The sequence below is a fragment of the Haemorhous mexicanus genome, chromosome 2 (assembly GCF_027477595.1).
Source record: "Haemorhous mexicanus isolate bHaeMex1 chromosome 2, bHaeMex1.pri, whole genome shotgun sequence".
In the NCBI taxonomy this organism is placed as follows: domain Eukaryota; kingdom Metazoa; phylum Chordata; class Aves; order Passeriformes; family Fringillidae; genus Haemorhous; species Haemorhous mexicanus.
Genome location: NC_082342.1, coordinates 32,097,519 through 32,233,166, shown reverse-complemented (window position 1 = coordinate 32,233,166; position 135,648 = coordinate 32,097,519). Strand labels below are relative to the sequence as shown.

At 49.2% G+C, this 135,648-nt stretch overlaps 12 protein-coding genes and 1 non-coding gene across 25 annotated transcripts in view; 5 read left to right on the top strand and 8 right to left on the bottom strand.

Annotated features, from left to right (window-relative positions):
• The window catches only part of PEX5 (peroxisomal biogenesis factor 5), an 11,668-nt gene extending 5,715 nt beyond the window's left edge, over positions 1-5,953 (bottom strand). The window contains exons 1-10 of one of the 4 annotated variants that reach the window (XM_059838248.1): positions 5,909-5,953; positions 5,428-5,630; positions 5,009-5,044; positions 4,688-4,820; positions 3,856-3,990; positions 2,733-2,838; positions 1,465-1,555; positions 982-1,098; positions 527-619; positions 231-350 (exon numbers count right to left, since the gene is read on the bottom strand). In XM_059838248.1, coding sequence (XP_059694231.1) covers positions 231-350; positions 527-619; positions 982-1,098; positions 1,465-1,555; positions 2,733-2,838; positions 3,856-3,990; positions 4,688-4,820; positions 5,009-5,044; positions 5,428-5,577 — 981 coding nt within the window. In that variant the 5' untranslated portion in view covers positions 5,578-5,630; positions 5,909-5,953. Of the gene's footprint in view, positions 1-230; positions 351-526; positions 620-981; positions 1,099-1,464; positions 1,556-2,732; positions 2,839-3,855; positions 3,991-4,687; positions 4,821-5,008; positions 5,045-5,427; positions 5,745-5,908 lie in introns of those variants that run through there. The other 3 variants (XM_059838249.1, XM_059838250.1, XM_059838251.1) reach the window with 3 other exon arrangements.
• Positions 5,954-11,353: 5,400 nt separating this feature from the next.
• Positions 11,354-19,742, top strand: LOC132323248 (solute carrier family 25 member 33-like). The gene is made up of 7 exons (XM_059838244.1): positions 11,354-11,445; positions 15,772-15,948; positions 16,486-16,563; positions 16,875-16,975; positions 17,570-17,636; positions 17,834-18,117; positions 18,219-19,742. Exons 1-7 carry the CDS (start codon positions 11,405-11,407, stop codon positions 18,416-18,418), a joined length of 948 nt encoding a protein of 315 aa, XP_059694227.1. The 5' UTR covers positions 11,354-11,404; the 3' UTR covers positions 18,419-19,742.
• CLSTN3 (calsyntenin 3) lies at positions 19,711-35,035 on the bottom strand. Its single transcript, XM_059838238.1, is given in 19 exon segments — positions 19,711-20,444; positions 20,529-20,746; positions 22,106-22,241; positions 22,365-22,510; positions 23,100-23,270; positions 24,354-24,580; positions 25,049-25,197; positions 25,380-25,537; positions 26,306-26,362; positions 27,409-27,571; positions 27,651-27,763; positions 28,050-28,319; positions 28,907-29,092; positions 29,724-29,873; positions 30,180-30,388; positions 30,869-31,064; positions 32,024-32,146; positions 34,829-34,997; positions 35,000-35,035. Coding segments are annotated over 19 exon segments (3,048 nt in total). The 3' UTR covers positions 19,711-20,273.
• A 601-nt stretch (positions 35,036-35,636) lies between these two features.
• Positions 35,637-37,395, top strand: RBP5 (retinol binding protein 5). Of its 2 annotated transcripts, XM_059838246.1 has the most exons (4): positions 35,637-35,858; positions 36,120-36,298; positions 36,772-36,873; positions 37,261-37,395. In XM_059838246.1, exons 1-4 carry the CDS (start codon positions 35,786-35,788, stop codon positions 37,312-37,314), a joined length of 408 nt encoding a protein of 135 aa, XP_059694229.1. In that variant the 5' UTR covers positions 35,637-35,785; the 3' UTR covers positions 37,315-37,395. The 2 variants fall into 2 exon arrangements, with proteins under 2 accessions (XP_059694229.1, XP_059694230.1); XM_059838247.1 differs by lacking the exon at positions 36,772-36,873.
• Positions 37,396-40,777: 3,382 nt separating this feature from the next.
• Positions 40,778-49,534, top strand: C1R (complement C1r). 2 transcript variants are annotated; one of them, XM_059838239.1, is made up of 12 exons: positions 41,690-41,753; positions 41,862-42,267; positions 42,971-43,205; positions 43,441-43,633; positions 43,809-43,952; positions 44,099-44,295; positions 44,777-44,924; positions 45,009-45,130; positions 45,691-45,769; positions 46,158-46,298; positions 47,981-48,055; positions 48,285-49,534. In XM_059838239.1, the coding sequence occupies exons 1-12, from the start codon at positions 41,705-41,707 to the stop codon at positions 49,085-49,087; spliced, it is 2,592 nt and encodes an 863-aa protein (XP_059694222.1). In that variant the 5' UTR covers positions 41,690-41,704; the 3' UTR covers positions 49,088-49,534. The 2 variants fall into 2 exon arrangements, with proteins under 2 accessions (XP_059694223.1, XP_059694222.1); XM_059838240.1 differs by lacking the exons at positions 41,690-41,753; positions 41,862-42,267 and adding an exon at positions 40,778-40,866.
• A 2,031-nt stretch (positions 49,535-51,565) lies between these two features.
• Positions 51,566-60,302, bottom strand: C1S (complement C1s). 3 transcript variants are annotated; one of them, XM_059838243.1, is made up of 12 exons: positions 60,037-60,301; positions 59,528-59,605; positions 58,911-59,115; positions 57,577-57,754; positions 57,203-57,328; positions 56,347-56,546; positions 55,970-56,123; positions 55,629-55,744; positions 55,320-55,398; positions 54,929-55,066; positions 54,384-54,458; positions 51,566-52,823 (listed from the first exon to the last, which is right to left on the bottom strand). In XM_059838243.1, the coding sequence occupies exons 2-12, from the start codon at positions 59,530-59,532 to the stop codon at positions 52,030-52,032; spliced, it is 2,070 nt and encodes a 689-aa protein (XP_059694226.1). In that variant the 5' UTR covers positions 59,533-59,605; positions 60,037-60,301; the 3' UTR covers positions 51,566-52,029. The 3 variants fall into 3 exon arrangements, with proteins under 3 accessions (XP_059694226.1, XP_059694225.1, XP_059694224.1); XM_059838242.1 differs by having other exon boundaries at positions 59,528-59,592; positions 60,037-60,300; XM_059838241.1 differs by lacking the exon at positions 59,528-59,605 and having other exon boundaries at positions 60,037-60,302.
• Positions 60,303-67,366: 7,064 nt separating this feature from the next.
• LPCAT3 (lysophosphatidylcholine acyltransferase 3) lies at positions 67,367-81,380 on the top strand. Its single transcript, XM_059838235.1, is given in 14 exon segments — positions 67,367-67,423; positions 67,425-67,578; positions 75,577-75,684; positions 75,799-75,905; positions 76,055-76,148; positions 76,232-76,269; positions 77,340-77,518; positions 77,928-78,036; positions 78,703-78,789; positions 79,077-79,243; positions 79,834-79,981; positions 80,516-80,674; positions 80,794-80,920; positions 81,037-81,380. Coding segments are annotated over 13 exon segments (1,509 nt in total). The 5' UTR covers positions 67,367-67,381; the 3' UTR covers positions 80,911-80,920; positions 81,037-81,380.
• A 217-nt stretch (positions 81,381-81,597) lies between these two features.
• Positions 81,598-85,518, bottom strand: EMG1 (EMG1 N1-specific pseudouridine methyltransferase). Its single transcript, XM_059838237.1, has 6 exons — positions 85,357-85,518; positions 85,170-85,271; positions 84,694-84,835; positions 84,275-84,333; positions 82,705-82,854; positions 81,598-81,923 (listed from the first exon to the last, which is right to left on the bottom strand). Exons 1-6 carry the CDS (start codon positions 85,489-85,491, stop codon positions 81,810-81,812), a joined length of 702 nt encoding a protein of 233 aa, XP_059694220.1. The 5' UTR covers positions 85,492-85,518; the 3' UTR covers positions 81,598-81,809.
• Positions 85,519-85,701: 183 nt separating this feature from the next.
• Positions 85,702-95,764, top strand: PHB2 (prohibitin 2). Its single transcript, XM_059838232.1, has 9 exons — positions 85,702-85,875; positions 85,958-86,042; positions 86,115-86,194; positions 86,587-86,771; positions 88,907-89,036; positions 89,509-89,612; positions 90,039-90,116; positions 90,660-90,736; positions 90,965-95,764. The coding sequence occupies exons 1-9, from the start codon at positions 85,749-85,751 to the stop codon at positions 90,972-90,974; spliced, it is 876 nt and encodes a 291-aa protein (XP_059694215.1). The 5' UTR covers positions 85,702-85,748; the 3' UTR covers positions 90,975-95,764.
• A 235-nt stretch (positions 95,765-95,999) lies between these two features.
• PTPN6 (protein tyrosine phosphatase non-receptor type 6) lies at positions 96,000-110,907 on the bottom strand. 5 transcript variants are annotated; one of them, XM_059838226.1, is made up of 17 exons: positions 110,770-110,907; positions 110,221-110,289; positions 109,468-109,569; positions 104,365-104,487; positions 103,852-104,046; positions 101,556-101,775; positions 100,682-100,798; positions 100,400-100,516; positions 99,902-99,998; positions 99,422-99,501; positions 99,167-99,316; positions 98,925-99,056; positions 98,516-98,670; positions 98,151-98,218; positions 97,635-97,786; positions 96,841-96,938; positions 96,000-96,733 (listed from the first exon to the last, which is right to left on the bottom strand). In XM_059838226.1, exons 1-17 carry the CDS (start codon positions 110,814-110,816, stop codon positions 96,625-96,627), a joined length of 2,031 nt encoding a protein of 676 aa, XP_059694209.1. In that variant the 5' UTR covers positions 110,817-110,907; the 3' UTR covers positions 96,000-96,624. The 5 variants fall into 5 exon arrangements, with proteins under 5 accessions (XP_059694209.1, XP_059694211.1, XP_059694212.1 ...); XM_059838228.1 differs by lacking the exons at positions 110,221-110,289; positions 110,770-110,907 and adding an exon at positions 109,765-109,907; XM_059838229.1 differs by lacking the exons at positions 110,221-110,289; positions 110,770-110,907 and adding an exon at positions 109,765-109,899 and having other exon boundaries at positions 109,468-109,566.
• On the bottom strand, positions 110,829-111,901 carry C2H12orf57 (chromosome 2 C12orf57 homolog). Of its 2 annotated transcripts, none has more exons than XM_059838234.1 (3): positions 111,789-111,901; positions 111,223-111,399; positions 110,829-111,142 (listed from the first exon to the last, which is right to left on the bottom strand). In XM_059838234.1, the coding sequence occupies exons 2-3, from the start codon at positions 111,344-111,346 to the stop codon at positions 110,994-110,996; spliced, it is 273 nt and encodes a 90-aa protein (XP_059694217.1). In that variant the 5' UTR covers positions 111,347-111,399; positions 111,789-111,901; the 3' UTR covers positions 110,829-110,993. The 2 variants fall into 2 exon arrangements, with proteins under 2 accessions (XP_059694217.1, XP_059694216.1); XM_059838233.1 differs by lacking the exon at positions 111,789-111,901 and adding an exon at positions 111,506-111,641.
• Positions 111,684-111,744, bottom strand: LOC132324345 (U7 small nuclear RNA). Its single transcript, XR_009485595.1, has one exon. It is a non-coding gene; the product is annotated as a U7 small nuclear RNA (small nuclear RNA).
• Positions 111,902-113,213: 1,312 nt separating the features above from the next.
• Positions 113,214-135,298, bottom strand: ATN1 (atrophin 1). Its single transcript, XM_059838225.1, has 10 exons — positions 135,162-135,298; positions 121,066-121,259; positions 120,730-120,867; positions 120,240-120,353; positions 116,949-118,969; positions 116,514-116,736; positions 115,688-116,405; positions 114,380-114,523; positions 113,944-114,124; positions 113,214-113,391 (listed from the first exon to the last, which is right to left on the bottom strand). The coding sequence occupies exons 2-10, from the start codon at positions 121,141-121,143 to the stop codon at positions 113,358-113,360; spliced, it is 3,651 nt and encodes a 1,216-aa protein (XP_059694208.1). The 5' UTR covers positions 121,144-121,259; positions 135,162-135,298; the 3' UTR covers positions 113,214-113,357.
• Between the last annotated feature and the right edge of the window lie 350 nt (positions 135,299-135,648).

Below are 135,648 nucleotides of genomic sequence, written 5' to 3'. Positions count from 1 at the left end.
TTGGTGCTGGACTAGAACCAAACAACATTTGCAGACAAGCCCAAGTGAAAACAGTATTTAACCCCTAGATGATCTGGGACAAGGGTGTAAGCGACAGCAAAGCATCAGCGTGAGAATGAATCCCAGCAGCATCTGGAGTCTGTGGAGCTCAGAGCGAGGCAGATACACTGCCAGTCTCCCCAGGGCAGCCCACCACAGTGCTAGGGCTGAGAGACCCTGTTCTCCCCTACCTTGTCGTATGATGAGGAATTGAGGTCTTCATATTCAGAGAGCCAAGGGTGAGCCTCTGCATCTCTCTTGGCCATCTCTTCACATTCTGCCTGGAGTTTGTCCCAGAACTCCACATCTGACTGAAGGGAGAACAAAGTGTGACTGGAGTACCTCAGCCATAAACTCACGTCTATAGACATGCCAGAGAACTCCCTCCTGAATGTTTCCAGCCCTCCTCAGAGCATGCAAAGGAGAGAGGTAACCCTACCATGGGCTCTCAGTTGGCACCCCAGCCCTCCTTCTCAGCCAGCTTTACCTCCACAGCAGCCTTTGCCTGCTCAAATTCCGTATCAAGAGTTGACATGTTCCCAGATCGCGCAAATTGATCCACCCAGGCATCGGATGCCCCCTGGGAGTTTGGAAACAGAAACACACCTTTCTTTTTAGAATTTGGCAACCTCAGGGCACATCCCAAAACAGCAGGAGGGTCTGTAATGACCCTTCTTCCCCATCAGTAAGAACTGATGCCTATGAAGTGGAAACGAATTCATCTGAATCTCCTCTTCCTCACAGATGCTGTGGGAGATGAGAAAACTCAAACTGTCCAGATACATTCCCATCTTCTGGCTAGACTGCTAAGAGCCCAACAGCCCCTCCCTTGTCTCCCTCAGCATTGCTGAGAGCTGGACTTGCCATTTTCCTTTGCTCCCAGACTGTGCACTGTGGCAAAATGCTTTCTTCCTTCAGAGCATACAGGCCTGGGGCTCCTACCTGCTGCTGTATAAACTCAGCTGCCCATTGCTCTGCCTGATCTTGGTCTCTGTGGGTCACCTGATTAGCTTCGATCGATACCCTCCCATCTCCGATCTGGCGGACAAACTTTAGGAACTGCGGCAGAGAAATGAAACAAGGGTGGAGCTGGGCAGATGCTGCGCCCACAAGCCCTCAGCACATGCCCCCCTCCTTCACTAAGAGGGCTTCTCTCTGCAGAGCGAGCACAAAAGGCAAAGAAAGGCGGGAAGGACCAGACTGCACAAGAGTGGAGATGGATAACATCTAAAGTGGATTGCAGGGTTCAACTCCCAGGAATCAGGGAAGAAATGGAAACATGGGACAACAGGAGGCTTTATTCCTTTACTATCTTCAGCCGTCTCAATTCCCCACACCCTTTATTCACAGTAATATAATTACTACTAATTATGTAATTACTAATTCACAGTAATAATTAATCTCAGCCCCAGTAAGATTTCTCACCTCAGTATTCTTGAGTTTCGGATCATCCACTTTGGAGAGAAAATCAGTAACAGTTTTCTTAAGATCATCCTCAGGTTGGTATTCCTCATACCTGCGTTCCAAGGCAGTAAAAGGGAAAGAGATAGTCTGATACCAGGCAACACTGAACTCTTTCTCTATCAAGAGTCTACACAATGGGGCAGACAACAGAACTGAGGGATACAACCCCTCCTCCAAGATTCTGGGCTTCTCCTAAGTGATTCGCTACCACTATCCATCTGTAAAAATTCAAAATTACTACTATGTTAGCTGTGCAGTGACTAACAGAAACAGCAGCAGAATTAAACAATTACAGTGTCAGCACAGTTCTGCAGAGCAGTCTGGATTCCTTGCCAAGCTCACATGCCATCAGACATTGCAAGTTTTAGCACCACCAGAAACAAGGTCATATATCCAGGAACAAAGAAAGTAGGTCATGCCCACTGAAGAGAAAAACAGTGCCTTGGAAAAGCATCAGCTCTGCAGAGGGTTGAGGGCTTACAGCAATGACACAACTCAATATGCCTTGTCTGGCTTACAGCCGGATAGGACCACTTTGAGGTGTTACCACGACCTTCAGTCTTGGGGAAGTTTTGGAACTGGTGGCAATAACTCAGGAATGTCAATTATTTGCAGAACATTATCAGAGAAGCCAAGAGCCAGGTGCAACAAGAGTCCAAATATACAAAATTTTTGTAAGGAAAGATCTTAGAAGCCCAAATTGCTTGTGTGTGTTTTGCTTCTTTAACTGAAAAACTTGATTGTACCCAACAGGTACCTACAGAGAGATGATCCATCTTTAACCTACCACAAAAAAACAGATTAAAATAATATGCAGAAGGCTGAACCTATAAATATGTCAAGGAAAGGCTGGAAGTGGTTTGTCAGATAGGAAGAATTGCACGATGAAAGTTTACAACTAGTACAGTCTAGCAAAAAGCATCTGTTGCAGGAAAAAAGTTCCTGAACTCCTGAAGTTACTTTAAGGAGCTTTGCATCAGGCATGAGATTAATGTAGCCTACATGATCAATGTATCTTCCTGGAACTAGAGAACAGAAAAGCTACGCTCCTAAAAACTTCAGTTTGCAAGCATTGTTTCTGCCTTCCTCTGACACCAAAGGCCTGAGAATACCAGTCTAAGTTAAACGATTGAAAAGCATTCAGGCCACAGCAGATATCTACCACCTTTCCAAGCTTCACCCACCCAAGCGCCTAGCAGCAACAGCTAGCCTTGAGAAGTCAGACTCACCATTTATCTGCCAAAGACTGATCTTCTGATTCCCCAAGCCACAGTTTCTCCTCTGACTGCTCCAGGTATTCTTCTGCCCACTTGGCAGGAGACACAGACAGCGGATCTGCAAAGGAAGAACGGGGAGAAAAGTAAGACAAGCAGACCACCACACCTTTGTGTATGCTCGCTTCTTCTACCTTTGTTAATGCTGGTCTAAAAATCAAACCTTTGGTTCAGACAGTGAATTAATACAGATGCCACTGCGGTGACGATAAATGTGCGATTTTCTACTTTAATATCACAACTTCTTCATCTGCTCCCTGTGGGATACTATGTAGGTCAAGAAAATTAGCAATGCATTACAAGTCTCTGTCAAAAGCACAGACTACAAGCACTAGGTTTTCATCAGAACTTTCTCAAAGACCTTTGTAACTCTAATTTATATTTTCAGAAATGTAAAGAGTGAAGGTCAAAGAGTGGAACTGCCCAGCTTTCTACAGTGACCACTCCTGGAGAATAGCATATACTTGTTTCTTTTCCATAATTTCCAGATTAGGGCATGTGTGGTAACAGGACCCTCTTCCAGAGCCAGTTCTGTACACAACACAAGAATGGCTTTTCAAATAAAGCTTAACCTTTGGGCCAGAAACACTCACTTTGCACATTTCCAGGCTGTAACATCCCTCTGCCTTCATACAACTGACACAAAATATTTGACCAAAGCACACTGAAGACAATTTACCTTGGCCAAAGGCAAATTTAGCCTTAGGAGAGGGAATTAGAAGACATGTAATTAAGAAGCAGTACAAGGCCATCTCCAATTTGCATCTGTTGAATCATAACTTTTATAAAAGCAGTTTAAACAGTATGCTTCTCTGAAATTCCCTAAGTAACTTAAGTTACAACAAAAGACCCTCACACCTAAATAAAAGCTTCCACACCACATTGTTCATAATTTGACCTAACCATAACACCATCACAAAGCAGCTTTCCCACCCTCCACCCCATTAAGGCTGCTACAGGAAACACTGACTGCTGGGCCTAAAGCAATACTCCAATTTCACATTCAGGAGCTCTTCGCTACACACAGGCATGTGACTGGACATCACCTTGCCAGTAATTCCAAAAAAGGACACTTCACCTGTCACTTCAGCAATGAACTCCTGTGACCAGTCAGCCTCATTGTAATCTGAAGAGACATCACCAGCATGATCTGCTGCAGCCAAGAATTCCTGGGTCCAGTTTTCAGACAGTGCCAAGGCTGCCACACCTGGAGCTACATGAGGGAAAAAAAACCAGAAGTGAGGACTGGAGCACTCAAAGGCATCATTTATGTGTTCTAAGCTAGCCCTAATCACCTCTGATCTTTCTCTTTGTTAGAATAAAATCACACAAATATTTCACTTGGAAGGAGTCTCTGGAGCTTGCTAGAGTTCTCACAGCAGATTAAGATGAAAGTTAGAGATGAGGTTTTTCAGAGCATTTATGAGGTAACTTCTGAATTTGTCCATGGCTGGCAATTCCCCAGCCTCCCCAGATACCTGTTCCAGTACTGAACTGCCTCCTCCAAGGGAAGAAATGTTTCCACATACCTAGCCAGTTCCCCTTTCCACAAATCGTGTCCATTAGCCCTTGTTCTTCTCCTGACTATTGCTGTGAAGATCCTGACCATGGCTGCTGAAGATAGCAACAAAAACACTGCACCCCCTGCTCCTGAGACTCCTCTTCCCCAGGTTAAAATGCCCAGTTCCCTCAGCCTTTCCTCTTACAACATGGATCCCTGTCCCTTGAGTATTTTATCGATCTCTGATGAACTTGTTCCAGTAGATCAGTGTACTGGGAAGCCCAAATCCAGAAAGAATAGTCCAGATCCAATCTCAGAAGAGCTCAATAGATAGGAACCACCCTGCTAGGAGCTTAACCATAAAGATCAAGATCTTTTCCAGCTCTCCACCTACTTCAGCTTCCCTCACCTCGCTGAGGGGCCTGTCTGAAGCTTGACTGTTCAATCTCTTGCATCTCAGCCAACAGGTCATCCATCTTAAAGGTCTGGGGTGCACGGGACAGCAAAGGGGCATTCTGAGCTTGCAGAAACTCTCCAACGAGCTGCCAAAGACAGAGATGGATTGCAAACATTGCACAGAAGATGAACAGGCAAAGCCATGGAGTGTGAGAGAATGGCTTGTCAGAAAAAAATATTTGCATCAGGTAAGGGGTAAAATAACAGTGTGGATGAGAAAAGCTTTAAGAAGATTAATCAAAAGCTGGAAGGAGACCAATAAATCTGTTCTTACCTCATCTTCAGTGGCCACTCCCAGTGGTTTGGATACCTGCAGGGAACAGTGGGCAATTGTGTCAACATTGATCCCATGCCCCTCTCTACACACAGACAGTGTGACCCAATTAGAGTGTATCTTCCTCTTCCTTGAGCTTAGCCTGTCAATATTTTTCTTGCACTAACTGCCAGCTAAGGGAGCAGGAACACTTTGAGGGATCCTGTCCAAACCCCTCCCACTACTGTCTGGCTTAGGGCCTGTGACAGCAAGGCACACAGCTCCCCACAGCCGCCAACATCCCTTGAGTGCCCACAAACGCGCCCTCACCCCACAACCCTGCTTTTGCCTTTTTCCGCAAAAAGCCACAACACGACACCAGCTGCAGCGAGCCCCCCGGCAGGACCCAGAGCCAGCCCAGCGAGCAGAGCGATACTCACGGCTGCGGCTTCGGGCGTCCCGGGGGGCCAGGCCAGGGGGCCCTGCAGTCCTTCCTGCCGCAGGGCCTTGTCCTGGGTGAAGTGCCCCGCCAGCTTCATCAGGGGGTTGGAGCCCCCGCACTCCGGCTCCACCAGCTCCCTCATGGCCATGGCGCCGGGCACGGAGGGAGAGAGGCTCGGCGCCGAACCCGCCGCGCCTGCACCTGGCACCGGGGCGGCACAGACAGCGGGTGAGCGCCGGGCGGAGCGACCGCCTGACCCCGACCCGGCTGCCACCCGCCAGCACCGCCTCCCCCGCGGGCCCGGCCCGGCAGAGGACGGACACCCGCCCGCTCGCCCGCCTGCCCGCCTGCCGGGACAGCAAGGCCGCGGCCTCCGGCTCCGGCCCCAGCCCCGCGCCCCCGGCCGTCCCTCGTCCCCCGGCGCGCTCCGCCCGGGCCGCGCCCGGAGGGGCCGCGGGGCTCCCCCGCCCGCTCCCTACCTGGGGCCGCCGGGGCGCGCTGGGTTGGCGCGCTGGGCGGGGCGGGGCGGGGCCAGCCTTAAAGGGACAGGCGCCGGAGCGCCTTAAAGGGACTGAGCGCCAGGGGAGCGCCGGTAGCCGCCCGCTCCGGAACCCTTCCGCCCGGTGGCTCTCCCCACCGTGCACTGCTCCCGCAGCTCCGGAACCGGCTCCCGAGGGATGTGCCCCTCTGCCGGCCGTGGAACGGTGTGTTTATGTATATGGTGTGTACTATAGACATCCCATTGTATTTGCAAATATACAAAAATATATATATACCCATAAATATATATATTCAGTGTGTATGGTATGTGTGAAAAATACGTGTTTTATGATTGGCTTTTCGCAAATATTAAAATGAATATTATATGTGTTATGTTAGAAAGTTATGCTGTATTAATTCTCTTAACTACTGTGTTAAATATAGTTTTAGGTCATAACAAAATGTTAAAATAGAAACTATGCTATGTAAGATACTTTTTTTTTAAAGAAAGGAGTCACACCAAGATAGCAGCCACAGGACACCTAAATCTTTCAGAGAAAGAGAATTTATTGCTCTCTTATCAGAAGAAACGAACTTCTTCCCGCCTCGCTCAGCCATGAAGATGCCGTCAGGATTAAGAGGAAGAAGTTGACACTGACCACAGAATCCTTTGTTTGAATGGAATTTATGCTTCATGTATCAGGTGTATGAATATGCAACAGGCTATTGTTTTTAAGGGTTAATCCTCTGTTCACGTGTGTCCTTTTTCAGGTTTATGTTGCCCAGAAGAAGGTAACCGTACTTCCGTAACTCTTTGTTTCTGTTGTCTCATATTGTCCTAATCCAAATTGTCCAAAATTTTTATTACTCTAATTATATTGCTATTTTTATAACCATTTTATTACTATTAAGCTTTTAAAATTTTAAAAACAAGTGATTGGTGTTTTTCACAGTATGTATGTATATATGTTTATGTACATACAAGAGATATATACATGTATGCCCCATGCACATCTTGTTTTATTTGTGAATATGCATAAGTGTATATATTCATATATATATTCAATGAGATGTATATGGTGCATATGCATAGATGAGCGTATACTGTATCAGTACACATTGTCCGTCTCATGGGTTGATATTTTTCTGTTTGCTCTGGGATGGCTAAAATGTTGCCGCTGGCAGCCACAGGTTGAGAGTGCACACATTTAGCTGAAAAGTATGTGATACCATCAGATAAGCCATAGAAATGCCAACTCCTTCCCAGCCTTGATCCTCCTACATTCACGGTTCCAAAGGACAAGCCACCTGGAAAATCAGAGGTCATTTGTGTGTAGCCTCTAAAAGAATGGGAAAAGCACCAAGAGGGGGTTGCACGATGTGTGCTGACTCCTGTGACATTAGTTTGCTAAAAACAAATTGTTTTCAGAATCAAATCCCATCTTCTTCTTTTCAAAGCAATATGCTCCTGTGCAGGGTCCTCTCCAGATTTGTCAGGTTCACTTCATCTGGCCAAAATGTGACATCTGGTGTGGTTTTAGACACAATTCTTTGACAGCCAGTCTTCCTGCCTGCTCTCCTTACAGCTTTGAAATTCATGTGGCATCTACAGCCAGTTCTGTGCTAGCAAGTAGCATGTATGGCTCAGCAGGAGCATACTTCTTAAAGTTATAAGAATTGGGGCTGGAAATACAACATCCACACCAAACATGCTTGGGGAGCTTTACTCTGGACCATGTCTTCCTTGGTCCCGTGGGGGCACACCAATTAGTTGACATGCCCTATGTGCAGCTTAGCAGCACCAAAAAGAAATTTCATTTGTACACTGTGAAAAACGCCAATCACTTGTTTTTAAAATTTTAAAAGCTTAATAGTAATAAAATGGTTATAAAAATAGCAATATAATTAGAGTAATAAAAATTTTGGACAATTTGGATTAGGACAATATGAGACAACAGAAACAAAGAGTTACGGACGTACGGTTACCTTCTTCTGGGCAACATAAGCCTGAAAAAGGACACTCGTGAACAGAGGATTAACCCTTAAAAACAATGACCTGTTGCATGTTCATACACCTGATACATGAAGCATAAATTCCATTCAAACAAAGGAGTCTGTCTGGTCAGTGTCAACTTCTTCCTTTTAATCCTGACGGCATCTTCATGGCTGAGCGAGTCGGGAAGAAGTTCGTTTCTTCTGATAAGAGAGCAATAAATTCTCTTTCTCTGAAAGATTTAGGTGTCCTGTGGCTGCTATCTTGGTGTAAGTCCTTTCTTTAAAAAAAGTATCTTACATAGCATAGTTTCTATTTTAACATTTTGTTATGACCTAAAACTATATTTAACACAGTAGTTAAGAGAATTAATACAGCATAACTTTCTAACATAACACATAAAATATTCATTTTAATATTTGTGAAAAGCCAATCATAAAATATGCATTCTTCACGCACACCAAGGCTGTCCTGCAGGACAAACCCCAGCCCAGCAAACAGGGATTACTGGAAGACTCATTTTGAAAGCACACTTCTGGCATCCTGGAAGGTTAAAATAAGACTCACCTGCTAGTACCAAATACCAAATCCTATGTATGCTGACTGTGATCAAGGATTAACAAGAGCACTTGAAGAGAGAGGCATGAAGAATGCTGTGGGGCAGAATCCCAAATGACTTTCAAGAAGAAGAGAAGGGCAATGCTGCTCCTAAGTAAAACCAGTAGACAGCACAAAGACATGGAGAAGGGGACTGTAGGCACAAAGATAAGGCATGGACAGAAATCCAAAAACCATCACAGACTTGGCAGGGAGGAAGACATGAAGTAGTTTTGATTTGTAAATATTTGCAACAAGGTTTTGGGGTATGCCCTTGACACCAGCCCATGATACCAGATAGGCCTTCTGGTTCAGGACAGGGACAGGGAAACACTGCTCTATAAAAATTAGCCCCCATAGCCTTCCTTCTGAAAAGCTGGATTGCTCTTTATCCCTTAGAGTCCCAAAGGACTTTGATGCAACTGGAAGGACAGGAAGTGGCGGTGGTGGCAGAGCATCCAGGACAACCACAGCTATTGGTTGTTGGTGGATAAGTATCCTGCTGAAGCCACAACTATTTCTGCTTGCAGGCAGAAAGCAAAGGGTCTGATCTAAAGTCAACAGGAAAAGAAGCAGAGCCAATGCACCCCTGCAAGTGAAGTGAAAATAATTTGGCAGCAAGAACTAAAATATCAGGGGGCCCCAAAAACTCTTGGAGAGTTGAGAAAGGCAAATAATACAGTTCCTGAAAAGGCTCTTCCAGTCTCTGCATCCTTCAGCAGTTCTCAATACCAATACCCCGATGAAGGTCCTGGGCCTGTTGGAAACCAGTGACAAAATGGAGGTCTCTGTCTAACTATTCCCCATCCTAACGTCATGAAATACATTATTTCTTACCACATGCTTTTATTAAACAGTGTTCTACACTTTCAGGATATTTCTCCCATTGATCAAGATCATTTGTATATGATTTTTTTTCTACCAAATCCTTTGCAACCCCTCTCAGGTTAAAGTTGTCTGCAGATTTTAATAGATACCATTTTCTGGTCCACTGTATAAATTACTGGGAAAAAAACCACACTGATAGCACACTGAAAACAGATCTTTGCAGGACTCCTTGATACTTCTTTCCAGATAGACAGCATAGCATCAAAAACTAACCTTAGAATTTTCCAATCAGCATCAGATGCTCCCTACAGTGATTTCAGTAGATCCAGTTTCCCATGTTTCCTAATGTGCTTCTTAGACTAGCAGATGAAACAGAGTAAAAATCCTACTGAAATCAAAAATTTAATATCTATTGTTACTTCCTTGACCACAAGGACAAGTCTGCCATGAAAGATTGGTTTAACTTGATCTCTTCTATTTGCAAATGGAAAATGTGAGTTGCCTACATGATATTTATTTGTTCCACTGTCATGGGGGAAGGCAGTAAAATGATGCTGGCTGACCAGTAATTAATCAGATTTTCTTTTTTTCAATGGCCAATATATTTGGCCTTTTCCAGTCTTCTGAACCTCTCCACTGCCTAGATAGCTCAAAGATAATGGCCAGTGGGCCATTCTCCAGTTCTCCAGTTCTCATCATAGCATGAAGTTCATCAGCCCTATTTGGTCTGAAAATCTTGACTTTGCCTGAGTGCTTAGAAATCTAGAATGACTTTTTCCCCACTTGCAACTGGCGCTATTTAAGATAGTCACCTGGCCACCACCACAGTGAAGATGAGTGAAAAATGCTTGGAGCTTCTAGGTATCTTTGGCCAGTTTCCAATTTCACTGACCAGAAAGCCAGTATTTTTACTGGTCATACTCTCATTGCCAGGTAGTGACAGGCACTATTGATGAGCTGATAGTTCTGTTCTTTTCACCCACACATAAGACACTCATTTCCTTTTCAAAGTATCTTTGGACTCAGTTGGACTCAGTTGCCATGTCTCCCTTAATTCCCTCTCTTCCAAACTAAAAGCTGCAATTTTTTTTCAATCCTTCTGCTTGAGTGACCAAGGTAGTTAAGACCCTCTGTGGATTCACTTCCTACATTTGTCTCTGTTGTAGCAGCACTGTACCCAGACTGGACACTCAGTCAGTCCTGTGTCACTCAGTGCTGTGAGTGAAGTCTCAGCAGTACAGAGCTGTTCTGACAGCTCGTTTCATCTGACCCATGGGCTATCCTCCTAAACACAAAAACTGATCTGATGTGTGCCTCTTTGGCAACAGCATCATGTTGATGTACATTCTGCTTTTTTTAAGGAAGATGATATTCAATGAACTCTGATGCGCTCTGAAACTGTGCGTTTGAAAAAGCAACAAAGGATCTTTTCCCCTGAATATTCCCTGTCTTTCTCACACTGATCCTCCGAACTTCAAAGTCATGGATGGGTCTAATTTATTCAGAGGACTGGGGGGTTTTGTGGAGAGCATTGGCCCATTTTTATATAAACCCAAACATCCGAAGAAAGATCTTTCTGTATTTATATCACATTCCGTACTGCTGAGAGTTCACTCACAGCACTGAGTGACACAGGACTGAGTGAGTGTCCAGTCTGGGTACAATGCTGCTACAACACAGACAAATGTAGGAAGTGAATCCACAGAGGGGAATAACTCATGGGTCCCATGAGTGAGGACGAGCGTCAGGAACCACTTGGCTCTTCTCTTGGACCCATCGCTTTCCCGTGGTCAAAAAAATCAGTTTGTCTTGGCTTCCTTACGTGCAAAACAAAGAAGAGTTTGTTGAAGTTTGAGGTTCGGTTTGGAGGTTTTTGGGTGGTTGTTCGTTTGTTTTTATGGGAGAGCCTTGAGGGTCCGGGCCAAAGGAGCTGTGTGAATTATCACCCGTACATCTGCACGGAGGAGCCCTGGCTCCCCTCACAGCGCCCCGCCCGCCCCTCCCGCTGCCACCGCCCGGGCGCCTCCTCCTGCGGCGGGGCCGGCCCGGGCCGGGGCCGGGCGGCAGCGGCGGGGCCATGTCGCAGCACAGCACGCTGCTCCACCTGCTCGCCGGAGGGTGAGTGGCCTGGGAGGCGATCGGGGGCAGGAGGGCGACCGGGGGCGGGATTCGGGCCGCGGATCCCGCAGCAGCCGCCGCCGGGGAGCAGGGCAGGGCAGCCCCCGCCGGGGCAGGGCAGCCCCCGCCGGGGCAGAGCAACCCCCGCCGGGACAGGGCAGCCCCCGCCGGGACAGAGCAACCCCCGCCGGGGCAGGGCAGCCCCCGCCGGGGCAGGGCAGCCCCCGCCGGCTCCGCCGTGCTGGCCCGCGCGGTCGCGGCTGTGCCGGTCCCGATCGCGGCTCGGCGGCGCGGATCAGCCCCGCAGCGCCGCGGGAATGCCTGGCTCCGCGGCTTGGGAAGGCGGAGAGCCTCCCTGTGGGACACGGAGTTTGGTCCAGCCGGAGCTTTCCGGGGATGCGGAGCAAGGGAAGCGGGGTGCTGAACGAGAGCGCCACGAGGCCTCTTCAGCGGGGCATCCATGTGTTCGGGAGGGCGCCCAGCTCTCTCCAGCAGCGCATGGCTGAGATTCCTGTGTCACTTTTCTGGCTTTAAATAGTGCGGCTGATTCTGGTGAGTCAGGTGTTTGGATCCCAACCGTGCCTCTCTGCATTAGAAGCGTGCCCCGAGCAAGTAATTCGTCCCGTGGCGTTTCCCCCTTCCTCGCTTTAAAGTCTCAAAACAAGGAGCTTCAAGTTTATGGTGCCCTAAAGCAGAAAATAATGTGGTCCTCCACACTTTGCTGATCAATTGCAGAAGTCCTGCTTAGGCATCCACCTAGTCCTTTTCCAAATCCCACCAACCTGGTGGAGTCTGTGTGACAGTGAGGCCTATGATCCAGCATGTACAATAAGGCACGTAGTTTAATTGCATTTAAGTAGTAGATTTTCAGTTTTCTGCAGCTAATCCAGTTCTTGTGCTATATCAATCTTTGCATATGTGCACCTGTCCTCTCTGTTCCCATTGTTATTTTGTATATGTTATTCTCTTTTATTAATTTATCCTTTGAACTATATATTCATTGCATCTTAGACTTTTCTTAATACATTTATCTTTCTTAGCTTTCTTCTTAAGCTTTTCTTCATCTTTTTCCACCCTGGTTCCTGAAAAACTGAGAGTTTGGCTTGTGACAAGAATGTTACTAGTGGGAACTTTGTCAGTCTGTATCTCGTCCTCATCCATTAAACAATACTCCTGAATTACAGCTAATTAAAACCCCGGGGCTAATAACATGAGTAAGAGATGAATGAGAAGGTCAGTTTATTGCTGCACTATACTTAATATTACTGGTTTGTGTAATGAAACAAAACAAGGTCTCGTTCATAAAGAAGCAGTTCTCCACTTTATCTTCCAGTGTAAGAGCCAGGGACCAGCCAAAGAAACTTGTGAGAGGTTTGTTCAGAGCTAATGCAAGAACATAGTTCTTCCCACAGTGTGCAGTTAAACTGTGGGACTCCTGGCAACAGGATGGTAGAAGGTAAAGGCTTCTTATGTGCCCAGGAAGCGTTTTAAAAAGATGAATGTAAAAGAGTGTGTTGAAGGCTACTAAAAGCAAGGCAACATTTTTGGCTGAGGAAATCCCTGAACTGAAAATTGTGGGAAGCTGGGAGAGTATTCTGGAGGTATTTCTCCTACTCTTCTGTAGGTGACCTTAATTTTTCTGTGTCCTAGGCAGAAACCCGGTTTAACTGCAGATTTGTCTGATCCAGCACTGCTGTTCTTAAATTAAGATCTTCAAGCCATCTTAATTTTGGCTAGCCTAAGAGCTAACGTGAAGTACCAGTAAACCTTGTCGCTTCTGTGCATGTGCTTATACACTTTTTAGATCAGTTAAAAAATGTTAGCAGTGTCTTTTGTATTTCTCAACTAATCCTCTTTTTCTGTCACCTCAAACTTGTTGGTTTTCCCTTTAAAATGTGAAAGCAAGATCTAGAGGCAAGTACCATTTTCTGAGGTAAAATTACCCGCCTTCTTCAATTAGCACTTTTTGCTGCAGCTTTCCTCTGAGAGTACGTGTTGTACTCATTTTCACTGCTGCTCTTCATCCTGTTTTGCAGAAATTGCTTTAGTTCCTGCTTCTAGAGTAATGACACATAATTTTCCATTTCTCCTGAAACAGAAGAATTTTGCAGACCTATGTCTTCCATAGAGTGTAAGCAGCTGTATCATCTTGTAATTCATGGTAATACATCACAGTTGAGATTTCTTCTAGTTTTAAACAACTGGTACACCTCATTTCCTTTGCTTTAATTAATGGATGTTCTTTTTTCCTCTTTAGTCTTGCCATTGAGGCACAGTGGCTCATAGTGGCCCTTCACCTCACACTCTCTTTCTGCTGATTATATGGCCACTATGCTAAGGAGTAACAATTTCTTTAATTGTTACTGTTTCTTTTATAATACTTTTTTATTACCTGTATGCATCAGTAGCTTCAGGAACATGACCTCAGGAAACTTTTATGTATACTGGAAGTATGTGTTCAAACTCAGGTCCTGACCATTGCAGGTGGAGAGTTCTTGAAGAAATTAGATATTAAGAGAACATTACATAAACTTTTGCTTCCTTATGTACTATTAGAGAGAAGAATTATTAGTATACCAAGCAATTGCTTCTCTCAGTGTGTTCCTGATTTATTGTTTGCTCAGCTTTTAGATAAGGAGTTGAAAGTGCCCTATTCAGACCTTTTAGACCTTGATCTGTCACCACTGTACTCAATCTTTTCCTGAACTGGAAACTGTACTTCTGGTTGAAGAAACAACAGGCATGTAAGTCTGGAGCCTGTATAAGACAAATTAATAGAATCTAAAGTAAAGAACAGGACTGTTGGACCCCTAAGTGAATATGGTCTGTATGGGAAGAATGAACATGGCCTTTGTGAAAGCAGACTCTGCCTCATACAGCTCTGGATTGCTACGTAGGTTGTGTCTTGGAGTCTGTGCTTGGTCAGCTTGTTGACCCAGAGAACCTGAGCCGGGGTGTTCACTGCTTTGCCATGTGCTGTCTTCTGAGCTGGAGCTAAATTCAGGAGGCAGAACGTTGCCAGACTCCCACCACTCATCATACACCTCCTGAAAGAAATTGCTGCTGATGGACTGCTCTACAAGTCGTCACCACCACTGTGTACATCTGCCAAGGGCTTGACAAAGCCACATGAGTGTTATGGAATAGCATAGCTAGTTGTGGGCATCATTAGCTGCATCATCCCCTGGCTGCCATATCTTCAACTCTTGGATGTGCAGTAGGCATCCAGGTCTCTCTCTCTTTTTTTTTTAACCCCCCCCCCCCATCCTCTTGGCAATGATAATGAAGCCCTAGGAGCAAAGGCTGTGAGAATACTGGATATGTTCACTGAGCTGCATAGACTTTTTCAAAATAATTCTTCAGAACTCTAAGTGTTTGCTATCCTGCACTGTCACATGTAATTCTGATGATATACCTGATTCTTCCCTGATATCTTGTAGTTCTTTGGTTGGCTTTTCTTTCTCTGGAGCAGAGTGAGCTTTTTATTAAGCCTCCATCTCTTGTGAAACAAAGCAACTTTGGCTGTTGCAGATGTGAACAACTGTCCATTTGTCAAAGCTTCTTGCGTGGCTTGCATGCAAATTCATCTCAAAATGGTCTTTCAGGTACTGAGCATTCTCTAGAAGAGCAGAGTTATCAGTCAAAGGATTTAGAGGGGCAGAAGCTGAGAACCAAATGTGTCAGTTCTGACTTGTCCCTGGGTGGTGGAAAGGGAAAAAGGGGATATGTGTCCTTTCAGCATTCCTGCAGTGTGACGAGAGCCATTGATGGAGATGGTTCATGAGTTCCAAAAATAGGTTTTGCCTGCTGAAGGTCAGAGTCCTCTTTCATTAAGCAAGCCAGGCTTGGACAGAGCCTGTCTGTTGGCAGAAACTACAGATCTTGCTTACAGGGCCTTGCAAATGTGGGTCTGATGTAATTGTGGATTAAAGACACAGGCAGGCTGAGAGGTGGGAGAGTTCTGTGCTGCCCCTCTGTGAGCCGGTGTGGCTGGGTGAAGTGTGGGCCACAGTGCTGGGTGACCTCAGCAGAAGGCTTTGCAGTGGGGGTGGGCAGCAGAAATGTTTGCTCTGGGGGACTGCTGAGTCCCCATGGACTTGGGACTCTTTGTCTCAAATAGTGAGTAAGGCTTCAGAGTGAGGCTGCCAGATGATGTCCCAAGCTGAGCTGTTACGTTAATCAGTGTCAGAGCAGGAGGTCGTGTGTGACACAGGCTGGGGTACCTAACCTCCTCTCCCAGAGGGGAGAGGTTGTGGACAAGCAGGGTCAGAATTATTGTCCTGTTATGGCCCAGAGGTCTTTCTTACGTGTGCTGCTGTGCCCTAGATGTGGTGGAACAGCTGGAGCCATCCTGACCTGTCCCCTGGAAGTGGTGAAGACACGTCTGCAGTCATCCCAGCTGGCACTGCGGCCTGTGTGCCTCCCAGAGATACAGCTGCCAGGGATGAGTGTGAGGCTGATGAATCCCACCCCACCATCTCCTGGAGTGCTCAAGTTGCTGAGGTGAGTAGGACAGGGCAGTGTGCCTGTTAGCGCCAGGGAGGTGATGGTTTGGCCATCAGGGAGGGTGTGAGGTGAGAGAGAAGAGTTGAGCTGAGGCTCTGGAAGCCACAAGTGCTATAGAAAGTTTGATCAGAGCACAGCTACATCTGCTTCTCACTAGTGATCTGTGCCCTGCAAGGCAGCTTAGGGGGCTGGGAGAAATTTCTCAGCTAGTGGTTGGATCTGACCCAGAGGGATGGCATTATCAAGAATAGGATGCAGTGACTAGTGAAAAGTGTCACTGCCCATGGCAGGGTAGCTGGAACTAGATGATCTTTAAAGTAATTTCCAACCCAAGGGGTTCCATGATTCTGTGACTGAAGAAGAGAGGAGAAGTGATTGGAGAGAAAATGAGAGCAGGGCAGAAAAAGGATAACATGGGAGGTGAGGAGAGGGTGCTACAAGGAATACTGAAGAACAAAGAAGGAGGAAGAGGAGGAGCAGGAGAGTCCCCAGCTTAGTTACTCTGCTGATTTCTCTGTCCATTTCCTTCTGTAGGGCCATCCTTGAGAAGGAAGGCAAACGGTCCCTGTTCCGAGGTCTGGGTCCAAACCTCGCTGGGGTTGCTCCTTCCCGGTGAGTACTGCTCCATGACAGGGCCTCATGCTGGACACTTCCTAAGGGACCTGTGTCATAACTGTCACTCCACTTTCTGAAAGCAGTCTGGGCCTTGTGCTCACGTGCCACAGGACCCCTTCACACAGACATCTTCTGGAACTTCTGATCATGGTGTTAAGATGATTGCTGGGGGCCAGGTATAAATGGTATCTGATGTCACGTTAGACAGAACTGTGATGGGAGTAAGGAAAGTTGGAGTGAGACTGCACAGTAGTGTCTCTGCTGCTCATAGGAAAGCTGTAACCTCTTCTGTATTTTTTTCCAATCAGGGCTATATATTTTGCTGCCTATTCTGCTACTAAGGAGAGGCTTAATACTGTGCTGGTGCCAGAGTCCAAGGAGGTACACATATTAGCAGCAGCCTGTGCAGGTGAGCCTTTTCTGTCTCAAATCAAAGCCAAGAGATCCTTCTGTCTGGAAATGCCTATGTGTTTCATTCCCTCTCCGTTGCTGCTCTGAAGCTTTCTCCCTCCACATGAGGAGAAGTGAGTTCTTTGGGTAACCCAAATGTTTTCTCACTCTTCATTCTTCTTAGTCTCATCTCTTGAAGTCCTGTCTTTACCCCTTCAGCTGCTATCATGAGCTCCATTCTGCTGTGAGAGGGAGAAGGCAGTGTGTAATTTAGACCACTCACAGAACCATTTCTCTTGATGGATTCCAGTTCTCTAACAAAATCCTCCACTCTTGAAAAATTAGCATTCTGTTTCCTGCCTCTTTGTAACACCCGGGCCTGTAGCAGGGTTTTGTTGGAGGCAGAGGAGCTAATTACCACTAGACAAAGGCTGGAATAGGGGAGGAGGAGAATCAAATAGTCTGCCCTAAATATCTCTTCTCAAGGTCATTCTCAAATTGCAAATGCCTGCAGCTTGCCAAGCAGAGCTCTGAGAGCTGATAGATCAGCACCTCTTCACAAACTGTCAGCATGATCCTGGCACTCATGGCTGTCTTCCTCTTCTGTTCCCAGGAATTAGCTCAGCCACACTCACCAACCCCATCTGGCTAGTGAAAACCAGGATGCAGCTGGAAGCCAGGTAAGGCAGGCCTGCAGTGCAGAGCCACTCCATGTCACATCAGGATTGGTTTGGGGGTTGGTGGGCAGAGAGAGATCTGTGATTTCTCATCAGAACTTGGCAAGTCATAGGCTGGCCAAGAGGCTTATGGCTGTGTTCACAACAGCACTGTAGGCTGGGGTGCAGTGTGCTGTCCTCACCCTCTCCCTCCTTTCCAGGGTGAAGGGGGAGACGGCCAGCAACGCTCTCCAGTGTGCCATGCACGTGTACCGCACAGAAGGCCTGCGTGGATTTTACCGTGGGATCACTGCCTCCTATGCTGGAGTGTCAGAGACCATCATACACTTTGTCATCTATGAAGCACTGAAAAAAGAGCTGAGAAACAGCCAGCATTCCCATTCCCCATCACTCACACTTCCACCGAACAACAACGATTTCTTCGGACTAATGAGCGCCGCCGCTGTCTCCAAAACATGCGCTACGTGCATTGCCTATCCACACGGTCAGTGGGTGCACTCTCCTTGCTGCTGCTCCCCTTGGTGGGAGATGCCATGCCTCTAGGATCCATCTGCTAATATGTGGCTTCCCTTCTTGTCTCCCCAGAGGTCATTCGGACGCGGTTGCGAGAGGAGGGCTCCCGGTACCGCTCCTTAGCGCAGACTCTGCAGCTGGTGGTCCGTGAAGAGGGACCCTTGGCTTTGTACCGGGGGCTCCTGGCGCACCTGATCCGCCAGATCCCAAACGCAGCCATCATGATGGCCACCTACGAACTCATCGTGCATTTGGCCTCTCCCACCTTGTAAGCTGTAGCACTTGGCTGAGGCTGCTCTGGAGGTACAGGGACATCGTGGTCCTGAGACCTGGTCTTTTGCAGGGCTCTGAGAGGAGGTGCTTTTTGTCACAGATCAGATCTGGGTCAGGCATTCTCAGGACACAACAACTATTTTGTGCCAAGTTTTTTGCTCCAATGTGCACAGTGTAGCCCTTTTTTTCCTTCTGGACACTTGAATTATTCCAGTGCTTCAAGATGTCAGGGTACTGGTTTGACAGTTCCTTTTGTCAACTCCCTTGATGAAACAAAGGCTTAGAATTTACTGGGAATGAGACAAAGCAGAAAAGTTTAAGAGTGTCTTACCCCAGCACGTTCACTTCTTTTGGACCCAGTAAGAACCATACATGGGCACAGTTGGGCATGAAGACAGGCTAGAGCTGAAACATCTGAGAGAACTGCAGCAAGCAGAGATCTTGTGCTGCAACCTTTGCCCTCTGAGGGGCTCTTCCACTCTCACCTACCGTACTGCCTTCTTGCCCCTAAGGAGGATTTCTCAACCTTGGCTGCCAACAAATTGCAGAATTTTCCTCTGGGTCCCTCACATGTTGCAGCCATTGCCCCAGGATGTGTCAATCAGCTGACAGCCCCTTTTTGTCTTGCAGGGTCTGAAAAACCAGACCAAGTAGATCCAGGGAAGAAGCACAACCTGCTCTGAAGCACTATCCTAACAACTCATGCTACTGCTGGGCTCAGAGCCATGCTGTGCTAGTATGTGTTGTATTTCCATCTCCTCCATGCTCAGTAGAAAGAGGAAGATGCCTCCTTCCCCCAGAAGTGCTGGGGCTGTTCTACAAGCTAGAACCCCTGGTATAAAAAAATACTCTTATCATACTGATAAAAAAAGCAGATCATGTGAGAAGATGGATGAAGCTAAGGAGATTTGGCCTGTTTCTGTTGATACACTAAGTGTATGAAAAGAGCCTTATTTATTTTCCTGTGTTCAAGAATTCAGTTTGCTGCATGTGCTACATTTGCCTTCGACAGGCTTGAGTGCCTTCTCTTCTTTTGTGGGTCCCTAGCACTGAGTCCTGGGGAAGGCTACATTGTGTTTACAGAGCATTTTGATTCTCAGAAAGTCTCGGGGGAAGGGTCGTGAGTGATGTGTTTTTCTTGCTTCATCACATATGCTAAAAAATATAACCCTTCCCCGAGATAAAGTAGTAATTTCAGCAAATTCATGCTCTGGACAAGCTCCAGTTTCACATTAGAGGCTACACTATTCCTCTCCCTGGTTGTAGTGAAAAACTGCAGAAGTCCTGAATGTTTTATTTGAAATCCATTTATTTTAAAATCCACTTTGTTTCCTCATCTTTCTTACCTTCGTTCATTTAGTATTAGGAGTATTGACAATTTTACAAAGCGACACAAAGCTGCAGTGGTTTGTTGGTTGTTTTTTTTTGTTTGGTTTTTTTTTTTTTTTTTGCATGAAACGAGAATAAACCTCAAATGACAACATTGAAAAAATATACAATATATATATATAATATCTGGGGAGGGGTTGTGAGAAACCCCACTCTGAGCCCTATGGCTGGCTCTGCCTTTCAGATTTCCATTCTTTCCAACACCTGCATCACAGTTTGAACCGTGCCACCATCATGTGTAAGTGCCCTAACACATGTTTCTGGAGAGCCAGATGGGGGGTCAATAATGTGGGGAATGTCCACAATGAGAGTGGCAGAAGATGGAGGAACATGGGAGGCAGAAATGATCAATGAGGGAGGAGCACATGTGTACACGGTGGGGGAGGAAAGAAGTTGAAAGTAAGACACTTCCTCCTTCCTGCCATATGTTTTGGGGGGATCCACTGGGCGGGTGTTTTAAAGCTCCTAGTAGCGGTGAGAGACGTCACTTTTGCCGATGATGTGCCGGTCATTCATGTCACTGCTGTCCGGGGAGTCGGGTGTCTCCGAGTCGGTGCTGTCGTCATCATCCTCCGCGCCCTCGCCAGCTCTGCCCTCCACACTCCCTGCTGCCCTCTCCTGACAGCTCTGGTAGGACTGGGGAGGTGAGATACGGGGTGAGGGGAAAGGTCTGACAAGCCAGCTGCCCGCCCAGCCCCGGCTGCAGTGGCCGCTCCTCACCTCCATGGGGTTGACGATGATGGTGAGGGCCGAGTCGTCCCAGAACATGTCGCTCTCTTTGCCTCCAGTGCTGCTGTGCCCCGACTCAGCAGCCCCAGAGACCTCTTGCCCTATTCCCCGGCGGTGCAGGGAGTGGATGCGCAGGATGCCGAGGATCACCATAAGTGCCAGGAAGCCCACACACACCACGATGATGACGGTGGCAGCACTGGGGACCACTTTGGAGAAAGAAAGTGAGAAGTTGTGTCTAGAGTCTCTCACAGAAACATGTTTCCAACCTGACATGCAGGAACTGAGATCCCTGGGAAGAGCCTGGGTTTTTGGTCTATGCAGGAAAACAGCCTGACTTGTCTGTGCCCCTGGGCACAGGCAGTTCCTGTGATGCAGATTCTGTGGAGACTCTGCACATCTTTATCTGCAGAATTTGCCAAAATGTGTTGCACCGCATATATCTGTATCCTGCTCTTGGGAGGACAGCCTCTAAGGGCTTGAGGATGATTTTCAGAAAGAGTGACATCGGTGCAAGCAGTAGAGAAAGCAAGAAGCTAAAAGATGCCTTTGTAGCACATGGAGCAGATGTGAATTCCATGATGGACTTCTAGTAAGTGCTGTGGCAAAAGCCTGGCTTCTCCACAGGAGAATACCTGAAATTCATCTAAGACCCAACTCCTACGTGTTTGTTTTAGGCCTGTAGACTGACCCTCAACTCCCCAGATAACCACCTTCCCTACAAAATCTATCTAGGCCCTCCACGAATTTGTTTGTGGTTCTGTTCAGCAGGGACAAGTTTGCTGCTGCCATCAGGCAGAGCTGGGGAAGGGAGAGGCAAAGGCTGGCACATGCACAGGCTGCCCCTGCAGTGCCAGCTGCAGGACTGGAACAGCCTGGGATCAACTACTTTGTAAGCTGCAGCAAAAGCTAGCTCAAAGGTGCCTTGCTTGTTCCCTACGACAGGGGACCAAAATGTCTGTAACAAGTCCTGGAGCTTTCACAGCCCAGGAAGAATCGATTGGAGTGTGGTCATGCCTGAGGCACAGGGCTAACAGCACAAACAAACATCTAGTCTAGCTTTCAGGCTTCTCTCTCCTCTGTTTTGGGGGCAAGGATTCTCCTCTTGTCTGTGTGGTGCCATCTCCTGTATTTTCCTGCCTTGCTGACCACCACCTACTCCCATTTCTTTCTTTAGAGCAGTGGCCGCCTTGGCTCACTTTTCTCTCCTGCTGTTGAAGCTTCTTTCTGAAATTACTTTACACAAGCCCACACAGCACCTTTGCCAGGTGCATGAATGAAGTCAGCTTACAGTTACTCTTTTTAGACCCTCTGAGGTGTAGAATTCAGTCTGCTTCTACATCAAGAAGATAACATCCCACAAGAGGATTGTTGCAGCATGCTCTAAAATACAATCTGACAAAGACTGCAGTCCACTGGCTAATGACGAGTGGAACAGGACAATATAATGAGAATAATGATAATGGGTTCAGGGAGCCAGAGAGGAATCCTCCACTATAGGTTCTGCCAGGATATCAGAAAATCAGCATCCTGATCTAAAGGAATAAACCCAAAAGATAGTTACATACTTGGGTTGTTGTGTGTGCTTGCCAAACTGTGCCCAGACAGCTCTGCGGGTAAATGATGGCCTCGGTGCACAAACTGCTGGGAGCTCAGAATATGGTTAGGATGAGCAGCGCGGTTCATGTTGTGGAGAACATTCACCTGCAGAAAGACCAGAGTGAGGGGACTCAACCCCACGTCCATGGCACATTCTATGCATTGCCATGCACCGTGTCCTCCCCACGCTGGCGGAAGAATCTCTGTGTGCATGTATCAGTCTTGTACCTCGACAGTGAACTCATTGCTGGAGTAGCGTCCGTTCATCTCAGTGCAGGACAGGTGAAACTTCCTTTCATAGAGGGCAGCACCGTGGTTGATGTGGTAGGAGACCTGGCGTAGGATCTCCTCGTAAACCGCAATGCTCTCAACGCCTGGGACAAGAAGAGAGGGGTGGGGTGAGGAAGCTCCTGCTCCGAAGTCATCTGGCATCCTAATCCTGCAGCAGCTAGAGGCTGCAGAGGGATCCAAGGCAATGCTGGGTTTGTTAATTTTAGGAAGGGCTCAGAGATGGAGCTCGCTGAGAAGGACCTCATGGAATCCCTGCTTGCATGGCTAAAACAAGTGGAAGGGAAGGAAGGACTGAGAGTAACAGCCCTGTTATGTTCTGAAGAGTACAAAAGCGTTGTACCAGTCCACAAACTGTGGGATATGTTGTCCCTGTCATGTCATGCAAAATGCTACTGACACCTGAGAACACCAAACCCCAAGGAGTAAATCAGGAGGAATGATACAAGCCTGGGTGAGAACTGTCACTATGTCCCAGCACTTTATGCTAGAGGAAAAGCCACCTCCCCAAGGAAATGGTCTGCGACTTCCAAAAGCCAGGAGTTCAAGAAACGGTGACATCTCAGTGTCACAAAGTACTCCAACACATCCTAAGGGCAAGTGCTTCTCCCAGTGATGCCTGACAGTCAGTGACAGAGGCAAAACTAGACAGTTGTGTCCATGGAGAGGACGTACCTGTGATGGTCAGGTAGGCAGAGGTGTTAACGAGCTCCAGGCCCCGCTGCTGCAGCAGTGCCCCATCCAGGAGCAGGTACTCCCTCTCTGGGTCCAAGTCATCTCCTACCAATGAGATCTCGCAGCCATCCAGGTTGTGCACAATCTCATCTGACATTCGTGTGTCCGTCACTGAGATGCAAACAGAAAGGAGTTATGGCCAGAAAGCCAGTCAGCCATCAGAGAAGGAAGGAGTTACTCAGAGGGGAACATGCTTACCTAAGAGGGCTCACATCATATGTAATTACTTCTCCTTCTCCACCTAGCACTGACCTTAAGTAAAATCACTGTCAGTCTAATTACTTGTTTCAGGATGGTTCTAATGACATTATCTATGCACATAATAATAAAGTCACTTTATTTTGGAACAACATACTATTATCAGTCTCGTTCATGATAACACATCTTGGCTGTAAGGACTTTGTTGACAATGACAGTGTGCAAATTAGAAACAACACTTACACATTCCCAGGCCCTGCATGCTTTTGAAAGCTTTTCCCTGTCTCACACTGTTGGTTACCATGGTTGAGATCTTATCTTCTTTAAAATGGCAACCACATTCAATAACTAACTGCTTTCAGCAGGATTGAGAACAATCTGCTCTCAAGCCAAGGAATTCATCATTGTATGAGGAAAGGCAAAGCTTCTAAACAGAAAAGTAGGATCAAAAAATCCTATTACCAGAAGAGATATGAAAGAAGCGAATGGACACCGAGCACAGACTGCAGAGAAATTTTCTGAGCATGATGGAAAGAAATTGAAGGACAGGATACCGTAGGGTGTGAGGAAACTGACTGGGAATTCACAGGAATAAGTGAGGCAGGAAGAGAAGGAAGGGAGCAAGAAGTAAGAAAGAAAGCAGGAGAGAAGGAAGTAGGATGAGACTAAGTGCATGCAGGAGTAGAGAGAGTAACAGGCAGGACATCCATCCAGCACTGGATTCAATAAAGGGAAATGTAGGTAAAATGTAAAAGGGATTAGGAATGAGCAGCCTGGGAAAGAATTAGGAGAGAGTGAGGCAAAGGAATTGAGTGGATAGAAAAAGTACAGGGAGGAGCAGAAAAGGCTAAGAGCCGATTAGCCTACATATTGACAGACAATGTGCCTTGCTTCTAAATTTGTAAACTCTCGCTTTCGGGTGTAATTACAGGGGCTCTACTTCCTCTGCAGGACTGAAACTCTTGTCTCTTACACCTTGCCCTGTACTCCACTCACCAGTACCGTGCCAGTTCTCATCCTTCTTGGCCTCCACCTGGTGAGAAATAGAGCAGGTGATCTGGAGGTTGGGGAACAGGGGAATTCCTTCTGGAGCCTCAAAGTCTGACGCAGGATGAGCAAAGTGGGCATTGCCACTCAGCAGGATCTGGGGGGCATCAGGCTGTAGCACCACAACATAGCCTTCCACATCAGGAATGGAGACACAGGACTCCTCACTGAAACACCTGAAGGAGAGCAGTAGAAAACATCAGTTGCCCCAAGCTTCCAACAACAACATTATAAAAGATCACCTCCTGCCTATCACTTCCAGGGAAGGGAATATCCTTTTTCCAGCAGTCCTCCTAAAGCTTCCCTACTGCTGAGCAAGGCAGGGACGTGTGATAGGAGCGACACCACTGGGATCTGGTGACTTGGTCACATCGACAAACACAGAGAAAATTAAAACCAGTCCACATGCCTGGAACACTACGAGTAGAGGCAGAAGTTCTGCACAGGGACTAGGAGCCAGTACTACAGTATCCATTTGGATACTGGATAATTGGTAATTTATTTTCAGGAAGACTTTTACCCATTTTGAGACCATCTTAAAATAAAATTATTTAAAAATACAAAGTGGGTCAGTGTGACTTTAGAAAAAAAGAGAGGCAACCCTCTTGCTGAACTGAGCCAGAGGTGCTGGTTTGCCCACTCACTTGACAGCAGTGGTGAGCCTGAGCGGCCGGACCCCAGGGGTAGCAAAGCGCAGTGAATTCATGTAAGCCACGTGCTGGATCGCGTGGTTGAAGGTTTCCACATCATCACCCTCCAAGGTGAGCAGGGACTGAGAGGGGTTCACATGAACCTAGAGGTGGAAGGAAAGAAAATACTCATGGCTCCTTGGAAAATGACAGGAATCCAGACTGAGAGAGACACATAGGAGAAAGGTGGGGAGCTGTCTGAAGTGGGGGAGCAGGCAAAGTCCTGGGAAGCAAGGCTGGGGAGGAGAGTGGAGGAAACCCATGCAAGCTGGGCAGATGGGCATACCTTCATCCCTTTGCCCAGACTGTCGAAGTCACTGTAATCAAGCCCCTCACGGCAGGCATACAGGCATTCAATAACCTCCCGGCTCTCCAAGCTACCAGGGCGCACAGTGAAGCCAGCCAAGTAACCATGGAAGTAGTGGTGTATCGACAGAGGATCTCCTGAGGGAAACATGGCAGGTGGAGGGTGTGAGAGACATGGCCAGGAAGAGAGCAAACCACAGAAGCAACAGCGTGAGGGCCATGCAGAGGTAAAGGACATAGAGGGATACAGAGAGGGGCATGGAAAAGCCCAGACAACAAAAACAACAATGTGAGGGACATAAGATGTTAAGGGAGGTAGAGAGGGACAGAGGATTGAACAGGATATGGAAAAGCAAAGACAACAAGAAGACAGGGGATGCTGAAGAAAGAAGATGAAAATTTTTGAAATTCCAGATGGGGGGAGCGAGAAACCAACAAAAAGACAAGGACAGTGAACGGTGGGTAGCATAGAGAAGCTTCCATCAAACTGCTGAATGCCAGATGGAAACAATTTCTTGTCCCCTTCTCACTCTGCTTCCTGTGAGGGCTTGTAAAAGAAACTACACATTCCGCAGATAATTAGGGATGAGGTGACATCTCCTGATGTCTCTAATGGCTATTGTGTTCTTCAGAGACCAGCTTTAATGATCAGGCATGAGTACTCTTTACCCACAAAAAAAGCATACTCCAACTCTCAAAGCAGGCTGCAGTCCTTCCATCAGCCTTTTCATGCTCCACAGGTACCAAGGTATCAAGGACCAATCTGCCAAATAAGGGGTTTCCTCCCACGGTGGAGGGAGGTGGCGGGACAGGACTGGGGAAGCTGTATGAGGAAGGCACCATGCAAGAAGTGATAGTCATGCACAGTCAAGAGGGGAAGAGACCCATCCTCTTTCTTTTCCCTACCTTGCACAGAATCAGTGGCGTTCTCGCTTCCTTTGGTTTTCTCTTTGGTTTTCTCCTCTGCAAAAGGAGAACATCTGGATGAGAAATAAGGCATTGGAAGACGGTAGTTACAGGGTCAGGCAAGTGTGTCTACAAGGGCCTGTATTGGCCAGTTCCCAGGAAAGCCCTGTGCCAAGCAGTGCGCCCTTCAGCCCTAGAGGCAGCACATCACAGATGACAGAGGGCAGAGTTCCTCTCATGAAGCTGATAGTGACACCGCAGGATGAGTAACTGACTTAAGGGATAAACTATAGTGTTTGCAGTTTTTCAATCCTTTCCCAGTGTTATCTGTTTTGGGAATTTGCCATGTTCACAACCAGCTATGTTCTCAACATCCCTCAGAGACACAAATAGCTCCAGGAGAGGGTCCCAAGCTGATCAATATTGGCTGTCTGCAAAACACCAATCAAGAGAGCACAGAGCTGTGGGAAGATCTCTGACCTCAGAGAAGCAGCAGTGCAGCAAAGATTTGACCTTGCTAGAAACTTCCACTGGAGTGAAGGCAAGCAGTAGGAAAATTCTTTTAATTCTGTCCTGCTTCAGTCTAGCAGGAGAACTGAAGGATCTGAGAAATGCAGCCTTGCATCTCCATAGAACAGGTTTCAACCTAGTAGTGGCCTAACTTTGTTCCTAACTTGATTTTTGTCTTTCAACCCAATTCCTGTACAGAAGGATTTATGGCTTTTTCTTATAGACCCTCAAGACAGAGAAATCCCCATCAACACAATCAGCAGCATAAATAGTACTCCCTGGTGAAAGTACTGATAGAAATGCCCGTGCTTGAACGAGGTACAGAGTTTCAACTCTCCTCTGCCTGAAAGCTGGTTATCCATTGCACATTCTATGGCTGTTGTCCAGGAAGTGACACTTTCCCCTGAGCTGTTACCACCTTGGTCCCGAGGAAGGAAGGAGCCACACTAGCTTTGGTGCCAAGGAGGCCAAGATGGCTTCAGCGTGGTTTGCATCATTTAGCCCTGGCTGGTGTTTCTGTCACCTCTCCTGGGTCTCCCTCCACCCCTTTTTTCCCGCATGGGAAGGGCACGGCATGGGGAGCGGGCACTCACCGGCCCAGCAGGCCCCGATCATGAGGGAAGGCTCGGGCCGCGGCGGGTGGATGAGGCCGTTGTCGTGGATCAGCGCAGGGTCGTAGGAGACGCCGTCCACGTACAGCGTCACCGTGGGGAACTCCAGGTTGAGGGCGTAGTGGTGCCACTCGTCGTCGCAGACCTGCGGCAGACAGCAGAGCACGGCATGGGCAAAGGGCAGAAGGAGAAGGGAGCTGGGGAGGATGGAAACGCTTCCTCACCTGCTCAAGCTTCCAGAGGAATTTCACAGGCCTTGCGCTTTCCAGCAACGGCCAGTAGAGGAAAGAAATCCGGCAGCCATGCACAGCCAGAGAGTAGTGAGAGTAGCCGTCCTCTGCCAGGGACAAGCACAGAGATTACGTGTCACACTCCAAGCAGTCCCACTAGCCAGAAGCCAGAAGCCCACGCTGCCATGCATGACTGGCACTCAGCACCGTGGGCTCACAGGAGGCTTGAGCGTTCCGAGGAAAAGGGACACCTAAAGAAGCCGTGTTCCTAAGGAGGAACCCCTGCCCCAGTCCTGCTTTGGGACATCAGAGAATCACCCCTGCAGGGACAACCCCTTCCAAGGAGTTAAGAGGCAGTGGGCAGAAGTGTCACCACCCCGGGAGAAGTCTCACCACTCCGCACTGTACTGCAGATCACAGTCTCCTCTTCCCGCCTGCCTTTGCTGGGCACCACGGCATGCTTCATCCACAGGGACAGGGTGAAGTGGTCACTCAGCCCCTCGTGGCCATTCGGTCCGTTCACCACAGGCACCTGGGCAGCCTGGCTGCCATTGAACCAGTAGATGAGGCTGCTGTCCTGGCTGTAGTGCACCGAGAGCCGTGCCGTCCAGTTGGCTGTGGGGCTAGGCACTGGCAGCAGGTCAATCTCCCCTGAGGCAGCACCTACCGAGAAGGGAGGGAGTCAGGAACCTTGGCATGGAAGAATAAGGAGCCTGAGAACTGGGGATCAGATGAAGTGGGCACTGGAAGCCTCACTTTAATGTCTCAGTGCACAGGGAGATGAGGAGCTGCCTAAAGGCCTTCTCCTGTCTGGAGAAGAATGGTGACTTTTTGTTCAGTGCTGAGGGAAGTCCCACCGTCTCTGCATAGTGGGACAATGCACAGAAATCTCTGGATTCCCAGCAAGGAAAGCACAGGTAGTCCCCTAAAAAACTAGAAAGTTGTGGAAGTGTTCAGTGCCAGGCTGGATGAGATTCTGAGCAACCTGGCCTAGTGGAAGGTGTCCCTGTCTATGGCAGAGGTGTTGGAACTAGAGGATCTTTAAGGCTCCTTCCAGTCCAAACCACTCCACAATTTCATGAGATATGGGCAGGAACATCCACTGCCCCTCAGTGCAACACACAAGCTCGGTGTCCTCCCACCCCAGTGACCACAGCAGATGTGAGGAATGTGTTCCCCAGCACCTCTGCTGTGTGAGGGGCAGGGTGCTGTGCCACAGCCTCCCTCAGCCCAGGAAAGAACCAATTCACCACAGAGCTTGCGCAGGGACTTCTCGGAGTAGTTATCCCGGTCACAGCCCTTGGCCACGTGGTTTGTCTGCAGCTCCACCGTGGCCTGGATGTTCCACAGCGGCTCATCACAGGTCTCCAGGTGAATGGTGGGGAAGAGCGCCAGGCTGCCTGCACCAGGGGTGTACTCAATCCTCTTGTTCCAGCCTAATGGAAAAGAATGAAAGTGAGGAATTAGGATCTGCCAAGGACACAGGGCCAGAACACCTGGCATACACACAAGTGGCATCTATGGATTAGTCCAAATTTTTGGCCCTTTCCACATTGGAAACACAGCTTTAAGCAGCTGGCATCAATGCATGGAAAGATTTCCTAGAATTACAGAGTCCAAGCTCCCAGCTTCCACAGCTAATACTGGTGTGTCATCCCTCTGTGGTTGGTCAGCCTCTCTTATCAGGCAGAGCAGGTATTTAGCTGCGTTGATTTCCCATTAATTCTAATAGACTAAGGTGAACCTGCAGGAACACACCACCACTGGAAAAGACAAATATCTTCCAAAAGAACAGCCACAAAAACAATCTTTGCTGAATGCAGTGTATGAGCCTTATCAAACACATGGAAGCTCACAGTAATCCAAGGAATGATTTTCCAGTGGCTTTGCAACAGACTTAGACATCTACTGTGTCCCCTGATGGAGATGGGCTAGTGCCAGAACTGAACCATATACACATGGGCACACAAATTATATGTGCATTCACAAACATTCGTGATGAGCAGGACTGAGTAGCAGCTGAGCAAAAGCGAAGAGAAGAGATAAATGTGTTTGGAGGTTTCATACCCTGCCAGCTGGGCTTGCAGGTGGGTTTCACCTGGATTTCCACTTCAGCATCATCAGAAGCCCTCTTCTTTCCACAGTCATAGGCTGTCACTGTGAATTTGTAGACACGATCCGCACTGTACTGCAGCTTCTCCGTGTTCTCGATGTTCCCTGGTTTGCAAAACAAAGAGATCAAGGTAGAGGACAGGCAGTCTCCTCAAAGACGTTCCTTCTAAAAATCACTCATATCTTTGATCAATGACAAAAACAACCAAAAAAGAGTTGAGTCACTCTGCCCAGTGTCACTTTGTAAAAAGTTATAGCATCCCACAAAATGGATGCTGCCGCTCTCACCAGGACAGATCAACAGTGCTGGAAATTTATATAGCACAGCTCTGCCTTCAGATGGGGCTGGCAGAGAAGGAGCAGAGCAGGAGAACGGGAGTGATGTGCACAATGGTGGGTGAGTATTCTTACCATCGTTGTCAATGAGGAAGGGAATATTGGGGGTGAGGATCTCATAGTAGCAGATCTGGCTGTACTGCGGTGAGCAGTCCCCGTCGATGGCCTCCACGCGCAAGATGCGGTCATACAGCTTTCCCTCCGTCACTGCCACGCGGTACAGCTTCTCCACAAAGACCGGGGCAAACTCATTCACATCGTTCACTCGGACGTGCACTGTGGCCCTGATGCAGAGAGACATCAGTAAGAACTGACGGGCTGATTACGAGCCACGCACCACCTAAATTTCAGAGTAAGTCATTCTTTTAAAGTGCACCACTCTGATTTCCAGCTGTCAAAAGCAAGGACAAGGGAAGACACCTTGATTTCAGAGCAGCAATGCTGTCACACAGGTGCTTGGACAATGGTTTCCAACCACTCAGAAAAAGCAAAAGTGATAATAATGCAGTCTGGACCTCCTACCTATATGCAGCAATGTAAAACACCACTTTTAGAAACTGCTGTCAAACAGCCCTCCTTTCTGTGCTCACTCATGTGACAGTCAGTGAACATTTCTCTTTGGGTCTTCTCAGCATGTTGAATTACAATGTCATGGCTAGAGAAAAACACTTCTGGCTAAAGGAAGTGTTTCCTCAGCAACTTTCCTTTGCATTTTTGTCACAGATCACATTTTGTAGCATGCAGGAAGGTCTGCATGAACTTACTTGTGTGATTTTTTGGTATTTGCTCCATCAGGTCCCTCTCCACAGTCATAGGCCTGGATGGTAAATGTGTGCTCCTTATGAGCTTCACAATCCACTGGTTCCTTGGCCCGGATCAGCCCCTCTCCTGTAGCTTTGTCCAGGATCACAGCTTCAAAAGGTACTCCTGACCCATGGATCCTGAAGCCACAGATTTCACCTGGTGCACACAAAAACAGAGAGGAAGGGGAGAAAGAAAAGGACCGAGGAGACCACATTACTTCCCTTTATTTCCTTTCCCATATTTTCTTCTTTTCTAACTCACACTTTCCATTCTCCCCCATTATCATCCTTCATTTTGAGCAGTTTTTGGCTCCTTAGGATTTCCTCCTGCTATCCCTTACAGCCATTAATGGTGCAGATTGCCATCTACTGGAGAATACTCCCGCGGCAAGGAGTCCTGGCCAGCATCAGGAAAGACTGAAGGTTACAAGGCTCAAGCTACATTTATTAGTGCTACATTTATTAGTCCTGGGGGAGCACCTTATTTCTCCCCTGAATTCCTCAGGGAGGCAAAACGGGCCATGCACTGCAGATAGCCAGAGCATGAAGATCCACGATGTCTCATCCACCCACACGCGCAGGATGCGCAGAGTTCCGCAGGGAACTGCAGACAGGGTCACCTAAACCCTAAAATTCAGCTCCCAGAGACCACATTTACTCTCCCAAAGCTGGGGAAGAACGCGTGAGGAAACTCCAGGCGTGGCCTAAGCAAGCACCAGGAATACAACCACTGAGAGCCTGGACTGTTGTTCCGGGGATTTGTGCTCACTGTGAGGGGATGTAGCACTGCCAAGGAAGTGTGCCCTACCAGCTTTCTCCAGGGCTCACAGACTCAGCACTGTTCATGTGATCTTTGGAAATAGCAGAACTGCGTCAAAAAGTAGCTGGCTCCACCCTCAGTTTCTCTCCCTAAGGAAACAGCTCACAGCATCCTAAATCAAGCTGTGCCCAAATTGCCTCCAGACTTCACTAGGGACCTCCTCCAGAACAAGGTTTGGAGGTGATTGTTTCCTGAAGAGAGGTAGGATCCAGTATAGGGATGAATGTCACTGTGTCCCCGCCTCTCCGTAAGTCTGTCCCTGCCTTGCACCCTTGCCAGAGCTGTTCCCCACCTACCTGCATAGCGCAGTGGGGCATCTTTGTCCAGAGCAAACAGCGGTGGGTTGAGCAGGACGGTGTTGTCATTCTCCATGACGATGCCCTGATACTCGGCTTCGATCCATGGTTTGTGCTTGTTTGCTGAGGCAGATTTGGGGTAAGGGATTGGAGGACAGGAATGTATTAGCCACAAACTGCAGATTCAGTAGGAAAAGAGAAGAATTTCATCCCCTGGCAAGTAACAACCACCTCCTTCTCTAGAAATAAAGACATTTAAAATAGGCTGGGAGAAAAAAGTTATCTTTATTTAGTTCTACTCATGGGAGACCTCTTCAGAACAATGTGTTCCTTCTTGTGTCCTCATTACTATCTCATTAGAAATAGGCGGAGATACACCTGGGTGCCCAGAAAAGCTGGAGCAGCTAAAAAAACGTGAACTCAAGAGGCAGAAGCAACCTCAGCCTGGAGACAGATTCCAAATACTAAATCCTTTAGCTCAATGAAGCCATAATGGAAGGATCCAGCCTACATCTTCCCTTGGGGTACCCCCAGGGGACGATGCAACCATTATCACTTCTGCCTTGCACCCTCTGGACTAAGGCCCAGGACCTACGCAGACATGCTCAGGTACACCTTCAGTCAGCCATCCTATGCACATAACAACCTATTCTGAGAGCCCCTTGCTCTTTCCTTCCCCACTCCATGGTGAGCACCATATTCCTTTGGGCCCTCCTTGCTAATCCCGTTGGCTGGAGCCCAGCCAGGCTTGGCATGGAGGCAGCAGCCAGCAGGAGGCTCTGAAAAATGTCACAGGCCCAGAAATAGCAAATTAATCTTTACCACACAGGCTCCGGGGCAGAGAAAAGGGAGAAATAAAGGGGTGGGGGGGAGGGAAGGGGAGGGGATCGGAGGGGAGATAGAAAAAAAAAATCATTACAAATTACAAACCCCTCCCCCATGCCCACTCCCTGCCAAATGGGCCTCAGAGATTATATTACATGGCCTAGTTACAACCCCCATTCCCAGATAATCCCCCACTCTCCCACCCCCTGGAGACCAAGATTTATTACAACCCAGCAACACTTTGAGGACAGCATGGCTCAGAGCTGGTGGGGAGTAGGATACAGAGCCATTCCCCCCAAGGGCACTACTTCCAATATGTTGAATCCATCCTCTGCAGCACAGTGTCCTCTGAAAGGCCATACTGGCATGGCCTCGTGTTGGCTCAAAAGGGGCAGCATCCTGTGCAACCAAGCACTTGTGCATTTCGGGGCCGGGGGGGCTGCCAGGGGTAGCTGGGGAGCCAGCAGGCAGGGTGACAGGTCAGCGAGGAGATGTCCCAGCAGGGCAGAACAGGCAGATCCAGCCTGGAGTGGCAGCGAAGAGCGTGGGTTGGCACTTCTCCACCACCATATCGATTGAGATTATAAAGCATTGCGTAGGAAATCCAGAGCAACATCCATCCTGCTCAGTATGCAGGTGGAATCCTCCCTGTGTGCAAGTGCCCGCGTCTCCCCCTGCCCGCCCATTGTCCCCACCGGATTCCATTCTGCTCTGGCTCTATCCATGCGCCACACCACCGAGGTGGGGATCCAGAGCTATAAATGCCGAATGTGCCCTGTTGCTGGGGTAACAAGCTCATGGTACAGAGATAAATCCTTTGCTGCATCCACCTGCAACTTGGGGATCACCAATCTGATTTCTTGGGAAATGAGTTGTTGGAGAATAGAAAAACATTTTAGGAATATTTTTAGGATACAGACTCCTACCAGGATACAGACTCCTACCAGCTTCAAGAAAGCTCCCGTCAATCTAATATAATTTGCCAAAGGTGGGTAGGTGTTTCCGAGTGCAAATCCACAAAGGAGAGGGAGAATCCAGAGCATGATGAGGGGCCTTTCCCTGCCAACGAGCCCCATGGAAGCAGAGCAGAACAAATAAATGCCCCTGCCAATGTCAGGGTGCACACAGCTCTGCGGCGCACCCGCCCCGTAGCCCTGACTCTTCCAAGGCACAGAAAGCACCCTAAGGTGTCACATTCCCCGATGAGCCTGGAGTCCCTCAAATGTTTACAGATTTTCCCACCCTGTCAGATTACCAACACACTGACTGCCCTCAGATGAATCTCTCAGGCTTGTATCTACCAGAAACCTACACCTTTCTCCATCACTCTGTGTGCTCAAAGAACATCTGCATTCAGAAGGTTACAGCTGTAGCGCTGAGCTGGTTTGGGGGTCTTTCATCTTTATCACATCAAATACATAAAATCAACCGGCATCGTTAACGCATAACTATGCATACACAGCTCCTATTGACAGATTGTAGATGGATGAACTAGGACTAGAAGATGGAGCTGGGGAATGTGTTTTATGAACTGCAGGGGTCTGTGGAGAAACAACATATTCTCTCTCAGCATGCTAGGGAAGGGATGGGAATCTAAATCCACCCAGTGATAACTAAACAAAAGCAAGACAAGTGGGTGGAAAAGGAGAAAACGCGAGGGGAGAGCTAAGAGACGAAAGAATGGAGAAAAAAGCGGTGGTAGGATGACAGATGGACAAAGTAGAGAATGGAGATGGGATGGCATGAGAGCGCCCGAAGGGGCGAAGAAAGCCGGGGCCGCCGGGGACCGCGGAGATGCCCCGACAAAAACGTGCCGGGCGAAGGCGGCGGGCAGCGCGGAGCCGCACCGTCACCGCGGGGGCGGATGGACGAGCCGCGGCCAGCGTGTCCCTCCAGAGCCCCTCCGCGGGGGCTGCCTGTGGGTCCCAGCGGAGCGCCCGCCGCCGCCCGGGACCGTGCCCGCGGCGCTCCGCCGCTCACCTTTGTTGGAGGAGCTGCCGGGCAGCGCGGCGCAGAGGCAGAGCAGAGGGAGGAGGACGGCGGCGCGGGGCCGAGGGTAGCCCATCGCGGCGGCGGCGGGTCCCGGCAGGACCCACGCCCTCGCTCCCGCGGCGGCGGCGCGCAGGGACGGCGGCACCTCCGGCAGCGGCTCCGCGCCCCGCCCGGCCCCGCCCCGCACTGCAGCATGACGTCACGGGCGGCGGGGGGCGCAGCCAATGCGCGCGGCCGCCGCGCCAGGTGCCGCGGGACGGGGATGCGGGATGGGGATGCGGGATCGGGATGCAGGCGGGGCGCGCCCGCCGCTCCTCGCCTCCCCACTGCGGGCCAGGCTGTCCGCGGAGCGCGGGAGCCCTCCCGGGGAGGGGGAAGCTTCGACACCGCGGCGGCTGCTCAGGGACGAGGAGGGCGTGGAGATGGGGGGATGTGGGAGCGAGGGGCTGCAAAACGCACCCGGAGCCCGGGATCGGGCTCGGCAGGGCGGAGCTGCCAGCCTGCCGCCGCCTCTCCTCGACGAGGTGTCCGCACCGTGGGGAGCGCAGGCCGGGGCACCGCTCCGGCGAAGCTCGCAGCCACCGGCGCCACGGTGTGTGGAAGGGCCGGAGAGGGAGGGTTCCTTGCCGCTGGTTGGAAGTCCACAGTTTAATAGGGGCAGCCCCCGAGGAGGGCGGAGGGTGAGGAGATAACCCGCCGTCCCTACGTCCTGCCCAGGCGAGGCGGAGATGCTGGAGCAGGGGCCGTCCCGGCCCTTTCCGCGCCCCCCGGCGCGGGGACTCTTACTGCGGCGGGGGGCGCGGGGATCGGGCCGTTCCGCAGCGCTCCCCGCACCGCGGGACAGCGACCGGCCCGCCCGGCGAGCCAGCTTGGTCCCGGCTCCGCTGCTGCCCGGCTGCTTGCGCTCTTTCCTCCGCACCGTCCGCCGCGTCCCTCTGCCCCGGCATGCCTCCCAACCTCACCGGCTATTACCGCTTCGTCTCCCAAGAGAACATGGACAATTACCTGCGGGCTTTAGGTAACGCTCCCGTCCCCATCACGCTCCCTCCTTCCCTTTAGTTCCGTTCTGTATCTCCCAAAAGTTAAGAGTCGGAAAGGGAAAAGAGAAAGGGAATTGAGAACCTTCTGGTCCTTCTGTCTCCTACCATCACTTTTGCGCTGTGGTAGGAGAGGAAAAGAGGTACTCTGGCTGATGCTTCTTGGCTGAAAAGAGTGGAGGAGTTCTACCAGAGGAGGGGCCCAGGTCGTCCACACATCTCCCCTCTTTCTCATCCTCTAGATATCAACGTGGTCCTGAGAAAGCTGGTCTGCCTACTGAAGCCGGACAAAGAGATTATCCACACGGGAGATCACATGGTCATCCGCACCATCACCTCCCTGCGGGACTACGTTATGGATTTCGACCTGGGAGTCCAGTTTGAGGAAGACCTGGGACCTGTGGATGGACGCAAGTGCCAGGTGAGAAGTCCAAGCAGTGCAGTTTCACAAGGGACTGGGGTGTGCTAAAGAGTTCAGGGACTTGTTCAACTTTTTGACTCAATACCCAGGTGAGAAGCAAGCCCAGAGCTGGCATGCCCCTGCAGGTCCAGGAGTAAGTGGTTCTATGAGTAAATCACTCACTGCCAAGAGAATGAGCAGCGAAGAGCCAGAAACCGGTTCTCTGGGATTCAGAGGATATTATCCTCTGGAGCAAAGCCCTGAAAAGATAGAATGTCGGGCCACTTGGCAGAACTCTGTTGTTGCACTTGGAAGCCAGAGGGTCATTCACCTCCCACAAAGACCATCTGTCCCAAGGAACCACTAAAGAGACACCAGATCAGGGACTGCATTTGACATTGTGTCGGAGAGGAACAGCCAGTGTCAGCGCTGGAAACATGTATCACCCCGATCAACTTGTCTCAGGACCATGTTCCCCCTCTCCTTCCCTTTAGACAACCGTCTCCTGGGAGGGGGATCAGCTGGTGTGTGAGCAGCTCGGAGAGAAGAGGAACCGAGGCTGGAGGCACTGGTTGGAGGGGGACAAGCTGCATCTGGTGAGGAGGGATCCAGTGCAGTTTGCAAAATCCCAGTCACAGCGAGTGGGGGGGACACCACTGTGGGTGCTGTTGGCTCTGAGTTTCCTTCCCTGCAGTTTCCTTCCAGCTTCTCTCAGACTTCATCCCCGGCTCTGCGGGGGGCAGCCACCGCTTCACACAAACATCCGCCTCCAGGGTTTAAAAGTTAAACTCAAAAGTTAAGCAGCTCAACAAAGGCGACGTCCCTTCCCTGCCCTGCAGCCAGACCCGCAGGGGCTTGGGAGGGTCGGCAGTGCATCAGCGTGTGGCCTGCGAGGCTCCAGCCAGCAGCGGGAGGGCTGGCAGAACTGGGGAGAGACGGGAGGGGATCCAACCTAAACTCCTCTTTTGCCTCCCCTTTCCCAGCGCATGACTGCTGAAGACGAGGTCTGCGTCCAGGTTTTCCAGAAGGTGAAGTGAGCGCTCCCCGCAGAGATGCCCGGACGGGACCCGCGCTCCCCAGTGCGAGAAAGAATAAGAAACAAGAGCCGAGCGAGCCGAGCCGCCCCGTAGCAGCGTGTTTTCTTGAGCCTCGCCCACTGGCCAGCAGCGGCCGGGCCGGCCGGGGGTCACGGCTGCGCCGGGCCGGCGGGGAGCGGGAGGCGGGGAGCGGGATGGGCCGGGGCGGGGAGGGCACTGGGCCGCCGGCTGCGCGGAGGCTCCTTTCAGAATAAGAGCGGTCGGGGAGGAGCGGGGCGGGGGCTGCCCCGCGGCCGGCCCGGCCTCGCAGCTCCCACGCTCCTCCTGCCGCCCCCAGCGCGGCCGAACCCCGCCATGCCCTCCGGGGTTGGGGGGAGGGTCGGTGCCCGAGTGGGCAAGGATAGCTTGGGGTGCTTCTGCAACCATCACCTGCCGTCTTCTCTGGTCTTCTGGGGATGCTACATTCTTGCCGGGATTGTGGGATCATCGAATCATGGAATAGTCTGGGTTGTAAGGATGTTAAAGATCGCTTAGTTCCAGGCTTCCCCTTTCCTTCCCCCCCCCCACCCCCCCAATGGAATTCAGGAAGAATTTCTTCAGGGAAAGCATTGTCAATCATTGAAATGGACTGCCCAGGGTGGTGGTGGAATCACCATCCCCAGAGGTGTTCACAAAATGATCGGATGTGGCTCTTACTGCCATGGTGTCTTTGAAGAGGTTGATGATCAGTCAAAGGCTGGATTTTATGATCTTGGAGGTCTTTTCCAACTTAAGTGATTCTGTGATTCTGTGACATTTCACTTAGATCACGTGGCTTAAAGCCTCATCCAGCCTGACCTTGAGCACTTCCAGGGATGGGGCAGCCACTGCTTCTTGGGATCCTCAAGCAGGATGGGTAAGAAATAGAGCTTGTCCTTCAGAGTCTAGGATTCTCATGTGGGTGGTGTGAAGTGGGAGGGCTGGAGTAATCAGCCCCATGTTCCCTGCCTTCCTGAGAAGGTCCCATGGGTGAGGAAGGGTCAGGATCTCTTCATGGGGTAAGAAACCACAGCCACCTCTCTAGCCCCAGCATTCCTTCTGGCATTCTTGGTGGGGTCTCCTCACAACCATCGTAGCTCCACTGGTTCACAGCTATCTGCAGTTGGAGACCAGGGGGCAGAACCAGAGGAGGTGAGGTCCCCTGAAAAGCCAGACCCATGCCACAAAGAGAGCTGTTCTTTAATTATGATACCTGATGGGATGGGCACAAGTCCACGGGCAGCTATTCCTGAAAAATGCTTGTGGTTGCCCCTCAACAGAAGGTTGAAAGGCAGGGTACACAAAAATGTGCAACTACTGACACCACAAAGAGCCAAGATATTGGCAGATTTTTAAAATATAAGCCCTTTATTTTTTCTGCCAGCAGTCATTTAAAAATAGTGTTTGCTGGAGAGCTTCTTTTCAGGAAACTGCGAAGTTGAGTGCCATGAGAAAAGCATTACTTCAGAACATGTGTTAGGCAAAGGCTTGGGGAGCTGCAGCTGTGCCTACAGTGTCAACCTCTGACTCTTTACAGTTGTATCTGAGGACATATGAGTCACGAGCACCCTGTCAGTACCCACAATCCACAATTTGAGTGCCATAATCAAAGCCAGTGAGCAGTCAGAGCCAGGCTATCCAGCATGTCTGCTGTGTGCAGACCTCCTCAGCCCATCGCTCCTTCTACCACAGGGAACCTCTACATGACCTTTTTTGCATCGTGAAGCTGCAGAAGGCAGACAGCAGCTGGAGCTGGTTCCACTGTTGCCCTCTTTGCACTCTTCCTCAGAGCTGCTCCTGATGCCCAGCACCAAGCCCACCTCACCACGTCCAGGCTGGTGTCTTCCAGACTGTGTGATCAACAACTAATCAGCTCATTCTAGGCTCTGCACCACAAGCTGGTACAAACTCTCCTGAGCCTTCATTCTGGTTGTATGGCAGACACTATTGCCTTCAGGTGATTAGCCAGACTCTTCTGCCATCCCCATAATTTTCCTGTAAGCCGGTGAGGTGATAGGCCACAAGTAGATTGCTTCTGACTCATTGCCACCCATCATATATCCATGACAGCCTCTCTTCTTCAGGAAGCATCTGATTGGGCCAGAACCACAGATAAGAGTCATACTCACTTGATGTGTTATCCACACTAAGGATCATCATAGGGGATGATACTGCAACATATTCTAGGCCTTCGGGTAGTAACTACCAGCATTAATAATCTAGTTTTTCCTTTCATAATCATGAAAGGTGTGATGCCTAAGTCACATGGCGACTTTACCCAACAGCACTACATTGCTGAGACATGAGGCTATAGGAAGTGAGGATGCCACTGTAAAGCAGGGGAAAGTTGTGATATTGGGAGGACACAGGTGGGAGGAGGTGTGATATCGGTGAGTGGCTGGTGCTTCAGAACTGTGTACCCCTCAGGGTATTACACTTGGTTTTGCTCCTTGATTTAGAAGACACAGAAACAGGCTGCCAAGGTGCTGTTGCTGCTGCTCACCATCTCATATCAGAGGAAAGACCCACTGTTTGAGTTCTGAACCTTCTTTTGGTTTTGACCATCCTCTCCCTACCAGCCATGATTTGTCTGAAAGAGTGCTGAGCCACTGGACAGCACAGGCCTGACTGTGTGAAGGCCAAGCCCAATGACAGTGTCCCCAGGAGGCTCCAGCCAAGCCTTTGGGTAATTTGGGTAGTCAAACCAATGGGGTTGAAGGTAGAGTGCCCTGGGGAAGCAGTTCAGTGTTTATAGGTGAGCCTGGGTCTGCAGCCCTGCTGTGCTGTAGGGTAGATGGTGTAGCTCTAAGAGACCAAACAGAGGTAATTCTCTGTCCTCTTTGATTCAGGCTTGAGGATAAAGTACCCAGCTCCTTCTCTGTGGATGAGAGGATCTAGCCTGCATGCCAGAGGATATTTTCATGGTTTCTGAGACTGTAGAGCAGATTTCTTTCCAATGACTTCCTGCAAAACTCTGTATTCAAAGCAGGGTTCTTGCTCCATAACAGGATGTTGGCATCTTTGACCATGCTGAAGATCTACATGTTTTTTACTTTGCACTGATATTGTCTGTATTTATTGTCCAGACCACTTGTTAATATAGCTGAGGCCTGCAGGCAGCAAACAGGGGCTAGTTTTGGCATTCTGTGGCCCTACATATCTTCCGTGGTCATACAGGAATTCTGCCCCTGAGCAAAGATGGGCACATATGTCCTTCCAAGGAAAAACGGGGTGCCGTGTAATTTCCTGGCCCCAGCCTAACAGGAGGAAGAGGATTGCACAGAGCACCTGAAGGGCAAAGCCAGCAGTGGGAGAACTGGAGCTGGTCTGAGGGTGCAGCTGTGCTGTCCCATCCAGGAGTGTCTCTGGGATGTGTGCTAGAGGTGGGCTGCTCGGGCTGGCTGTGTCCCCTGCCAAGCACCCCTGCTTCACCAGCTGAAGAAGTCTCCTGTTATCCCAGATGATGCTTTCGGGACAGGAGATGGAAATGAAGACACGGGAGATGTGCTTTGAAAGTGTCACAGGACACTCCCAGTAAGTGCCCTCTGGATAGAAGATTGCTTGTCAAGGACACTGCAAAATAATCCACTTCCTTACAAAGGATGCCCAGGGGCGTCTGTCTGTCCGTGTTTTCCCAGGGAACACTCTTCCCACTACTTTCCAGGTGTGGTTTCTGAGTAAGAAACCACTCACAGCACAGCAGCGAGCCTGCCCAAGGGTGTTCATCATGCAGAGGACATCAGGAAGTACAGGGATAATGTTCCCTGTTTAATCTTAAATCTGATATGTGGGGCCATATGGTATTATTACAGTGGCATTAATTATGTGTTTATGTCATCTTTTTGGGGATAATAATTCAAAAATGTTTGATGAACAGGTTCTCTCGTACACTTCCATAAATATCCCAAAGATGCTTTCTTCATTCTTTTTAACACTATTTTCATCTTCATTCAACATGTTGTTGTGGCTGTGAATTACTTCCTCTGATTTCAATGCAAGACACATCCTAACCTCTCTGAAGCCACTCATAATTCCCAGGAAAAAACACTAAAATGGTGTTTTATCTCTTCACCAAAGCCTGAAAGCCAAGAAATTTTAAATTTCATAAAATTGGGGACATAAATCTATATCTTGGGGACTATGTTGTTAAAAGCCTGAAAGGGGTTTTCAAGTTGCTGTATTTTCTCATTTCCCCATTAAATAGAGGCCCTTATCTATCTATCTTGGTTCTCCTAAAAATGCTTGCAGAGGAAACATCAAGAGGGGTCCTTGAAAAGATATTTGTTCTCAGAATGCCTTTAATTCTGTAGACTTTCATTTTTCTTAATATCTTTTTAACTCAAGTGCCTGAGGCTTCTTGCTTTTCTTGCAGATGATCCCAGTTCCCACCCCCCAGAAATCTCAGAAGTGCTCTTCAGCAGGTCAGAATTGAGAAAACTTATCTTTTTTGACAGCTTCATTTCAGCTTGATTTTTCAAAGTTTGAATTAGCCTGTGAAGACTATAAATTTTCTCATCTTTCTATACCAGAAAACAGCCCGGGGGGACTTTCTAGGAGGACATTTTCGGTGGGAACAAACTCGGAACAGCTTCTGGATTGCAGACCAAGCCCTCGGAGGGATCTCAGGCAATCGTTTTCCTGCCTCCTGGGCCAGAAGAGGTCGCTCGGCTCTGATGGCCAGGCCGAGGCACCCCTGGGGCACCCCCGGCTCCGTGTTCGCGGACCGGGGCCGGGGCGCTCGGCAGCAGAGGGCAGCAGAGGCGGCGCTGGGACCGACCTGGTCCGGCGCCAGGCTGTTCGCAGTCCTGCTTTCTATTCCCCGCTCCTGCCTCCCTCGCTCCCTCCTCCTCCCCCCGTCCCGCCCGCCCCGGCTCCCCGCCGGCCGCCGCTCCGAGCTCCGCCGGGCTGCACGGGCAGGGGCGAGCGCACGGAGATGTGAGTCGGGGCTCTGGGGAGGGGGACGCGCCGGCAGAGCCTTGCGGGAGGGTGGGGGTCGTGGGGCTTAGACCTTTCCAGGGAGGAGAATAGGACAACGGGGCTAAGCTGCTGCGCTGGGCAGTGACCTTGTTCCGGAGGAACACCGAGGGCAAGGGGGGAGATGCGCAGAATGACAGAAAAAAACATGTGAGTGCCAACTTTTGGATGACAGAGAGGGAGGCATGAGTAGCTAGAGGGCTGCCCAGGAGACACTGGCAGGATTGCTCCACAGCAAATGGGAGCTTGAGATCTTCAGATCCTCGCCAAGGATCCTAAACTAGCGATAACCTGAAACAACCCGCTGGCCCTGGGTCAAGGGGGACCAAACTTCTCCTGGTTCTATAAGAATCAACCCTACAGCTTCTGGGAACATGCAGACCTTACTCAGGGAATTCACCCATGCTCCTCCACGCTGCTTCCTGGGTTAATGAATTTCTCTATAGAGGCCAGTACAGTGGCTTGCTGAAACCTTGTTAGTGCTGGTGTCTTCATTTCAGCTGCCCTTCTTGTTCCTGAGTGATCCAAGCTAGGAGCTGGTCCTGAAACTAGGCCACCTGTGTTTGCATTCCTCTGGACAGTGCACAAATCAGTTGTGAAGTCTCCCCTGATTTTGAATGGCCTAATTTTGTGCAATGTCATCATTTATTTGTCGTGTTCACAGGCATGTTCCTTGTCTCCCATGGGCCTTCCTCTTTTTCGGAGTGATTGGTTCCAGTCCAGTCCCAAGAGGTTCTCCTCTTTTTGGGGAGATCAGATCCCCCAATTATCCCAAGCCATATCCCAACGATAACATCAGCAGCTGGGATATAGAGGTTCCAAAGGGCTATGTGGTGAAACTGACCTTCAAATACTTTGACCTGGAGCCATCTGAGTCCTGCTTCTATGACTATGTTAAGGTACGTGCACAGACACCTGGGCCAAGGGGTGCCTGGCGATGGCAGCCCAGTGGCCACCACGTGCAATGGCTCTTCATCCACCAGGCCTCCTCTGATGCTTCCCACAAAGGAAAGGGAAGGAGTTAAAGATAGAAATGGGAGGAGCAAGCGCTGACAACTCATGGTTGGGTAATATCAGTGCTTGGAGCAGGCTCAGTCTTATGAGGCTACACTGATTTCACCTTAACTTTGACAGATCAAAGCAGACAAGAAGGACTTGGGCAGATATTGTGGCCGGCTTGGGTCAACCACAGGCAACCACCCGGGAAGAAAGGAGTTTGTATCTAAGGGGAGAAGGATGCACCTGGAATTTCACTCTGATTTCTCCAATGAAGACAATGGCACAGTGATTCCCTACAGGGGCTTCCTGGCGTCCTACAGAGCTGTAGGTGAGTAGGAAATACCCTCAGTGTGCAGAAGGAAAAGCCTGTGTGGCTCCAACCAATTTCCCTCCTTGCCAGGCAAGTAGAGAAGCTTCAGGCAAGGGTATGGATCTCTAAGTACTATAGAGCAAGGAGGTTTAACACTTTCTTCCCCATGCCTCTTGACCTCCTGTGTCTTCAGATCTGGATGAATGTGATCCTAACAATGCTGCTGAGAACAGTGAGAGGCCTCAGTGCCAGCACTTCTGTCACAACTATGTGGGTGGCTACTTCTGTTCTTGCCGGATTGGCTACCAGCTTCAGAGTGACCACCACTCCTGCAAAGGTAAAGAGAAATTTTAAAAGATCAGAGGGCTCCGGAGAAGGAACCCTTCATTCAGGAGGGTTGGGAGAAGTGACTTAGGAAGCAGATGTCGGGGCTGCAGAAGGCACAGCCCCACGATGTGACTGTCCTTTCTTTCTCTTCACCAGTGGAGTGCAGCAGTGAATTGTTCACAGAGGCCTCTGGGTACCTGAGCAGCCCCGAGTACCCGCAGCCCTACCCCGAATACCTCCAGTGTAACTACAGCATCCGTCTGCAGAAGGGCCTGTCCATCTCCCTCAAGTTCTTGGAACCCTTTGAGATTGATGATCACCAGCAAGTCCACTGTCCTTACGACCAGCTCAAGGTACTGAGATTAGCAAATTCTGTTCCCAATCCTGCAGCCAGACCTGGACAGGAGTCGTAGGGACACCACTATTCAGATGAGAAATATGGGATCAGCACAAGCAGAATGCCCCAGCATGAAAGACTGAGCCCCTGTCTCTCAGTGCATTTAATTACCACTGTCCTGAGGTCAGAGGCTCTGGGTCATAGGCCTCTGTGAGTGAAGGAAAAAAACATCCTTCTTCTTGTTTAATTTCCCTTTGATTTAATCTCAGGAACTGATAGCTCTGATTCCCAGATAAGGGAGAAGCAGAGCTTGTGCTAGGTCAGTCTGTTGCTCTGATCTGTCAGTGAAGGCATCAGCAAAGATGGGTCTGACAACCAGCCCTATTCACCATCACAGGCACTCTGGTAAACTTGGTCTGGGTTGAATCAGGCATACTGAGGCAGAGAGGCATGTGTGTTTCTGTTTCTATCCCTGTGATACATGTTTTCCTCATCAGATCCAAGCCCGAGGGAGAGAGATTGGTGAATTCTGTGGCAGGGAACCACCTGGCGTCATTGAAACCAACAGCAATGAGGTGGACATACTCTTCCTCACCGATGACTCAGGGTTCAGCCGTGGCTGGAAGATCCACTACACCTCAGAGAGTAAGAGATTTCTCCCCCAGAGGCTACTACAGCCTACTGACACTGTTTGCTAATCCCAGCCTAATCTGTCCCACTGTCTCACAGAAATGCGGTGCCCACAGCCTGTCCCACGGGATCAGTTTACCATCATCAGAGACCTGCAGCCCGTGTACCAATTTCAGGACTATGTTGTTGTCAGCTGCAAGACTGGGTATGAGCTGATGGAGGTGAGATCCCTTCTCCACTCCCTTCAGCCGTATTTTGTTTTGTCTTCAGTTTGTGTCTTTCACCTTCCAGTTAAACTTCCTTTGGAGATTTCACTCATGGCAGCCTCTTGTAATTTCTGTTTCTTCTTTGCTTCTCTCAGCTTTCTTCCAGTGCTTTCTCTTTTCCTAGCTCTCTTCCTTATGCAGTTCATGAAGCCCTGGTAGAAGACTAAAGACAAAATCCCAGGAAAAGTTGGTAGACAGGAACACCTCTTTGGAAGGATATGAAACCAGAAGATGAAAGCAGAAGATGCTACCTGCCTCCCTTGCCAACTTATTGCCAGGGCTGTGTAGCACCTCTGACTCATTGTGGGTTTGTAGGTGCTGGCTGCTGTGAAGAATGTGTAGCCCGTGGCAAATACAGGATAGAGGGAAGGCAGGAGGAGACAGCAACTGGAATACACTGCAGAGGGGCAAATATTGGACAGCAGTGAAAAGATGGGCACACAGAATAATATTTAAATGTGGGGATGGAATTAGAGGCTCTGTACAACCAACAGATGTTTTTCTGTCCCATGCAGGGTGACAAAAAGCTGGTGTCCTTCACGGCTGTCTGCCAGGCTGATGGCACATGGCATCAACCCATGCCCCGCTGTGAAGGTGAGTGATCTGAGAATGGGAATAACATCCCCTGCTGTGGCTTTCCTCCTCCAGGAACATGGGAAATTCAGCCTCTCTGACTCACTTAGTCCATAACCTCATGGATGTGCTGTCTGGAAGGACCTATTAAGGTCCACCATTGAGTCACATTTTTCTGCTTGCAAAAATTCAAATGTTTTACCTCCCTTACAAAAATGCCTAAAATATCACTCAAAAATTACAATGCTATTGCAACATCTAAAAGCAAAAAAACCTAATCTGGGGTCTCTTTTGGGACAACTTCTCTTTGCCCGCTGTCCTAACTGGTCCTTCACATCCTGGCCCCAGGGCCCAGACTTGCAGTCAGTCTGCCGTTGATTCATGTCTTCTTTTTTCCCCTTTGCTGTAGTTGTGAACTGTGGCAGCCCCAAAAACCTGACCAATGGTGCATTCAGCTACCTTAAGGAGCCTGCAAACAATGAGTACCAGTCGGTGATCTCATACCGGTGCAATGAGCCCTATTATCACATCGTCACCGGCACTGGCGGCGGTGAGTCCTAATCCCGCCCAGACACCACGGAAACCTGCGCCTGGAAAGCCCTCTCAAATTCACAATTAGGACTGGCTCTTCTCCCCAGGCTTGGGGCTCGTGCTTTCTTCCTGTGAAGACTCTCCAGTCTTTTCTTGATCCTGCAGCATATCTCTGGAGTCTTCTTGTCTCAGCCTATTCCCACCCTGCTTCATTCCCAGAGCCCATCACATCCCTCTTCCATGTTCTCCTTAACTTTTGTGGAAGGTCTTATTCTCTCAGCTGTAGTTGTGGTTATATTTTTTTTTTTCCTAGTGGATTTAATTATTTTCTGGTGGATTTCAATCTTTCACTGAAATTTGAGACATGGTGTCTGGGAATCACCAAAATTCACAAAACTAACTGCATCCATCCAAGTTGCTACAGAGGCAAATAAATAAACACGCACTCCACTTTAGTGCAGTGCTGTTTAGCTCTTTGGAATATTGTTCAGCTGCAGAGATATCTAAGAACTAAATAACATATTTGCAGAAAAACCTATTTTAATGCAGCACCTCAGAAAAATTAAGTCATCATTCCAAACCATTCACATGTCTTCTTTTTACACCTGAGACACTACTTGATGATGCAGGACCTTTGATTCCAGAACAGCATAAGGAGTTCGTGATTTCTTTGCCTTGGCTGCTCATTTAGCCTCCACAAGGAAAAAAAATTAATCTGAATCAGTTCCTGGATACAGTTACCAGCATAGACACACAGTTGTGCTGCGTGCTGGAGAGAGGTGACATGCTACTCAAGAGTTCTTTAAGTTGGTACTAATGCTCTATTTGATTATTCTTGCATCTGAGTTTAACTCCTTCATATAGATTCAGAGATCAGTCTCATCAGAAGAAAAATCAGGAGCAAGCAAATATTAGCTGCAGCCAAATTCTGATGGGGTGTCATCCTAATTTAATCAATTTTGAAAGAGAACACAAACACTTTCTTAGAAGCATTTACTTCAGTGTTAAGACAAATTGTACAAAAATTATTTTTAGTAACCAGCACAAACTTTCTAAGAAAAGCAAGAGTGTTGGAGGTAATGGAGTTTGTGTTGAGAGGTGACATGTGAAGTTTAGCTGACCTGCAACTTAGGCTCAGAAATAGATACTTATCATGTACAGTAACTGACTCATCTGGTTCCCCTTTCTGGGACAAACCACCTTGTCCTACTCTCTGCAAACTACTGACACCAGAAGTTTGAATCTAAAATCCATGCTTTTACTACTTCTCTCTCTTCTTTGGGCTAAATAAGGTCAAACAGTACTCTGTTCACCTGTGGACTCTATGAAGATAAGACTTCACACAAATGGCCCTTCAACATTTTCTTCTACAATGCCTGAGCTTTACTGCTCCCCTGGAACTGAGGTGCTTCAAGATGTACAGACAGAAACATTGCACACCCTACCACAGGCAGTTTTTCCCAGGAAAGAGTGCTTTGGGTTGGAAGGGCTGAGGAACCTCTTGAAAATTATTCTATTCTATTCTATTCTATTCTATTCTATTCTATTCTATTCTATTCTATTCTATTCTATTCTATCCTATCCTATCCTATCCTATCCTATCCTATCCTATTCTATTCTATTCTATTCTATTCTATTCTATTCTATTCTCACCCCATGCCTGCAGGCCTGGATCTCATTCCCTTCCCTCTCATCCTACAGAAAGATTCACCTGTTCTTCTGAGGGAACCTGGCTGGATCAAGATGGCCAGAAGAGAATTCCATCCTGCTTGCCAGGTCAGTAAAAACTCTGACTTTGTCTGGTATTTTCTAACTCATGCTTACAATCAGTACAAAACTGGGACAACATGCCGGGAGGGGGGTGAGGATAGTGGTGTCTGTGAGGGAAAAGGTAAAACTGTCCAGAAAGCCAAAATAAAGTGAAATCAAACAGTGATGGTGAGGAAAGAGAGAGAAAAGCCAGGACAACAGAGGGTAGGTGTCATGTTCTTGTGTTTCTCCACAGTGTGTGGGAAGCCAGTCCATCCCGTTGTTGAAGTCCAGCGGATCTTGGGTGGCAAATCAGCAGGGAGAGGCAATTTTCCTTGGCAGGCTCTGACCGGCATCAATGGACGAGGGGGTGGTGCCCTCCTGGGCGATCGCTGGATCCTGACTGCTGCCCACACCATCTTCCCCAAAGGAGGAGTACAGAATAATGTGAGCCTGGAGCAGCTGGCAGATGAGGCTGACATTTTCCTCGGCCACACCAATGTAGACGAGCTCCACAAGATGGGTAACCACCCTGTCCGTAGGATCTTTGTCCACCCGGATTTCAACCCTAAAGATGAGCACAACTTCAACGGGGACATAGCCCTGCTGGAGCTGAAAAACCCAGTAACTCTGGGCCCTACACGGCTGCCCATCTGTCTCCCAGATGCCACCAACACCTCGTTCTACACACACGGGCACATGGGCTACGTGAGCGGCTTTGGTGTGGATAAAAACCGCATCTCGAGCAATTTGAAGTACGTGAGCCTACCAGCAGTGGCCCAAGAGAAGTGTCAGAGTTGGCTAGACAGTAATAACAACGGTATCCCTATGGTTTTCTCTGAGAACATGTTCTGTGCTGGCTTCCTCGAAGGGAAGAAGGATACCTGCCAGGGGGATAGTGGGAGCGTCTTCACGGTGCTAGACAGGGAAAGTGGTCGCTGGGTGGCTACCGGCATAGTTTCATGGGGAATCGGCTGTGGCACGGGCTACGGCTTCTACACCAAGATCCTCAACTATCTGGACTGGATCAATGGGATAGTAAAGGAGGACAGGCCCTAGGTATTGCTGTCCTACTACCTGAAGCACCACTAGCATATCGATTTCCAGACACAGCAAATCATAGCCAAAGCTTTTCATGATGTCCCAAAGCCTTTTCAAACACACAAAGCATGTAACCTTCATCATGAGCGCTTCTGGAAGCTGCCATGCTGTCTCATTGTACCATTGGCAGCTTGGGAGACGCCTTTGTGGATGTCCTGGTTCATACAAATCTTATAACCAGATGAAGCCTTAATTGTCTCAGGAAATCTCATGACAGCAAACATGTTAAGTTTGAAATGCTGATATCATGAGACTACTGCAGTCTACTTTTGTACTCTCTTTTGTGGGAAGCTGGCAGGGGAGAAGACTTCCCAGAAGGATGGGGTGGTTTCTGCTGAGTACAGTGTGCATAAGCCCATTGGCATCAGTGAGAGTCTATTAATATTAAAATACTTGCTGGATAAACCAGGTGTTTTACTTTTTTTTTTTGTCTATGTTTTTAACAGCAACTGAATACTTCTCAGCACTGAAAGCAACTTTTGTGTAAGATTGACCCGGACTTTTGGACTTTGTATAGGGATTGCTTTACCTACCACTAAAGTGTTTCTGGTTCTGCAATGTCATTTGCCAGCTGCTTATCTGTCCCAAAACTATCATTAGATTGCCCAGCCTGAAACCCCAGGTGGCTTCAAGGGAGGCAAAAATAACTTGCCTGTGTGATGCCACATTCCAAAAACAGGGAAGGCAACAACCAATCTCATGGAGAAGGGAGCTCAGGAAACTTTACTGATCAGAAGCTGAGGATGGATTTTTTTTATACTATATGAAATTAAGCCTTAACTGCAGGACAGCAGCTCAAAAATGATGCTGTCTCAGAGAAAAACCAACCTCTCTTGTGTTGTGGGTATTCTCTGGAGCTGTCTTCTTAACAAGTTTTTCTACTGCAAAATAACCTACTGTGTGCTTATGAGTCACTGAGAGGAACAAGATATAAGATACTTGGTTACTAGTGCAACAATCCAATAGTGTTTTGCTTGTTACACAAAACTAAAGGTGCTTCATGTCTTGGTTTCAAAAGACAGGTGTCTGCTAAGGAAGGCAGGAGCCTCCCCTAAAATGGAAAATGTAAACCCCCTCCCTCCGAGTTGCTATAAAATTTTAAATTAAGGGGCTCTCAGGAAAAAAAATATGGGAGCAGGAATAACAGTTCTTTACTAGGGAAGAAAATAAAGATAAAATAAACAAGGCAGAAAACTAAAACAACACTGACAGAGTCAGAACACAACCTGACACCCTGTTGTTCAGGGTGCTGGTAGCAGTCCAGTTGGAATTGTGGCTGCAGTCCTCCTGGAGTGTCAGGTGTGGTTCTGTTGGAGCAGGGATCCTGTAGAAAGGTGTCGTTTCCCTCTGAAGACCCAGTGGAAGAGGCAGCTGTTCCTCTGGGAAATCCAGTGGAGAAAGCCATGCCAGTGTTCCAGAATCTCCAGATTATACCTGGGTAGGAATGCTGGGCTCTTCCCTCCAGGCAGAGCATCTCACAATGGGATGCTATAGTTTTTATCAGTCATGCAGTGACATTCCATAGCCTGTTATCAGCAGATGTCTCCCCAGAGGGAGGATTGGGTGTGAAAGAGATAAGGAAAACTGCCCACTTAACAGAAGACAACTGCCATACAGATGGCAAATAAATACAATTTGCTTGGCAATCCAGGACACTTCAGCTGAGTGCAGGATTCCATATGAAATCTCCCAAGAGCTGTACACATCCTCCTTACCATTTCTTAAACTCCTATAAAAACTTAGGGCGGGAAGAAGATGTCTCTGTCCAATCTACTGCTGGCAGTGGGGCTGACTTCAGAGCTTCAGGGAAAGTTTTTGAGATCTGGGGACAGTCTGTTGTGGCACCTTTACAGTGCTGACCCACATGCTAGGAAAAAGCCCAGCTGGAAATTAAAGTATCTGAATACAGCAGTTAGATACCCCCTCCTAGCTTCTTCCTCTTCGAGCTGAACAAACCCAGTCTTTCAGTCATGCCATCTGTACCAGTTCCCTGATCATCTCAGTGGAAAGAGCCTGTGAATGATATAGGACTTTTCAGAGCAGAAAATACCTCTAACACATGTCAGGAAATATTCCTTCCCTAAATCAAGATAAGGTCATGTTTGGGAGAAAAATCAAGCTTTATTTATTTTTTAACTCAAAAAAAAAAAAAAAAAAGCCTGAGGAGAGGTGAATGAAATTCTTTTGAATGTCTGTTCTATGCAGCTTAATTCAGAAGTCTGAATTCCTCATTGCTGGTAATGGTTGATGAGTGAGATGAAGCCATCTCAGAAGAATTTTATAAAGACTGAGGTGAGGTACTACAAGTTCCAGCTTGATGAAAGCTGGCAGGGTCAGAATATGATTAGACACTTGATTTAGGGAGTTTCAAGGAGAACCAGGTCTAGACTGAGAAGAAGAAAGGCATTACAGACACAATAGCACATTGCACAAAAGGCACTTTGGACATTCTTTAATGCTGTTAGATATTCTGAACAGGTCAGGAAATACATAAATCAGAAACCAGGCTCTGAACCTTCCATGGGAACCAACCATTATCCTCTCTCATCTTCATTGAAACCTCCCTGACAGGTTTCAATGGCCCACAGCTAGGTCCTTTCCAAGTGGGAAAAAATAGGATAGAAAGAAATGAAAGGAAGAAGAAAGAGTCTCTTTTATTGAGAATCATGTCTTCCTTTTACACTACTGTGAGTGGAAGAAGGAGAATTTCCCTTCCTCCCAGACACGATGACAGTGGGAGAAACAGGTCCGTACTCCTGGCTCTCCATTCAGCATAGACAGGAGGAGTTACAATGTGTTACATATTTCCCATTGGATACACAGAGTGCACAGTGCCACAGCCAGCCCAAGCATGCAGCCGTCCCATTTGGAAAGGGTGACGGTGCTGAAAGGACCAGCAGCTATTTCTGCCAGGCTTCCTCACCCTCGTGCTCGCGCATGGTCCCTCTGATCCAGTCCAAGTACCGCACCACCTTGGTGTAGAGGCCAAAGGTGCCACACTTTGGCCCCCAGGAGATGAGCCCGGCCACATAGTACCGGGTGGCATTCAGGGGGTCCTGGATGGCATAGGCTCCACCGCTGTCCCCCTGGCAGCTGTCCTTGCCACTGCCAGCACAGATCATATTGTCCGTGAATACGTAAACGACGGAATTATCGAAGTTGTCTGGTTTCACAGATCGGCACTTGTCCATGTTCACCACGGGAATCTGGGCCTTCATAAGATCGGCAGGGAGCTTTCCTTTCTCTCTCCGGCCCCATCCAGCAATGTAGCCCAGAGTCCCTTCTTCCAGCTCATATTCGGGTGATTTACCAGGAAGGCAGATGGGTGAGATGTCTGGACCCATCTTCACGGGATCCCTCAGCTTCAGCAGGGCAATATCATTATCAAAATTGACCCTGCTGTCTGCAGGCTCCTCCTTCCAACCAGGATGGATGAATGAAGCTTCTGGGATAAGCTTTTCAGCTTCCTGTGTCAGGAAATTTCTACGAACATTGATTACCCCAGCATACATGGTGGGCTTGTCATATCCCTCCAGCACGTGAGCTGCAGTCATCACCCATCTGTCAGAGATGAGCACGCCACTTGCTCTGGGGTTATTGAAATACACCTGCCAGGGAAAGTTCCCCTTCTCTGCATGGGTGCCTCCAAAAATCCTCCCTGTGTCTCGGATGGGATTGCTAGGCACCCCACAGACTAGAAAGAAAAGAAAGAAAGATGGGAGAAAGACAGGATGGGAGAATTAGCAGTTACAAACTGGGGGTTCTTTAGTACTGCTAAAAAGCCCGCGGTCCCCTCCTTCCTGTGTCCTCTAAATAACTTTGGAATCTGAGTAACCATGTTTACATTTTATGCCACAGAGCTTGCAATTAGTATTTACAGAGAAATCAAAGAAAATTTTAGAAAAAATACTATCAACACTCAATTTAGATTTAAAATGCTCATTCTCAGATTCAGTTTTCTGGAAAGCTGTTGTCACCCTGACACTATGTTAAAGCTTGCAATTTAATTGCCTTCTAGTTGGCATTTTTCCTGTGCTGAATTATGCTCTTTAGATGAAGGGATTGTCTTTGAAAAAATACTTGTTTGATTTCTTAGAAATATGACACTGCTTTTTAAATATATATCTTTTTGGTTTGGTTTGATCGGGTTTTTTTTTTTGTGTGTGTGTTTTTTTGGGGTTTTTTTTGGGGTTTTTTCCTTTTTTGTTTGTTTGTTTGTTTGTTTGGGTTTTTTGTTTTGCTTTTTGTGAACTCCAGATACTCTCAGGTTAAGAGTTCAGGTTTGTCACTGATGTTTTATCATTTTGCCTCTCTATTCTATACATTCGTAAAATCTTAAGCAGTAGGGGATCTTATCTGTGGGTCTTCTGGGTGCAGAGATGCTCCATGCTTTTTGAGCAAAATGCTGAGTAATATTTTGCAGAATGTTAATGATAAGGACACAAATAAGACTGGTCATTCTGACATTGCTAGGAAACTGATTTCTTATCACATTGTCTTGTTTGCATTGAATCCTTAGTTAGAAAATCAGAGATTAAGGGACTATAGCTAGCAGATAGCTTCTAATTTGCATGAAGCAGAATTTGTTAAAAGAATTTCACATAATCATAGGAAGATTTATGCTGGAAGGTTCTTCTCAGTGCCTCTAGCTCAACCTATTCCTCCCTAACTGCCCTCTCCCCTGCCCTCCTAACTCCAGAGCCAGGTTACTCAGGGGCTTTGACAGGTAACTTCTGCTCATCTCCCAAGGTAGTGATTAGCCAGCCTCTCTGGACAGCAGTTCCAGTGCTCTGAGGGAGCATTTTTCCTTAGATACAATCAGAATTTCCTTTGTTGCAACTTGAGCCTGTCATTGCCTTTTATTGCTGTGTCCCACTGAGAAGAATTTGGCTTCATATTCTTTGTAGCCTCCTCTTGGGTAGTAAATTCCCTGAGCTTTATCTTTCAGCCTTTTTCTTACTGTGTACTTGTATAATCCAAACCACTGTCTAAGCTGTGACTGGACTTTTAAGAGAGTTGAATCTCCTCCACCTGGATCTTGTACTTTGCCAGTGAGGATCTGGGGCTTTGAAGGAGTGAACAGGCATCATGTACAGCTAGGGCAAGTCATGCTGCCTCCTCTACGAGGCTAAACTGAGCAGTACACAGGGTTTAAAATTCTCTCTATCAGCTGGAAGTTAAGAAAAGGAAAATACAGAGATGGAAGAAGCAGTGCTCTCCATATGCTGCATGCACATGCAGTATTTGGTAGTACCTGGGACACATTTTGGTAGCTTTGTTCCCATCTCTTCATTGACCCATTCTCCACTGGCTGAGCACCGATATATCGCTTGGAAAACACGAGAGAAAAAAGAGCTCCATGAGAACACAATCAAGATAAACACAGGGTAAATAACACTACTGTATATGATACATCAACCTCCTCATTTCCAAAGCAAGCACAGCTTGGTAAACATTTCTGTTATCTCCCTACCAGGGTGCCTTTATCCCTTTTTGGGAGAAAACTCATCCAACAGATTTCTTGAGTCCTTTACTTTTCCACCAGAACTCTGTGCTACGTGTGACAAAACCTGCATGGCTCACTCACAAGACAGAGAGAGGACTTGCTAATGCATTTAAGGTCAACAGCCCAGGCATTGTCAGAGTGTCTTAAACACAGAGGCAACAGTAAACTACAGCCTGCAACCTCACACCGGTCTTGACCTGACAGAACAAAACCCCAGCCCCATGACGGTGCCAGAACCCCTTCTTGGGCCTTTAACCCAAAGAATATGACAGTGCAGCAGAGGCAATGCTCACCATGCCCCTTGTTTTCCAGGGTGTAGTAGGGTGCCTCACACTCATAGCGGACAGCAGCTGTGTACAGGGGCTCCTGGAGTTCCGAGATGTACGAGGTTTGGCCATTGTCAACTGGAGGGGGATCACCACAGTTCACAGCTGCAGAGAAGAAACAAAAAGGATCAAATCCAATCAAAGGGGCACCCTCACTCAACAATGTGATTATTTTGTATGACAGGGAACCACTCTGCTTCTCTAATCCGTGTACAGTCATGCAGGCTCACTTTCTCTGTCCCTTCAGCATGCTCACATCCCAGTATTTCAGCATCCTCCTAGTCTGGAGATACAGTGGATCTGGAGCCTAAACACCCACTCCAATTCCCTTCCCACAATACAGACACAGGTCACTTACGAACACAGCTCAAATGGGAGTTGCTCCATTCACCATTTTCCTGACAGCTGGAGAGAAAACTCGTGATGCTATCTCGTTGCTAGGAAATAAAACATATGATCCATGTAAGTCTCTGGACATGAAATTCATCTGACACAGGTGCTGCAGTGGAGGGGCCTCAAAATGCTGCAGTGGCTGGAAGAGGATTCCTCTTACTACTGCTGTGTTGAAAACTTTGGGTTCCCAAAAGTAGTCAGGACCCCTGACGGGAATTGCCTCCAGATGTTGCTGAGCAGGCCAGAGGGGACATATGCTTTTTATTTCACTTACCCTCACAATTTCGTAGCCTTCCACACAGGTCACCTTCACAATGTCCTTTAAGATATACCTGTCCTTCTTTGGGTCAAGAACAGAGTTGGAGATGACACTCATGGGACAGGTTACAGCTTTGAAAAGATAGGTAGAAATCAGTGATGAACCGGTTCGAGATTCAGTCTCCTTCCAGCTCCCAACCTCTTTCACCCCAGTGATGTTTTTCCCCTAGTAAGCAGGCATACCCTTACTCAGTACCAGCAGCTGTGAACACATTAACTGTGCCACCAATGTGATCTGGGACAAACCCTGTCCCTTACTCATCAGCAGAGGGAACCCATTCCCAAGCATTTACTCACGGTCCCCATAGTAGCGTATTTTCCAGCCTTTGTGTTGTATGCCCTGGTCTGTCTGGAAGATTATGTCAAGAACGTTGTTCTTGGTTTTGATTTCAGAAGGACCTGGGAATTTGCTGCCACAATAGGGACCGAAGTGCTGTTTTCCAGAGACAATCTGGGAAAATACCAAACAAGAATAAATGAGAAATGCCAAATGTATTGAGAGAGCAATTAAAATCCACACTCAATGCATACCTATTCAAATGTATTCCCACAAACTCCAAAAGACAACATAACTGAAAATAAAGTTAAGCAGTCCCAAAGTGTTGTAAATATGAGCAGATTGATGGGAGATTCAGAGCACCCTGACTCCTAAGCTCCCTAAGCTGCACACCTACAGTTAAGCTGTCGTGGCAGATCCCGCTGGAGTCTGCTGGTTCCAGGTCGAAGTCGCCGCTGCGAATGGTCAGCACCACGGAGTAGCCCGGGCTCAGAGCCACTCGGTAGTCACACCGAGAGTTCTCCGGGTACAGGCTGGGATAGTTGGGGCTGGCAATCTCCCCTGTTGGCTCAGTGAAGACATTTCCACTGCAGTTCACTAGGATTGAGGAAGGAACACGATTCAGGAGGGAAGTGGTCCACGTGTGCACCCAACAAGTTCTCCCTCTTCCACCACATTCCCAGTCTGCCCAGCTACCTGCAATAACCATGTCACAGCATTGCATCTTCCCAAAAAACTTAAGCCAGGGCCACTCTCCATCCAGTTAGCCAGGGACTTTAACTCCTTTTTACCCTCCACCTGAGATTTAGGCTTCCTTTCCTCATGCTCAGGTCCTCATATTATGCTCCTTTCAACATGCACTGTTTGGGATCTTGCAACTTTTTGGCTCAAGCCAAGCAGGCCCTTGGTGATTTTTTTGTCCTTACGGAACTTCCCTGTTTTGTCAGAGATTTAAGGATTCACAGATAGCAGCATGCTAAGATGATTTTCCATCATCATCTTTAGAGAATGTCATTCTGTAGTTTCTTAATTCTCTTGACACATAAATAGAAATTGAATTGTTAAGACTATGTTAGTAGAAATTCCTCAAACCACAGTCTACTGCAGCTCAGATTTGCACTGGGATGGGTTTTTTCTCCCAAAATATACCTGTCACAAATGGCTGAGAAAGATGATAAAGTCTTCCAAGTGCAATATGTTACCTGGCCTAAATGAATTCTTGCTGTTGACCACAGGTCATGCACATCTCTTACCTCCACAAGTTCTGTTATCTTCATAGAGGAAATAATCCGGTGGACAGCTGCAGAAGTAACCTCCAATATAATTATTACAGTAATGACTGCAGGGTTCATCCACAAAATCCATGCACTCATCCAAGTCTGCAAGTGTGAAAAGATGGATCAGCCAAATTAGGAGAGGGCCCTGAAAGCAGGAGAAATTGAAGCAACACTAGTGGATAACAAGGAAGAGGCATCTTTAAGACAGTATTTATACTGGCCATACTGCAATGCAGCTGTCTGCTGAGACCTCTTTAAATAAGGCATTTCTGTAAGAAAAACCCTTCTGGTCACCTTTCCTCCCCAGCCTGGACACAACAGAGATTCAGAGGAGGCTGTTTTAACCTTACCCACAGCAACATAGTAGGCAGCAAAACCAGTGAAGCGCTCCTCATTGGAAAAGTCTGATTGGAATGTCATAGTGAGGGTGTTGTAAGGGACACGAAATTCCTCCACAATCCTGGAGCCAGGGGCACGAGGTTTCTTCTGCCCACAAAGCACGCCTTCGACATAGCCACCAGACAGGATCTGCAGGAGAGTTCAGAGACACCTCACCTCGCTACTGCTACATGGGGAATTACCAGGACTTGAGTCTTTCAGCTTTAGGGGCTCAGGTGCAGCCGAGTGGAGCCCCTGGACAGCCAGTTTCATGATACTCATAAGACACTTGAAGAGTGCTCCCTCCTACTGTCTTCCCAGTGAAATGCTTGCCTTAATTTCTCAGATACAAATTAATCCACAATGTTGGCTGTTAGCATCCTTTCTTCAGGCCACTTGTCCAAAAAAAAAAAAAATCACCAAAACAGTATTTCGAAGCAGCAAAACCAACCATGGCAGTACAGAGTGCAGCCTAACAGGCTCATTGGTTTGTTGCAAAAGGACACAGGTCACTACAGAGCACACTAATCCTTCTGTCCCACCTTGGTCCTCCTCAAAGATGTCCTGGTGCTGCACTTGACCTTACTGCCCCTGTTCACACAGAGCTATGGCAGGACAGGATGGGCTTGTTTCAGTCTGCTTGTGTGGAAGTGCTTGATCTTTTGTGCCTTGTGGGAGAACATAGTGCAGAGAAAGAAATCTGTGAAAGAAATCTCTAAGAAATCTCTGGTGCATGGATCATAAAAAAACTGTGCTGCAAGGGACCACAGCACTTTATCTGAGTGGCCACTATCCCTACACAGATGGATGGTTTTTAACCTCCATCCTTTCCAATCAATTTCTGTTTGCAATAAATCATCTATGTCCACCCATTGATTTCTGTTTGCAATAAATCATCTACATCCACTCATCGATTAATTCCAGATAATTTCAGGCACAGACAATTATTGCCCTAAGAAAATGGTCTTTTTACACCTACACTTCCATGGCTAGGAATTTGCCTTGCAAAACCAATGTGTCAGTGATGGCTAAGCAGGCTTTTCCGAAGAATATGGAGAAACACGGGATGGGGGGGCATAAATGGGACACTCAGTTGGCAGACAACACTCATGTGGTGATAAAGCAAACTTGAGCTGATTTCATGACTGCTAGTGGAGACACAACCAGTCATTTGGACTCCTTGGAGCTCAGAACAGGAAGGCTGTGCGTAACTCCTCTCCCAGCTCCGAGCTTTGTGCACAGCTTTGCTGTTCTGTGCTCTAACCTGCCTTCTTGTCTTTTCCCCACTCAAGGACATGGACAGTACCTTCACAAAGTCATATTCGCAGTCCTGTGATGGCTCGAGATCCAGATGTGTGAAGTAGAGGTGAATGCCATATCCCAAAGGGACCTGGATGTGCCAAGTTTCATTGGCAAAATTGGGATACGCCTGAGGATAACTGGGTGACAAGATCTCTCCATACATAGAGGCTGCATCAGCCCAGACAGGGAGACAGAAGAAGATCAGGGACCTGAGGAAAGAGAAGGGAAGGTGACATGGCAGCAGTGTTCTCAGTTTTCATATGTGCACAGCCCCAGGGAACAGCTAGACTTTGGGGGCACATGGCATGCAGCAGAGCTCCTGGCTCCCGCGTTTCAAAGGCCAGTGCTGTGGCTCTGTGAGGCTTGTCCTTCTCCTGCAGCTTTTCACACAGAAGTACAACCTCAGTCGTGCTCTCTGCTTGTCTCAGTCTCTGTAGGAGCTGGTAAAGCTGCAGGAGCTGAACACAGGGATCATAAGTGCTCTTCCTTACTCATTGCCCTGTTCTGGAGGCTATTTGGGCTATAAATACATTCAGATTTGAAAATCAGTAGAGTCTTACAGGGCAAACACATGATTTATAGAATACAATTACTAATAAACCTTGAGATTTAATAACTCACCACATCTGGAAAAAGCAGCTCTTCCTTTCTGAAAACCTTCAAGAATTGGACTTTGGAGTTATGCTCTGGGACAAAAAACTGTGATTGGTTAATGTTGCCTGTATGTCTGCATGTCTGCTAAGCAGGCTGAAAACCCTAAACCCCCACCCTGGAGAGACTAGGTCAAGGTTTTGCCTGAAAAGCAAGTTTATATCTCTGGCCCTTCATGCACAGAGCAAACCCAAGCATCAAGAAGGAAGGCTGAGATCCATAAGGACAAAATCTCTGTCTTGGTACTCACCAGTGCTCTCCCATTATGGCTTCCAGTGAATCCAAACACCATGCTGGTGCACAGCAAATTAAGACAGAGAACACATCCCCCAGGAGTACCCAGCCCATTCTTCCCAGCACCTCAAAAATCATGCTAAGACCCTGGGGTTGGGAAGCACATTGTCCTGCCTCTTCTAGCTGTCAGACAACAACACTGGGGAATACCCTCCTTTCTCATTTATAGTGCCTGCAAAATTTACCTTATCTCCATAGTTCACGTCTGGTTTCCTTGTCTCTTCTCTTTTCCTTCTCTCTTTTTTCTTCCTGTGCACACCCTACTCCAAACGCGCCCAAAGCTGAGATTTGGGAAGGGAGCTCTAATTCGCAATATCGCAGCACCCTCTGTCTGTGGTATGCGGCTTCCCAGCCTTCCCTCTAGCGTGGGATGCTGGCTTTGAAAGCTCTCGGCAGGAAGGGGGATTTCCAGAAAGACTTGCACAATCCTGTTGGCTGAAGTTGCCGTAGGGAGCGCACCAGTCTGGCTGTATTTTCGGGAAATCAGGTGACTTTGGGGAAAAGGGAGGGGAATAGAGTTTTCGACTGCCTTCCCTCTCCTCTTCATTCCCCTCCCTTTCTAAAGTTGGGAACAACATCCAAAGGGTGTAGAAAAGGGAGAGTCCAATGTTTCTGCACAGAAAACCCTGTTTGATCATCATGTCCAGAGATCACCTTGGTGGAGCACAGTCTTACTGCAACCTGATGGCCACAGGGCTGCTGCTCCTGCTCCTCATGCGATGCTTCAGAGACCCCTTTTCAGGGAAAGAAATAAAGAAAAAATAGTGGCCTATTCAATGTTGTGCCTCTCTGAGGCTACCAGCAGGAGGAAACATGGTTTTGCTGGGTTCACTGTAGGGATTCATTTAAGACTAGGAACACGTAACTACATTTTTATTTTCTTGGTGTAAGAAAGAGCATGTTCATCATGTTCATTGTGTTAATGTTCATCAGACTTAGCCCTGCAGCAAGTTAGATCTAGGATCCTCGCAGAAAGGAGTTCAAAGACTTACACCAGGCAGGACCCTTAGCCCAGCCAGTGGCCACAAGCCAAGGCCAAAACACAAGCTAAAATATCTGTCACTAATACTCCAGAAATCCTCTCCTCCTCACAAACCAGCTGCACAGGGACTGGACTGTAAATGAAAATCTAAAATTCCATTACAGCCTCTACCCTTTACAGCCAGCACAGCACACTCCAGAGCTTGTTTTAGACAGGGGAAAAAAAGTGCTTCAAGTTTCAACAGGCCATAGGCAAAGTGCATTAGCACAGCCCATCTGAAAGAGTCCTTTTTAATGTCAAGGGAGAGAAACACCTCCAGATGAATCATAACTGACTTCATTGTAGTCAGGATAAAGGCTTTGCTGGAAGAACATGCCTAGTCTGTTTTCTTTGTCAAAATGAGAATGGAAAGAGAAAGAAAACAGAGTGTCATCTCCCTTCTGATGTCTCTTGGGAGCACAGCTTGATGTTTTGAACTGGAATTTTGAGAACAGGAAAACAGTGATGAAAGATACACAATAAATCTCAGGGAGATGTTTTCTCCTCTGAGCTGTGCAATGTAAAAACCCTGTCAGTGACTCTTCAAGCCACAATCCTATTTGAAAATGGGCATGGTGGAAATGAAATGAGTGTGAACTGATATATTATGCATGTCATTTTATCACAAGGGAATTCTGTATTTTCATATAAATCTGGCTCAACTCATCTGTAGCAGTGGTTGATTAATATGTGTATGAATATTCATCACTCTTTAGAAATTAATTAAGAAATATGTTTTATTAATCAATTAATTTCTATTAATTAAGAGAAAGACTGCTGAAGATAATTAAATAAAGAAGTAGCTGCATTTTATCTGGTCACATATCTGTATAATGATAGCTATTTATACAGAAGACTGGTAATATTTATATATTTACACTGAATATATACACAACATTTGATTGCATTTTCTTAAATCTGTATTGTTTTTTCAACTCTTAAGATGAAACAGTTAGGTAATATATTTCACAATTTGCTACAACTATGTCAGATAACAGTTTAAAAGAGGCAAAATCATGTCATTAAGGTTAATAGGTGATAACATTAAATTCACCAATGCAATATCATTCTGCTCAGAGGCACACACATTCTCTTAAATTCCTAAATTACGTGACCACATACCACTTTTCCCAAATTGCATAAGACAACCCTTTTCTTAAAATGACTCAGAGTTGTGTAGCTGTAACCTTTCTGCCAGATGTTATGAAGCGCAGCGGTGTTCCAGCTTTCATAAAATTACCATTTAAAACAGGCCTGACTGGCTCGTCCTCCCTCAGGAAGTTGGGGGAAAAAAGTTTTTCCAAAGTTCTTAAGAAAAGCCACACACATCTCCATTTGGAAACACTGAGTCAGAGCATTGGAAAAAAAGGGCATAAACGTCAAAAGAGAAAACAGCATTAACTAAGTGAATCGAGGGAATATAAGTGGCAGGGAATCAAGGATATAGAAGTAAGAGGTAAAATATCTTCAATTTACCAAGACCTTGGCAGTAATTTGCCTGTTTCCCATTCTGGCAATAAGAGGGTTCTGTGGGTTTCTTGCACACTACACTTCCCACCTCCTTCTTGTGACTCGGGCCAGTTTTTTTTTTTTGCCAGTCATTAAACTGGGAGCCTTTGATAAACCCCGGGAAAACATAGCAGGGCAGGTGTGTTCTGGCTCAGAACCATTTAATACAATTCCCTGATTTCCACCTCTGCAAACACTACCAGGGGGATTTTCAACAGAGTCTGTTCACTTCTCTTATTCCCTCCATCACCAAGTCTCATTGCAAAGCTTCCACCATCTCCCAGTAAAACCTGGGGCTTGGGAACACTCTGCTTAGGGCACTGAGGTGCCTGCTGCCTTCTGACTTCCTTCCCCTACACCCCTGGGTGTTTCATCCATTACAGTCAAATATTCCTAAATACTTGTGCTTTCTTTCACTGAATTATGGAATGGTTTGGGTTGGAGGGGACCTTAAAGGTCATCTAGTTCCAACCCCCCTGCTATAGGTGGGGACATCTTCCACTGAACCACGGAGAGGCTCAGAGCTCCATCCAGCCTGTCCTTGGACACTCCCAGGGATAGGGGCATCCACATGTGTCAGTGCCTCACCATCATCATAGTGAAGAATTTCCTCCTAATATCCAATCTAAACTTATTTTTCTTCAGGTTAAGGCCATTCCACCTTGTCCTATCACTATTTGCCCTTGTAAGAAGCCCCTTTCCAGCTCTCCTGCAGTCCCTTCAGGCGCTGGAAGGTGCTATGGTGAGGAAGAACCCTTCTCTTCTTCAGGCTGGGCAACATCAATTCTCTCAGCCTCGAAACCACTCGACTGTAAACTGCAGCGGCGACATTCCCGCGGCAGGAGAACCCGCCGGTTCCCGCGGACTGAAGTCCCGCCTCGCCGGTCCCGGCGGCACCGAGAGGCGGCAGCAGAGACCGGCGGGCCCCGCGGAGTCCCGGCCCCGGGAGTGCCCCGCCCGGCCGCAGAAGGGGTGTCGGGGGGCGACTTCCCGGACCCATTCTGGCTGACACCTCCTGGTCCCGGCACGGAGTGTCCGAGCCCACCCGCCGCGACCGGGGCTACGACCGCGGCCACGACCTTGGCGGAGCGGGGCTGGGGAACGGAGCCCGCGGTGCCTGAGAAACGGGGTCTGGCGTCGCCCAGGACAAGAAAAGACGGCCTCAAGCTCGTCAAGGTTTAGGTTGGATATTAGGAGAAATTTCTTCTCTGAAAGAGTGATGGAGCATTGGAACAGGCTGCCCAGGGAAATGGTGGGATCACCATCCCCGGAAGTGTGCAGAAAATGTGTAGGTGTGATGCTTAGGGACATGGTTTAGCAGTGCACCTGGCAGTGCTGGCTTAATGGGTGGACACCATGTTCCTAGAGGATTTTTCCAGCCCTAATGATTCTATGATTTATTTGTTCAGTAATCTTCATACTGAAAAGGTGACACGCTTTCAAGCATACTGTTCCTTTCCTGCCTCCAACATCCACCAAATTCCAGTTTGTCCATCTCTCTGGTTTGTCATTCACCCATTCCTGGCTTTTTTCCCCCACTGGCTCCATGACCACCAATTCCAATTTCACCCTTCTAACGAAAACTTCTTTTCATGTCTTTCCCTGCCTGTTATTCCTAGCAGTCTCTCTTCTCCCTCTATACTTCATCTCTTGCTAATGGTTATTTCTCTCACCACCTTCTCTGTGCTTTTCCCTTGACATGGTTGTTGACAACAGCAGACTTCTGTCAAATGTAATTTTATTCTGGCTCTGGCTTTTCCAGTATCTTCCTCCTCCCCATCAGCGTCCAACCCTAATCCCATTGCCCACACAGACACCTTGCCCCAAGTAGCCAGCTCCTCTCCCATGGCCATTTTGATCAGGATAGCCTCCTGTGCCTGCCTGGGAGAAGAAGCACTGTCAAGGCAGGGCACAACATTCCTGTTCCAGCTCCTCAGCTGAAATGGTCCTGGAAGGAAAGAATTGCAGGAGCTCTTGGAGAAGCATCTGGGGTCTTGTGGCCCTGGTGTGTGGGAAAGCTGCATGGAGCCACTGGAACACAACCAATGGAACTGGATATGCAGAAGCTTCAGCAGCTGCATTCCCACTGTGCCACATCGAGCTCATGTGAACTTTGAGCTTCACATTAATACCCGTGTCATGTTATGAAATTATGGTATAGCTAAAGGACAGTAAATCAAGAGTTATGGCTACAGCCCCTCCTCCCAAGAATAACACTGCCCTGATTATTAAAATAATAATAATACTGCTGAAAAGAAGTATTATTAGTAGTATTAAAACCTACTCTCAGAGCTACTGTGCTCTGACTCCAAGTGACTATCAAGCGTTTAATCTATACAGGTCAAATATAGCAACATTTCAAGCAACTGGAAACAATCTTGCAATGGAAATTGTTGGGCAATCTCAGGAACAGATGCTGCTCCTGAAACTCTTCTCTGACAACAGTAAATTACAGAACTAAGCAGATCATTTCTTGTCAAACGTGCCTTGAGCAGGGTCAGACAGCTGCCATGCTCACATAGAACTGATTTACTTAGGAAAGTGGCCTAAACACCATAAACACACAACTGAATGTGGAAATGAGAGCTAGATATGCCTTGAAAAGCCAGTCCTCGGGCTTTGCAAAAAAATTTGGCAAATTTTTCCACTAGTTAGGGTAGACAAATACAGCAACCTGTCTGTAGAGTCTTACCTGACAGAGTGAGCTACCCAGGAGGGTTTTTAAACCCTTGCTATTCATCTTGGCCTGCCACTCTGCACCTTACTCTGCCTTCAGGGGACTTCTGGGGGAGAAGGACAGGCTCTCCCACTCTTCATGCACTTCCTCACTCCCCAGTGCAAGAGAGGTGTGAACCAAGTGGAAAGAGCCCAGTGCATAGGTGACTAGAGCTTCGTTGTTGAGAAACCTGGATTTGTTTAGCCTGGGAAAGAGAAGGGCAAGGAGAGGCAAGGTCTTCAGCCTGGTCTCCTGAGCAAATGAGGTCTATGTGGCCATGCTGCCAGTCAGTCCCTTTCCCAGTCAGATTTGATAAGAAATGGCATCTAGCAGGTGCTGGTGCTGCTACTTAAAGGGTGGTGATAAGGGGGATGGACCAAGATAAAGAGGGTGATTCAGCACTGGTTCAGGAGCCCAGAAAGGCTGGGAGCTTTCCAACCATGAAAATGTACAGCAATTACCCAGGCACTGCCCTGAGCAAATGGCTCCGGCTTTGAGTCCTGCTTGTGAGCTGCAGTTTGGATCAGAGAACTCCAGAGGTCTCTTTTCATGTGAACCTTTGTGTGAGCCTATATTTTCCCCCTCAGCTGAATTTGTGCACCCAAGTGACCCAGCAGGAAAATGGTAACACAGACAAGGGAAGAGGATCACATCCATTGCACCTGAAATTTCAGCTGGGGAGAACTTGAGGTGCACACGTGGACACCTGCATGAGGGGACACACCTAAGAAGCAGCTGAGTTATGGGGAGTCTGTGTGGGCCCAGCTGCTGAGTGACTGGAGAGTCACAGAATCGCAGAATTACTAGGGCTGGGAGGAACCTCTGGTTATCCAGTCCAACCTCCCTGCCAAGACAGGGTCACTTAGAGCAGGTAACACAGGAATGCATCCACGCAGGCTTTGAAGGTCTCCAGACAGGGAGACTCCACTACCTCCCTGGGCAGCCTGTTCAGTGCTCTGCCACCCTCAGTGTAAGGAAGTTCTCAGTCATGGGAGACTTTTTGTCTAAAACTTTTTGTGGTTTAGTTTATGGCCACTGAGCACCACTGACACGGTGCTGGCTGCTGTGGCACACTGAGCCGATGTCACAGGCGCAGGGCAAAGCACGGCTGCTGCCATAATGCCCGTATGGGAAGCAGGTCCCTCTGGGCCACGGGAGCCAAGCAGCAGGGATGTGTCCTCTGGGAGCCCCTGGGGCAGCGGGACCTGGCAGCGCCGGGGGAGCTCCAGCAGAGCGCTGAAGCTGAGGCCAAGACCAGGGACGGGGCTGTGGCCAAGGCCACGACTGAGGTCAGGGCCAAGCCACAGGCAGTACCCAGGAGCTGGAGCCAAGCAGCAGAGCTAGACTCAGAGCTAGGCTCAGGCTTATACCCAGACTCAGAGCTAGGCTCGGGCTCACACCTGGACCCGGAGCTAGGCTCAGGCTCACACCCAGACGCAGAGCTGGGCTCGGGCTCACATCCAGACCCAGAGCTAGGCTTGGGCTCACACCCAGACCCAGAGCTGGGCTCGGGCTCACACCCAGACCCAGAGCTAGGCTTGGGCTCACACCCAGACTCAGAGCTAGGCTCGGGCTCACACCTGGACCCAGGACTAGGCTCGGGCTCACACCCAGACCCAGAGCTAGGCTCGGGCTCACACCCAGAGCCGGGCTCGGGCTCACACCCAGACCCAGAGCCAGGCTCGGGCTCACACCCAGACCCAGAGCTGGGCTCGGGCTCACACCCAGACTCAGAGCTAGGCTCGGGCTCACACCCGGACCCAGAGCTAGGCTCAGGCTCAGGCTCAGGCTCGGGCTCGGGCTCGGGCTCGGGCTCGGGCTCGGGCTCACACCCAGACCCAGAGCTAGGCTCAGGCTCAGGCTCAGGCTCAGGCTCAGGCTCAGGCTCAGGCTCAGGCTCAGGCTCAGGCTCGGGCTCGGGCTCGGGCTCACACCCAGACCCAGACCTTGGCCGAGGCCCCGCGCGCGACTCACGCACCGCTGCCGCTCCCGCCCTCCCCGCGCGCGCCTCGTGTCCGCGAATAACCCCCGGCCCGCCCCGCCGCTCTCCTGTCCCGCCGCAGCCAATCGGCAGCCGCGCTCCGCCCCGCCCTCCCGGCCCCGCCCCGCCGTGCCCCCGGCCCCGCCCCCGGCAGCCGTTCCCCCAATCACTGGCCGGCGGGGCCAGCCCGCGTCACCGCCCACTCGCGGGTAACCTTTGCCTTAGTGCGCGCAGGGCCCTGCCCCGCTGCCACCGCTGCCCAATCGCAGGCGCGGCGGGGCGGGGCCGGGCGCTCCGCAGCCAATGGGCGCGCAGGGGGCCGCGCGCGGTGCGGGGGCCGCGGTGGCTGGTGCCGCTGCCGGGTTCGGGGCGCGACCGGCCGGCGGGGCGGCCGGCGGGGAAGATGGCGGTGGCGGGGTCCGGCTGGAGCCTGGCGCGGCTGGCCGAGGCCCTGGGCTCGTCGGAGCAGGCGCTGCGCCTCATCCTGTCCATCCTCATGGGTAAGGCAGGGCGGGGGGAGACGGGGCTGGCGCCCTGGGCGGGGCTCCGCGCTCGCCGGGGGAACGGGCGACCCGCCGCCGCCGCCGTGCCGCGCTGCGCGGGGGGCCGGGACCGGGCATCGCTTCGCCCGCGCGGAGCCGCACCTGTGCCAGCGCCGCCGCGCCAGGCCACGTGTGCGCGGCGAGCCGGCGGGATGCCGCCAGCGGCGCCGCCTGTCCCGCCCGGGCAGCCCGCGAAGTGCCCCGCTGCGGCTGCCCGGGGCGAGCCCCCGGCCCGCCCGGTGCGGAGGGAGAGCTCGCTGCGTTCCCCCGCGGGAGGTCGGAGCGCCGTCCTGGCAGGCCGCCTGTGGACGCGGGGCAAGGAGGAGCCGGGTGGCTGCGAAAGACCCCGATTTGGGTCCGTGTCCCGGGCACAGGAACTTTGTTTGGGGTTGTCCCGTGAGTGTGCATCCCGTGCCCCGTGAGCGTGTGTCCGGAGGGGTGTCCGCTCGGGAATCTCCGCAGCCCCTCAGGCGCTGCCCCGTCCGAGTGCAGGGGTGTCACTGTCCGGGACGTCGCCCGTGTGTGCGGCAGTGGTGGCACTGTGCAGGAGAGGCGTGTCATCAGGGTCACTACCGGGCAGGCTGAGCAAAACCTTCCAGCTCCGTGCCGGGAGAACTGGGGTGATGTCCTGCGCTCCACCTGCAGCGCGAAGCGTGTTGCAAAACACAGGGTGCCTGCGCTTATGTAAACACGAGATACTTGAGTTCCATGCGAAATGGTTAAGGCAGGGCTGGAGTTGTGATGTGGGCTGGTGATTGAGGGGGAGGTTGTAGCTCCCAAAACATTAATTCAAGTGTGTGTATACATGCTATCTGTGTAAATCTCTGCAGATGCTCAGGGAAACTTTGGGTTGTGAAAGCATTTGGTGGTGTAGTCACCTAGCAGAAAAGAAATACAAGCTTTCCTCTGAACCTGAAAGTATTTTCGAAGTGATACAGCCACTACCATGTCATCTATCACAATAAAGTTGCTTTGGCTAACTAGAAGTATAATATTTTTAAAGGAAATGAAAGCAAGAAAAACTGTGCCACTTCATAACCGTGGTCTGCACCAGACTTATTTCTGCCTGATTTAGTTTATGATGTGTGAGATCAAACTGAGCCAAACATTTTTCCCGTGAAGGGTCGATACAGGAGACTGCCCTGGCTATCGTTTAGAACTCAACGCAGAACTTTGTTAAACCAAACCTCTATAAAGAAAAAAATGAAGCAATAGGAAACACACAAGACATGCACACAAGTCAGTGTTAATTAGTCTAGCAGCTCCCCACCTCCGAACGAGAAAAGTCCTGCTTTCCTTTCTCCCACGTCTCTCTCCAGTCCTTTAATTGCGCTCTGATTGAATTTACTTGTTTGGCAGAAACCTAAACCAGAAAAGGCAGATAGTTCACTACGAGGTTAGTCACCTGGATCAACCAAGGGACCAGTCTAACAAGTGCTGATGCAGAAAAGGTCCTAGAAAGTGTGTGTGGAGGCAGCCGCAGCAGAGATGGCTCTGCAGAATGCACCACCATCGTACCCTCCGAGTTGCTTCTTGCTAGCAGTAAGTTGGGGACACGACATTTGGGAGGGTGTTTCCTGCTCAGCGTCTTGTGGGTGTGCAGCACCAGTTCTTTGAAATCAACAGCAGATAATTATGGTCCTAATGATGATAAGAGCTGCCTGCTGCAGTCAGCAGATTAAGGAAGCGTGTGTGCTGTTACAAATGTTCCGTGTGCAGTGTCGACAGTAAGCCACTGAGATGCCACAGTGTCCCTTCCCAAGGTAGGCCACTATCTGTTTTACATAGTCTCAATGGATCTTTAGAACTTGTATTAAAATTCTGGGGTCCAGAAGATCACTCACGTCTCTCCCCTGCATGCCTCAAATGGAAAAACCAAAGCAGGAGGCTGGAGCTGCACTTTTCCCCGTCCTTTCTCCCTAGCTCAGTATCTTTTCATTAGATGCAGTGGCATAACTTCAGACAGAAGGCTTCAGGGCATGCAAAACAGCCTTGCCTGCAGTTTGGCACTCTTGCAGGTCATGGAGGTTGAACCACTCAGGCAGAGGGGAATGACTCCAGCTCTCCTGCTTAATGGATGGGTGAGCACTGGGTGGGAAAGCGTTATACCTGTACCATTACTTTAAAAGGAAGGGCCAAACACTCCAGAGCAACATGAGAGGAGAGTGAGAGGAGTCCCTCAGCCCTGCACAAAGAAATGTTCATTTAATTGCAGCTTAGTTTACAATCCTTTTAATCTCATTGGTAATGCAACTAGTGCTGATGACCACTTCAGAGGATGGCATGGGGTATAAATGAAAGGCATTTCTAAAAGCTGGAAGTGGCATTAGGACGTTAAGTATGGCTTTTCCTTCACTTCCTCCATTTCAGGTGTTTACATAGATTCAGGAAGAAAACTATTTTTGTTGGCTGCAGCTAATGCTGCTGAATTATTTCAGGACAAGGCCATGAGGGTGAAGCATAGTTCCAAAGATGGACTAAAAAGTCGTTGCTTATTTCTTCCTCTGTGATGCAGTTTCCCATCTACACTGTGCAGTTTTACTGTGACAACAGTTTCTAGGGTTTCACTTTCAGAGGATCACCACAAATGGGTAAAAATAGTCTTCTGAAAAAGAGGAAGAATCACAAAGGACTTTTCAACTTCTTACACTGATTTCTGAAGAAAGCTGAATTATTGTTGAAAAAATAGTCTGAATTTACTCTCTTGATTCAGGATAAGTGTTTGCTTAGTAATGATCTGAAATAACCAAAAGAGGTCATTTAAAACTGTTGGCATTCTGACATGACTGAAAAAAGGAGAGAACAAGAAAAGGAGAACGAACATTCAAGAACTAAAACTAGAGTAGTCCTAAAGAGCACCATGTTGTTTCAGTGAACCAGCAACAGCACATTGCTAAACAAATTATGGGGATTTTAGTCACAGTTTTGTATTTAAATCAGAGACAGGTTTATGCATGCTGCAATTTTGAAGTAGAGACTACAGCTAGAATAGCATCCCTTACCTGGATTGTACAAGATGAAGAATTTACTGCAGACTTCCCCCACGTAAAAATTTGCATAGACAACCTTTGAAGAAAGTAGTCTGCAAGTTGGCAGCAGGACCAACAGCAGGAATACCTGAAGCACAGTTCTGGACCCTGCCACAATAAAAACTGTGATATGTCAGTACACTGATGTCTGTCAATTGTGTGAGAATGTCTTTGAGAGATGAACTCTAGCTTGCACTCTTCAGTAGGTCCCGGTGTTCCCACTGGAGCTGCTCCAGTGGTGTGAAGGAGATAACAGGGTTTCTGTGCTGCTGCTCCTGTCCTCACACGAGAGGCGACACATTTCTTTCCTGCTGTCACTGCTCAAAGCATAAGCCAGGGTGCAGGAGGCCTTATGGCACTGTGGATTTCATACTTCATGTTGCTCGTGTTTCTTGCACGGCTGTACGATCCCAAAGAATTAAAGCTGTTTATCTTACCATAATATAACACAGTGCCTTGTGAGCTACCTGCATAATATGGAGGGGAGCCAACATGCTGTTTACAGCCCTGAGCCAGAAATGACCCTGCTGGTTTGCCCAGACCTGCCAGGAAAAGCACTGGGAAAGTGTTCTTTCATTCCATGGACATAGCAGGGACCTGCAGAAAGTAACACATTCTTACCCAATGGGTGCCAGAAACCTACTGCTTCACTTGCAAGTTGTCTCATCTCCTCCTCTGCTACTTCTCATCAATTTTTCTACATGCTCTGCTTCATGCTCCCTGCATCCTGAAGATTTTTAGGCTCAGTGAAATTCTTGTGGTCACCCAAAGCTTATCCCAAATTGAGTTCCCAAGCTGGTCAGCCAAGCAGGAACCTTACTGCAAGGGCCTGTGAGCAACTGATTCTGATGGGTAAGGGATGGGAAAAGTTTTAAGAGGCAGCAATGTCCTGCCATAAGACCAGCACTGTCACAGTGTGTTTTCAGTTCAGTTTTGTGTGAAGAGAGCCCTGTTCACATGCTTTGAGACAGTTTTGTTATGCAAACTTAAAGCACCATAAGTGGACTTTCAAGGTAAGCTCCTGAGCTGAATTAAAATACTCATGTTTATGCACCCAGTGTTAAACAAGGTGTGGCACTTCTGCAGTGTTAGAAACAGAAAGGAATAACTTTGGAGTTAAAATATTAGGTAAGGCTGATATTTTAACACTCTTTTTTTTCCTGTTGTCCCATTCCTTTTAGTTTTAGCAGTCTTATTAAAAAATGGAGACAGTTGTTGGATGTTAACAAAGGAGGAGTTAAATGTTCAGCAAAAGGGAGAAGAGGGAAAATAGAGGTACTGGCTTGAAGATGAGATAGAGCTATTGCATATCAAAGGGGAAATAAAGGGAGCAGAGATGAAAAGAATCTTTCTGCTTTTCTTATTTGCAGCTTTATCTCTGGAAAAAGAGAGGCATCTTAATCACCCAGTCCAGAAGGTGGCAAACTTGAGAGCACTATTTTTGCTTGGGATTAGTAGAACTTCTTTCCTGCCTAATCCACCTTCTTGATGATTTAACTTCTTTTGCTCAATTAGATTCTTGTATCCGTGGTCAAGCTGGGCTTTGTGCAGTGGCCCATTACTCTCCCAAATGGCTGTGACCAAGAAGCTGAGCTTGTCCTTTCCTTCCTCCTCCGTGGTTCTCTTAACCAGAGATCATCCTCTTGTTCCTGTGAAGTAAAAAAAATAAAAATCATCTCAATTGCTAATTCCATTCTATAGAAGATGTGTCTAGAGGGAAAACCCAGCTCTGTGTGCAGGCTGTTTTTCAGCTCCGTGGTGCATAGGGAAGAATGAGTTCGGATCAGAGGTTCCCTGCTGTTTTCTCCAGGAGTCTTACAGCCACTTTCCCACTCTGCTTCAGTCCACTCTGCTTAGGGAGGCGTGAAAGGGGAGTTTGGCAGAGTGGGAGCTGCTGGGCAGAGCCTCTTGGCAGCAAGGAGCAGGGACTCCTGTCCTGTTGCTCTGAATGGCAGAAGCAAAGCAGCGCAGCGTTTCCTGCTGCTGGCATATCCAAAGGTGCCATCCAGCTTGCCAGAAGGCAACCATAGCTCCAAAAGCTGCTCTGCTAATTCAGGCTGTTTCAGGGACGTGGTGGTAGGGCAGAAGTAATGGTGTTGTTATCAGCAGAAACTGTTTGTAGATAGTTTATCAGTGTTCAGAAGGGCACAGGCCACATCAGAATGACCATTGCTATGCACTGCTGTTTGGGGGTGAAAGTTTGTATCAGCAGCATGCAACTGGCCCAGTTGTAAAGCTGAGAAAATTATCCCATGCAACAAAACTGTAGGTAAACTGCAGTCCAGAGTACTAACCAAGCTACTCTGGATATCAGAAGAATTTAGGCTGATGTTATGACTTTTGAACTGGAACAGCAGCCACGTAGTGCAAGACCAGGGTTAAAGTTTATATTTCTAAAACCATGGATGCAGTGTTAGTTGTTAGTAACTCTCTATTTGCAAGGGTTCATAGTTCTTTTTCCTTCAGAGCAGCATTACCCAAACCATGACATGATTTCCTGCATAGAGCTAAAAATGAGCACAGCTGACAAATGAGATGGATCTCTGAAAGAGTAGGAACACTAGTTACATTATAGTATTCAATCATACTTCTATTATGTCTATAGAAATGGCTAGAAGGAAAAAATTGGTAGAAATTGACTGGTTTGCAAAATATTGGTGGTTTTTAAGAGAGTAGGAGACCCTTTAAAAGGAAGGTTTAAAACCATGCATATTGATGAACAGCAGTCAATAGTGCTTCGCTTGTATTTCTGAGTTTCTCCCCTTTGCTCAGAAGGGGGAAACATTTTTCCACAGTAAACCTCAGCTTTTAAACTTCTGATCTAATAAAACTTCATATTTTTTACCACTTTCCATTTCTCAAAGCCAGTTCTTCCTATGGTTTTTAAACTTCAGCAGGAAGATTGGCTCATGAACAAAAAATCCCCATTTGTATATTTCTGAGTAAAAGGCCAGTAGAAAATACTACTTTTTTTTTTTTAATCATGTGAATTGCTCTAATTCTTTGAGTTACTCCTGTATCCCCAGAGAGCCCGTGTGATGAACTCTCTTTGCCAATTCCCTCTTTCCCCCTCAGCTGGTGTTCAGGCCAGCAGTGGGGGTGGAACGGGACAGAAGTGGGCTGTGTAAAAAGCATGGAAGAACGGGAAGGGAGAGGGATGGCCTGGGTAAGGCATTTTGTAGGGAGTTTGGAGCCGCTGTTTTGGAAGGGAGAGCAGGCTGGATGTGCAGGAGGGAGGTTGCCAGGCTCTGGGAGCAGAGGGCTGTGGTATGTGGGGCTGGCCAGAAAGCAGCCTGTGGCGTGGAGACCGGCGTGGGACACAAAAGGAGGAAGGAACAGCAACAAGGAGGCAGGGAAAGCCAAAAGAGGGGTGGCAGGAGGCTGAGGAAATGGGGAGCAGCAGCTCGGTTTCAGGAGGCGGCAGGTACACATCTGGATGCAGCAGAACGTGAGCCCAACAGGATGTAGAAAAGAGCCCCAAAGTCCCCAACTCCAGGGCTCCCTCCCAAGGGATTTGCAGGGTTGGAGAGGGCCTTAAAATGGCTCCAGCCTGTGAGCACTGCCAGACATGTATTTAAATAACATGACAGAGTTTCTCATTTCCTCTCACAGTAGTGACTAGACTTGGCCTTGCTTATTGGAAGCCTTCCATCCATCATACACTTCTCGGCAGAACGTGCATTTCATCACCTTTTATTACTGCTCCATATAAAACATGACCACCTCCTGCTACCGCTGCTCCATTAGTGCAGGTAGCAGAGCTCCATCCACTGCTCCTGATTTCAGCCAGGATGATAAGTAGTGTGGATGCCAGTATTGTGGTATGTGATGAATTTCACCTTTTTCTGAGCAGGGTAAGAGAACACACAGGCTTGCAAAGTAGAGCCATAAAGTTACAAGATGCCAGAATAAAGTGGCTTCTTGTATCCCAGTTCAGCACCTTGTGCACATGCTTTTAGAAAAGCTAATTGCAACACTTCCTGTGCCACTGTGTATTAAGACTTACTATATTTACTGTCTGCTATGTGGCAGTGTTTATTGCATGCTTCGTGAAACTCACCTAGACAACAGAATTTAATTGAATTGTGGTGTTCTGTGTGATGCTTCTCACTGTACTACCCGAGAGCTTCACAAATGTTTGCTTCTCACTTGAGCCACAGATGAATAATCTGGAGGCATTCCTAACTTAGACTAGGAGTTACCTCGCAGAAAATGCAAGGAAAAAACCCCTTCCACTTTTCTTAGCTGCTCCATATGAAATGCTTCTGACTGATTTTTTTTTTTTTTTCCAAAAATAGCAGACGCGTAGTACCAGTGGATTTTAGTTACAGCTTTGTGTACCCAGTAGTTCACAAATCAGATGCAAATCCGAAGTTGCAGAGTTAGAAAAGCGAGAGTATCTTACTGGAGGTCACCTGAGGAGATCTGAAATTAAAGCTGAAAGAACTCATTGAGGTGGGAGTAGGACTGAGGTGTTTTGGACGTTGTAATGGTATTAACCATAAAGTTTTTCCCTTCCCCCCCAGCCTTTTCTTTTTTTTTTTAATCTAGCTTCTTGCCATGTTCATTGTATTTGTCACATAATTTGGAAATGAATCACAGGCTAAAGTGTGATTCATGTATTTCAGCATTATCCATCTCATATACTGAATGAGGCCAGAAAATGTAATCCTGTAATTTTGTGCACTTCAATGTCAGTTTTGCTATAATTATGTTCCTGTTAAAGTATTTTCTTCTGTACACAATAACTCATCTGGAGTCTGTCTCCCAAGATGCAAATGCAGTATCAGGAATTAACACCATGCCCCGTGTTGATAATGTGCGATGTAAAGTTCCTAATGACATGTTCAGAAAAGCTATAGTTTGGTTCACGACAAATACTTGTCTAAACTTATTTACAACTCTTCCTTTTTTTTTTTTCTCTCAGGATATCCTTTTGCCTTGTTCCAGCGCTATTTCCTCTTCCAGAAGGAGACCTACCTCATTCACCTCTACAACGTGTTCACGGGGGTCTCAATTGCTTACTTCAATTTTGGTAAGATGAGTTTGGGAAGAGAGAGCTGCCTGGCCCAGGGCACGATGATATTTGGGAGGACCTATTTGTGTAATTTCTATTTCTCATCTCTCTCTTTGTTTTTCCTGCCCACAGGGACGCAGTTTTTTCATTCCCTGATATGTGTCCTAATCCAGTTCCTGATACTGAGACTAATGGGTCGCACAATCACTGCCGTCATCACCACATTTCTCTTCCAGATGGTAAACTCTTTTTTTTGTCCCTGGGTTTGTAGAAGGGAGGCCTCTGTTCAGTTCAGCACTTCAGTAGCAACTGTGGGTGGAAAAGTGGAGGCAGATCAAAACCAGCTGGAGGAATTAGTTTGAATAACCCAAACAATGGTTTCTTTCAGACATACCTTATGGCTGGATATTACTTCACAGCCACAGAGCATTATGACATCAAGTGGACAATGCCACATTGTGTCTTGACACTTAAGTTGATTGGTGAGTGACACCTCTCTTCTCTCTCTTGCACTCTGCGAGCTGTGCCCATCCCAGGGCTTCAAGTCACTGTTTCTCACCTCTAGGTCTGGCCATTGATTACTATGATGGAGGAAAAGATCCGGTGAGTTAGACACCATTTCTCCGTCATTCCATGCTGCCCCAGTGAGCTAGAGATCAGAAAATCAAGTTCAAAGGATGTGAGTTAGCAAGCTGCATTGTTAGGTAAAAGCCACAGCTGAGAGGGGAGCCTCTGGGTGTGTTTGAGGGCACTGAATTCTAGACTGGAACAAAATAATTTGGGAACAGAGACAGTAGTGATGGACAGAAGTTGTTCCAGTTATGTCAGAATATTACTCTGCACCCTTCCAAATTCCCCACCATCTCCTTCCCCCAAATCTATTGCTTTAGATTCCCAAACCCTGATGCTCTGTGTCTTGTGGGTAGCGTACCTTTAACTTGCAGACAATCAGTACTGGATCTCAGTTCCCATCTTCCTTTCCTTTGATTAGTCTTACCATGTCCTTGTCAATGGTTGCCCTTTACCATTTGTTAGGACCCTGATTTTAGCTCAGAGAAACAGAGAAGTTGCACAGCACAGTGTGTGGGAGAGGGCACTACACACGCTACAGTCCCTCAATCCTGCTTCAAGTACCTGCATTCCCCATCTCCTGTCTGAGGCCTGACCAAGTCTGTAGCATCCATGGAATCACTGCTGACTGCAGGAAAATGAGGTCAAGATGAAACTTCCTGAGCTGAAGCTTCAAGTATTTAAAAAGAATTTTGGCATCAAGAAGTAGGAATTGTAGCACAATAAGGTCTTGGGAGAGTACATGAAATTGCAGTCAGGGACTGGAATAGGACAGATACTGCAGTGCTCCTACTATGCCTACTCTGCTGCCAGGGATGCATGTCAGTGGATCCCTTCCATGTTTGGAGCTTATTTGGGAATAGAGACCTGTGAAACTGCTCTCAACCATTGGATCTTGTTGCTGTTTGGAGGGGGTGGGCATAGAGAGGGGCTGGGGAGAGGAATGGACAAGAAGTGCAAAGTGTAAAGTTCCATGTCCATGGGGAGCAGGAACTGAAAAAAAAAAAGAAACTGAAAACCAGTAGGGAGGCAGGGTGAGGATATAATATCCAGAGCTGGATGAAACCCCTGGGATGATGTTAATGCCACTCCCTTTGGTGCAGGAGTTCCTGACCCCTGAGCAGCGGCGATTTGCTGTTCGGGGGGTTCCTACCTTGCTGGAGGTCTCAGGATTCTCCTATTTCTATGGTGCCTTCATGGTTGGGCCTCAGTTCTCCATGACAGACTATCAGAAACTGGCAAGGGGTGAGATGACTGATGTTCCAGGCCAGAGACCCAATAGGTAATACAAAGCTGCTTGGCTTCTCCCCTTCCTACGATCCTAGAATGCTGACTCCTCCACGTTCCCTGCAGCAGACTGCCTTCTTACCTGGGCACAGAAGTACTGTGGCCAGGAGTGATTTATGAGGCAAGGCAGTCTTTCAAAAGTCGCTCATAACTCTGCTTAATGTCCCAGCATTGTCCCAGGGCGTGAACATCAACAACCATTTGACATCTTTAGTACAGACTCTGTTCCAGCCTGGTGATGTTTGCATCCCAGCTTCCAAACAGAGGCAGCTGCTGCAGTGGAATGTGGTGACTCCCTATCACTGTCTCCCCCACCTCCTCTTCTCCACCTCTGTTTTCAAAACTACGAGTTTGATGGTCTCTTTCCAAGGCATTTCCTTGACCTTGGCATTTTTCTTTCTCAGTTTCGTGCCTGCTCTCAAGCGCCTGAGCCTGGGTCTCTTGTTTCTAGTAACCTACACCTTGTCGAGCCTGTACATCTCTGATGAGTACCTCACCTCAGATGAGTTTATGGTATGTATTCACTTGGCCTTGTGGGGTGTGGAAGAATTCCACTTCTCTGGTGGGCACTGCATCTACTAGAGTGGGACTATTTATTTATTTATTTATTTAATTTTTTGCCTCAATTTAAAAATAAGTTGGCAACTAGTGATAAGATTTTCCACAGCTAATTTGGCTTTACTGCCTGGCCTGATGATTCCACCTGATGCAGAACAGGAATCTGTTAAGCAGAACTGAAACAAATGAAAACTTTTACAAATAGATGATTGATCTTAAATGCTACTGTTGGTTTTCATACCTAACCTATGTATTTCATGACCTTTTAATGACTTTCCATTAAACCATGATGTGCAAAGAATTTCACTAGAGTAACTTACAAGGCTTACCATAATCTTTGACGTTCTTGGAAAGCTCCTAACAAATAACTCCTACTGGCAGATTATCAGCAAGCCTTTTGATTATGCTAATCCCAGAGTCTTCCCAAACTCTACCTATTTCAATACAGCCAAATATTACCAAAGGAAAGAGAATGATGTGTTAAGTTTGCATAAGCCTGGCAGCCCAGTCCGTATGTCTTAACACAGATTAAAACAAAAGAGGGTGATGAAATACCTTGTGTCATTGTGACCACTCAACTCCAGGTTTTATTTTTACTCTGTTTCACTGTTATCTCTGCAGGAGAAGCCTTTCTGGTTCCGTTGTGGTTACATATTGATCTGGGGCAAAATGATACTCTACAAATACGTAACTTGCTGGCTTGTTACGGTGAGTCTAGATGTCGTTCCAGAAGCAAAAGACAAACGAATAAAGGTCCAAGCCTCTTGGACTTAGTGCTAAGTGGAAGAAATCCAAATATCTGGAGATCAGTGCAGGTCAGTTCAGCTTGCTTTAAGTTAGCAAAGGCTAGCTAACTAAAAGGCAGTTTTTAATCCGTTTGTTCCATCTGTAGTGATGCTCTCAACACAGTGATAGTCAGCAGTTCCTCAGCTCTGCTTCTCCAGCAAAAACAGGGCAATATTTTCATCTTATCTTCCTTGTGCATTTTTTGATAGGAAGGTGTCTGCATCCTTGTTGGTCTGGGGTACAACGGGAAAGACCAGAATGGAAAGCCTTTGTGGAATGCCTGTGCCAACATGAAGGTCTGGCTGTATGAGACAACACCTTTGTTCACAGGGACCATTGCTTCTTTCAACATCAACACCAATGCTTGGGTGGCCCGGTGAGCAGGACAAAACTCTCCTTCTATCATGTGTCAGTTCTGTTCTGTCAGCAGAACCAAGACCTTAGGCTAAGCAGGAGCACTAGAGGAGGAATCTGCCAGTTTTCAGTTTGTGCACCTTTTCCCATCTTTTGCTGCTGTGCCCTTAGAAATAGGTTATTGGGGTACTGGGTTAGAGAGATCTATTAATTCACCTGGAAGGGCAGTTCATTAATAAAGGCAAGCAGTTGATGGCAGCAGAGACTAGAATGGGACTACAGCGAGCCCCTGGGGCTGCCTGCCTGCTCAGCCAGCCACAGAGCTGCTCTGACAGCTGCTTCTTGCATCATGGCTCTTGGTGCTCCCCACTCCAAACTTGGATGGGTTTTGGTTCAGCACTTGCTGGGAGCCAGAGCTAAATTGTATGTATTGACCCCCTTCTCCCCCTTATAGCTGGGATTTCTGTTTGGATATAGGTTTTGCCCTGGTCATGCTGCTCCTGCCACCACAGGGCGTGCAAAGGTATTGGGTCCCCTGGGCCCTTCATCCCTGACACAGCCAGGGGAGGGCAGAGAATAACCTGGAAGCACTTTTTTTCTTCTCCACTCTAGCTACATCTTCAAACGCCTGAAGTTCCTGGGCAACAAACTGCTGTCACAGGCACTGGCCCTGTTCTTCCTGGCCATCTGGCACGGGCTGCACTCTGGCTACCTGGTGTGCTTTCAGATGGAGTTGCTGATAGTCATCGTGGAAAGACAGGTGTGCTTTTTGTCTGACTTACCACGACAGGGGGGCCTGTGTTATCCTCTGCCCCTGGGTCTGGAAAGTGCCACGCTGAAGGCTTTACTTGCATTGAATATGAAAAATAGCTGCTCACTTTGGAATTGGTTTTCAAGCACGGCAGGGTTGTGTTCTCAAGAGTTCAGTAGGTTGCTGCCTTCTGCGTGGGCAAACCATAAATATATTCAGAAGCTGACAGGGAGAGAACTGGAAAACTTGGCATATGAGCAGAGGGCGGCTGAAGTGCTTGGCAGCTGGAAAGACTGGAGGACAAACACATGAGCTGAATGCCTCTGTTAAATCTCCTAGTGCTGCAAGAACAATATTCCTTATTAAAATGTATTTTCTTAATTAAAACTCTGGCCAGGACAGGGGATTTAGCTACTTTTTTAGACCAGCTGCTTACTAAAACACATCTTACACAGCCGGATAGAGAACTTTGGCCCCAGAGCCTCCATATACAGCCACAGGACATCCAACTGCTGAGAATTCTGGTTTTTCTCTCTAAATTAGGCCATGAACCTTGTTCGGGACAGTCCTGCCCTAAACACTTTGGCCTCCATCACTGTCTTGCGGCCCATCTTCTACGTGCTGCAGCAGACTAACCACTGGATGTTCATGGGTTACTCCCTGGTGCCATTCTGCCTTTTCACCTGGGACAAATGGATGAAGGTATTTAGAAGCCACAAACAGACGACCCCACATGGTCAACCCTGTTCCCTCCTTCTCCTCCCCTGTGTTCTTGGCTCAAAGCTGGTTGCTGATGCCCAACCCTGCCTTTCTCTTTACAGGTGTACAGGTCTATTTATTTCTTCGGCCACGTGTTGTTCTTCACCTTACTGCTGGTGTTGCCTTACATTCGCAGATTAATCGTGCCACGAAAAGAAAAGCTAAAGAGAGCAGAATAACAGCCAAAAGGTAAGGCTGTATGAGGTAGAGACCAGGAGGTAAAGTGGGGCAGCAATGCTGCAGCCCAAGGTGAAAGGCAAACATCAAATCAACCGAAGCAAATACAGGGCGCCTCTGTTTTTCAGATTGTACCACCTGTGCATTCGTAGGAGTTGATTTAACACTCCGGAAGCAAAGCATCACCTGCCAAGTTTGCTGTGTTGAAGTATGACTATTTTTCAACGCAAGGAGGGGGAAGGAGAAAGCACAGGGTCAGAGACCCAAAAGGAGGGGATCCGAGCGAGCCTCCTTGAGACCCTCCACCTTCTGTCCGTTGCCTTATCTCTGCCGTCCCGCGGCCGGCACTCGTCTCTCCACTGATACCAGATGATTGTACCACACTCACGGCAGGTGCTGCGTTGGATTGGAGCCACCTTCTGACTTTTCTACGTTTGTCATCTAAGATAAAAATTGCTCCTGGTCTTTTTAACATCAGCTTCAGCTCCTTTCCTCTCAGGTGCCTCGGTGTGGGAGTGTGAACTGTCACATGCCGCCGAGCAAGGCAATTCTACAGGACCGAGTGACACCAGGGTGAGCAGGGCACAGCTAAGAATTCCAGTTCTGTGACAAATTTGGGCCAAGTCCCTGCTATAAGGGGATCCAGCCTGCCCGCATATGAAAAATGAGAAAGTAAAATTCACGAGCACTTTTTACTCAAAAAAGGTACCTTTAATAGGAGGAAAAAGGGTCAGTGGGGCAGTCCGTTTAAAGTTTCATTGCTTCAGAAGCTACAAGGACGAAGTTGAAGTGTTTTCCAGGAGCCCAAAGCTGCACCAGGTCCACACCCAAGTCAAAGAGCCCTTCCAGGATGTGAAGTCACTGTATACAAGTCCATCATGACAGCAGTAGAAGCAGAAGTTCATACTATTCCCCACACTTCCTCAAAGGCGGTAGTAATTTTAGCACACGTCAGGGCAGCAGAAAGGGGATAGTTGCTGATGGAGACCATCTTTTCTGTATAGTCAACATTGACCTGGAGGGGAGGGGGGAAAATAGAAAAAAAAAAAAAAAAAAACCAAACAAGTTGCAAAAAGTTTTCACTGAGCCCCATCTCCATTAGTACAAGAAAGACAAGGAGCCACTGGAGAAGGTCCAGCAGAGGCTAGACAGATTATTGGGACATGGAACCATCTCTTTTGAGGAGACACTGCAGGGCCTGTTTTGTCTAGGGAAGGGAAGACTGAGAGGGGATCCCATTAATGCACATAAATATCTCAATGGTGGGTGCCCAGAGGGTGGTGACAGACTCTTTCCTCTGGTGTCCAGTGACAGGGCAAGGAACAGTGGCCATAAACTAAAACACAAGAAGTTTCACCACAACATGAGGAAGAACTTCTTTATGATGAGGGTGGCAGAGCACTGGAACAGGCTGCCCAGGGAGGTTCTGGAGTCTCTCTCTCTGGGGACATTCAAAATCCACCTAGACACGTTCCTCTGTCACCTGCTCCAGGTGATCCTGCCTTGGCAGGGGGTTGGACTGGATGATCTCCAGAGATCCCTTCCAACACTAAGAACTGCAGAGACACAGTATTTCCTCAGCAGGGAAACTGCCAGCCTTCACTAATGCCCTCCTCCCTTGGGAGGGACAACAGACCAAGTGTTGCAGTTTTGAGCCTTTTTTTGACAAGCATACAGGGGAAAATGGGGGGCTGGGTGGAGGGGAAACCAAGCCAAAAAAGGGCAGATAAAACCTCCATACTCAGAACAAGATTGAAACCTTTTCACAGCCCCAGGTAAGGGATAGCCACACTCACCGAGCCGTGGGCAAAAGCTCCCACCACGATGACAACTGGCTCTGCTGCAGGGGCCAGCTCACGCAGATCTGACACCTGTGACGCTGCAAAAGAGGTGCCAATCTTCATACAGCCCACGGGCAGATGGTCAGTCACTGGATTTTTAATCACCTACAGAGAGCAGAAAATTAATAGGGGTGTAGAGGTAACCGACCCTGACACATAGCTAGATGCATTGTTTGCTAAAAGCAACAGACAAACAAAAAATTCATCAGCTGGTTGCAGGCTGCATCAGGAGCTCATGACTGGTGCATCTGGAGCAATCCATCCTCATTGGCCTTGGTATTTACAAAATACAGTGGTGCTGTCATTCCACAACCAACACTGCATACACAGTTGAACGTCACAGACTGCCCTCACCCACAAATCAAATCCCCTTGAGCACACATCCTGTTTCCCTGTCCCCTGGATTACCCACCAAGTACACCCAGGTCCTGGGGCAAAAACAATCCCCGATGGGCTGAGATGTGCCCAGGATACAGGTGATGCAGAGGTAGATGAGCCTTGGCTGTGGGGAGCAGTAGAACGAGTAGCAGAGCTCCCCATGAGCAGCAGTGACATTCCTGAGTAATCCAAAATCAAAAGTCCACAAGACCTTCTCCAAGTGACAGAAGGCAATACAGAACAGCCAGGAGAAGCTGAGGCACAGCACTGCTCCCAGAAGAGCATCCCAAACACCACCTTCTCCTGCAAAGAAGCCATGGAGGACCCATTGGGCAGCAAGGTCAGGGTCCCCAGGCACAGGGACAGAACAAACCCCAGCAGGTGTGTCCAGATGTTGCCAGTCTCAGTGTGTACCTGGAAGATGCTCTTGAAACAGGCACAGAGGGATGGCATGGAGGACCTATAGTCCCCTTTAGGCAACGCTGTCTCATCTTGGCTGGCAAGCAGGCTGCTACTGGAATTAAAAACCACTCTCCCTCTTTGGGGAGTCCAGATTTTCCACAAGAAAATTACAACACACATTTAAGTCATGATCAGTTCTTCTTTGCTTCTTGCTGACCTGCCTGCTGACCCGTATCCTCAGGAAGGTGCACTGGCTAGGGCCAAGCCTTCTCTGCCAAGGTGACATCACCATCACCTTCCTCGAGCTGCTTTTCTGGCATTTTCAGCACCAAGGGTAGTTCTTCATGTGAGAAATGTGATACCATGATAAATCCTTTGTCCCTATGGTTAATCCAGTGTTCCCCTCTGTGACTGCAGAAGCCATTTTAATTATATCTTCATTTCCATCTCTCTCTGCCCTTTTGAAAGCTGTACCCGAAAAGTGTCAACGCCCAGGCGTGGCAGTCAGGCTCAGGTGAGGAAACAGATCCCTCAGCTCCAAGGGCAGGTATATTTGGGGTTTCCTTCCTGCAGCAGCAGCTCCTAGCCAGGCAGCATGTGGGAGAGCCCTCCTGAAACCAGCACCCCCAGCAAGGATTGGACGAGACAGAATAGCAACCAAACCACCTCCCCCTAAAAAAAAATTCCTCCTACGTTGCCATTAGAATGTTGCAACATTAGCTGTGAACAGTTACAGAGTATTTACCTTCAGCAGTTTCTGAGGCCCATCAGCTGCTCTAACACTGAGCTTATGCAGCAGCTGAACTGGCAAAGAGAAAACAAGAAAAAAAAAATCACTTAAGCTGTGCAGTGATTTGCTGCACGAATCCCATGCTGTGCCTGAGCTGAGCTACACAAAAAGTCCACCTTTGGAGTTCCCATCATAGTCTGAAAAAAATTATTTTGCTGACAGCACAGCCTTCTGCAGGCAGTCCCCACTGTGCTAAGGAGCATACAGCTAGGGTATGCATCCTGGATAACCAGGAAGATGCTTTCACTTCTGTGCTCTTTTCTCACTTTCCCATTTTAAGTTCAGTGCCAGTTTTTGACTTTTCCCGAGGTTTGCCCTGTCCTGACCACCTTCCTGCACTATTCTATAGCTGGAGTAGAGTTTGAATTGCTTACCCATAAGCCCACAGAAGCGATCAAAAGTTCTTGGGATTCTGGTCTGGGGATTTACTTCAATGAGAACATTCTTCTTGGTATGGATATAAACCTGCAGGAGCCCAGCCCGATTCAGGGGGCTGTCCATCAGCATCAGGAGACTCTGAAAGCCAAAAGTACACGGTAGTGCAAATAGAAAAGCACAGGAGAGAGAATTCTAGGGAAAATTGACAGTCAGCCCCCACAAATGCAGAAGGGACCGATATTGAGGCTGAAAGCTCATCCCACTACGGGATGTAATGCTATAACGCTAAGAAACCAAGCCCAGACCCAAACAGCGACTCAACCCAAAACCCACCAGCGTAGCAGGAGAGGCCAAACTCGCCCCAGGGCTCCAGGGGCACAAGCAGACCTGCGGACCCGAGGGACGATGGCCCCGAGCCGCCTTGCCCCGAGCAGCCCAGGCCGCCACAGGCGCCGCCGGACCCAGCGGGTACCTGGTGGGTGATGTCAGGCCGCACCTCCCCAGGGTCCCGGCCGTTCCGCAGCAGCAGCGCCTTGTGCTTGTCGCAGTTGAGCAGCTCGAACGTCTTCCCCACCTACGGCCAAAGCACAGACAGGTCAGCGGGAAGTGAGAGCATCCCGGGCACGGCTGGACCCGCCCCGATCTCCCGCCACCCGCACCTTCACGGTCTCCAGACTCGCCCCCTCCAGCACGACCAGGAGCCGCCGCTGCCCGCGGGGCCGCTTGCCCGCCAGCGAGCGCCCTTCATCATCCTCCTCCTGCGCGTCCCCACGTGGCCGCCTGGGCGCCGCCATTTTGTCACGCGGCCCCTCCGGCCCCGCCCTGGCCCCGCCCTTCGCTCCACGGCCACCCAAGATGGCGCTGGGGCGCGCCCTCTATCTGGCTCCGGCCGGACCCGCTTCCGGAGAGCGTCGGCCGCGGCGCCGGAAGGCGAGTGCTGGGGGCGGGAAGGGGCAGCGGGGGCGCTCCCGGCGCCGCGGTTTCCCGCCGGAGCGGCACGGCGGTCGCTCCTTCCGGTGTCCTTCCCGGCGGGGGTGGCGGCGGGGCGGCCATGGCGCAGAACCTGAAGGACCTGGCGGGGCGGCTGCCGACCGGGCCCCGCGGCGTCGGCACAGCGCTTAAGCTGCTGCTGGGCGCCGGTGCCCTAGCCTACGGCGTGCGAGAGTCCGTCTTCATTGGTGAGTGGAGTCACCCCCGACCCCTCGGATCCTTTTGCGCTCGCCGCCCGCGCTGACCAAAGCCTCCGCTCTCTCTCCGCAGTGGAGGGCGGCCAGCGCGCCATCTTCTTCAACCGCATCGGCGGCGTGCAGCAGGACACCATCCTGGCCGAGGGGCTGCACTTCAGGTAGGGCCCGGCCCCCTCCCGCTCCCCGGGCCTGGCGAGGCCCTCGCCCCTAACTCGCCTCCGCTCCCGCAGGATCCCCTGGTTCCAGTATCCCATCATCTACGACATCCGAGCACGGCCGCGGAAAATCTCCTCCCCCACTGGTTCCAAAGGTGAGACAGAGGGGCCACGAGGGGGGAGGCACGGGACAGGAATTCCGCCATAGTGCTGGCGCTCTTCAGGCAATTATAGAATGTTAAGGGCTTGGACTAGACCTTAAAAATCGTTTAGTCACGATCTCCTGCCGAGGATAGTGACACCTTGCACCAGACCAGGTTGCTCAAAGCCCTATCCGACCTGGTCATGAACACCTCCAGGGCTGGGCCATCCACAGCTTCCCTGCACAACCTGTGCCAGTGCCTCACCACCCTCACCGTAAAGGATTTTCTCCTCATTTCCAGCCAGAACGCCCCTCTCCCCGTGGGTACCACCTGCTCCTTGTCCCATCAGTGCCGTTCCTGGCTGAGGGGCTGCAGGGGGCCCTGACCCCGCTGTCCCCCCACAGACCTGCAGATGGTGAACATCTCGCTGCGGGTGCTGACGCGGCCCAACGCGGCCGAGCTGCCCAGCATGTACCAGCGCCTGGGGCTGGACTACGAGGAGCGGGTGCTGCCCTCCATCGTCAACGAGGTGCTCAAGAGCGTCGTGGCCAAGTTCAACGCCTCGCAGCTCATCACGCAGAGGGCCCAGGTGAGCGCTGCCCGGCTGGCAGGGGAGCTGCTGGGTGGGGGGAGCCTCCTGGCAGGGGAAGGGAGGGTGGCTGTGGTCAGATGGAGGGGAGTGCATCCACAAGGGAAGTGTGTCCCACGTACAGTTTGATTCCAGTACAGGTACAAAGACTGTGTTGGCAACTTCCGAGGGGGAAACTGGGTCTGTTGGTGCACAGAGTGCAAAACTGCACCAGAATGTAACACTGGGGGTGGGAGAGTGGGTTTGCTTCACAGTCCACGGGTGTCTGTGGAACTGGCTGTAAAAATACAGATCTCAGAATGACTGTCAGAGCAAATTAAAGAGTTTTGAAAGATCCGAAAAACAATGGGAATGAGCAGTTAACAAAGCACTAACCTGTCAGTGATGGACGCTTCAGAAGGTCACAAACAACTTCTGTTCACAATCACAGAATGGGTCAGGTTGGAGGGGACCACAGTGGGTCATCTGGTCCAGCCTGCCTGCTCAAGCAAGGTCATCCCAGAGCACATGGCACAGGATTGGCTCCAGATGGTCCTGGAATGTCTGGTGAGGGAGACTCCACAAGCTCCTTGGGCAACCTGTTACATAGCACTCTATGTCACCTGCACAGTAAAGAAGTTATACCTCATATTCAAGGGGAGCTTCCTGTGTCCTGGTTTCTGCCCATTGCCTCTTGTTTTGTTGTTAGACATCACTGAGAAGAGCCTGCCTCAGTTGTCTTGGCACCCTCCCTGCAGGCACTGATTAGAAGAAGCTTAGAGTGTTCTCTGGGGGAGTGTTGCAAAATATTAGAAACATCAAGCTTAAAAATGCCTGTTGTGAAAGTTTGTATTGTAATAGTTTGATTGCCAGGGATTCTGAGAGTTCTCATCCCCTATAGCAGCTGGTGCAGAGAAGAGGTGCTGGTCTTGTTGTAAAAGGTTTTAGAGGAGGTCCTGCAGGACCAGGAGGGTGCTGAAGAGTTGTTAGATGAAATACAAAGCATCTCTCAGCTATCAGAGACCACATCTCTGATCCATGTCAAAAGAACCAAAGAGTAGAACTGAGTGTCCTTAGGTTTTGTTGTAAGAAATGATCTGCATCCCCCTGGTGAGGGGCTTCAGCTTTTTGTGCTCATCCACATGGAGTGCACTGGAGGGATTTGTAAGTCTTCATGTAGAATGTAGAAAGATGATTCATGGAGAGGATGGGACAGCAAAGAATATCTGAGGGTTTCAGCTGTGCTGGAACAGAGGCTGTTAAGCATCTGTGATCTCAGATAAGAATCATTCTTTGATTTCTGAAATTTTGTAACAAACTGAATTGCATGTGTCTTCTTGTCATGTATCCATCCAGTGCTTGTTATTATAAAGTCATGTGGTATTGAAGGGATTGATAGGAAAAAAAATTAAGTGACTTCATGTAGTTGTGCTCTCAACAGTTCCCACAGGAAAGGTTTCTGCCACTATTTAAAGTTCTGCTCAGAAACAGCTGCAGTAAAAGTAAAAGCAAATGCTCGACTGGCCAAGCATGTGATACTGTAGCAATAGTTTCTGTTTAAGTCAATATTTGGTGCAGGACTTGTCAGGGTGCCTGAAAAAGCTGCTGGGAAGTAAGTGTAGAATAAATCAAAGTATCTAACAGCAACACCCGACCCAAGCAGCCAAAAAAAAAAGTGATGTAGCTACACTAGACAAGTAGCTACTGTATTAAGAGATGTGATACAGGTTAAAAAAATTATGTGGTCATTTCTTTTTTTTGTGGTGGAGTGTAGTTATGAAAGCACAGCCAGCAAACAGTGGCAAGTCCAGGGTGGATAAATAAATGCTTATTGCCAAAACTGTGGGAACTGTGGAACTGGATGTGGCAGGATGTGAAAGCAAAAGATGATTTCAAGGTTTTTTTACTTTCACGGTGTTACTTGCATAGAACAGTTTAGTAGTAACTATAAATGAGCTGTAATAGTTTTGAAAATGCTTTTTGTGGCTGTGGCTATGTTACTCAGAGGTGGTGTTGATGTCCATGGTTTGGAGCTCGGGTTGGGGAATGTCTCTCCCAGCGCTGTGAAGAGCAGTTGTGCTTTGCTTTTGGAGTGCTCAGGAAGTGAGGAGCACCCTGTGCTTGGTACTACTCTTGTTGCTGTGTGTGTATTTCAGGTGTCTCTGCTCATTAGGAGAGAGCTGACAGAGAGAGCCAAGGATTTCAGCCTCATCCTGGATGATGTGGCTATCACAGAGCTCAGTTTCAGTCGTGAATACACAGCTGCTGTGGAGGCTAAGCAAGTGGGTGAGTTCCACTGGTGCCTGAAAAGGGTGGATTGCCTTTGCCTTTAATAACTCCAGTGAGTTATTAAACAAGGAGGTGGAATTTGGGCTAGTGTGTCACTGCTGTGTCACTGTATAAGTTCAGGTACAGGGTTACAAATCTCTAAGCCTCCTTAGTAACAGAGCTGACTGGTTTATTTTGCAAGTGTTACCAGAAGGCCTTAGCTAATGGGGTAGACCACCGGAGGGACTGAGTTCCCATAACTAAGGTTCATCTTCAGAGCCTCTGTCACTCACTGTGGGGGTTATGTGTAGAGGGTCTGGGTGCTGTGGGTTTTATTTAAGAAAAGGTAAAGTGCTCTCAGGTATGTTTTGTGCTTGAATGTGGTCCCAGAATGTTACTGGTTCTTTGGGAAGCAGAACCTGGTCGCTGCTGTCAGGTTCTGATGGAAGACACAATGTGTTTCCAATGCCTGTGTCCCTTCTCCCTGCAGCCCAGCAGGAGGCACAGCGTGCCCAGTTCCTGGTGGAGAAGGCCAAGCAGGAGCAGAAGCAGAAGATAGTTCAGGCCGAGGGGGAAGCAACAGCTGCCAAGATGATATCCTGCTTCGGGAGATTTTGTGGGATGTGGCTTGTGAGCTTGGCAGTCCTGAGAATCTGTCACACTGGGCTCATGCTTAGGAGACTGGGATTGGATGATAGCTTCAAGTAGGTCACTGTTCTTTTTTTCCCCCTCCTGCAGTTGGCTGGACCGAGGTTTGTCTGAGGTTACAGGTCAGAGCAGAGGAGGCCGTGGGCCTGCGCTCCTTGTTGTAAAGTTTCACTTTCATTGGCTGTGTGTGACTGTAATCCATTATGTTCTTCATCTGGGCAGGTGAAAATATGCCTACCCAAAGGCCCATGTTACTGGGAAAGAGATTGCTTTTTACCCACTGAGATGTTCTTTAGTATGGCTTAGGAAGAATTCCTTGAGGCTAAGCCGCTTCAGTTTGCGGGATTTTCCTTAACTTTGGTTCCCTTGTACCTCGGGGAAGCTCTCAGCAGGAATCCAGGCTACATCAAGCTACGTAAGATCCGAGCTGCTCAAAACATCTCAAAAACGGTGAGCATTTGGGCACAGAATTCCCTTTGTCCTTCTGCAGTCCTTGTGTCCCTCCAGCCCTGTGGCCACATGATGAATTTAAGGCGAATGTGATCTGCCCTGTCCTGATCTTTGTTCCTGCCCAGCCCTTCTCTGCTCAAGTAGAGCTTAAGACTTAGCAAGGATCTGCAATTAGATGTGAGGCTCAGAGTTCATGCCCTTCATATGACAAGGCCAGATCCACATCAGATTCCATCACCCACCCTCTGCTGCAGCCACCAAAAGATTCTGGTTACCTGCAACTGAGAAAGGGGGACAGATAAATGTGGGATCAAAGGTCTTTGTGACAGAGACAGAATGAACACTTATTTTAGAAAGTCTGATGGCTCTGGGATGGAAACTCAGGAAGTAGGGAGTTGTTTTGGAGAATTGCATTGATCTAAATGAGGTCTTAAGTAATTAACAAGAGTGCTGTATCTGAAGGGGGAGAGGGGTTCCTAGTGCTGTTCCTCCATGTGCATTTTTAGTCCTTGATGCCATGTCTGTAATGTATTTCTTTTTCAGATTGCTGCCTCACAAAACCGTGTGTATCTCACAGCAGATAACTTGGTACTGAACCTGCAGGATGAGGCCTTCACCAGGTAAAGGGGCTGGGTGCCTGGGTTTGTCTGCACCCTACCTGGGAAGCTGCTCCCCTTTCTCGAGCTCTCTTAGGATCTTTTTCTGAGGGGACCCTGATGCCAGAGGATATAAGCAAGTAGGGAGCAGCCTCTCCTACTGTGGGAATGGGGATTTTTATTAAATCTCATTAATTTACTCTTGTTTTTTTCTTTCCCACCCTCTACCCCTTACTGCATCTGCTGACACAGAGGAAGGTAAGGCACTGCATGTTTTGATCCTTTTGTTAGTGCTGGAACCAGGGTGTTCTGTTTCCTGGTGTCTGGCATGTTTCTGGCCTGGGCCATTTTGGCCCCAGCAAGTTTATTCCAGTCTCTACCTCAGTTCCCATTTGTGATGTGGAGCTTGAAGCTTTCTTTGCAGGGAACCACACAAACCTGTACATGGAGTGTGCAGTAATTGGAGTTCCACGTGTGCCTCTTAAGGAGCCTTGCACGGGAAAGGCAGCAGTAACTGTGGAGCCTTCTCTGAGCTATCACATGTGCAGGGCATCCTGTGGTTATGGCAGACAGGGCTGTGAGGAGGCAGGCAGATGATCTTGGGAATTTGTGGGGATTTGGGCTGATGATCTCTAGGGAAGATGCTTTTGTTATTGTCCAAAAGTTTTCCAGTTCATGTGAGAACACACCATTTCCTGCTTTCAAAGCTGTCAGGAGTTTGGTGGCTTTGCCTAATCTGTCCAGTGTTTACTGAAAAAAACAGTGCCAACTGAGCTAACAGGATGCAACTAAAAGCTTGGATTTCTCAGAACTGAGAAGGGAAACCAGAGTCGGTTTCTTTTCTCTGGGATCTTTGTTTATAACATCCTTCTTCCTCACTTCTGACCAGATTCTGTTATATTTGTTCCAGAAGATTTAAAGGGGCTTTGGGGAAAAAAAAAAACAAAAAACACTTGCCTGAGAGGAAGGACTTGGAAGTCCAGATCCTTTGGGTGTGACCCATACTTCAGAATCCATACTGAGGAGCTGGGAGAGCTTTGCTTGTACTTTCTGGTGACTGGTACTGACGACTCCCTTCTATCTCCCTTTCAGTGACAGTCTCCTACTCAAAGGAAAGAAATGAAAGAAGCTGAAGATTCCTAGAACCAGCGTCGCTGACCAGCAGAAGATAAGAGTGAGGATCTTTGAACTCCCTCCACTAGTATTGTTTGTCCTCACTTTGAAGTTTTTAATCCAGTAGCCAGATTTTGTCCCCATGCCTCTGCTCCATCTGTGGTGATTCAGTTACAGGAATGGGCTCTGCCTCTAGGCAGCTGTAATTCCTTCCTCATCCCACCAGTTGAATTTGGAGAGGGGGCAAAGGGGCTTACTGGTATTAACCCACGTGGATATTTTCCTCTAATCTTCATTAATATTTAGATTTATGTAGGATATCAAATTATTTTTGGCCAAGTGAGGGAGTTCTTCTGCCATCAGCACCAGGCTTTTTTTCTAGTAAATTTTCTTTCTCTTTCACTCTTGATCCCAAGAGAACCTGGGACTGAATTCAGGACAATGCCATTCATTGGGTGCCTGTCACTGCTGGAATATTTTACTTGTGTCACTGTCTGCTCAGTGATGCTTTCAGATATTTGTAAAAATTAAAAAAAAAACCCAAACAAATTTTTATTGTGTCTAAGTGTGCTTAGTACATGGAAAAAAAAAAAGTGGTTATTTTATGTAGTGTGAGGTGGAACAGAGATTTTATTTGGTTGAAATTAGAATGAGGATGATGAAGGGAAAGGAAGAAAATAAAGAAATACACTCGTGGTCTCTGGCAGATCATCACAGTGTGGGGAGAGAGGAGAGATGTTTGGATCCTCATACAGCTGGGTGACCAGGACTGGTTCCTTAGCTGCCTGTGAGGGCTGCAGATGAGGGTAGGTTTACCTGCTTTTCCAGGTCACAGAAGCATCTCTATGCTGTGTCCTGGCCCTGGCCTCCATTGTTACACCTTGGGCTTTTTTTCCCTCTCTGCTTTCCTAGCTGAAAAGAGGAGGAGAAATCTTCCTCCACTGACTAAACTCTCCTTTGCTTGTGTTTCAACAGCAAGATCTTGTGTTCTCTAGGGGGAACTTCTTTGCTGTTCTCTAGGCTGCCCTATACTAAGATTTAGGGCTTTGAGGTTATCACAGCATCATAGAATCACAGAATGTCCTGAGTTGGAAGGAACTCACAAGGATCAAGTCTGGGGCAGCCTAGAAGTTAAACTTTAGGTGAGAGCATTGTCTAAACACATCTTGAACAGAGACAGACTCACAGTCATGACTGCTCCCTTGGGGAGCTTGGCCACCCTGTAAATTACCCTTTTTTCTGATATCCAACCTGAACTTCCCCCTGAGCAGCTTTAAGCCATTCCTTGTGTCCTGTTGCTTGACACCAAAGAAAAGAGATCAGCACCCCACTTCTGCTGTCCCTGATGAGGAGCTATTAGGTCAGCCCTTGTCTTCTCCAAGCTGAATTGACTTTGTATCCTCAGCTGCTTCTTCTAAGTCACACATTTCCTTGCTGTCTTTGTTGCCCTCCTTTGGACACATTATAATATTTTTATATTCTCCTTGTATTGTGGAGCACAAAGCTGCACACAGCGATGGTGAGGCTGGAGCTGAGTGCAGTGGGACCCTCACTTCTCTGACCAGTTAACTATTCTGTGCCTAGCACACCCCAGCATAACACACCTGGCAGGGCCTGCCATCACTCAGAATGCCCAGAGCCTCTTCTGCAGGGCTGTACTTCAGTCTCATCCTTCAGTCTGTATTCACATCCAGGATTGTAGCATTCTGGGTGCACAATCTGGCCTTTACTCTTGTTCAGTTTTGTGTGGATGAAATTGTGTACACGTTTGGCTGTGTGCTGAACACTGTCCAGGGGGATATGGTGACGCTATCAAAAGCTTTGCCAAACCAAAAAAACCCCACATCTGCCTTCCCTTTGACTACTAAGTGGGTAGCCTTGTTGTGAAAGGTTATTAAATTTGTAAGGCATGACTTTCCCTTCAAGAACTCACATATACTTTCATCCACAACTGTGTTGTCTTGCAAGTCTTTCTCTTGATAGCTTCCAGACTAATTTTCTCCACAGTTTTATCAGGCACCAAAGTGAAACTGATTGACCTGTAATTACCAAGATCTTCTTTCTTGCCCTTCTTTAAAACTGAGACATTTGCCAGTCTCCATGTCAACTTATACAGATTCCCAAGGCTGTTGATTAATAACTGAGAGAGGTCTCACAGTTACATTGTCTGTTCAATACCCTGGGAGGAATCCCACTGGGCCCTATAGACTTAGGTGCATTCAGCTGCAGCAGCAAATCCCATACAACTTCCAAGTCAGCTGGGAGTTCATCATTCCCCCAGCCATGGCCATCCAACCCAGGGCTCCAGACACCCAGTGTCAGAGGAAGAAGCAAAGGCAGCATTAAATGTCTCTGCTTTATCACTGTTTGGTGATGAGATGACCCACCTCATCAAGTGACAGCCCAGTGTTTCCTGTAGTCTTCCTTCTGCTGTTAACATACTTAAAAATGCCTATTTTTACCCATCATAGTACCGGCCAGCTTCAACTTGAGCTTGGGCTTTTTTTTCTCTAGAGGGGCAAGGAGCATGTCTGTCCCCCTGCATAATCTGTCCTTTCCAAAGTCCATACACTTTCTGCTAAGTTGCAGAAGGAGATTCTTGCTCAGCCAAGCCAGCCCTCAGCCTTACTGGCTAGACTTCTGACACATTATAATTGCCTGCTCCTGTGCTCTTAAAAGGAGGCCCCTTAAAAAGTGAGCAGCTTTTATGTACCCCACTGTCCTCTAAAGCAGATTCCCAGGGGACCTAACTGCTTCCCTGCAGCCTAAAGTCTGCTCTCCCCAGGTCCAGGGCAGTAGCTTTACTTAGTTTTTCTCCTATCACTAGGATTTTAAACTCAGCTATTTCATGATCATGATGGTCAAGACAGCCACCCCAGAGACCATGTCTATTTACAACCAACCATCTCTTTTTACAAACAACTCCAACTTGAGTTCTTCAGGGAAGAAAAGAGGCCTTTGGGGACTTCTTCCTCTGGTGAAGCAGAGCACAAGATCTTTAAAGGAACAGATAAAATCTGTGGATTCCTAGTTTAAAGCTTACTGGCAATCAGAGCCATAACTAATACCCATATGTTTTGACTTGCAGCATCAAGGAAGCACAAATTCTTTGAACCAGCTTTGAAAATGCATTCTCAAATAGTCACCCCAAAGTATTTGTGTGTAACAAATCCTCTGTAAAGAAGAGTAGACTGCTTATGACAGTGCTGTATTTCTTGATGTGCAGTCAGGAAAGTTCTTGTTAAGCCTAAATTTTTTGTAGACTGGACATTATGGGCACATTAAGCTCAGGGATTTGAACACAAATAAGGTTCTCAGTAACCTGAGCTGGTTCCACAAGATGTCTTCATTTTCAAGCTTCAGGTAGAGTTTAGGGTAACCCTTGGTATGCCTTGCTTTAGGCTGTGGCAGCTGTTTAAGAATGAAGACAGTTGGGTCCTGTCCTTTGAAGCTGCCCAGGGGTCTCAGGCAAAGGTAGATGTTTCCTTAGGCTAGGACTTTTGCCCCTTCCCATTGCTAAAAGAGGGTATCTGGCATTGTGAAACACAGTATGTGTCCCTCCACCCATTTTTACTTCTGCCCCTTATTTCCCCCACTGCACCTTTCCTGTTTCTTCCTCTAGTGGCAATGGAATGGCAGAGCCAGCTGGGAAATGCTCACAGGCTAAGGGAAGCTGAGGGCCGGCACATGGAAAGAGGGTCTGCTCACTGTCTTCTACCTTCCAAATGCTTCCAACCAACTTTCTTGCCATATCAAACGAGAGCAAGCAGTGTCCTTCCTCCCAATGCATTGTGTGTAAATCGTGGTGGGAAAGGGGCTCTGGAGGCCTTTGGACCAGGCTGCTGCTGGAAGTGGCAGTGTTACCAGCACGAGGTCAGAGCAGCTGTGGCTTTGTCTGTTCACATATTGAAAACCCACAAGTAAAATTTAAATATAAAAGCTGTGTCAGTTTGTCACACCTGACTTTCCATGCTCAGACTTCCCTGCTGACCACCAACATGTGAGCCTCGCAGCAAGAGGCCACCATAATTGGTCACAGCTTTTGTTCAGAAGCTTGAAGGCAAAAGGAAATCAGGAAAACTAAGCTGGAGCCATCCTTGTGAGTCTTTTCAAGTCTGCAGGTGAAATCAGGAGTACAGCTAACACTCAGAGAAGAAAACCTTTTCGGACCTGGTAGCCAAACAAACACAAGTTTATTTACAAACAAAAAAGAAAACATGGCCCTCACATCAAATTCTGGTATATTTACAGCATCCAGGTGAAGGATGAGATAGCAAAAGGATAAGAGGGGCAGAAGGTTGGTATTAAGGAAGGAGGAAGTCTCCTGTTGAATTGCAGAGGAGCTGAGCTGAAACAGACCAAAACCTTCATACTTGAAAAGCTGAGGCTTCAGGGAACACAAACAGGATAAACTCTAACTCCCGGCAGGGGGCAGAGATGTAGCTCCTGGATTGACCTTCCTTAGCTCTTCCCTGAGAATTCCTCTGAAGCTGACACAGCAAAGGTGAGTTTGGGCCCCGGTGCTCAGGGAGCAAGGGAAGGAGGGGCGTGACCTTTTCCAGCTAATGGATGATGAGGAAGCAGCGAGGGACTGCTGGCCTGCACAGGCAAGGGGCCATGGAGTTGGTCAGCTGAGCTGGGAAGCGCTCTGCTTCACGGCACTGAAAGCTGGCACGGAAGAGAGGGGGAAGGCTTCATTCCAGTCCAAGAGCAAGGAATGCGAGACAGGCCAGCTGGGATGCGAGCTCCAGTCCTGCAGCCCAGGTTCAAACCCCTGTGGGGCTAGCTGCAATGTATGGTTATTTTTTCTTTAGTGAGCCTTTCAGCTTCTTCTCTGAGGAGCGTTGTTTCCGCACCTTCTCCTCCTTTTTCCCCAAGTTCTCATACACTGTTGACTCCTCTTTCTGCCTGTAAGACCAGGGAAAAAGTGAGGAACAGGAAAAAGCCAGCCAAGCCAGCAGGCAGACTTGCCAGGGGCAGGCAGAGCTGGGTCTCTGCTGTAGGTGAGCTCTTACTTGGAGGGTTTTCGGGAAATCTTGGGGTGTGCATTCCTCACTGCAGGGGGGTAGGCAATATTCCCATACTCACACTCGTTTGGCTTGCCTTTCTGAGACTGCAGGAGAGGAAAAACAGGCTTAGAAGAGTGTGGTCTGGGAGATGCACTTGAGGCACCGTGGAAGAGTTTTGCTGTTAAACCCCACTTTGTGCCAGGATCTCAATGGAAGCTGGTGGATTGCTGAAGTGCCTGGGCTCAGCACACTGCCAGAGGTGAGCAGCAGGTGCAAATGCAGCGTTGTACACGAGGCAACAGTGGGGCAACAAATTTCTAGAATGCCTAAAAGTCCCAAATTTCTGCTAAAGAATATTAAAACAGCAGGAGCTACGGCATGCTGCCAGAAGCTACAAGGAAAGAGAAAAGACACCACTTATCAAGATCTTGCAGCTGCAAAACTAGGATGTGAAAGACAAAGAGGAAAGAAGAGGCAAGGAAAGCCTTTGCTTGTCCTAAACTAAGTTTGTAACAAAACAGCACTTGGTGATATTATTCAGAACATAGTTAAAGTAACTGATTAAAACTTAACTGCTGTCTAGGAGTTTAGAAGGGTTTGGTACTTGAACTGCTAATGAAATTGTCCCCTGAATTTAAAAGTCTTAGAAGAGAGGAACAGGGACACAGATCTTACTGGACCATTGTAGTCTGTGTCGGTCTCAGAGTTAGCTCAAAGCTTCTGAAACAGAGCACTTGGGCTCAGAGCCAGCAGCATCCAGGGCTTAGGCTGACAGGGCAGTAGAGCCCCTTTTCTCTCACCTGGATAACTTCCAGCTTTTTCTTGGTTGCCTCTATGAACTGGCAGATGGCCATGTAGATGAACTTGTACTGGGCCTCTGTCTGCACCATCCCAGATCGCTGGGCCCTCACCATCTGGATGGTCTTCTGGATGTCAATGTCACAGTCCAGCCCTAGCAAGGAGCACCAGAAAAGCTTATGGACATATTCACTGCCCCCTCTCCCAGTTCTCTACCAAAAACAGCCACAGTGGAGGACAGTCAAGTTTCCACTCCTTCCATACTCTTTATTCCTGTGTGGACCTCCTATCTGTCCCCCTGCTCAGTATCTTTGAAGTCTGGCCTTGGAGAAAAAGCCAAAACTCAGGGAAGACTGAAGCCTTAAGAAGTGGATATGGTATAGAGATCCAGCAGAACAACTTTCTTAGAGCTATGGCAGGATCTTCTCCCTTTGACAGCTGATAGTTTTCATCCCTCTGCAGCTGAACTTAAAGGCAAAACCCTGCTGGGTAGTCCAGTTCATCTTGAGTCCTCTTACCCTTGGTGGAGATTGTTTCCACTATCATATCAATGACGATGATAGTCCCAGTGCGGCCAATCCCAGCACTGCAAGGAGAGGACAAGCAGAGGTCAGAGCAAGACAGCTCCCAAAACAAAATGCAGCTGCTTCTGGGGAAGCATGTGCCTCTTGTAGCAGCTATTCAGCAATGCCACAAAAGAGTCACGGGTTCAACAGGTAGAGAGTTTGGTGTGCGGGCACTGAAGAAGAAAAAAGCAACTACTGGGACTGGCATATGCTTCACTCAAGTCCTGGGGTACAGCTGGAAGCAGCAGGACAGACTTTCTGTATCTCATACTAGATAAGCAATGGAGGATGCTTCAAACTCCAGCCTCTGTACCAACCTGCAGTGTACCAGAATAGGCCCTGCGTTGGGGATGCTCTCTTGCTTCTGGTTTATCTGGTCGAGGAAGCTGAGGACTCCTCCCGGCTCACTGGGTACACCATGGTCAGGCCAGCTCAGGTACTGGTATTGCCAGATCTCACGCACATCCTTGCCCTGAGAAGAGCAAAGCACCCCACTGGTAAAACTGCAACCCAGCCTCTGTCCCAGGGAGAGGTGACTCTGGAGCCAGAGAGAATCTCTGTCTCCTGCACACTTCTTGGTGATTCCACCAGTGTGATTCCAGCCCAAACCAGGTGGGAACACCAGCCCCAAGAATGCTGAAACAGCAGCATCATCACAGCACCCAGGAGTTCCCAGGTTTAGGTGTCTGGTGGCTTGGATGGCAGCCCTTGGTCAGACACACTCACATTATCCTTCGGGCACACGCAGAGGTGCCGCAGTTTGTACTCCAGTGCGTCGTGCTCCCCAGCGTTCTGCACGAGGTAGGGACCGTACTCCTTCGTGCTGCCCAGCTCGGGCCAGTAAGGCGCACATTTGTTCTGTGTGGGCAGAGAGGGCAGGGTGAGGATGGGCAGAAGGCAGGAGAGAGAGAAAAAGCAGAGCAATGGTTGAAAGGGAAGAGACACCTCCTTACCGGAGGTGTACTTACCCGGCCTTTTTCCACCTCCCGTGTTGTCATCACAATAATGCGTGTGTTCTCCTGCCACACCATTTGCCACAAGTCATTGACTGTGGCATCCAGGCAGCCCTGGCTGGCGATGTAGGTCTTGGTGCACTCATCTGGGCTGATCAGGGTGTTCTGAGTGCAGACAGGGGAGGGTCAGGAGGGCTGCAGGAGCAGCAGACCTTCCCCTGCTTTGGCACTGTTCTGGACAGGCACACAGCCGTCTTTCAACAATCTCACCTTGACATAGTTGGCATTGATGTAGTCAGATCCGGGTATGTTTGGGTCCCTTCCCTGGAGGATGACTCTGGAGTGATCAACTGGGAGTGCAGTGAAAGAATGAACAGTGCAATGAGGTACTCCATGCACAGCCACACAGAGCTCCCTCACTGCCCTGTGCCACTTCAGTCATGATTCCCAGGGATGCCCCATATCCTCAGCTCTCCCTCTCTGGGTTCAGACCAATTTCACTCCATCCTCCCATCTCTATACCTCTGTGATGGACCACAGAAGCTAATGAGTCTGATGCAACCCTCCCTCCTTCATTCAAGGACAGGAAAAGGCTGTGACCTTCCTCAACAGCTCTAAAATCCTCCGTGCCATACACCTTGTAACCTGCTCTGGAGGACAGGGATGACTTGGAGGGAGGGATGACTTGGACAGCTCCTCATTACGTGTCTGTCCATTGGGGTTTTTTAATAGTGGAGAAGCACGACTCACAGGGCAATATGTTCTTGTATCGATTTTTGCTCTTATTTTCAGGTCTCTGGCCTTCATGACGGTCAAACAGGTGCTTGGCTTCCTGTTTTTGCAGGCTCTGAGAGCAGAAGAAAGCATAGTCATGGCAAGGTCACAATGTATGACAAGGGAGGTGGGCACTAGGAGGCACAATGGTGGTGGCTCTGATGACACATGGGCATGCTGTGGGGGAGCAGAGAAGTGAAAACCAAACCTAGACTTGAGAAGTCTGAGGCTTGTGCCCTTACTGTCTTGGTGACTCACTCTCCCAACCATAAAAAAGCACATTTCTACATCACTGGGTTCACTTAAAGATGAGACTCATTCCCCAGGGGAACTGGTTCCAAACAGACACTTCTTTCAGAAATAAATTTACAAGACACAAGAAATTTGTGTACAGGAAGAAATCGAGGATGGAGAATGAGGTGGTGCATGCAGAATTTCCAAAAAGCCAAATAATGTCCCCCAACAGTTTCTTACATCAAATTCTTCCCAGAATCCAGCCTTGGACGTCTCCTCAGACAGACTTGTCTTCTTGTTCAGTTCCTGCACTCTGTTCTCAATGTCAGCAGCATTCACCCTCGTAGCATAGTAGGGCTGGGGATGGGAAAACACAATAGGAGAGTGAGAGAGAGAGATGCTGCTGCAGAGCAAAGTGTCCTCTGTGCACCATGGAAAAAAGAAGGAAAAGGACATAAAGCAGAAAAAACCAACAAATCAGTCCCTCCAAAGGGCCCCTAAAAAACAGGAAACTGGACTTACCTGCTTCAGGTACACAAAGGAACCAGACATCTCCTCAATTCCAATCTTCTTGAAGTGCTCCACCAGATCTGTCAAGCTGTCAAACATCTCAGCCCCTCCAATTGTGTAGCGTCCATTCTAAACAGAGGATGAATGTGTAATGTCTCACTCATAACACTCATAACAGAATCCTGGAATACTTTGAGCTGGAAGGCATCATAAAGGGCAGCTAATTCCAAAACCCCTGCCATGGGCAGGGACACCTTCCACTAGACTGGGTTGCCCAGAGCCCCCTCGAGCCTTGCCTCAAACACTTCCAAGAATGGGGCATCGACAGTTTCTCTGGGAAACCTGAGCCAGTGCCTCACCAATCTCACAGTATTTTTTCCTATTATTCCATCTAAACCTGCCCTCTTTCAGTTTGAAGGCATTCCCCCTTGCTCTATCACTCCATGCCCTTGTGAAAAGTCCCTCTCCAGCTTTCTCATGAGCCTCCTTTAGGTACTGGAAGGTGCTGTAAGAGCTCCCTAGAGCTCTCTCCAGGCTGCACAACCCCGACTCTTTCCACCTGTCCCATAGACAAAGCTGGTGACGCTCAGGGAAAAGGCAATGCTGGGGTGCAGATCCATAGGCAACACTCTGCACATCTAGGAAAGCCCCTCCTCTGGCAGGGAGGTCAGAGGAGTTCGTCCCGAGCCCACAGAGTCATGGCACTGTGCTCTCAGTGGATCAAAACCCAGAGAAGGTGCATTGCCCTCCAATCCCATCTGAGGCCAGTTGCATTCTCTCCTTGGAATCTCCTCATCCCACATGAAAGAAAAAGGAGAAATCATCACAGCCATTTTGATAGCATCCCTCAGACCACTGCCTCTCCTCCTGCCCTCCCACTGCTCACCTCACACATGATCTTGATGTGTGTGACTTTGAGCCGCGTCCCAGAGGCACCGGTTGCCCCGGCTGGAGCATCAGAGCCAGGTTTAGGCTGGTCAGTGAGGACAGACAAGACAAAGTCCCCAGGTTTGCTGAGGCTCTCCCGCACCAAGAAGGTCCAAGGGGTAGCTTTAGCCTGGAGCAGGGACTCAGCTGCAGGGCCTGACAGATGCCCATGGTACCACCTACGGAAAAACAAGAGAGGGTTAAAAAAGAGGTGGAGGTGCAGGAAGTGGATGCCCTTGAGATGATGAGTGAAGAACAGCAACACTGGGCAAGGGTGAGGGAGGAAGAAAGGAAGAGGGAAACAGAGAGGAAGGAATGAGAGAGGGAAAGAGGAGCAGAATCTTTGGAAAAGCAGATGAGACAGAAGGTGGAGAGCTGGGTAGAAGAGGAAAGTCCAAGGGATGAGGTGGAGACAGAAGGGACCTAGGGAGTAGAAGGCTGGCACCAGAGGACACAGTGGGAAAGCACCAAGTGTGACCTGTTGTGTGACACATATTTAGGCACAGTTAAATGATACTTTCTGCCTAGAACACCAGTTGGGAGAGGAGTCTGTGTGTTTCAGCATCTCACAGCATTGTTGGGATTGTTGCCTTACTGCTGCAAGGAGGTCTAGAAGCTCAAACACCAGGGAAAAATAAGCCCCCACTGAGTCAGAAACTCTCCCATCAGAATTAGCAGCACCTAGATGGCTGTGCTGAGATCAGATCCATCAAAGAACCATTCCAGCAGCTCCTCTTTCTGAAACTCAGTCACTTCTTCACTCAAAGGATAATTCCCATTCTCTGAGCACATCACAGTGCAGCAATCACCCTGGCCATGGGAGTGAGCACCAGGAGCTGATCCATGTGCACATTCCTGTCCTTAATGCAAACATCCAGCAGCTCCTTCTCTCCTCCTAGCACAAGGTCAGGAACATCCCCATTTGACCAAGGTGTTCCCTGCCTCACCATGGGCATGTGGGAATGGATTTACTTCCCATGGAGCAGCTAACAGGGAAGGCCTGGTGTGGTACTGGTGAACTTCACTTTGTTAGGGGGCTATTTGTTCCCATGAATTGAGATGGAGTTCAGGAGGCCACAGCCCAGTCATAGAGGCAGCCGGGGCATTTATTCTGACCCTGCATCTGCTCAGAGCAAGGGGTTGCTCCATGTACAGCAAGAGGTTCACACAGTTATTTGGCTCAGCAGGTAACTTTTGCTGACCCTCACCTCATGCACTGCAAGAAGGAGCTGGTGACTCTCACTGCATGGCTGTCATTCATTTCTGAACCTCCTCTCAGAGAATTGTTCAGCCACCACGTGCTCAGATGCCACCTTGGGATCGGTTGGCCCTTCCTGCCCATCAAAGAGGTCTCCCAGCCTCCCCTCCCCACAGGGAGGAGGGGGTTAATGGGTCCCATTCCTCCCTCCCCCAGCAAAGCCCAGCTCTTCAAAGCCACGTGACGGAAAATCACTTGGGGAGAGAGTGAGAGGAGCTTTCGTAAGAGCCCGAGGGGGGGAGGGGGTAAGTTTCCAACCGCAGGAGGAAGGGAGGAAACTGCAGGGCCACGAAGCAATGGCCTTGACTGGAGAGGACAGCCAGCAGCAGACCTGCCCCTCTGCAGCCTGACCCAGAGCAAGCTGGGGTGTACCCCGATATTTCGGCCCAGAGCATCTCTGCTCCCTGCTTCCAGGTGCCCAAGGAGGACCTGTGCAAGAAGGACTTGTCACTCCAGAGCAGGGCATGACAGCTCCCCCGAGCTGCATCAAAGGGCCTGAAAGCAAAACGCAAGGGCAAAGCCACCTGATTTGATTTAGGAACTTGGTGTCAGAGACACATGCAAAGCGGGGACAGGAAGGAGACTAAGCAGGCCAGGAATAGCAGGGGAACGTGGTCCTGCTCGCAGCTACGTGAGTCACCCAGGCCTAGAATAACCAGGGAGGTTTGGGGCACAACTGAGGGCTTCCACACAACGCGTCCCTCCACAGACCACTGCAGATCCACACCGGACACCGCAACCTTTTCTTTCAAAAACAGTATATAAATAGCAAAGGCAACAGGAAACCAGAAGTAAAAATAGATGCCTACTAGGTCTGCTGTGATGGATCAAGGTACACACAGCTATTCCTGGGGATGCTGCTCCCATGGACACAGAGGAGGTTAAGAAAGGAAGGAGGCATTTTTTTGCAGGATTTGCTCTGGAGATGCAGGCAGGACAGAAAGGAGACCATGAAACATTTAATCACAGACACAGCAGTTCCTTGCTGTCCCTGTACCTCTCTGTCGTGGGGTCAGAACAGTTGAGCGGGTATCTCAAGTCGATGATGGTTCCATCTTTGTCCTGCAGCGAGCCCTGTTGCTGTGTGTAGTACTCCACCAGTTCTGACAAGGTGGCAAACTTCTCCCCTCCATACAGGTCATAGAAATCCCCAGTATTCTGGATTCGGATGTGGGTTACCTGATCACCAACCCTGTGGAATAAAGCACAAGGCAGTCCAATGAGGTGGTTGGAAAAGGGGCAGGAAGGTGTCCTGCACTATCTCCCACCATGGAATCAGAGCAAACCATCTCTGTGAATGGAGATAACTGGAAAGAGAAGCTCCTTGGGCAGCTTGAGGGAGGCTCTAGAAGACACTGGGAAGCTGAGGTCATTTTACAGCTTGAGAAGAACTCAAAGGAATGAGAGTTCTTCATGACAGGATGAAGAAGATGCCACAGGACATGTGAGGATCTAGGCAACCAGTGTATGTTACAGTGCAAAGACAGAAGCTGGGGTCCAAGTTACTTACCGGACTGAAAGGGAAAAATCCCCCTGATTCCTCCTACTGGGTCTGGCCAGGAAGCTCCCATGGACACCTCGTCCCTTCAGTAAGGCTTCAGCTTCCAGCCCACTCAGGTCACGGTGAAACCACCTAGCAGACAAAACAGAAGCAAGACCAAGTGAATAAAAAAGGCCAGGCACTATTGTGGAGATCTGTAGGGTGAAGACTGGTCCCTGGTAAGCATCCCTAGTTGAAAACCAGCAGCAGCAGCATCCCTTCCTGCCTGATGCTTCCCCCAGCCTATGGATGGTTCCCATGAGAGATACGGCTTCCAGGGCCATCCCTGCTCTCATCCATCCTACTTCCCTGGTCCCATTCCTCACATGCACAGACCTCTCAGACCCTCTTACCTCACCATTGTGGAGGGAGAAAGAAGAGGCGTCCAAGTGGCTGCCACCAAAGCAACCCAAAAAACACAGAGGAAAAATCAGTTTGCGCTGGAAAGGAAAGGGAAATCGGAGGTCTGTGCTGGGGCACCCAAGGCCAAGCTGTTCCTGCACCTCTTGGGAGCTGGCCATGTATCTCTGCTGGAGCTGACTGTCAGTCCATTCAGGCCCTCTTCATGCACCTTTCCCTGGACAGGTGCCTTGATCTCCAGCCCGCTGCGCAGTGCTGCTGGGCACGGGCAGGCGCGAGCCTGTACTCAGCGGGGCACGCACGGCTCCGGGAACAGGAAGCGCTCTGAGCCATCCACTCCGCAGCCCCAAGCTGCTTTGCATACACTTCTGCTTCTCCTTTTGTGTCTTTCCTCCCCATAGCCCCTATAATTTTTGGGTCCCTGTCTTTAGCACACAAGGGCTGACCCTTCACATGCATTTTGGGTTCTGGCTGTGTTCACAAAACTCAGTTCTGCTCATCCTCTGCTCCCCTTTTCTTCCAAAAGTCCAATGAGCATCACAAATGGTCCCAAATGTCCTGTACACGTTCTGTACAGGCACAGGGGGGAATCTGTGTGAATCCAGAGCTGCAGACTTCAAGGTCCAGGCTAGTGCTCTGAGCACAGCAGTGCCTGCCTGAAACCAGCCTGCAATGGGATGGGACTGACACAGGCAGTGGTAGCTCAAATGGGATGGGGAGGTTGGAAGAGGGTGGTAAAGCTGCTCAGGAACAAGGCAGAGACCAGGACAAACAGCTACTACCTACAGGGAGCCCACACAGCATTGAGGGAGCTGAGCCAAGGACCTTCAAAATCCCAGCACCCCATACTGAGGCCAAAGCTGACAACCTGGACAACCAGGTATAAAAAGAAGGAAAACCATTCCAGTCACCTGACTGCTTCCAGCTGTGGCCCATGACTGCCGTGCCCACAACACTGGCTTCAAGGTCTGCAGGTCTGGTGAAAGAATGGCAGCTAAGCAGTGGCCTAAGAGGGCAATCCAGCTGGCAAAGGAGCCTGACTTTTCCCGGGGGCCATCTCAGCTACCCTGGGTGGTGTGGGCAGCAGCAACAGCAAGAGCCTTGCTCATTTCAAGCAGCAGCAGCTGCAGACTTCCCCATACACCACCAGGCTGGGAAATCCTGCAAAAAGATGAACAGGATGATAGCTAAGACCTAGACAAAAACTCGTGGCCAAGACAGAAACCAGCAACAAAGGGAAGTACAGGAGAGACGAGTGGGAAGCTGAACTTCATTGCTAGAAAGGCAACCCAGGCACATACAACAGCTTCCTTAGAAATGCTTCTGGTTTCATGCACATGGTGAGGTGGGGTGTGGTGAGCTGCAGGCAGCCAGAGGTACTGACTTAGAACTGATATTAAAAACCAAGGAAATTTTAAAGGCATGGGAGCAACTCAAGCGAACAACTTCTGCACAAAGCTGTAGAAGCTGCACCAGAAAGATGGCAGCTAAATCAGTCTAGCAGGAACAGGAAACAAGTGTTGTTTATTGCCAAGGGAGAAAAGACAAGAACTTCCAGAGAGAAGTCCCAAAAAATAATTCCTGATATCAAAAGCATATTAGAGTATGCTGAGTCAATATGAAGCCGAAACTTAGGCATCCCTGCACTCTACACTGAAGGAGAAAATCTGTCTGAGGAACTGAACATTAGCTGGACACAGGGGAACAGGGAAAGACCAAGGTAGCAAAGAGCCCAGACCACAATAAGAAAGGGTGAGAGAGCACTTATCCCATGTAACTCAGTATCCTCCAGAAGGACAAGCCAGGGTGCAGTGTAATCTCTTGACAGTATTTTTATGGACAAAAATCCCGTAACACATAATTTACAGGATGAGTTTATGCTTCTGCTTGCTTTCATTTTAGGAAAGGAGTGGATGCATGCAGTCATCCTGGTGTCTTTGATCTGGGCCATCCAATTAAAAACTACCAGTAAGGGAGAGAAATGTAACCACAGAGAAGCCATCAGTTGGTATCTTAGAGGCTGCTCTCCCAAATGGCTGCAGCATGGGACAGCTGAGCCACTGAATATAATAAGACTATAACTGAGCCACTAAACCACTTTTTTAATATAATTAAGAGGCCAAGAGATTTCAACAAAGAGGCTACTCTTACACTGTTTGGCTTTCAGTACAACACAGGTGTTAGAACCTCATCTTGTAAATCCCTTGTGGAACCAGGCCACAGCTAAAGCAGTAACAAATTTACAGCACAAGATAAATGAAATAGCTAATTAAAACCACACATCTGGATTGCTGCAAGAAAAAAAGGCCCTGAGAAACTGGAAAGGATCCAGCATAATGCCACTAATGCAGTGAAGAGCCTGGAACATAGCAGAGAGCAAGCTGGGTTTATTCAACTTGAAGAAAAGATACTTAAGGAGGGATTTAACACTTTGAGACTACCTAAAAGGGGCCGTGGGGGTTTAGAGCTGATAAGTCAGGTTCTTTTTTGCGGGACACAATCAAAAGACAACAGGCAACAGGCATCACTTGCAGCAAGGGAAATTCTGATTAGGTATCAGGAAGAACTGCACACGTGCTCCCCCCCAAGGGCGTTCAGCACTTGCCACAGGTCCCCAGAGCAGCAGAGGAACCTCCACCCTGGCAGGTGTCAGAACTCAGCCAACAAGGCCCTGAGCCATGTGAGCTAGTTTTGGGGCAGCAGGGGTGGGACTAGGCAATCCAGAAGTCAAAATGGTTGTCAAAGGAAGAGCAGAGAGAAAAACGGTGTATAGAGTTTCTTTTGCCCTTGTATTTTCCTAAGCCTCTATTAGCAGCTACTTGTAGTTAACCGTCAAATGCATAACAAATTTTGCACTCTTTGGCAAAGAGCTCCATTGGTCAGTTACAGAAACACCCCCTCCTTTGACTCGCTTATAACCTGCTCCCTGTCTCTTTTTTAACACCTGGTTGTTGTGAAGAAAAGAAAATCAGCCTGTGGTTCCTGTTTCTCTCCCCCTGCTCCAAGCTACTTGCGGTAACAGACCTGAAACATCCCTATCCATCCTCAACTCTTTGCCAGGCTGAAGACTCCAGCCCTACTAAGGGTTTCTTTTTGTACAGTACTATTCTACACCTCTGACCATATTTGCTGTGCCTCTCACAGATATTTCCAATTCTGGCATTTTGATTTGGAGGTAAGAGTGAAGGTGGGCACAGAACTGTGGTGTTTGCAGTGCTGGTGAGTCATGGACAGTGGTGATTTTTGATGTTCACTACAACCAAGCATTAAGCTAACAATCACATGGACTTCTATAATCAAAGAGAGGTTACCATTACTTCACAGTCATTGTTTTATATGCATTTTTAAAATTATTTTTCTGCATGAACATTGTTTCACATAAGCCTTTTCATCTCCTGTTCTGCTGCCCACTCATTCACTGCTATTAGGTCTTTCTGAAATTATTCACAAGTCAACTCCCACCCTATTATCCTGAATAACTTTCTACCATCATCCAATTTCTCACCTCACCAGTATTCCCAGGTCACTTGGGAATATACTGAACAGCATGTATTTCAGATAAGGACCCTGTGATCTGACCACTGATGACTTCCCTTTGCTGTAAAAATGGGATGTTAAGTCCCACCTTACATTTACTATTCTCTAGTATTTCTTTACTCAAGAAAATCTTCATCTTCTTTTTTTAATGCTGCGATTTCAGCCTTATTTAAAGACTTTGATGAGAAAATCTTGTCAAATTCTTTAAATCCAAGCAAACTGTACTGGCCAGACCTGCCTTATCCACAAGCTTGCTAAGTCCCTCAAAACCCTCCAGTTTTACAGGACCATATTTGCCTTTACAAAAGCAGGTGCTGGTGCTTCCTTCAGTATCACATTCACTGCTTTCCCCATTAAACTGTACACCCTCTTGCTCAAATAACTACTTTATTGTTCCATGCTTCTCTCACATTTGGGGGGGAGCTAATTTGGAGCCCTTTTTGAGAAAGAGCATTGCATTTGTTATCTTCTTCACCTGAATCTCAGAAGGGAGATGACTTCAGACAGGGGGTTTTGCTGTTCTGTACAGAATTCTGTTGTAGTTCAGTCATTAATGCAGAGCAAAGGCTGCCTGGGGATGGGCAGATGGACCATCTTCCTGTGACTTGCCAAAGCCACATGCTCTCCATCAGGCCTTAGGGCTCCAGAACAGTGCTGGACCACTGTGGTTGCCCAATCTCCTAGCAGAGAGTAATGCCAGTGTGAATCCCATTCCCTGACACCCTTCCACATCAGTCTCCAGAGCAGGGTGCCTGTTTGGACTGACTGTGAGGATTGTATGTCCCACTTTTTGTTCCATAAAGGGCTGGAAAAGACTGCAGCAAATAAAGGAATAACCAGAATTTAAAAGGCCAGGCAGCTGACATCTCTCTCTGCAAAACCATTAAGAGATGCTGCAGCTGCAGGGTGGCAGAGGAACTGCAGCAGACTGGGCATCACAAACCCTGCTTGCTCCTTATCAAAATGAGAAGGAGCAACAATGTAAAGCACAGCAAGCTCCAATCCTCTGGCTACTCCTATACCAGAGGGTCGGCCCTCTGGCTACTTATAATAGGCAGCTCCTATTAAAAAGTGGGGGGGTTTTCCTTTCTGTGCCTGATTCCTACTGCTGATATTTTTATTTTTCTCACCAACAACTCTTGTTTTCTGGCCCTAACTAGCATTCACAGCACTCACCCACGGGATGGCATCAGGGTCTTGTCTCTCAGATCCCCACAGATGGAGGACTGACAGGAGCTGGTGGAGGAAGTACCACAGCCCTCAACCAAGGGGGTCCTACTAAAGAAAATAAAGCAATATTGGAATTACCAAGAAAGGATCTTGAAACGGATTTGGGAGAGAGATCAAAGACCTGGATAGAGGAGAGGTGGCCTGGCACCCTGCCGGCAGGGCTGGATGCTCATGGCGGTGAGTGCCGGGGTGCTGGAGCAGCAGCTGGCAGTGCTTGCGGGTGCAGCACCTCCCGTGACTCACCTGAGCCCGATCCGCACTGGCGAAGCCCCGAACTCCGCCTGCTCCCAGGCGGAATAAGGAGGTAGCTCCAGGTCAGGCAAACCTCAGGCCTCAAGCCGCGGGCTTAATTTTCACCATTCGCAAAGCACTTCCTGGACTGCAGTTAATGAATAATCAAAGGGGTGGAGGAAGGCCAAGGCCAGGCTCGGAGAGGTAGATGGAGACGGAAGGGACCGACTGCTCTTCCTGCCTCCCATCCACTGAGCTCACGCCCTCGCTGGCTGCATTCCTGCCCGGTTTGTAACTGAGAGCCCAAAACGCCCGAAGCAGCTCCCTCACACCTGGCTTGCAGCTCCCTGCTCTCCCAGGCCTGGCTCCTTCACTCTCAGCCCTTTTCTCCCCTGCTCCTGTCGCCAAAGACTTCAATTCTTCCAAGGACAACGGGGACAAAGGGCAGGAGGCTACAAGCAGACATACCTGATGTCCCTCTGAATGACACTGGAAAGAAAACATTGCAAAGGAGCAAGGCTGCACCACTTGATCCCTCTGCAGTCCAAAAAAAAAGGTGAGATAAAAATTTTATGTTGTTTATGTTGTTGTAATCCAGGCTGCAGCCAAACGGGGCAAGCCCAGCCCTCCCACGCTCGGCCGCTCCCTGCTGCATCTCTCCGCTGCCCTTTTCGCTAAGGAAAATGTGCTGGATTGCACATTCAGCCACAAAATAAGGCAGCCACTGGCACTGGGGGCAGGAGTAAATTAGCACTGACCCTGCTGGGACAGGGGTCTCAATGACATGTACAACACTTGCTGAACAGCACTAATCGTGTTGAGGGACACATTTCCTAGTATGTTTCAAACAGCACGTCTGAAAACGTTTGCCCTTGTAAAGGGCTTAATACCTGTGTCTCTGATAAAAGATCCTCGGGCTTCACACTGAGGCTCTGCACAAACCTTTTTGCAGAACATGGTACATACTGGGCCTCCCAAAACAGCGTCGCAAGTGTCATAAAGAGAGCACTGCTGTACCTGCCTCTGTACCAGGGAGCAGCACTGCTGAGTTCACGGCCATTCATAAAACACGGGCATTTTCAACACACGTTTTATTCACGAGCAGACACACGAGCGGGCACGAAGCATCCCATTCCTTCCAGGACCGCGTCTCCCTTGTTCAATGCCCCATTCTCAGAGCTGACAGAACCTGCACCTCGGAAGCAGGGCACCAGCCAGAGCACAGGGAGAACTCCGCGGGCTCAGGAGGCAGCAACTCCGCCGGTGCCGGCTCCGTGCGGCGGCAGCGTCATGGGCGGCAGGAACATAGCCTTGAGCTTGCCGGACATGCTGGCGATCTCCGGGTCCTGCGACTCGTAGGACTTGATCAGCCGGGCGAATTTCAGGACGCCTGCAAGGGAAGGGGGTGGGCGGGACGCCCCGCTGCCCCGGCGGGCCCGGAGCATCCCGCCCGGCGGGGGAACAACCCACCTTCGCCGTCGCTGCTGAAGCCGTAGGCCTTGATCACGTCCTGCTGGATCTGGGTGGCCACGGGCAGGAGGAACTGCAGCATCTTGCCCATGTCGTTGCAGGCGTTGTCCCGAGCCTCCTCCATGCGCTGCGCGTTCTCAGGCGCCCCGAACGCCTTGATCACCTCCGCCAGCACCGCTGTGGGACACGGGCACTCAGCCGCCCGCCGGCCTCCCGCATCCAGCCGCGCGACACGAGCACTCCGCCGCCGGCCCGCCCGGGACACGGAACCGCCCGCACTCACCCTTCGCCTGCTCCGCGCTCAGTGCCGGCGGCACCGAGGGCTGCGCGGAGGCCGCCATGGGGCGCGGCGGGGCGGCCGCAGCAGCGGCCCCACAGCGATGGGCAGCAGCTCCAGCGCGACCCGGCCCGAGCGCGCCTGCGCCTCCCCGCCCCGTTCTACCATTGCACCGGCCTATGGGAGCGGCTTCCCGCAAGGGCGGGAAACCTGCTGGACAAATTCTAAAAGAGCTGAAATCACTACTAAAATGTAAGCACGGGCAAGGACCTCATCTGGGCTGACCCACCCCGAGGTGAGGGCGAGGGCCGTTCTTCTCCTGGGTCGTCTCCTCCGCGGGTCCCCGGCCGGGTGCCGCCCGCCTGCCCCGCTCGAAGCCGATAGCGGCGGTCTCCGGCGCCGCCAAACGGGCCTTGCCGTGCCGCCCGGACCGTATGCAGATTTCTCGCTTCTCATTGGTCCGCGGTGCGCACGCCCCGCCCCTCCCCGCCGCGGCAGGGCTCCTGCCCAGCAGCTCCCGCACGCCTTTCCCGAGGCGGTGCCCACTTCCAGCTTCTCTCACTTTTCACCGCGAGTGTTTCTGCCCTTCCCCCGCCCCCGGCCCCACTGAAAAGAAATGAACACACCAGAGTCTCGTTTCTGAAAGGGTTTTTTTGTCTTTTTTTTTTTTTTTTCCTTTTTTAAGAGCTTCATATATATATTTATATATATAAATTATTAGAATGTGTGTCAGGGCTCGGGAGTGCGTGGGGAACATCGTTTGGGTGGTTGTTTTTTTTTCTTTTCCATAGCTGGGTTGTTGGTTGTTTTTTCCTTTAATGGTTAAGTAAATATATATATATATGGGGGACCAATCGAGAGATACAACTGTGAAATCAGAACACGCACGCGGGGGCAAGGGAGTCACAAGTTGCTACATAAAACTGCCACGTCTAATAGAATGTGCATGAGTTAAAGTACATCAATTAGGAGGGGTGAGGGGAAAGGGGCAGCCACCATCTTACAGACAGTCCCAGGACGCAGTGTCACCGCTCAGCCACACCAGCTCTCCCCAGGGGGCTCAGAGGGGTCACGGTGCTGATGGCAGTCTCCAAACACAGTCAGGTGGTGCTTTGCACCTCATGGCCGTGCCCCTTCCCCTCAGCTGGGGAAAGCACAGCCCCCGTCCTGCAAACAGTCCTGCGGTGCTTTGCACCCCGATGGCTGGGACCGGACCCTCCACAGGCAGGAGAGGCCTCTCAGGAAGGGACCTGGAACGCTTTGTTTGCATCTGAAGGGATGTTGGGAGAATGGGAAGCTGCTCTGGCTAATCTGAGAAAGTTCCACGTTGCTTTTCTGTATCACTAAGCAGTATCTTACACTTAAAGGGGGGTGGGGTATTGAGGAGGAATCTTGAAAAAAGGCTCTTTTGTGTTTGCAGTTATTTCTTGGCTGCACCTCCTCCTTGCAGAAGCAGAAAAGGCAGGAGCATCCTGTACATGAAGTCCTGCAATGCTCTGCGCTTTTTATTTAATGCAACTGTTCCCCCAAAACCGAGGATGGAGCTCCTGCCACCCTGAATTCATGTCAGTCTTTGTATTTCTGAGCTCTGTGCAATGCTGATTCTCTTCAGAGCTCAGCTGAAATCACGTACCAATCGCTTCAGGTGTATTAGTGGTGTTTCAGTCCCTCCCCATCTTCTCTCCTCCACTTTTCCCAGGACGCCATCCCATACTTTTTGTCATCTTCTCTTGTACTCTACTGCATGGTGGGATCAGGATGTGTCACTTTGCAGCTTCCCCTCCCCCAGGATTTGGTTGATTGATTGCTCCTCTTGAGAGGAAGACATGATGATGTCACACTGACAGTAGAAGTCCATTTAAAGGGGTTTGTCACTTTCCTTCTTCAGGTGGCTAGGATAAAAAAGAGGAACAAGGTGATAGTGGAAAGGGAAAAAGGCAATTTACACCATTGCCCTGCCTTTGTTCATTTGTGGACCCACACAACACTGCTGACTTGGGAGGTTTTGTAGGTCCTTGAAGTAGGAGATACTACTGAAAAGGTACAACATTCCACCTCTCTCTTTCCCAGTGTGCCTCCCTATGCACTTGTGAATTCCTTATCTTGGCAAAACCATCAAAAACTTACCAGTATTTTGTATTTTGGCAGGGGTATTGGTTAGTCATAACTGCATTAACATGTGTGAAACACATAAAAGTTATCTCCCCCCTCAGAGAGGAGGAGCTGAGATCTCACAAGGGATTGAATAGACACTTGCCAAGTACAACCTTCCTGGTGGCCAACCACAGCTGTGCCCCGTGGCAAAGCATCCCTGTTCCCGGTGTGGGCTTGGCCACAGTCACCCGCTCCAGGGGCAGTGCTTCCCTGCTCCCACTGCCTGCACCAGCCCCACACCAGGGCTGGGTCTGGAGGTGTTCTTGTGAGGAGAGAGCAGCTCCACGCACCTGTAGTAGTCCTCCTGCGTGGGGAGCGGCACGCCGTGCAGGGGGTGGTGGGCGTGGAGCCACTGCTGCTGCTCCAGAGCCAGGCGCTGCAGCTCAGCCGACTGCGCGTGCATGGCCTGCAGCTGGTGCGCCGCCGACATGGGCGCCGAGAGCGAGCCCGGCAGGTCCCTGTAGGGCGCGGCTGCGCCCGAAGGTGACACAGAGAAGAGCCCAGTTAATGCTCCATCCAAGGCCCCACAGCTCAGTCAAGACCCCACTGCACTCCCATTCCCCCATTCCCACGTGCAGGACCTGCTCATCCTGGCAGCGTGGGCCTGTCCTACGCTCTGTTTAACAGACCTCAGCCTGGTCCCGTGACGCCCCAGGACGCCCCTGCCCCTCGGAACTCTGCTGATGCTCTCCGGAGGAGAACAGCAGTCCCTGTGACGTTCCTTACCAAAGAGCTGGTGGCGCAGCACTTCATTCTCATGTAGAGGGTGAGGCAGGAGAGGGTTGGGGATGGTTCCAGCTGGGTATGGTATCCGGGTGAGGTGTGATCCCGAGGCGAGGGGGTCGATTAGAGGGTGAACAGAGGCTGAAGCTGGGAAGAAAAGATACCACAAGATAATTGTCCCACGTTTTGTAGCAGGTAACAGAGAGACAGGCACAAGGCCTAACGAAACAGATATGGAGTGAGAGGGCCAGAGTGTGTTAGGGATGGGATGATTTCACAGCTAAACACAGTGCCATCTCCTTCCAAGTGTTAACTCTTTTTGCCTGCATCGAACTTCATGTGAACTGGTCTGGCAGAGCTCTGTCCCTACACTCCTCAGGAACAAATATCACTCCTTAGAAATACAGTTCCTTAAAAGTTCAGCAGGGTTCTGCAAGGACCTGCTCTGCAATCAGGTCTGCATCCCATATCATGCCCATCCGTCACTCCGACAGCCATTCACATGCACACTCGTACTGGGTGCTTCCTTTTCCAGGTCTTATTCAGGACAGATTCTCTTTCTAGTGGTTTGGACTCCCAGCCAGACTAAGGTGCCCAGCCATGGATCATAGGGAAAATGGACACACTTGTACCTCATGCCGTCTCTGAGCTGTTGCTCAGAGCCAGCAGCGGTGACTGACACCAGACCCCACTGACCACTCACAGGACCTGAGCAGGCACAACACTTTTTTCCTATTGCACTGTAGCTTGGGCTTCGGTTCTCTGAGATTTTCATCCCTAAACATTTTACTTTGCTTTCCTGCAGGATGTGGAAATGGAAGGGACCACCATTCAATTCTCAAGAACAGCAGCCTCCAGTTCCTCATGATTAGCCCACCTTCTATCCCCTCCCACCCCACTATCTGCAGCCACTGAGAACCAGCATTTCATTAGTCCTAAGGACACTGCCAAAACTGTTTTAGAAGGGCTTCCGTTCCCTCTGCAGAATGCAGTTCACAGCAGCACCACCCAGGCAGTCAGTGGGACTCCAGCACTTGTACCGTGGCTCCACAGATCCATAACAAAAGCACACAGTGCAAACAATTTTGCTGGCCACTGATCAGCAGTGTCAGTGCCTTTGGTGGGATGGGGCTGGGGGAAGGAAGAATGACCATGATGTTGGACTCTTCTGGCTGAAGATCTATGGCCTCAAAGTTTAATCCTGTCGAACCTTTTAGGGTTCCCCAGGGCCAGAGGGAGGGAGCGCAAAGAAGGCACAGTAGGACAGAAATCAGGGCTTTGCGCAGGGCACCACCACCATGCGGCCCTTACCTGCGTGTATGGCATCCTGCTGGTGGAGATGGAGGTGGGAGTGGATGTGGGAATGCTGATGATGATGAGGTGTCACATTGAGCATCTGCAGCCGGGCCAGAGGGTCATTGCTGAGAGCGGCCACCCGCTCAGCGTGCTGGCGTTCGGCCGCCAAGCGCTCTGCGTAGGACATGTCGGGACGAAGGGTCGGGCCGGCTGCCAGCGCCAGCCTCTCCCGCTCCAAGTGGCCCAGCCCTGGGTGGAAGGGAAAAGCGGGATGAAGGCCGGGGGCCGTCTGCAGACTCAGCCCGCCGTGGCGTGGGAACGGATCCATGGCAGCAGCGGGCACGGCGTGGAGCTGCTCCAACTCGGCCGGTTTGACTTCAAAGCCGGGCTTGAGGCGTTCACGCAGGTCCCGGTCCCTCAGGTCTCGTTCGCGGGCCTCCCGCTCCCGCAGCTCCCGCTCCCGCGTGGCTGGATCACTGCTGTAGATGGCTGGCACGTTGTAGCCCAGCAGGCCCGGGTCGACGGCGCCCAGGGGCACGTAGAAAGGGTGGTTGCGGTTGCTGGGGGACATGACATGAGGCCGGGCGTACTCGCTAAGGGTGCGCAGAGCCGGCGTGTCGGGGCCCAGGTATGGGGGAACAGTCGCTACAGCACTGCCCTGCTCGAAGGAGGGGCGGTGGGGAACCGGCCCGAGGGACGAACACTCGACCGGACGGCCCTCCTGGGCCATCTTCTGCAAAAGAGCAGAGAGACCGGCTTCAGGGTCCCAGCGGGGAGCGGCCGAGGGGGCCCTTGAGCATCCGCCCCGGCTGCGCTGCAGCAGTGGGGCTCCCAGACCTACCACACTCCTCTCCAGCTCCCGCTCCTTCTCCCGCTCACGCTCCTTCTCCCGCTCCCGTTCCCGTTCACGCTCCTTCTCTTCACGGGCCTTCTGCTCGGCCTCTCGACGCACTTTCTCCACCAAGTCTGCTCTTTTCTTGGCCAGCTTGGAACCATCAAGGGGTACAAAGTACAGGTCTGTGCGGGAGCAGGAGTTGAAGCCACGGTCCAGGTGTTTGTTGAATCTGGGGATGAGAGGGGAAGCCTGTCAGTGCTGAAAGGGCTGGTGAGCAGGGATGGGGACAGGGACAGCTACTGTGGGAAAGGCACTGTGGGAATGTGAAGAGCATCATGAAAGAGGCAAAAGGGCACAGCTGCACCTCAGGCTTGGGGTGATTTCCTCTCCCCTGCCCCACACGACCCACCCCATCCTTTGGGGAAACCAGTCTCCCCTCACCTGGCTGACTGGCTGGCATGGCTCGGCACATCCACCACCTTGGGGGGCGGCGAGGGGCTGCGAGCAGGTGGCACGGGGCTCTCCGGGGGCTCGTACTCCTCCGACGGCTCCTGCTTGATCTGAGCAGCGCTGAGGGGGAGCGGGGGTGGCGGCGGGGCCGGGGCAGCCATGCTCCCCGGCAAGGGTGGTGGGGCAGAGGGGGCGGGTGAGGGGGCTTTGTAGCCCCCCGCCACAGGGGAAGAGGCCACCCGGTAGCCAGGAGGGGTGGCTGCACGGAAAGGGGCAGCCGAGGAAGTGGGGGGCGAGCCCGGCTTGTAGGGGGCTGGGGGCTGGAAGGTGGGGACAGGAGAGGCCGCCCGCTTCCCATAGGGGGCCACAGCTGACGGGGCTACCGGGGGCGAGACCGTCTTGTAGGGGGCTGCAGAGGGGGAGGCCATGGTGGCGATGACGGTGGAGAGCGTGGTGGCAGCAGAGGTGACCGGAGGGCCAGCCCCATGAGCAGGGGAGGGCGGTGGCGGCGGGGGGAAGGTGTAGGTGGCAGGACTCTGCCCCGGTGGGTGCGTGCACATGCTGGGGTAGCTTCCCTGGGAAGAGGCAGCAGAGGAGGACGAGGAAGAGGATGAGGATGAGGACGAGGACGAGGAGGAGGAAGAGGGGGCAGCGGCCGCGGTGGCGGAGGGAGCCTGGCTGTAGGCGGCCTGGCTGTGGGGAGGGTAGAGGCGCAGCCCATAGGTGGGATGGGAAGGATGATGGCTGCTGGACTCCAGGCCGTGGGGGTAGCCCCCGGTGGGCTGGGGAGGAGCTGTGGCTGCTGGGGAGACGCCCCCGCTGCTCCCGTGACCGTGGTGGTGCTGCTGGGGAGGCTGCTGGTGATGGGGGGACTGGCCAGGGAAAGGGGCGGCGGGGTGGGAGCCAGCATTGCCCAGGGGGCGGCTGTAAGGGGGCGGCCCCTGGCTCCAGACGGGCTGCGAGGGCAGCGAGGGCTGGGTGTACTTGGGGGGCTGGCTGGAGACAGAGAGGCCGCTGGGCGGGGGGAAGGAGTGCCCGTAGGAAGCGCTGTAGCTGGGCAGGGGCTGGCCCGGCGAGGGCTGGGGGTACTGGGCAGAGGAGCTGGAGGGCGGCAGTGGCGGCGGCGCGTAGGGGTAGCGGGAGGGGGCCAGGGCCGGTGCCTTGTCCTGCCCCATGCTGTGGGGCGAGGGCAGGTGGCCGCTCAGGGCCTGCCCCACCATCCCGGGGGAGCTGGAGGCGGCCGCTGCGTTGTTGAGGGGGCGCAGGGCCGGCGGAGGAGGCAGGTTGGAGGAAACGTGGGGGAAGGAAGGGGCCGAGGCCGGAGGGACAGCGGGGGGGTTGGCTGGGGGTGTCTTTTGAGAGGGCAGCGCTCCTCCTACGGACGCCAGTGAGATTGGGGTGGTAGGGGGTGGATTGTGCTTGGCGCTGAGGGTCTGCTCACGAGCCCCTGGTGCTGGGAGCCCCCCCACTCCACTGGCAATTTTGGCCCCAACCTGGACCACATTGGCCGCAGGATAAAGGGGAGTGTGGGAGGAAGAGGAGGAGGAAGAGGAAGAGGATGAGGAAGGTGGAGCGGAAGGGGCAGCAACAGCAGAGGAGGAGGAAGAGGAGGAGGAGGAGGAGGAGGCAGGTGTCTGTGGGGCTTGAGCCTGGAAAATTCGTGAGGCCTGGCCCTCCAGCTGGGAATGGTAACTTCCTGCGGGGGGTCCCTGGGGGTGCACCTCTCCCGGGAGCCCAAAGCTGGGCTCTGGTGGACGGGCCAAGCTGTCGGGAGGGGGAGCTACCGGTGGGCTCTCGGGGAAGAGCGGGGGGTGGTGGTAGGAGTGAGACGGCCCCTGGGACAGCACAGAAGAAGAGTCGGAGTCGTTCTCCACGCTCCCAGGGCTGTAGACACTGGGCGAGGTGCTCCTGTTATCCTGGTCAATATCCCGTGGGTCGCTGCTCATCTCATCATTGAAGCTGTGGCCGTCAAGGCTGTCAACATCGGATGGGGATGGAGGACAGGGCAGCTCCTGAAGTAGGATAGGAGGAGGAAAGGGGCATTATGAGGCCTCCTAGACCACACCTGACACACTTCAAGTTCCCAGAGAACTTGTTTTCTGACCTTTCTCAGCCAACCCCAGCACTAGAAAACCTCACAGAGGAAAGGAGACATTGTCTGGCAAGGTACACATAACACCAGTCCTCCTGCCTCCTTTCCAGTGCTCTCACGTCCTTCATGAGCATTCTGCCTTCAGGAAGGAGGTAACAAGGGTTACCTTGTGTAGGGAACTGTTACACACAAGGCTGAGAGGGAACAGATACAGCAGGGGCGATGGGCTGTTGGCCAGGACATGGCATCACTGGTGGCACGGAGCAGCAAATGCCACAGTAGTGCCAGCACAGGCCCCAGACCCAGAATTTCTCTTCTTGCCCCTGCAGAGCTCTCCCTGCACAAGGAGATCAGCTCCCACCCAGACCTCTCTCACTGTTGCACTCCTTACTTCCAGGAGTTCCCCCTGTGCTTCCCAAGCCCTGCTCCTCCCCACCACTTGCTGCCTCAGACAATGTGCACTGGTGACAAGCAGTCATCATGGGTAAGGGTAAGTAACAAGTGCCACTCTAAGCAATGGAGGCTAAGCTGAAAAAATACCACTGCTGAGCTGAACAGACTGTCCATGTGGAGAAATTACAGAAGTGGAACCAAGGTGGTTGAATTATAAGGACCTCTTAACACGAGCAAGCATCCCCGTGTTTGCAGGCCTTTAAGGCCGGTTCCCTGAACAGGCTAACAGGGAATGGAGAAGCACAAGAGCTGAGTCTTCCAACTACCCAACCACTAATCCAACCTGGTGCTTGTCAGTGTTTTGGAAAAACCCTGCCATGGCTCTGTGTGTGCATGAGCAGGTGTTACATGACTGTCACCTGGAACCCACCATGACTTAAGCATCTCCATGTCACACTGTGCTGGGGATCAGAAGGGACTAACTCCAGCCCAACCTGTGGCTGCACACGGAGCCAGGCTCTCAGCACTAAGCTGGAAAAGGCAGGGCACATCCCCAGCTCCAACAGCATAGCAGCCCCCTGAACACAAGGCAAATGGGACAGAGAGCCTCCATCTGCTCAGTCATCACTCCTGGTGGCATTTTTGTAGATGCCATTTAGGTTGGAAGAGCTGCAGTGCAAAACCTGAGGCGTCGGGGCTCCCAAGCAGCCAGAACCTCGAGCAGCACAGACAGGCAACTGCAGACTTCTTTGCTCTGGACTGGGCACATGTCAGCAATCACAGCAGGGAGAGCTCACCTCAGTTTTGGTTTTTTTGGGAGCATTGGTGTCCTCCCCTTCACTCTCTGAGATCTCTTCTGTTCGGCCCTGCTTGCTGCTCTTGGGGGTGCAGGATTCCTCCAAACGGCCTTTCTGCAAGGAGACAAGGAGAACACAGAGGTGGAGGGCCATGGGGAAATCTTCCAACCTGACAGGTCTTCACAGACTGCAGCAGGTGAGACACAGCCACCATGGTACGTGTGTCAATGACACTAGCAGACCAACATGGACCCAGCATATGGTCAAAAATGAGCACTAAAAGGGTCTGCTGAGACTGGACACCAGTTCTTGGGAAAGTGCAAGATGGTGAGGATGAGAGCAAAGAGAGATTCTGCCCATTTCAGAAAGCTAACCCAGCACAGGCTACTTAGTGGATCCCTTCTGGTCTGTGTCCCTGGATCCTCAAATGGATCCCACCCAGTCTGGGCAGTCCTTGGCCACCCCACACTTGTGTTCCAGCTGATATTACCTTTGTCGCTTGTCGGGATTTCTCAGCCTTGCCATCACTGCTGGAGGTGCTGACACCACCAGGGGAAGCTCGACCCCGTGACCTGAGCTCCTCTCGGGGCCCCGGAGTCTCTTTCTTCCGTCCACTCCGCATTGACATCTAAGAGAGGGATCACTGTGTCAGTCCTGCTTTGCATCTCCCACTGCCCCTGCTCTGTGCCCAGCCTCCCAAAGCCCCTGAACCCCTTGCACTGTGCTGTGCCAAACTCATGCCCACTAGCTGTGCGGGGAGCCTCAGTTCCAACCCACACCTCCAGCCTGGCTCTCGTGTCCCACCCCCCTTTCCCACCCTACGTACTGAGTCCTTGTTCTGTCGTGTCTTCATTCTTTTGGGTGTGGGACCCCCATTCTCCTTGGCCCGGTTTGATGAAAACATAAATTTTTATGACTCCACAACCCTCTTCAGCCGTTTCCGAGGAGATGGAGATGGAGATGGGCGACTCTTTTGGAAGAGGGGATTACACCAGCCAGACAATGAGATCCCACTGGATCCTGAAAGGCAGACAAGCAGATGAGGGGGGAGAAAGACTGAGTAAACTATAGAACACCCTTTCATGGTTTGCTATAGAAATATGACAAAATTATTACTGTTTCCTTATTTAGAGACTCGAGTCTATTTACCAAGAATGCAATAAACTCTCCCATCAGTGTGAGAAAAGATTTGCCCACTGCCATATCCGATTTCCAATTTCTAGGAGTGATATGTGCACGAGGCAAGGTATTCATTTTTAACAGCTTCAAACTGAAAAAGGGCAGATTTAAATTAGATATTAGGAAGAAATTCTTTTACTCTGAGGGTGATGAGGTACTGGAACAGGTTGCCTCATGGACCCCCCCCCAACCCTGGCAGTGCTCAAGGCCAGGCTGGATGGGGTTTTGAATAACCTGGTCTTGTGGAAGATGTCCCTGTGCACGGCAGGGGTGTTGGAAGCATATGATCTTTAAGGCTCCTCTTAATCCAAGCCATTCTGTGATTATCTAATTCTATCTTTTGGGGCCCAATAATGCTGCTTTGGAGGATGCAAGAAGAAACAGTTATCAGGATGTTATCTGTCTTCTGAAGTAATTTTAGTATTTTCCTTTCCTTGGGAAAAAAAATAACAGGAAAGTGTTTTAAAATGTTCCCAGTTACAATTCTTCTGACTTTGTTAGATCATCTTTGCACTTGTCGTCAGTGCAAAGAAAGTTACACCACCCTTACCTGGCCACGTGCTGCCATTTACTAGCCCTGTGTCATTTGTCATTCAGCAAAGTGGCCTTTGCTGAAGGGCACTGTACAGCCCTGCCCTCTCCAGAGCACATCCACAAGCACTCACGCACTACCACGTTATGCAGAAAATGTGACAAGTCTTGCTCAGGCTGTTCCATGCCCAAGGTTCACAAATAGGTGCGAGGAAACACACTGAGCTCTGCTTTTGCACGACACCATCACCAGCTCTGTTTAGCCTGGCGTGCCTACCAGGGTCTCCTCCTCCTCAACACTGGATTTTTCTCAGTGTACCAGACCGAGTCACACCCAGGGGTACAGAGTACATCCTTACACTTTGCAGCAGCGGGAAGATTTCTGAGATCCCTCTGGAACAATTTACAGCTTTGTGCCATGTCCAAAAGCATTTTACTGTAGATATTTAACACCCTGTTGTATCACACAGTTCCTACTCTGCAGTATGAAAGTACCATGTTTGTGTTAGCCTGGGAACTGGAGGAAATTATTCAGGGATACTGCTCCTGAAGTTAGCTTGCTTGAATCCAGCAAGATAAAGACCTTTTGCACTGCTCTGCACTGCACACACATAACCAAAAAGACTTTATCCCTCCCAAGCCTGTCATCTGAGTTGCTATACTCAGCCTCTGGAATGGACAATCTGAAAGACAAGGGAATGTGTCCCATGGAAGAGACACCAGCAGAAAAAAGCCACAATTACTGGGTTTTATTCTCTCATCTGAAAGCACAGAGGAATTTTGTGAATAAGAAGCCTATGGATTTGGGGCTCCTGAAGACCATCCCACACCTGGAAAAATCACCTTCCAGCCAAGCAGTGCAGGGGCAATCTGGATGACTTCCGTTTCTCTGAGAAGGGAGCTGAAAACAGGAATCAGAGCACAAGCACCTGACAGAAGAACTCTCAGACGTCCTGTGCAGCCCTGTTGCTGGACTGTGTGGCCCCAGGGTCACTGCTTTCCACTGTCTTCATCTGCCTGACCATGAAACAGGAGTAATGACACTGGCCTGTCTCTCCTGGGGCTCCACATCTTCCCTGACCAATGCTTACAGAAACCCATCCGGAAGGTACTTAGGAAAATCAGGGGATTGTTTGTTTTAATTCCATTAATATTTCATTTGACCTTCATCACGAGAGCCCCAGGGGGACTCATCCAGCATTAATTCCCACACACATCAATTCATTAACTGAGACCTCTTCTTTAATAGGAAAATAGCTGATGGTGGTTTGTAACTGACCTAATGGAGGCAGAGCCCACTCCCAATCCCCACCCGCTGACTTGTTTTACAGGCTCATATTTCTGTCACGCTTTGGCCTTTGCTTGCTAATTCAGCCAGCTACACTGATGCTATTCTAGATAAGCATCCAGAATCAACATTTCTTATGTGAAACATACAATTGTCATACCTAAGGTGATCCTAATTTAACTCAACTTTGACTCACACCATGGTGGTAACCTGCAAACATTAGCTCAGCTCTGAAGGCACAGCAGCAGCAACAGCAGGCTACCAATGTCACTGCTCCCTGCATTCCACAGGGATACCACCCACGCCTCCCACACCAAAGAAGCCAGAGTGATAATGCAGCACACAGGTCTCGCTTCAGCTTTCCAGCAACCGTGGAATGACAATTACCATCCTCTTCCCAGAGAAGTCAGTCAGCAGGGAAATAACATGCAGCCAACCACACTGAAACTTCCCTTTTTCAAAGGGATGCCCACTCCGTACTTATTCCAGCCACTGAATATGCAGTAAGAAACAAAGCCAGAAACAAACAGTGGTATTTCAAGAGACATAATCAACCACTAACTGAGGCAGAAGTTTCTGTCACTTAGACAGTGAAGACTTTACTAAAATATGTAAGAGAATTGATGCACACATTATTAGTATAGCAGTATTGCAACTGTTACAGCCAGATGAGAGGATCACAAATCCGCCTTCTAATTTTAACATCTATGAAATAAAAGCCTGCAATGTGAACCTTTACAATTAGCAAGTTAACCTAACCATTCCCATCAGTGAAGATCCCTGCAAATGTCTCTGAAGGGTTCTTAGGGCTCCATGGTTTTGGTTAGGAGGTGAGACGTGACAGGCCTGCTGTGGAAGAGTTAACCTTTCCCTGGCCCTGTGAAGCCCTTCACAGGTTCAACTGAGTTATGAGGCATTGCGAATTGCAATTTTCTGTTTGCATTTCATACAACCCAGCTTGGCTTGGCTTATTGCCCAAACCCCTCCATATTCTCCTGTGAGCCCTGGTGAAGTCTCCTGTGAGCAGCACACACTCAACAGGCATCCCCCACATGGCATTCAAAATGGATCCTGCTCCTCCTCCTGCTCAGCTCCAAGTAATTCTCCTTCCCAAAGCCTGGACTATCCTGCACCACCAGCCAGAAGCTTACAAGGTCCAGCTCCTCTTTTGTTGAAGGACACAGATAGGTTCTGTCCTTCCCAGGCTGTCACGTGGAGCAATTCTCCCAAACTGGAAACAAGTCCATCTCAAATGAGAAGCACTAAGGTTTTACCTCTTAGAAAGCAGGCTGAATGTTTGTCCTTGGCTCGGGACAAGGCATTTACAGCATTTACTGTGGCAGGCTGTGGCTTGGAGGAAATAAACTTTCCTAGACGGCAACAGAAGCAAAGGAAATGGGAACCAAGTTTCTGGAGTGATGGTTGAGGGCTTGGCCAGAAGTGTAAATGACAAACCAAAGCACTGCACACGCTGGGTCTGCAGGCAGGGCTACACCCAGCATGTGTCCAGCAGCCAGGAGCCCATTTCCACTGAGACCAGGAAGACAAGGAGATGCTGCCAGAGCCATGCAGGGTTTGGACACTTCAGCAGGTACTCAATGGCAGAGCAAAGCCCCAGGATGCACAGCCCAAGTCCAGGGCTCCAGCCTGCTTGAGAAGATCAAAGGCCAGCTAAGGTCCAGCTAGCCCTCTCTGAGGCCAGTGGCAGCAGAAGGGAGAGATGAGGGCTCCCAGTATCAGTGTTATTTAAGAAAAAGAGCTAACATTATCCCCTTTTTGGTTTATTTACTATAGACAAAGCCAGCTTCCACTAGATGCTAGTCCATGCAAGTAGATGCTAGTCCATGGAAGTTTGGAGTAACGAGTCAGTGGAACAACTGCTTTAGCCTAAGTACAGATGTTCTGAAGTGCAAACCTCTTGTCTTCTTCATTTGTACACAGTGACTACTCTTAAGTCATTTTCTGAAATGTAGGAATCACGTCCAAAATCCTACATGAAATCCAAGGTATTTAGTATGCAAAGGCAGGGATTCAGAAGTCAGATGTGAGAATTAAACTGAATCTGCTTCTCTGCAATTCAATAGCTCTCTGTTCCCATCCTGTTTTTTCTTGTCCCACTTCTACAAAGAGATGGACTACCACTGGAGGGAGGAACCAGGGGTGGCAAAACGAACACAGCTGCTTTTTAACACATTGCAGATGCTGAAAAGTGTCCTGAAAATAAGCTGGAATGTTAACTGATGGATCCCTCTTGATGGGTAAAGATCACTAAGAAGAAGAGCAGTATGTATATACAAATATGACTGCCCAATGAATGACGGTCCCAAATATTTTTAACTCCTGTCTCAATCTCCCTCATTTTGTAGAATGAAGGGAAATTTTCCAGAAATGTGATCGGTTTTAAAGATTGTGTCCGATCTTGAAAACACTAAGTTTTGTCCTAGATGCTACAATCAGACAATCCGAAGTACAGCATTTCCCAAAGGCCAATTACCTGATTTCATGCTCGAACCCTGGTATTTCACTATAGGGCACGATGGAGAAAGAGAGGGAAGGAAGAGGAAGGGCACCATGTTCAGAGTTGGACAGCAATGAGAAAACAGATCAGGGTTGAGGCTGCATGTCACTGTCTTTTGATACATACCTGGAACATGACATTACTGTAAAAGGGAAAATGACTCTGTGAGCAAAGGGATTAGGATGCCAAAATGGTTGAATATCAAGATGGCAAACATTTGTGGCTAATATTATCCTGGGTGTGAATATTGCCATGACTGGCAAATCTTCTATATTCAGTAAATCTTGTTAAGAATAAATACACAAAGGTATACAAATGAAAGGTAGTTTTCAAACAAAGGCTGTCTCCTACAAAGTAACTACAACACTGGGTGGATGCAAGGGCTGTGAACTCAGGCTGGGAAGTGAATTAATCAAGGAACAGGACTCCTGCAGGTCACTCTCATGCAGGTCACTGCACACAGAGACCCCAGGATCAGAGCACACACCTCCCAGTCCTCTGCGGACCCCTCCACAAGGGCTGGGACAGGCACATCCAAACACCAGCAGCCATCAGACACAGGCAGGAAGGGCTGAGACCTGCCCTGCCAGCGAGGTTTGGCAGCACAGTGTTATGTGGCAAACTCAGACAGAAACACCTACAACACAAGTGCAAACTCTGACTGCTGCTCAAGAGGTCAAAATATAAATCCAGTATGAAAATAGTGACAGCTGTCAATTTTTGTTATTTCTATAAAGACACTGATTTCATACTGGCAGTGTATTGGAATTTCACTGGATTCCTCTGTCTTCAAAATATAATGGCACAGAATGGGTCACTATGTGATGTGTTTAAATAAATATTAACAATAAATGCAAATGTATGCTTTCAGAAACTCCACTGTGCCAGAGGGTGAATCACACACCCTTTTAATACACAAGCTGAATGGACTCTCAATTTACATCTATCTATCTAAGAGCTGATTCACAATCCCATCATAAGAAGTCTGGTTTGAGCCCACCTGAGGAAACTGAACAAGTCCATGGGACCCAATGTGATGCATCCCAGGGTCTTGAGGGCTGACATAGCTGCCAAGCCAGTCTCCATGATATTTGATAACTGGATGGATGCTCCATCCAAAGAGTTACAGTCAATGGTTCAGTGTCAAACTGGAAACCTTGAACCAGTGGTGTCCCCCAAGGATCTGGGACCAATATGTTTAATATCTTCATCAATGACAGAGATGGTGGGATTGAGTGCACTCTCTGCAAGCTTGCAGATGACACCAAGTCAAGTGGTTGATAGGCTAAAGTGAAGAGATGCCACCCAGAGGGACCTTGACAGGATTGAGGAGTGGAACCATGTGACACTCATGAAATTCAACAAGGTGAAGTGCAGGTCCTGCACATGGGTCAAGGCAATCACCAGGAGCAGTACAGGATGGGGATTGAAGAGGCTGGGAGCAGCTCTGTGGCAAAAATCTTGCAATACACGTGGACAAAAAATTGGGCATGAGCTAACAATGTGCACTTGCAGCCCAGAAGGCCAAACATGTCCTAAGCTGCATCAAAAACAGCAGTGGCAGCAGGGTGAGGGAGGGAATTCTGCCCTTTTGCTCTGCTCTGGCAAGACCCCAGCTGGAGTGCTGCATCCAGCCCTGGGGTCCCCAGCAAAGGAAGGACAAGGACCTGGTACAATTCCCTGAAAGGAGGGTGTAGCCAGGTGGGGATCGGCCTCTTCTCCCAGGCAACAAGTAATGGGACGAGAGGAAATGGCCTCAAGCTGTGCCAGGAGAGGTTCAGGTTGGGCATCAGGAAGAACTTCTTCACTGAAAGGGTGGTGAAGCCTTGGAATGGGCTGCCCGGGGCGACAGTGGAATCACCATCCCAGGAAGTGTTCAAGAAATGACTGGACATGGCATTCAGTGCTCTGGCTTAGTTGACAAGATGATGTTTGGTCAACAGTTGGACTTGATGATCTTGGAAGTCTTTTCCAACCTTAATGATTCTGTGATTCTGAGATTCTAAGCATGTAAAGGTGGCTAATAAGAAAGGTAGAGAGACAATTTTTACCAGGGCATGCAGTGACAGGACAAGGGGCAATGGTTTTAAGCTGAAAGAGGGCAGGTTTAAATTGAATATAAGGAAGAAACTCTTTTCTATGAGGGTGGTGAGCCAGAGGAACAGGTTTCCCAGAGAAGCAGAGAATGCCCCAACTCTGGAAGTGTTTAAGGCCAAGATGCAAGGGACCAGGAGCAACCTGGTCTAGAGGAAGATGTCCTTGCCCATGGCAGGGGGGATGGAACTGGATGATGTTCAAGGCCCCTTTCAATCCACACCAGTCCATCATTGTACAAAATACCCTAAAATGATTCTAAAATAACACCTCCCATGCAAAAAAGAGATTCATCTTGAGGCAACAGCTTCAATCCTTCTTACATGTACTTGTTGACAAATTCACTTGTCGGGCTACCTATGTGCTCCTTCTCTGCAGTAAAATAATAAATAAAAATTAAAACGCTCAAGCTCCAGGAAAGGGTGCCAAATAAGAATACTAAAAATAACTGTGCAGAGCACTAGCAGTCTTAGGAGATAAAGCTAGTTTACATTTTATTAAGCCTATATTAATGTTTTGTTTTCTTAATTTTGCACAACCATGAGGAGCAAGAATGTTATTTTGAGTATGAAAACTCTAATTCTGGAACCTCCATTCAAATAAAAATGTATCTGTTAAAAAAAATTATGATTAACAGAGTGAAATAACAGAGCTAAAGGAAGGTAATAAATAATAAAAATATTCATGCATTTAACAATAGCTTAATTTACAGCATAGAAGAAGATATTAATTTTTGCAAAAGCAACTGAAAATAAAGTTTGATTCACTAAATGAAGGTTAGATGTACTAAAGAAGGTTATGTTAATCATAAAACAATTCCTGAGGGCACAGTAAAATGACTGTTAAGTATGTAACAGATTTACTTAAAAATCCCAGAAGAATCATTCTGTCTCCCCAGAGGAGGGATTCCAGATCTCTCGGAGATACAGGCTAGCAGAGCCCAATGGTGGATCAGGGAAAAACCCACACTGGGCTCTGCCTTCTGCAAGTGGGATGGAGCCTAGAGATGCATGATCCAGAGGAAGGACACATCACATTCCCCACACTCACTATTTTATGAAGTGCAGCATCTTCTATATTTGCAACACCTGAGCACGCCTTACCTGTGGAGCTGTTAGGGGCCAAGAGTCTGTTGTAATACCTTACAGCCCTCTTTTGATACACAGATGTCCCTTTACTAAGAAAGCAAAGCAAATTACTCAGAGACATCACAGGATGGCTGCCCAGAGACTCAAAGGAGGATGCTAGAGCTGGAAGGGACATACAGACTCTGAGCTGACCAGTGCAACTCACAAGAGATACCCTTCGTGTATAAGAGGCAGATCCATGAAAACAGCACCTCGGCATCCACAGCCACTGAGAAAGTAAACTGCATGCTAGAATTTCCTGAGGAGAACATCATTACGCCCCCACACAAACCTATGGCTTTCCCACAACTTGAAGTGTGTGTGCAATTCTGCTTCTTCCATAGGAACCAGAAGGGGCAATGAAGAGGCACAACTCAGTGGGTTAGACATCTCTGTCCACAGAAAAGGTTATTGAAGTGAGGATGTGACTGGGGACCATAAAGCCATGCATAAAAATTAGAGGTTAGGCAGGAAATAATTTTTTTACTGTCTTTTCCAGTACAAATTTGATGACCCTCAAACAACACCACAAAGAAACATGTTCAAAACTAACTAAAAAGAAAGAATAGTTCTTGAAACAGGTAGCTGCAGAATTTCCAATTAAAGGACACCATGGGTGCTAGAAGGTCCTATGTGTTTGATGGGAGACTGGAGAGAATCATTCAAGAGAGAACCACTGGCACTTTCTGGATAGCTAGAAACCATATCTGGCTATGGCAGGTCTCCCACTGAAAACAGATGGAAACTACAGAAGTATCAGAGGAAAATGACACAGGATTGGATTGGATTGGATTGGATTGGATTGGATTGGATTGGATAAGATTAGAAAAATACATTATTAGATTAATGGTTGGACTCAATGATCCTGGAGGTCTCTTCCAACCTAAATGATTCCATGACTTTGCAGCCACTGACCCAAAGGACACCCTTCAGATTCTCTGTTTCCAGGGATTCATGACTGACAGCAAAGATAACACAAGAGCCACGTGTGCCAAGGGCAAGCATGTGAACAGGATGAAGATGGACAGACACATCCAGAAGGAAAGAGAACTAGGGCCAGGGAAATGGGCAGAGGAACAACAGAACAGCAGACATGAGTCACTGGTAAACTCCAAATCACTCCTAGGCTTGGGATCCCACAGCTTCTCCTTGGTCTACTGGCCAAGGATTGGCCAAGTGGGATGATCCTGCCCTCATCCCTCATCTCTCACCCCAGAAGTCTGAAAAGACTTCTAAGAAGGCTTTTCTTGAATGGATGAAATCCACCAGTGCACAGAGAAAGGAATATTCTTCAGGAGCAGGAAAAGAGAGGTGATTTTCACCTGACTATACACAAGATTGGTAAGGCAATTATGGGAGTAGTGCACGCCATTTTTACCTGCATTCTCCAAAAAGGATGCTGACAAATTGAGAAATGTTATTAACTCCTCCCCCTTATAACCTTAAACTGAATAAATATAGCTTACCTGAGAAAATGTAAAGGAGACTTAAAGATGGCCTACGAGCACTACAAAGGAAGAAGATTTCTGACAGCTCTTTAACCTCCACAACAAAGACCCCCATATCCAATGGCTAAAGCTAGACCAATCGAACAGAATTATGCAAAATTTGAAGAATGGTGCAAAATTTGAAAAGCAGGATAAATCAAACACTTGAAAAACTTGCATAGGAATCTAGTGTATCACAGATTTTTTTAAAGGTTTTCTTTTATTTTATTGTAAAATAAATGCTCTTAATATTTTCTGCACAGACCATCCAGGTGATGAGAATGGGTTTTTCAATACTAAACTCATTAGCAGTCATAGAATTTGGCCAAAAGGTGATGGGATCTAGCTAGCTCTGGTGAAAATGAACTTTGAAAGCAATTGTCCAGCAATGTATGAGGAAAGCCTGATGGATAACCATGACTGGATAAATCATTCTTCATGGAGGGTGGGCCCTCTTTATGTGTCTGGCAAACTCTGAATAATTCTGAGGTAAATCACTTCATCTGTTGCACTGCCTGAAAGAAAAAAACCAGCAGTATATCCAAAATACTGTGCTATAGATACACTTTATATCCAATACACTCTGCTATATATATCAATATAAAATTTAATAACTATAAAACATTATATTTTATACAAGATCTATTATATTATACAAACTACCATATATATTGTTATATACACACACACATAAATATATATATATACACACATACAGTAAATCCAATTCACAGTCCAAACTGAAGAAGGTTGCTCAAATGCAACCTTCACTTAAGTGATCTATAGTGCAGAGAGACCTTGTGGAAGAAACAGGCTATCACCAAGTGCATTGTACAGCAGGGAAGTACAAGACTAAAATTTTCCAGCTAAACTCTCTGTGATGAAGAATGTCACCAGGGCAAGAGACGTGAAGTAAGATTGAGAGCAACCAGCTCCCCTTCTTCAGCAAAGCCCAGACAGACCATCATTGGCTGAAATTGCCTGGAGAAGATATTGCAGTTAGCCTTTGGTTTGTAGGTGAAAATACTGCCACAACGATCAATCAAACATTGATATTTTTACAGGAGAAGACAACAACAAATCAGTGTTTGCTGCCACAACACACACAGAAAACGGACGGTCAGAAACTTCTGCAGGATTATCAGAGTTGGAAGCTAGGCACTGCTTCTGAAGGGATGCTTCCTCATGAAGATGACTTATGTTAAACTTAAAACATGGCCAAATCCTTATCCCTAAACCTCTGAAGCCCAAACCAGACTGGTAGGGAGGTGAAGCTCAATCCACTTGAACTGGAAACATCCCCTTCTATTTCACACACACCTCACTGACAACATGGGCTGTGGGCCCACCACTGCCCAACACGTGACTGGAAGAACAGAATGATTCTCCAGTGCTCATCTCAACGTGACAAGGAGCAGTGGGACATGCACCTGGCCAGCCTGGTAACACATGCCTTGGGCACTGCTGAGCCTCAGGAGGTCGGGGAAGGCACTGAGAGGGAGCATCTCATGCTCATGTTAAACCATCCGCTGTGACCAGACTCCAGCACGGACCTCAGGAATCAGTTCTGCAGAGAATACCTACCCTAGATGTGCTCACTTGGTTAAGAGCATGACTTTTTCAGCTTTTGAACAGTCAGAACTCATGCTGCCTTCTCCTTCAGCCTTTAAGAAGTTTGTAAAGCACTGCTATTTTGTACTTCACTAGACATAGTCTTCAAGAAGTACAGATGGAAGAGATACAGTGATAAACACAAGAAATATATGTCATACTTCCAAAGCATCTCCTAATGGAAGAAGAATGAGTCCAGAAAATTCAATGAAGGCAGGAAAATAGTTTATTTGTCCAAAAGAGATTGGGAGAAAGAAATGAACTGGGGAAGGTAAAGTCTGACAGAAGAGAAAACCAGGTTCTCAGAAGAAAAGGCATTATACAAGGAGGAATAATATAAGATGGACAAACATTCAGATAGGTATTTGAGGAGGGGCACAGCTGAACATGTGCACAGACCAATTCCAGACATTGCATTTGCAAACATTATTACACCCCAGATGTGGTAAATAAATAAACCTTCCCTACACAGCTCTGTATTCCACATGGACTGCTCCTCCCAACTCCACCTCCATCCCCAAGAAAAACACTGATGAACATGAGAGAGCTCCAGGACAAACTGGGATGGTGTACAAGGAGTGACAGGGGCTGAACTTTGGGAGGAGAAAAACCTGCCTGATGTATTTCACCCACAAAATAAAATCAGGATGGAGTATTTCAGTTGGAAGGGACCTACAATGATCACCTAGTCTGACTGGACTAGATGCTCCTCCTCCTCTTGAAGAACAATACAGATCAGGCTGCTTTAAGTACAGCAATCTCACCATGCTATAGAATCACAGTTCCTTGCATGGCCATTATCATTTTGGAATACAAGTAACACACAAGAAACGTCATCATAACTCCTTGTTCAGGTAAACCTAAAGGTGAGAATGCAAGAACCTTTCAGAGGCATCCAAGGGGTACAAAACCCAGGGGAGGAGGCAAATGCATAAGAAGAGAGGTAAAGGCAAGTCACTGCAGCAGGTTAAACCTGTTTATCTTGTTCATTAAGATTCACTGCACATTTAATTTTCAAATGTTTGGAGGTTTTTTATAATTTCCAGCAAGAACCATGGTACTACAAGTTCACTCTTTGGCCGTGCTTGAAAAGCTCCATCATGAATCATAACTGGGAAAGTCTGGTTTCAAAGATCAGGTCATTCCTAAGAAGTTGGGGAAACACACAAATGATTGGTTGGGCCATCACTAATGACAGACACAAAATAACATTAACAACTTGGCCAAGAAACAGGACAAGAGAGAACAAGAATAATTCCAAATAACAATTTGATCATTCATATTTACAAGTGTCCCATCCATGGGTAATGACCGTGGAGCTCCAGCCCCTTGGGAATGTGTGTGCAGCACAGCAGTGATTCACAACACCCTCCGGCTTAGAAGAAAAGAAGAGTCCAGCTTTCAACTCAGACAGCTGTGGCATTCTCTGGTGGGAGGTCAAGGCTGAACTCTGCAGCTTTAGGCAGCGCACACCTGAAGGGTGTGTAACCGTGCTCCAGCACTCACTCAGGTGGACACAAAATGAACGGCATTTCCAACTTCTTCATTTTCCTGCTGCACACCTCAAGATAATGGCCCACTACTTTCTCCTCACTTTTTTAAGGTTGGAAAGCACAGCGGCTCCTATGCAATCCACCCAGTACAACCAGAAATAATGACAACAGATTCGGGTGCCGAGCTCGGTAAGGACAAGCTGCTTCTCAAGGCACAGCCCAGCAAAAAACAGACCCGGCAGACAAAAGCCCTACAAATTCTTACAGTAACCATCCTGGCAAATGAGGAATCGGCTGCGGAACTCAAGGCAGCCACGGCACTGAGGCAAACGCAAGGAAAGACACTGCCCATCTGGAAAGCAACTTCGGGAACGTACAATAGCTATCAAGGCACAACTCCACGGCGAGCAAAGGCGGCGTGCAAAGTAATGCCACGGTGACCAAATGGCTGCCACTTCAACAGCACAGCGGCCACTCGGCAAAATACAGCCGGCAATTCGCTGGGCAGCAGCAGCCGAGCCGGCCACAGGCCAGCACAAGCCAGCAAGACAGAACGGCCAGCGGCTCCATGGAATAGCCAAAAGGGCAACGTGGGAAACCCAGATGCCACTTCTTCAGGAACCCTGAATAACAAACGGACAACCAGCCGGACACACCGATGGGATCTCGGCCGGTTCAAGAGGAGCGCAGCCGCCACCCCAATGCCACCCAGCCGTACGGGGTCTCGCCAGCGCCCCGGTCCCCCGGCGGCACCCTGGCGTGCCAGAGGAGGGGGCAGCGGCAAGGGGTGAATCCCACCCGTGCCCGCTGAAGCCACGGCGGGGGGAGCCGACACTCTTCTCGGTCCCCCGATGGAAACGTTATTCCCAGCTCCTCCTGCCCGCTGCCCGGCCGCACCTGGGAAAGCGGGGACAATGCGAGGCCCCCCCCGAAGGCAGGCGGGGAGGGAGTCGGTCCCCTCCAGCGCTGTGCCGCCCTCCTCCCCGCACGGCGCCGGGCCGCAAACTCGCAACTCCCGCCCGCCCGCGCCCCCCGGGCCCCGCGCGCCCCTGCCCCCGCCGAACTTCCCGCCGCAGGGAAGGGGGGCTCCGCGGGCACTGACGTCACGCCGGGCGCGCGGCGGGGGGTGTCCCCGCCCCGGGACCCCCGCGGCGGGCGCGGAGCCCCGCGCGACCCCCGCCCCCCGTTCTGGAGGGAAGGCTGCGCCGCCGTCCAGCGCAGCCCAGCCCGGGCGAGCGGCGAGCCCCGGGCGGGCAGCGCCCCCCGGTGATGCCGGAGAGCCCCCAGCCGCGGCCGGGACCCCCGCCCAGCCGAGCTCCCGTGCCCCGCGGCGCTGTCCCGGCTCCTTCCCAGCCCCTCGCCGCATCTACGCCGGGGCAGGGACCGCCGGGGACCCTTCCCCAGCGCCGCGGGGGTTAATCGCACTTTCGCCCCTCCTGCCCCCCCCAACTTTGGTGTTTCCCCCCCCCGCGCCGCCTCGCTCCCCATCCCGACAGACGGACCGGAGGGTTAAAATCCAGCCGCGAAAGAATGCAGCGAGTGGGCGACAATGACAAGCGGGGCGGGAGCGGCTGGGAGCGGGCGAGGGACTCACCGGCGGCTCCTGAGGGGAGGTCGAATGAAGGGAGGAATGGAGGCGGCGAGGAGCGGGGGGCAGGGATTTAAACGCTGCTGCCCCCCCTTCTTTTTTTTTTTTTTTTTCCCCTTTCCTCCCTCCTCCTTTTCCGCGCTCCCTCGTTTCCTCTCGCGGCTCCGGAATAACCGGTCGGTGGCAGGGACAGCGGCTCCGGGAGGGGGGGGTGCGGCGGGGAGCCGGGTCCCCCCGCCCCACGGCTGTGTCGCCCCCTCTCCCGCCGCGCTCAGGCGCCTCCGCCTGCGCCCCGCCGCCCTCCCATCGCTCCCACCGCTGCCCGCCTTAGCCACCTCCCATTTCCGAAGGGCCCAGAACGAGCCCCCTCCCCCGCCCCTCTGCTCCGCACTCGCCGCCGCCCCTCCCCGCGAAACACCCCACACGCCCCGCACCCCCCAACCCACCCGTGGGCAGCGCGGGACGGGGGAGGAGGAGACTCGGGCGCGGGGCG

What these genes read in the sequence shown, in the direction of transcription:
- LOC132323248 (XM_059838244.1), top strand. Translation starts at nt 11,405, where the DNA reads ATGTCGCAGCACAGCACGCTGCTCCACCTGCTCGCCGGAGG. An exon ending in ATTAGCAGCAGCCTGTGCAG is followed by an intron (nt 16,976 to 17,569) that starts GTGAGCCTTTTC and finishes TTCTGTTCCCAG; the next exon opens with GAATTAGCTCAGCCACACTC. An exon ending in GTGCATTGCCTATCCACACG is followed by an intron (nt 18,118 to 18,218) that starts GTCAGTGGGTGC and finishes TTGTCTCCCCAG; the next exon opens with AGGTCATTCGGACGCGGTTG.
- RBP5 (XM_059838246.1), top strand. Translation starts at nt 35,786, where the DNA reads ATGCCTCCCAACCTCACCGGCTATTACCGCTTCGTCTCCCAAGAGAAC. An exon ending in CAATTACCTGCGGGCTTTAG is followed by an intron (nt 35,859 to 36,119) that starts GTAACGCTCCCG and finishes CTCATCCTCTAG; the next exon opens with ATATCAACGTGGTCCTGAGA. An exon ending in AGGGGGACAAGCTGCATCTG is followed by an intron (nt 36,874 to 37,260) that starts GTGAGGAGGGAT and finishes CCCCTTTCCCAG; the next exon opens with CGCATGACTGCTGAAGACGA.
- C1R (XM_059838239.1), top strand. Translation starts at nt 41,705, where the DNA reads ATGATCCCAGTTCCCACCCCCCAGAAATCTCAGAAGTGCTCTTCAGCA. An exon ending in AGGGGCGAGCGCACGGAGAT is followed by an intron (nt 42,268 to 42,970) that starts GTGAGTCGGGGC and finishes TCGTGTTCACAG; the next exon opens with GCATGTTCCTTGTCTCCCAT. An exon ending in GATCCACTACACCTCAGAGA is followed by an intron (nt 44,925 to 45,008) that starts GTAAGAGATTTC and finishes ACTGTCTCACAG; the next exon opens with AAATGCGGTGCCCACAGCCT.
- C1S (XM_059838241.1), bottom strand. An exon ending in AATACGCTACTATGGGGACC is followed by an intron (nt 55,745 to 55,969) that starts GTGAGTAAATGC and finishes ATCTTTTCAAAG; the next exon opens with CTGTAACCTGTCCCATGAGT. An exon ending in CCTGGAAAACAAGGGGCATG is followed by an intron (nt 54,459 to 54,928) that starts GTGAGCATTGCC and finishes GTGTTTTCCAAG; the next exon opens with CGATATATCGGTGCTCAGCC.
- EMG1 (XM_059838237.1), bottom strand. Translation starts at nt 85,491, where the DNA reads ATGGCGGCGCCCAGGCGGCCACGTGGGGACGCGCAGGAGGAGGATGAT. An exon ending in CGAGTCTGGAGACCGTGAAG is followed by an intron (nt 85,272 to 85,356) that starts GTGCGGGTGGCG and finishes CTTTGGCCGTAG; the next exon opens with GTGGGGAAGACGTTCGAGCT. An exon ending in GGCCTGACATCACCCACCAG is followed by an intron (nt 84,836 to 85,169) that starts GTACCCGCTGGG and finishes TTTGGCTTTCAG; the next exon opens with AGTCTCCTGATGCTGATGGA.
- PHB2 (XM_059838232.1), top strand. Translation starts at nt 85,749, where the DNA reads ATGGCGCAGAACCTGAAGGACCTGGCGGGGCGGCTGCCGACCGGGCCC. An exon ending in GCCGAGGGGCTGCACTTCAG is followed by an intron (nt 86,043 to 86,114) that starts GTAGGGCCCGGC and finishes CCGCTCCCGCAG; the next exon opens with GATCCCCTGGTTCCAGTATC. An exon ending in CTCAAAACATCTCAAAAACG is followed by an intron (nt 90,117 to 90,659) that starts GTGAGCATTTGG and finishes TTTCTTTTTCAG; the next exon opens with ATTGCTGCCTCACAAAACCG.
- PTPN6 (XM_059838226.1), bottom strand. Translation starts at nt 110,816, where the DNA reads ATGAATGGCCGTGAACTCAGCAGTGCTGCTCCCTGGTACAGAGGCAG. An exon ending in CCTATTCTGGTACACTGCAG is followed by an intron (nt 98,219 to 98,515) that starts GTTGGTACAGAG and finishes CTCTCCTTGCAG; the next exon opens with TGCTGGGATTGGCCGCACTG. An exon ending in ATTTCCCGAAAACCCTCCAA is followed by an intron (nt 96,734 to 96,840) that starts GTAAGAGCTCAC and finishes CTGGTCTTACAG; the next exon opens with GCAGAAAGAGGAGTCAACAG.
- C2H12orf57 (XM_059838233.1), bottom strand. Translation starts at nt 111,563, where the DNA reads ATGGCGGCCTCCGCGCAGCCCTCGGTGCCGCCGGCACTGAGCGCGGAG. An exon ending in GAGCGCGGAGCAGGCGAAGG is followed by an intron (nt 111,400 to 111,505) that starts GTGAGTGCGGGC and finishes CGTGTCCCACAG; the next exon opens with CGGTGCTGGCGGAGGTGATC. An exon ending in CTTCAGCAGCGACGGCGAAG is followed by an intron (nt 111,143 to 111,222) that starts GTGGGTTGTTCC and finishes CTTCCCTTGCAG; the next exon opens with GCGTCCTGAAATTCGCCCGG.
- ATN1 (XM_059838225.1), bottom strand. Translation starts at nt 121,143, where the DNA reads ATGTTTTCATCAAACCGGGCCAAGGAGAATGGGGGTCCCACACCCAAA. An exon ending in CCAAAAAAACCAAAACTGAG is followed by an intron (nt 118,970 to 120,239) that starts GTGAGCTCTCCC and finishes ATCCTACTTCAG; the next exon opens with GAGCTGCCCTGTCCTCCATC. An exon ending in GCAGGATGCCATACACGCAG is followed by an intron (nt 114,524 to 115,687) that starts GTAAGGGCCGCA and finishes TTTTCTTCCCAG; the next exon opens with CTTCAGCCTCTGTTCACCCT.